Source organism: Pagrus major, chromosome 23 (genome assembly GCF_040436345.1).
Source record: "Pagrus major chromosome 23, Pma_NU_1.0".
NCBI lineage: Eukaryota > Metazoa > Chordata > Actinopteri > Spariformes > Sparidae > Pagrus > Pagrus major.
In genome coordinates, this window is record NC_133237.1 from 19,670,180 (window position 1) to 19,813,972 (window position 143,793).

General features: G+C 42.6%; 7 protein-coding genes across 10 annotated transcripts in view; 2 read left to right on the forward strand and 5 right to left on the reverse strand.

Moving 5' to 3' along the window:
- Nucleotides 1-25,712: 25,712 nt before the first annotated feature.
- On the reverse strand, nucleotides 25,713-39,761 carry eftud2 (elongation factor Tu GTP binding domain containing 2). The gene is made up of 28 exons (XM_073495248.1): nucleotides 39,615-39,761; nucleotides 38,687-38,802; nucleotides 38,425-38,587; nucleotides 38,217-38,295; nucleotides 37,964-38,039; nucleotides 37,680-37,745; nucleotides 37,550-37,585; nucleotides 37,242-37,332; nucleotides 37,066-37,148; nucleotides 36,786-36,952; nucleotides 36,454-36,578; nucleotides 36,274-36,337; nucleotides 36,085-36,175; nucleotides 35,818-35,953; nucleotides 35,431-35,558; nucleotides 34,901-35,094; nucleotides 34,698-34,809; nucleotides 34,474-34,614; nucleotides 34,155-34,256; nucleotides 33,791-33,873; nucleotides 33,422-33,508; nucleotides 32,150-32,276; nucleotides 30,917-31,004; nucleotides 30,623-30,741; nucleotides 30,230-30,324; nucleotides 29,958-30,111; nucleotides 26,239-26,346; nucleotides 25,713-26,150 (listed from the first exon to the last, which is right to left on the reverse strand). Exons 2-28 carry the CDS (start codon nucleotides 38,789-38,791, stop codon nucleotides 26,055-26,057), a joined length of 2,916 nt encoding a protein of 971 aa, XP_073351349.1. The 5' UTR covers nucleotides 38,792-38,802; nucleotides 39,615-39,761; the 3' UTR covers nucleotides 25,713-26,054.
- Nucleotides 39,762-41,422: 1,661 nt separating this feature from the next.
- LOC141019103 (probable phosphatase phospho1) lies at nucleotides 41,423-44,120 on the reverse strand. 2 transcript variants are annotated; one of them, XM_073493912.1, is made up of 3 exons: nucleotides 43,807-44,120; nucleotides 43,403-43,461; nucleotides 41,423-42,876 (listed from the first exon to the last, which is right to left on the reverse strand). In XM_073493912.1, exon 3 carries the CDS (start codon nucleotides 42,836-42,838, stop codon nucleotides 42,071-42,073), a length of 768 nt encoding a protein of 255 aa, XP_073350013.1. In that variant the 5' UTR covers nucleotides 42,839-42,876; nucleotides 43,403-43,461; nucleotides 43,807-44,120; the 3' UTR covers nucleotides 41,423-42,070. The 2 variants fall into 2 exon arrangements, with proteins under 2 accessions (XP_073350013.1, XP_073350012.1); XM_073493911.1 differs by having other exon boundaries at nucleotides 41,423-43,052; nucleotides 43,807-43,838.
- A 2,336-nt stretch (nucleotides 44,121-46,456) lies between these two features.
- On the reverse strand, nucleotides 46,457-64,600 carry znf652 (zinc finger protein 652). 2 transcript variants are annotated; one of them, XM_073493910.1, is made up of 6 exons: nucleotides 64,477-64,600; nucleotides 58,363-59,932; nucleotides 54,930-55,077; nucleotides 54,655-54,770; nucleotides 52,331-52,475; nucleotides 46,457-49,949 (listed from the first exon to the last, which is right to left on the reverse strand). In XM_073493910.1, the coding sequence occupies exons 2-6, from the start codon at nucleotides 59,428-59,430 to the stop codon at nucleotides 49,327-49,329; spliced, it is 2,100 nt and encodes a 699-aa protein (XP_073350011.1). In that variant the 5' UTR covers nucleotides 59,431-59,932; nucleotides 64,477-64,600; the 3' UTR covers nucleotides 46,457-49,326. The 2 variants fall into 2 exon arrangements, with proteins under 2 accessions (XP_073350011.1, XP_073350010.1); XM_073493909.1 differs by having other exon boundaries at nucleotides 64,258-64,600.
- Nucleotides 64,601-65,530: 930 nt separating this feature from the next.
- phb (prohibitin) lies at nucleotides 65,531-69,472 on the reverse strand. The gene is made up of 7 exons (XM_073493913.1): nucleotides 69,378-69,472; nucleotides 68,741-68,834; nucleotides 67,759-67,920; nucleotides 67,378-67,520; nucleotides 66,808-66,924; nucleotides 66,619-66,714; nucleotides 65,531-66,523 (listed from the first exon to the last, which is right to left on the reverse strand). The coding sequence occupies exons 2-7, from the start codon at nucleotides 68,823-68,825 to the stop codon at nucleotides 66,311-66,313; spliced, it is 816 nt and encodes a 271-aa protein (XP_073350014.1). The 5' UTR covers nucleotides 68,826-68,834; nucleotides 69,378-69,472; the 3' UTR covers nucleotides 65,531-66,310.
- A 1,219-nt stretch (nucleotides 69,473-70,691) lies between these two features.
- LOC141019101 (uncharacterized) lies at nucleotides 70,692-77,871 on the forward strand. Its single transcript, XM_073493908.1, has 6 exons — nucleotides 70,692-70,770; nucleotides 71,699-71,882; nucleotides 72,881-72,984; nucleotides 73,075-75,801; nucleotides 76,989-77,197; nucleotides 77,287-77,871. Exons 2-6 carry the CDS (start codon nucleotides 71,699-71,701, stop codon nucleotides 77,369-77,371), a joined length of 3,309 nt encoding a protein of 1,102 aa, XP_073350009.1. The 5' UTR covers nucleotides 70,692-70,770; the 3' UTR covers nucleotides 77,372-77,871.
- A 5,162-nt stretch (nucleotides 77,872-83,033) lies between these two features.
- vat1 (vesicle amine transport 1) lies at nucleotides 83,034-114,352 on the reverse strand. Its single transcript, XM_073495223.1, has 6 exons — nucleotides 113,770-114,352; nucleotides 106,379-106,586; nucleotides 92,728-92,898; nucleotides 90,743-90,832; nucleotides 88,123-88,364; nucleotides 83,034-83,348 (listed from the first exon to the last, which is right to left on the reverse strand). The coding sequence occupies exons 1-6, from the start codon at nucleotides 114,184-114,186 to the stop codon at nucleotides 83,076-83,078; spliced, it is 1,401 nt and encodes a 466-aa protein (XP_073351324.1). The 5' UTR covers nucleotides 114,187-114,352; the 3' UTR covers nucleotides 83,034-83,075.
- Nucleotides 114,353-121,877: 7,525 nt separating this feature from the next.
- The window catches only part of rnd2 (Rho family GTPase 2), a 30,729-nt gene continuing 8,813 nt past the window's right edge, over nucleotides 121,878-143,793 (forward strand). Inside the window, exons 1-3 of one of the 2 annotated variants that reach the window (XM_073495224.1) lie at nucleotides 121,878-122,275; nucleotides 122,864-122,989; nucleotides 123,456-123,543. In XM_073495224.1, the coding sequence (XP_073351325.1) occupies nucleotides 122,228-122,275; nucleotides 122,864-122,989; nucleotides 123,456-123,543 (262 nt within the window). In that variant the 5' untranslated portion in view covers nucleotides 121,878-122,227. The remainder of the gene's footprint in view (nucleotides 122,276-122,863; nucleotides 122,990-123,455; nucleotides 123,544-143,793) is intronic. The other variant, XM_073495225.1, reaches the window with a different exon arrangement.

Genomic DNA, 143,793 nt, shown 5'->3' on the forward strand with positions numbered 1-143,793 from the left:
GGGATGCATGGCGAAAAGACAAATGGGTTAAGAGAGGTAAAGCGGGACAGAGGGAACGAGATGAAGGGGCACATAAGAGCATTAGGCTGCTCCTGTGCACAAGCCCGGCTTTACTGTGAAGCTCATTGTCTCGGGCCAAAGCAGACCTGAGACCTGCCAACTGCATTCATCCCCCTCTGCTTTGTCAGGGCTGACTCTCTGACGGCTCACCTTCCAGATGACAGGAAAGGGACAGTTCACCCAAAATCAAAAATACATATTTTTCTTCTTCCTAGTATTGGTCCATCAAGATTGTTTCGGTGCGAGTTGCCTAGTTTTGGAGATATTGTTCATAAAGACATTTCTAGAAAAGAGACATTGCTGTCGAGTTTTGAAATGTATTTTTTTTTTTTAGCACCACAAGCCAATTGACAGCTAGTAGGGTTGGGCCGACTCAAACATTTTCAAACCGGTAAAGCCAAATTTCACTTCTAGATGAGGAGGCAGCACTACAGTCCACCAGGACAACTGTGGCATGTTGTGTTCAAGTTAACTTTTCTTCTTCTCAAAAAGGTAAATAAAATAAGACTTCAGCTGAAACTGAAGAAAAGATGACAGAAGCGACATTTAAAGTACCCCAGAAACGTGAATCTTGCAAGTCAATGAGTTTTCTACAACACGTTCCTGATAATGTTTCACAATAAAAGCATTGTTAAGAAATGAAGGGTTTCTGTCCACTGCAACGCTATAGGGCTTTTAATTTGAAATGGCTACAGGAAGTGTATCTCTGGGCTCCTGCTGACTAGCCACACGCTGCTAGTTCTCTCAAGTTGATGTTACACCTGACAAATGCCGTTTCAGTTGGTTGGCTGATATCTCCAAAACAAAGCAACTCATTCCAAAACAATCTAGATGGATAAATAGCACGACAAGTAAGAGGAAAAAATATCCATTTATTGATTTTGGGGTGAACTGTCCCTTTTAAAGAAGACATGAATAGAACGTAAATCACAAACAGGCCTCTGAGGATGTAAAACAAATACAACAACACTAATGACAGGCTGATTAACAGCTGTCCCATTAAAGTTGTCCCTTTCTAAACACCTGACATTTCACTTTTAAACAAGTTAATAGTTTAACTTCCAGCCCTCGAGCTAGCGTGAAATTGGCACTTAGAGCATCGTGAGTCGTGGACATCTATTTAGGGTGTGACAATGAGTCAATCAGTTGCGAGCACGCATGAGTTCCTTCTGAAATTAATTAGCATTGTGTAATGAAATGTGGCTTTCGCCCTGCGGCGGCGGGGCTGTGTAAGTCAGACATCTTGGAGGAGCATCCACTGACTTCAGGATCCAAACTCGGTGATGCTGCATCGGATGGCAGCAGCCCCGCACACACATGCTGCCAGGAAGGAGAGCACACAGGGGCCAAATGCCACTGCCAGCCACAGTTGCGTTTGTTTACTCCAGATAAGTAGAGACATCCTTGCCATCACAGTGACTGAACGCTGAGAAGATGATTTTGGCTGAGCTTCTGTGGAGGAGGAGGAGGAGGAGGGGGGTCTGTACGCTCAGGGCTCATGTTTGGCGTGAATGCGCGTGCATCAACACACTTACATGCACTCTTTTGACGCACAGAGCAACTCCATATTCTAATTAAAATTTTATTTGGGTTAAGCTGTTGACATCTACCCTTGATAGTCTGCAACTGAGTCTCTCTGTTGACATGAATAATTAACTCAGCAACGATATTGTCCACTTGTGGTGTCTGGTCTGCAGACTGAGCAGTCTGTTGTCAGCTGCCCCTTTTGCTCTTTAACTCTCTCTAGTTCATATAAATTGCATATTTATAACGGGGATCAATTGTAATAGATACCTCTCAAAACACTTCAGAGAGAAGTACAATAAAAACTAAACTTGCTCTTCATGAGGTTCAGACAAAGAGTAATAAAAGACATTTAATTATTTTCATGTTTTAAATATAAAGAAGAAATAATAGAAGCAGCATTTTATAGTGTTTGTTCCTCATATTTTCCTCATTTTTGTTCACAGAGGAACAGGCAACTTTAGTTTAACGCGCAATTTTGAATAGAAACAATTTAAAGAATGTCAAGAATGTAAAAACACTGAAGTCAAATTTGGGAAGAATTAATTGTATGAACCTGACACATTGATTTCTTGCTTCCCTGAAATCTACACCATGAGCATCGTCCACATCTTTGTACATTTTCTCCTCTTATAACAGCAGCCAGTTTGTTTATTGCCCCGAGGGCATAATTAACCCTGTGCTCACAGCTAGCAGAGGTTAAGCATCTCGCTCAAGGATGTTTTAGCACATCCTTCCAGTTGTGGGACACCCAATCAAAAAAAAACACACCCATGTGCTGGCAGATACCGACCCTGACCCTCTTTCTCTTGACAAATCCTCAGCGCATCATTCATATTTATATCTGGCCATGGCTGCGACATGAATGACGGGGGACAAGGATCTCCCAAGCTATTATACTTTAATATCTCGGCGATAATTCAGTGCCAGTGCAAAGCATTCATCAGTCATCATCCACTTTCATCTGACTGCACCATGGACACTATCACTCCGCTGCCACTGTACTCGCCTCTAAGGAGTAAAGCAGGCTCTCAGAGGATCCCAGCTGCATGAGAGGCCAAGGTTTATCAAACGACAACGCTAAGAGAGAGAGTTGATACAGAGTTCAGCTGGAATTCATTAAAATGGTTCACAGGGAGCCACCAGACAGCAACATACATGTCACTATAAATGACAGACTAATATGTGAGAGTCGAGAGGTAAACTGATAACAGTGCACGGCTGTTACCGCAATATTAGCCAAGCCACAGCCAGCAACATATACTAATTTCATGGTCGACTGCGATTCGAAAATTGCTGAATATCATACTTTACTCCGTGTGCATTTGCTTGTGTTAAAAAAAGTTTCATGTTTATCAGGACAGAATATTTTGTGAAATTCTAAGAAAAGCTTTGGGTCAACCAAGAGGGGGGATACTGAACACTACAGCGTGTAAACCTGTTCTAGTAGTGACCCAAAATATAATAATTATTATCCACGACAAAATATATATATATATATGTATAATATTCACATGAAGTGACTGCCCTATTTCAAGAGCAAACAATATGTGATTTATGAATCCCTTCTTTAAACTTCAAATATAAATCCAGTATACTCAGTCCATATTCTTTATTCAGAAATGTGCCCGGGCTCCTTCATTGTTATTGCTGGTTGATGTGTTTTCTCTCTGAGCTGTCTTCTTTTTCAGAGTCATGGATTGGACTGGTGTTGTGTTTACTGTTTAGAGATTAAAATGTACCAGAGACCATGAAAAAAGATGAAATGGAGGCTCAAAGAAACCGAGCAGGCTAATCAATGCAAAGCTGCCAACATTAAGAATTGATTCGCAGTCGCAGCCAAATACAGCAGATGGCGGGTGAATGCAAACGGAACTGAGCAATCAAATTTCTCACAAAACACTTAAAGGATGCAGAAAATGGGAGGAAAGAAGAGATTGAAAGGAGGGCTGAAGGAGCCGAGACGGAAAGATACCGAATGACTGGAGAACAAAAAGCGCCCGTTGCAGCAATATGTTCTCGCCTACGGTTACACTTGTTCCAATGCAACTTTAATCATGCAATCATGCCTGCCATGTCAACTGACAGGTCTGGTTGTGCAAAAATTTGATTTTGCTTACAGTGACATTGGATCTAAATCCCAGAACTGACAGAGGCCAGATTAACATTATCATCAACACAGTCCGGATGCCATGAAGAGAGAAAAAGCAACGCAAAGACAAGAAAGGGGACAGAAATTTAGAGAAAATAAAGGAGGAACAGATTTAAATTTGGAACAAGAGCTATTGTGAGGCCAAGTGTTGACATATAGCAATGCAATGCTTTAAAAATCGGATTGTTTTTTAAATATCGCATTGGAACACAACCACAGCAATGCAAAAACGCAAGAAAATGATGTGTCTGATTATGAATCGCCTAAAGAAACAAACCACATCTTCTCCAAGCTGAGAGTATAGAGTCCATAAATCAATTGTTGCCTGAGGCAAATCCTCACAGCCGAGGCGCCCAGTGTATACAGAAAGAAATCTCCTACATCACTTCAAAGACCACACACTGCTACGCTTACATTTGCCTACATCGAGATCTGGACGGAGTAAAGTCTCTTCCTGTTTAGAAGCTATGCATGGCTTCTGTTATAGTAAGAGATAAAATATACACGAGTTATTGATGCAAGATGAAAGAATCTTCTCCAAGCTCAGAGTCCAAGTGCTTTTGTGTTCAGGGGACATAAAATACTGTGTATTAAACGTCTAGTAATAATCTCTCTACATCCACCTTATTCCTCGTCCCCAAGATACCTTGCACAAACTATGAGTGTGACACGATGCTAGTCCTCTTTCTTAGAGCAATTGGTCCGGCATATCATTCATTCACGATGATCTAGGTTAGTGACTTGATCAAGTGAATATTCCCAACACTGAGTTAACACTATTATTATTTCTTAACACTTGAAAGTGCCGCCGGCGCGTCAGTTATTATGATATCGTAACCACATTAACCTCCCAGTGACCTTCCCAGGAAACTTCCTCCCCCAGAAGTGGTAGCTCAAATGTTGTACTGCCGTGTTGCAGGTTACAAGTCGTTGACTATAAATTTAAGGTATCTGCAGCTTCCTGATCAATCAGCAACTGGAAAGACAATGAATAATGAAAATTCTGAGGGATATATTTAAAGGTGAAACAACATATTTGATAACCTGTTACATTCTGACAAAGAGGCTGCTCAAGGAGTGTTTGCACACTAACAATGTGTGTCGCCACATCTGAAATCCAAAGGTTTTATAACTTTAAAGACAAAGCGAATGAGAATATGTACTGAAAGGAATAATTCATCAGGCTTAGTGTGGGAGACAGGTGTCGCTGACCTCAGGTGAAAATGTGCGCGTCTGCTCTGGGGGTTGGACAGGGAGGTGGGCTGAAGCTGAGGGGTCATGACTGCCCCTGTGTTCCCGTGCCAAACCAGCAGACATTAGCAGTGATGAGATCCAGAGACAATCGCAGTGTGCCAGCCGAGGAAGCTGCTGCTGCTGCTCTCCCCTACGGCCACCGCATACAATCACTAAGTCATTATCATTCTCAGAACAAACACTTCCTTTATGTAAGCTTTATGTAAACCGTCTGTCTCAGGGCCTCTTTAGGAGAGAGGCTCGGTTCCCCCGACTCCTAGATGCATTCAAGACGGTCTGGTGCAGCAGAGGCCCGAACCAATAATAAACACAGAAGAAAAAAAAGGAAAAGCAGAAACGGCACAGAGCTATTTAAAGTTAGGCCTTGAGCATTTCTGTCAAGTGAATCTTTTTTCCCCTCCTTTTTTTTTGTTTTAGACGTAGAGTCTCAAAGTGTTAGCCCGTAAGGCTATCAAGGCTACACTAGTAGCACGAGAGCATCTGTGCGCGCCTTTGGGCTTATTCCTACCCATCACACCATGGTGGGCCGTGGCTCAGATAATCCTGAGGCCTTGTGGCCATGGAAACCCATTCATGTATGAATGTTACTTTGTTTAAACATGACTCCAGGAGAAGAGACAGAGGGGAAAGGACAGGACAGGACAGGACTGTCCTGGGAGACACATCACGTGTTGGTGATGTAACAGGAAAGTAAAAAGCAGTAGGAGTCGCTGCTTTGGTGTTTTGTTGCCAGAAAACGTGGAGGCAGAGAAGAAGAAGAAGCTGACAGGTTGTACGTGGGGGAGATTCCTCGATTCACTGGTAGTAAAGCGTCAGCATCTTCTGTATTACAGTGTCATGAGTCATGTAGATCAATCACAATCAAATCACGCTGTCTGTATGGAGACTTTTGAACAATTGAACAATCTGTTGATTATTTCCTTCTATTTGTCTGTCGGTCTCTGAACAAAAAGATTTTCTGATTTTCTGTTTCTATTGTAAATAATTTATTTTGCAGTTTTGGGGTACGTTACGTTACGTTACGTTACGTTACGTTACGTCAACATATGTTTTTTTCGCATATGCTTGACACGTTACAGAAACAATAAATGGATAATCATTTTGCTGCTCATTAATGACTAATTAATTGGCTGATTGATTAATTGTTTAGCTCTATCGAAAAAAATAAAAGGGTTTATTAAGTCATCAGCTATCTTTTGGAAAGTACCACGTTTGTTTTGAAGTAATAAGGCCCTTATCTAAGTCCTTATTAACGTTATTATGTCTGATTGAAACATATACATGTAAATAATAAATGTAAATAATAGCATCAAAAATACATCTATTGTTAGATGAGACATTTGTTATCAGTTTATAGACAAATAGAAGCCTTAAAAGGTTTCTGTAATTGTTTATAATAGCATTGCAAACCTATATATATACTTTAACTAACTCGCCTCTTGTGACTGTTAACCTTTACTAAGTCTTTTTGTTGCCTTCTTTAGATTAATACATACTAAATTATGCAATTTATTGGCAGTTAACTTCTCAACAGTTACTACTTTTGGCAGCTACCAGATCTAAATTAAGAACAATTCCAACAAAGCTTTCCCAAACCGACTTTCTTAAAGCTGAACTGCTGAAGGACAGACAGACCTTCAGTCACCACTGAGCCATCTGAGCCACACAGGCTGTAAAACACTATTAGACATGAAATGTGTCTGAAAAATGATCCCTTATTACGGCGATAACACCTGTCATGGTTAAAAATTTCATCTAACCTTAATCCAGAATCTTCCTGCAACATATCCTCAAAACCTCCTCTTGTTATTTCCCAGTCTTCAGTAAAGCTCCGGTTTAATCTAGTCCGAAGTCTGAGGTTTCCATAAGAGACAGAGTAAACACCGAGCATGACCCCGGAGCATCTTAGTGTCTGGAGGAACATGTTGTATATGGAACAGCAGCTAAAAATAACCCTGCGCTAGCCTGTCTCTTTCTAGCTTTTTATTAGTGTCACCTCTTGTATTTACTCAATTGAGTGAAATTATACTCTAAGATGTTTAAAGAGCCAGTACTCGGCTGGTTCACATGAGAAAAAGCATTCAACACAGCAGGTACAAGAACGCTGCTATGGTTTACATGGTGAAATGACTCAATATTTGTATTATGGCTGCACAATAAATCAGAATATCACAGTGCAGTAAGTGCAATATCCAGAACACAGAGGATGCATTTTTTTATGAAGGTAAATAGCATTATATTAAAGTACTCAAACTCAAATTGTACATGATGGATGTCCTCAAAACAATATTTATTTAATAAAATAATATGCACTGAAAACACTTGTGCTAATTATAGATGCAAAACAATACAGAGGCGATGTCACGCCCCTTTGGTTGACCACCATGTGTCCTTATTTCAGAAAAAAATATTATTTATTATTTTTTATTTATTTATTTCAAACATGTTTAAAATGAAATAAAATGATAAATATATATAAATAATGAACGTCAGTAACACGTAAATTCCAGTAAATTATTCAAATAAGGCAATCCATGTTCGAGAAGGAGTGACAAGAAGTTACAAACCTTCCCCCTTTCTCTGTAGGCTTTATTGTATATGTACGATAGTGACTAACAATTTTTGATCTTGTTTGAATCGTGCCATAAGTTTCACATGATGTTTGTCAATTTAAAATCCCAGTTTCTTATAAAACGAATGAAGTAAAAGGCTGAGAGTACATAAAGAAAGACTGAGACTAGAACGTGACATCGTCTAGTTTAACGTTCACCAAAACCCAGAACCGAATCCTCCTGGAGTCGTCTCGTGTATTAGCTCGCTCATGAAACTGACTAAATCTCCTTTCACATACCTGCAGCTGTCATTATGGACAGATTTGTTGGGATTCTCACCTTTTTTAAGTAGTCATTAGTCATTAGCGTTCCTCCTGCTACACCTCTGGAGAGAATTCTTTCTGTTTATTGTCCCGTCCAACAGTGAAATGAAACATCCGCCCTTGACTGGAGAAAACCCTCACATGCTTTTATCATTAGCTAAATAATTATCTCTGTGACCTGGTAATGGAGGTCACGACTTCTTTTCATTATGGTCAGCAGCAGCAGGGAGGTGGAGGAAGAGGATGGAGGGTGGAACAGCTGACACAGCACTGATGAAATGGGAGTAATATGAATATTTGGTTATTGTTACTACACGGAGAACAAAAATAGCCACAAAATGTCTCCTTTCCAGAAGTACATTTTGGACTTAGCGTGACGCTCCCTGTGTCCTCTCAGTGTTTACTTCGCTCTGTGGTCCAGCTTTCCTCACATTTCTGCCTGTTACCATGCATCCGTAAATGTTTGTGTGTGTTCCTGCCTCCGTGCGTGGCAGAGTGTGCCAGGCAAGGCGGTGACAGGGTGCTGGCCGCGGCCTGTGAACCTGGCTGCTCTGCTCTGCTCCGCGCTGCCAGTGACAGAGAGCGAGGGGGACATCGCCCGACCGTGGCTGCCCCAGCTGGGCCAATCAGGCGTGAGCGCTCGTGCCTTCCGCCGTGTGCAGCGCTGTGTCACAGATCCCCTTATGGATTCTAATATGTTCTCCACAGTGTCAGCGGCGCTCTGCTGATCGCTCGTGTGTGTGTTTGTTCAGATAATGAAGGTGACTGTGTGTTTAATGAAATCTCTGCGCACTCCTTCACTGCACCTTTGTTGATAGAGGATTACAGTGAGTCACATGGATGAACACCGAGGGTTTGGGAAAACTTTAAACTCTTTAAACTTTGACTGCTATGGATCTCTGAAGGTTGAAACCAGTGACTGTATTTTGGGCCCGAAGCTGCTTTTCATCGTGTAACCTTTAAAAATATCCTAAATCACACACGTAATAAGTGTTTCCCTCAGGATGTTGTTCTCTGCAGGCGATTCAACGCCGTTTAAACTCCCACAAACTCTGACTAATGAAGCTTTGATGGGGTTAGACGCTCTGGCACACGCGGCAAGTGCAAACATTAAATATCTGATGTGTTGAATCAATAGCACAAGCGAAGAGGATTTTTGTAGGCCTAAACAAACTACATAAACAAACTCTACTTGTTTTCATGACTAAATAAACTGAATAAACAAACTGACCTTAAAGGACAACACAATTTCATACTGTTTTACTTTATATGTGGCGGACCCTGCCACCTTTCTAGCTTCAAACAGTGTTCTGGGGACCTTATTTTCCTGAGAACAGCTTGTTTAAAAAATAAATATTTCTGAATTTGCATTATAACCTCATTAATATTGTAAATATTAAAACTGTTAGTTTAAATTTCTTCCCCAAAACTACATAGTGCCCCTATAAGACCCATTAGAGAGGGGCGCCCCCCATTTCAGTTGGTAGAGCATGTGCCCCGTCTACAGAGGTGTGTCCTCGGGGCTCGAATCAGACCTGAGGCCCTTTGCTGCATGTCATCCTCCCCCCCTCTCTCATCCTGTTTCCTGTCACCCTTCAGCTGTCCTGTTTAATAAAGTCATGAACAGTCCATAATAATAATAATAATAAGACCCATCAGAGTAACTTCTAAACCATGGCACCTACTTTGGTGTCATTCTGCACAGTAGGTGAAGTGTTTTTTGTTTATATTGAGCAGTTTGTTGTCTAATGTCATTAAAAGTGGAGCAGACTGTAGCTGCACATTTAGATATTCTTTCCAGGGTGATGCTATTGTGCCACATCACCGTATAACGCAGCTTTAAAGGTACAATTAGTGATCAAAAGTAAAGAAAAGGGCCAACACATATGGACCAACAACAGACCCAGAGTGTCTGGAGGAGTAAACACCCAGAAACTCATCGAATACTGCTCCGATCCAGAGCTGTTTACCGACAGTCAGAGAGAGATTAGAGGACACTTTTTAACTTTTGGTATTATAAAGTGGATTTATCCTCCGTAACTATCTTGATACTTAATGATTATAGAGTCATTTTTCGAGTGAAAAAGCAGGACTAGTCTTTTTGTTATTGTTGTTGTCTTATAGATAACTAATAGAACATGTTGTTCCATAAGATGTGGGTTTTAGAGACTATTGGTCAGATAAAACAACGCTATCTGAATCCATCGCCTGGGGTTTAGGGATTCTGTGATGAGCAATTTACAATATTTTATCACAATTATATGATAATATAGATTAATCGATATATCATATCAACTAAGAAAATAAACAGCCGGTTAATAATTAAAACAATCGTCAGTCGCAGTGCAAATTTTCCAAATTCCATCACTAAGTGAAATAAACCAATTATATATGTTTGCATCTTCGTGACCTGAGCAACACTTCCAAGCTGAGATTTTAATCTCATCCATGTTAGGAATACACTTAACCTAGTGTGACAACAGGAGATGAAGCACGGATAAAAGTGAGACAACAGGTATGAGTCACATGAGCACACAGTCAGCTGTTACCTCACCACTGCTGAACACAGGAATGTGACTAAAACAGAGGGAAAGGTTGTGTCATTGGAGGCTGACGGTTGAATGAAAGGCATCTCTCTGCCTTCACCCCTGTCACGTTGTGACTCCGCCCCTCCGGTGACCCGAGGGAAGTGGCATAAGACCTGTCACCCCGCATCACCGCCTGGGCCACGACAGCCGAGCTCATATGTAAATGTGTCAGCATGCACAGATTCATGAGTCTGACATATCAGCTTGAATATGCATGTTCAACACTGACTGGAGCGTAAACATCTCTGTACGTGCAGGAGATGCATCTGTGTGCATGTATGCATGTGTGTGTGTTTCCAGGCTGACGGTGTGTGTGTGTGTGTGTGTGTGTGTGTGTGTCCGAGCTGATCCCGGTCTGTTATAGTGACATTCCCGATGGGAAGGAGCTTCACGACTGTTGTCATTTGCTAGACTGACCATATCTCTTCATGAGTAAAGGCTGGGTGGAAGTGACATCTGATTTCATCCACACTCAGTGGGGTTCTCTCTGTCCGTCTCCATCTTTCTCTCTTCATGTCCCTGCTGCTTACACCCTCTCTGAGTGAGGATTTACCGCTTTCCTCTGTTTCACATCATCGGAAATGATTTGTACTTTTCAGTTTGCGTGACTGTGAGTCAGACAAGATGGAAAAACTTACAGACATCACGTCTTTGTTGCTCCAGGGACTTGTTTATTTTGGTTGATTATCGCTCCACGATGGAAATAATTATCAGTTTTACGATTTTATTGCCAGCTCTTGAATAACTCAGACATGCTTTTTAGATATGTACCAAGCAGATCAGATACTCTCTAACTGGTGTCAGCCTTCAGCTACTGTGGGCCGGTTTGCATGTGGATCTGAGGGTCTAAACCTCTGTGGACTCTTGAAAAGAAACCTATGAAACACATCTCTTTAGGCATGATCTGATTTCACCGTGTTGGTGTTGTTCCTGGAACATCAATCACGTTTCTGTAATGTCATAGCTTTAGGCGCATGGGAGAAGTTATCCTTTGTAACACGTGTTAAATGTTGTGAAAGGGTCTATTTTAACCCGTAGCATGTTTTCCTAAACGTAATCAACACTGAATTGATAATTGTGTTGTGAAAATCTGTAAGGCTTAGGCCATGTCTAATTAATTTCAATTAATCTATCAGTTGTTTAATGTCTAACATGTCAGAAAATCTAAAAGAAAAAAGTGAAATAAATGTAATGTAGGACATAAACCAGCAAATCCTGCTAAACAAATGTTTAGCATTTTTGCTTTAATAATCAAGTACATAATAAATAAGCTCTAATAAATAGGTTAAAATGATTAATCAGTCATCAAAGTTGTTGGCAATTAAGTTAATGTAAGTTCATTTTGGTAAATAAATGCATTTGGAGTGTGTACTTTAAGTTCAACTGCATACGGCTCACTGTGTTTACTTTTGCAGGTCAAGTCAAGACAATTTATTAGTTGTCCCAATTGAGCAATTTGTGCTGCAGCAAGCATAAAAACACATACAAAAAGCATAAAGACATACAATAAAACATCATTACACCTAAGCACCGTTGAGAATTATCCCCAGTTGTTTAAGCTCCTAGTCAATAACTACCATCAGTGTGGATAGATGTGTTGCGGCACTAATCACACTCTGCAGTGCAACACAAAAGTCACAACGGCCAGGATTCCCTTTGTCAGTAAAAAATCAGACATCGCTCTTTCATTCTTTGCAAATTTAAGACTCAGATCTGCTGCGGCGTCAGGGCGACACATGCACGTCACAACCGGAAACACGTCTGTTTACGAAGGGTCAGGGCCGACTGCGGGGCTCATTTTCCTGAGGAGTCATCCTGAGTCACAGAGAGCACAACACGACCCTCCCCGCCCTCCTGCGCATCGTAATATTTGGAGTCTCCCCTTAAAATATCAGGACACAAAGCACGTCCTGCCGCACAAGACCACACGTAGCACACTCATCGATATCACGACCGACTAAATCAGGTGAACGCATGAAGTTCAGAATCTACTATCTAATTTTAATGACAGTTTAATTACAATCCAGCTTTAAATCCTCACAATTATCTAAAGAAACATAGCCTCGCCAATTATTTTCATGCCAATGTTACGGAACGAATTTGACCCCACTCATTCAATCTTATAGATGAAGCTATTCTCCCGGAAAATTACCATTCTGCTCATTCCCGAAATAGTTCCACCACATCATCCAAATCCATAAATCACATCCATACTGTACTTTCAAACGGCCCCCGTCAGTGCAGCTGAGAGTCTCTTCTTTAAATAAAGGGAACATGTTCACTCAGGGAGTAGAAGTGGGAGTATCTGGTGACCTCTAACAATTCTAATCACCTGGTAATTACACACAGAGCGAAGCACCCTCCCCCTGCTCTTACTTTAATGTCGTTTACAAGAACTGGCAACCAGAAAATGCAGAGCAGAGTACACAGTGTCAAGCAGAGTGAATCCAGACTAGTTGGCAGGCGTAAAGACGCAGTTCTCCCTCTGTGCGCCGCACTCTGAGGATTAAGCCTGGCAGCGTGCTCACATCTGCTAAACAAGATATAGACATAATACCTTGATATTTCATGTTGCACAAAGCCAGTTAGGGAAAGGCTGCGGCGGCGAAGGATCTCCCATCATCATCTCCACTCAACTCGACACCGCAGCCACCAAATCACTCACGTACACTTCTAGTAGAAAACATGTTGACTATGTTTGTGCTTGCAAAACACCTGCTCCTCACACACAAGTGTTTTTCATGTAGTGGCTAAAAGCTGAAAATTTACCTCTCACTGTATACTGGCTCCACATCACACATTCTGAAGGGAAGAATTGGGAAAAAACAGGAAGTGAATTACTCCAATTATTCAAAATAGCTGCCTACAAAGCATGTAATTGACTTAAACACATCCCGCAGACATTTCACTTGACAATTATGATAATTGTAAACGCCTGATTTAATTGCAAGTGATTAACATATAAAAAAATAAAAAAACACACATTGAAATAACAGCACAAAGGTGGAGAATATGATACATGTAATATTCTGGTGATATCTGGAGATTAAAGGATTTTTTAAAAATGCAAATGAGGCAATTAAGGAGTGAAAAGTATCATCTGTGATGGATGCTAATGAATTCTGTATGTTGCTGCATCATGTACATCTGGCTGCCTCCAGTTTTGATGTTATCTTGACTGGTGAGAAGCAAACAACACTGCATTTGTATGGCAATAAGAACACGCATCTTTATTTCCATTCGATTTTCTTTAACTTCTTGATCCTGTTTGCCTTCATTGTGTTTTTATTGTAAAGCAGTGTTCAATACATAAATGCATAAATACATAAATAATAAATGAATAAATAAATGAATGAATATCACTGTATGTAGTTAAATGTGAGATGAAACGACGCTCTACGAATTCTGCTCTTGAAAGGCTGTAAGCCAGGCTACTGTGCCTTTAATTCAATATACCATTATTGATTACAAACCCCAAGAGGATTATTCTTCCTTTTAACTGTAAATTGAAAGAAGAACAGAATAATAAATTGTATAATATATGGCACTATTGATTTTCCGTGGACTGTAAGTCATTAAGAATTCGACAGTAGCCCATGTATTTAAACCAAAGTATCATGAAGCTCTGTACTGAGGTGCATCAGACCGATGGACTGGTGGAAAAACTCATATGATTCCTTCATGATGTGAAACTATGAGGTTCGATGAAGCTTAAACACACATTTTAATGTACATGTACAACACCTGAGTGGTTCCTTTTCATGCTGCACTTCAGAGGGAATACTGTTCTTTAACCTCCGCTACAGTTATTTGGCAGCTTCGGTTACTCTGCCGATTGTTTTCACGATTGATCGATCAATCGTAAACTGCTCAGCGAAATTTCCCAGAGCCCAAAGTGACGTCTTCAAATTGCTTCTTCGGTCCAAAACCCAAAGACTCTTCATTTACTCTCATAAATGAGAGATAAAAGCAGCAGATCTTTACACTTAAGAAGCTGGAACCAGCAAGGGTTCGACGGTATAAAATCAGGGTTGGAATCACAGATAGACTAACGATACAACACGATAGGTCGCCTACGACAACAATAGTGTCACAATGCAGCAAATCTGCGATAATCAAGGGAATAATTTAATGATATATCACAATTAAGTCTTACTGAAGAATACAACATACCCCTATAAAGGCAAAGTGCAGGAATGATGTGTTTATTCATGGCATTATGGGGTCACTTATACTGAATTTGACTGCAACTCGTCCACATGCCATCAGTACGATGTAAAATAGCCATAAACTGGCAAAAAGCAGCTCAGTTAAATTTTGAATGTTAAATGTTTAAAGGAATGATACATCAATGGCTCTCTAAAATCTTCTCAATAGATGTAAATTACAGAAGTTTACACCACGAGGAGTCATGAAGCAATGATTTGGTGAGTCAAACTGTCAGGGGAATCTGTTTAGAGCGCCTGTATTTTTTATTTATTTATTTACTTTTCATCATTTATTTTGACAGGACACGGGACGAGAGAGGGGGAGGGTGACATGCAGCAATGAGGCACAGGCCGGATTCAAACCCTAGGCTGCGGCTGCGAGGACACAGCCTCCGTACATGGGGTGCATGTCCTACTAACTGAGCTACTGCATTTACCTCATTTTAGAGCAGGACTTGAAAATACTGGAGTATTGTAATGGAGTATTTTCTACAGTATGATATGCTACTATTACTGAAGTAGAATATCTGGATACTTCCTCCACCACCTTTTAAGCATCTCTTCAGCAGGGGAAATTGTTCAACGTGTGCTCGAAATTTTAAACGTTAAGACACAACTTTGCTGCAGAGTTTTGTCCCTGATGCTATTCTCCACTCAGTAAAGAGACATTTTTGGCACCTTTCCTTGGACGAGGAGCTGCAAATATTTCTGTTTGTGTATATATACTATCAGATACATGATCAGTCACCTTACGAGCCAGCTAAGAGGCTATGTAACATCTCTCAGCCTTTTCTAGGACGTCTGATCATTTCCTAAACATTCATGAGCAATTTATCACTTATATCTGCCAAGTCAGGAGTGTTGTGGTCACGGCGTCTCCGGGAGTGTAACAATACAAAAGAATGGTGTTTATTCTAAATGAAAAGAGGACAGTGGTCGTGATGCTAACTGAAGTGATGGGGGCATTTTCTTGCTGCCACATAGAATCTGCTCCTCATCTCTCTCTCTCAGCGCTGGAGTGCACAGGGGTCGACTTCCTACAAGTTCCTCCTCCGATCCGCCAGGAGTGAAATAATGGTCTTGGTGTGGGGGACGCGGGAGGGGTGTCGGGCGACAGAGATGGACTGCCTCACAGAAATAATTTCACATACAGAAAACGTTCAATACATCTACAGTAGGCAGGGCTGTGAAATGCCAAACCTGCACTAAAGAAGAAGGAACAGAGGACGGATGGAGGTAGATATGCTTCCACTGGCAGCTTCCCAAAGAATAAATACATAGCATCCATATGTTATGTAGAAAGTAAGCATCACTCATTAGCACACTGAGCGCTTTCAGTTGGCAACATCCCAATCCGTCAAACGGCTTTACGTATAGCGGGGATTTTCTGAAGCACGGGGGAGAAACTCATTAAGGGGGCTCATGTTTGAGCCACGGCCGCCGTGGCGTTGACAAATGCTCTGCACAGAAACCAACGTGGTGCATTTCAAAGGCACCCAGCAGCACAATGGAACGGCTTCTCATCGTGGTGAATAATGCCCGGGCGCTGGTCGCTCCCCAGGTTAACCGCTCTGAAATGTGGGAGTGCTTCTTTTGATATATTGACTTCAGAAATGATGAGCTAATCACTGGATCGGGGGATACATGCGTGGATGGATGGAGGGGCTGACAGAGCTGTAGTTAGCACATTGTGTTGTCAGAGAGGCAAAAGGCTTTTAGAGCTGGAGGCACCAGCACTACCATGGATGAATAAAATCCTGAGGGGGGTTTTCTATGCAAACATAAGCTCATACAGCATAAAATAGAGCCCAACAGATACTGGATATTGGGGGGCTGATGACGATACTGATATTAGGAAGTAAAAAAAGACCAATATTGTGATATCGGCTGATATACACACATTTTGTGCAACATAAGGCAGGATAGTTTTCACTTTAACAATAAAGACAATTGTCTAAGACGACATCAGTGCAATGAAACATGAAACTTATTCTGGATTTGTTGGGCAACATATACGAATATATGAGAACGATAATCGATATTTGGAACTGATATACATTTAAAGTAAAAATGATTATCTTAGTGTCAAAATTTATAACAACCAGGAGTGGAATGTAACCAGGTACAGATTACTTGAGTACTGTAATTAAGTACAATTTTGAAGAGCTTAACTTGAGTATTTCCATCTTCTGCTACTTTATGATTCCACTATTATTGTTGTGACGGATCAAGTACTCTGTCTGGTGACTACAGAAAGAGAGAGGATGCTGAATCAGAGCCAAAGTAGTGTTTTTTTAAACTATTATTTTATCGAGAACAGGACTAAAAAACACAGATACTGATAATCTGAAAAATGCTGATTATCAGCCCCAGGCTATTAATCAGTCTATCCCTAATATCCGCCAACAAATATATCACTCTGCCTCTTTCTTAGACTCATAATTTAATCGTTTATTATGAAAACTAAAATTAATGAAAATTGTTCATCACAAGTTCCTGGCGCCCGAGTTGGTATTCATTTTATTCTGTAGAGCTCAGCCAATATTTTCAAGGCTGATATAGATTTGAATATTGATATTTTGGCTGATATTCTCACATTCACAGAATTTATACTTGATCCCTTGAATGTATTTGTCAAATACTTGTGTCAAACATACAGGATTTTTCACACTTAAACAATAAAAATGTCCAAAATGACATAAGTGCACTAGAAAAGTGAACTCAATTAGGAATATAAGAATCATAAATTACCCTGAGCATCTTTTTCTGCATTATGTTATCCAAAGAAATCTCTATTTTCTCCATAAATTAGTCAACATATACGCAGTAATATCGACTGAACATATCCATCAACTGATATATCTTTCAGTCTCTATTTTCGACTCATAATTAAGTCATTTATTCTAAAAACCACAGAATATAATGAAAACTGTTCATCACAACTTCCCAGAGCCCAAGTTGGACATTCACATTAGTTGTTTTTTTACCTTGAGCCCGACAGATATTGGATTTCTGGGGTCGATGCCGATGTTAGTGAGTAAAAAGATTCCGATATCACTATGTTGGCCAACATTCTCATATTTACAGAATGTACTGATATATATACTGTATACATACAGCAAACATATGTACGTAATGGAGGCAGGATGTTTACATCTATTGTCCAAGCATCTTTTTCTGTGTTACGGGAAAAAAATACGTTTTCATATCATCATAAATCAAACATCATATGCATCAATATGATATATCTGTGACAGGCAAACGTCAGCCGATAATATTGGCAAACCGATATGGGTCTATTTTATACTCCTAGAGCCCAAATCACATTCACATTAATAGTTGTTTTCTCTAGAGCTCGACTGATATTGGATTTTTGGGGCCGATACCAACAACGATATTAATGATTAAAAAAATTCCAATATTGACAAATTGGCTGATATTCGTATATCCACATAATAGATACTTGATCCCTCAGATGTATCCATCACAAAACATATGACTGTAATGGAGGAAGAATTTGTCAACAATAAATGTTATTGTCCAAAATGAACTGAGCATCTTTTTCTGTGTTATGTGAAAAAATACATTTTCATATCGGCATCAATCGGACAACATATTTGTCGATATCGATCCATCTGTGACAGGCCAGTATCGGCCCACACTATCGGTCAACAGATATATCAGTCAGGCTCTGGTATTAAAGATAATTTAAGCTTAAATGCAGTTATTTATACCAGGAATGATGATGTTTTCTGCTCTTTTGGCGACAAATTTAGCCTAATTTACCAAGCAAACAGCCTGTTTGTTCTAACAAGCACTGCTCTGCTGCAATAAGCACTCATATTCTGAATAATTCAGCTCTATAGCTTTTGATAATGAGAGCCTGCACGCTGTACTGCTCGATTCAAAATCACTGCAAAAAGCCATAAAACTAAAAAACGGATTGTCGGCAAAGCGGCACACTCCAGTGGAATATATTCATTATTAATTAATCTCCAGAGTCTGCCAATAAAGTTAATATAAAGTCTGCATGCGCTTCCACTAATTTGAACAGCTCCTGCAGGATTTGAGCAGATCCCGAGGAGAATCCCTGCACCGCCCATCTACACCATGTTCCTGCTCAGAACAAAAGACACTGTGGCTCAGTCTCAAAAAACTTGCTCATGGAGGCTTTAGAGGGCTGAAATCGTGTCTGATTGGAGACTGATGGGGCAGGCATGTGCAGTGGTAATGAGCTGCTTGTGTCAATTAAGAAGCGCCGCTCCCAGCTTCACGTTTTTCGCACAGAGAAGTTGCTCTCTTGTTGCTCACAGCTTGGCCTGGACCAACGTGTTTTACACATGCAAAGCAACAGAGAAAAAACCCAGAGCAAATTATCACATAAATGAAGCACAAAGACGCAAACCGCTGTCTGTGCGCTATGGTGCCAAATGGTGCGTCCACGAGCCCCGACATTTACTCTCAGCAGGGGCTTCCGTTGGGTTAGAAATTAGCCACATATGTAACAAAGATGGGGATAAAAATCATCACAGTATTGATAATTAATAGTCCGGACATATTCTTACCGCTATGCGAGTCTGTGAAGATGCTTTAAGATGTAAGATGATCCTTGTTTGGGAGGGGAAGGTCGTTTTGGACTTGGTGAGGTCCAAACTTGAATCCCAGCGTTGATGATGTGCTCCACTTGTCGGGAGGAACCAGCAGGGTGTTTCACTGATGGCTTTTTTTATTTTTTTTATTTCACCTCACAGCATCACTACGAGATGTGTAAGCACTCTTTGTCCATGCCCGCCGCCACGCTATGTTCTGCCTTCGGTCGAGGAACGTCGATTAAACTATGTGGTTTGCTGCGTAAAACCGGTGCCAAAATTCCTGCGGGCCCATTCCGTTACAGCGATGCTAGACAATAGTCTGGTCATTTTGGCACGGGCTGAACCTACTCCGCTGCCAGGAACACTTGCATCTGCTAATTAAAACCAAATCTTGAGAGCTAGCTGGCTCATGTCTCAGTGAATGCTCGAGAATCTGCTAATAACGATCGCTCACATGTGCCAGTTGTCTCCGGTATTGTCTCTCGCGTCCCTCATCTTCTCCGTCTCCGCAGGAGGAGTGGACGGAGGAGTTCTGTTGATCTGTTGATCACAGGAGGTCCACCTGGATCCAGCGGTGTCTTAGTCTCGTATTTATCAGCACCGGGCGCTCCGCTTCCTGCCACACACAGCCTGACACCGGCTGTACGGGGTCTCGTTGAGTGACAGCTGGATGCTCGGCGACCCGTCTTTGCAGCGGAGCTGTAAAGCAGGATGTTGCGCGTACGCGGCTTTGACAGTGCGCGCACCCGACAGGTCACACATCTTGGGTCCACAAAACATCTGCCCTAACAGGCAGGGCAATTAAGCCTGTTTTAAACCGAACCTCCTGAGATTTAGTATTACATTCTCACAGTATCTCCACTGAATCCGGTTTTATCTGCGTTACAGTTCATGAAGGTGTCATCATAGATCCTGTTTAATGGCATTTTAACAGCTGGGGTGTTAACACATAACAAGACAAGCAAATGATAAAATAACATACAACAACAAGAAAATAATCAATAATTAACATGGAAATCACAAATAATGACATTAATAATGATGTTAATAATAATAATCATAATACTGTCACCTGTATGACGTCTCCTGCAGAAGACACAAAACCTCTGACTCATACCCGTCCTCACACTCTCCCCTTTTCTCTTTTCAAAATAAGATGATGAGATTTTTTCCATTTGTCAACTAAGGTGTAATTCGAATATCTATTTGTACTTAAAAATGCAGGTGGGTACAACTGCTTCACAGGTAGTAGTAGTAGTAGTAGTAGTATGAATATAAACAGTATAGATGGTATAAACAAAGTCTATGTCTTAAAGGGGCACTATGTAGTTTTCCAAGAAGAAATTCAAGCTCAGATTTGAATATTTACAATATTCATGAGGTAATAATACAAACTCAGAAATATTTGTTTTTCCATAAGTGAATAAACAAACTGTTCTCAGAGGTATCCAGAACACTGTTTGAAGCTAAAAAGGTGGCAGGGTCCGCCACGTATAAACAAAGTAAAACAGTATGACATTCTGTTGTCCTTTAAGGTCAGTTTGTTTATTCGTGAAAACAAAGTTTTGTAAACAAAGGTTTTGTATTGTTCTACACTATTCATGTGTAAACTTGCAATCTTAACATTTTGTGAAAACTGCTGAAATCAGAAAACTTGGTGATGAATTTGACGCTTGATAATGAACTGTTCTCTGTATTAAACAAGTTCAGACAGAAATCGACCCTGTGATGACTGTCAAGTAGAACAATGAACTTACAAACTCCTCTCCTATCATGTTTGCTCTCCGGTACAGCCAATAAAAATGCATGTATGCCCTTGTGGTCAACTTTTCTCTGATCATGATTGACTTTTGGTGTAATTTGGTCTGCAGTGGCCACCAAAGAGTCAGCACCGGGACTTTGGTTGTTCTTGCGGAGCCCACAAAGCTCGGATGAAGAGCAGATTTGCTAAGTTTAAACCACCGGATGGAAAACAGAGTGACACAATTTGACAACCCCTGACCGAAATGAAAGATTTCAGCAGCATGCCGCAAACCATATTCCAGGGAAATGACTGAAGTACACAGGATCCTTCAGTTCCTTCATGACGTCCATGGAAATGATCTGGAGGTGCTGTATTGTTTGTTACCAGCTCACTGTGTGAGGGCTCATGTCTGGTCTCAATCTGCTTTTGTGGAAGGCCCCCAAGCAAGGAAACACATATGGCACATTTGGCAAATTGAAACTAGTTGTTTAAGTTTGCAGCTCAATTGTTCCAAATGCAACTCCTCCTCCTCCAGCCCTCAGTCGTGCATGTGCAGCCTCCATCAGTCTGAGATGGATTGACCTCTGGATCCTCTGATCTCTGTGATCACAGAGTGATTCAGTATTGTTGGCCCTTCAGGTGCCCTCAGGGTGCAGGAGTCACACAGTCATGTGGTTGTTGTTGTTTTTTTTGTGAGTCTGCTCACAGCTCCGACCTTGCCGGACCTTCTATTGTCACTGAGCTGCTGGGCAGTGATGGCGCCCTCCTGTGTCTCTGTAGGATAGGCTGCGTTCGACAATACATGAGGGAAATGTCAGAACATATATGATGATCTTTGGTGATGGAAAACAAAGCGGGGATGAATTCAGGGAGTCCAGAAACTTTTAAGGGAGCAGTTTTGAAGAGAGAGGTCATTTTCGCACAATCAGTAAAAACCTCTAAAGTGCTGGTGCATCATCAATAGTTACGTTATTTAGTCAGTATAGTACATGAAAGCTAAATTTAAATACTCTAATATGAAACAATGTCATTAAAAAATAACAGCTGCTGTTTGTAACTCAGAATAGTCTATTGCCATGGAGACAGCGTATGAGACATCGGGCTCCCGGACACAGACGTGTTAAAGGCGTCCCACCCCTCTTTGAAGGAGCGAGACACCCAGACTGAAGCAGCCTCGTCCTTTGGTGGACATTTTGCTTCTTTTAGTGGCCATTTTGTGGTTGTTCAATATCTCCTCAGCCATTTCCATTGCAAGGTAGAGCAAGGACACCCAACCCAAATCCGGTTCGGACAGAAAATTAGAAATGATGTCCGGGTTCAGGTCAGGTTTGGTCAGCTGATGAGTATGTGCATCATACCAAGATATCAAACATCATATACATTTTGTATTTTATATCTATGTGCATTGCACAATGCCTTTTCAGAGTACCCTGTACACTGTACTGTACTGCCTGTAATCAGGCAAGCAGTAACCATGGTAACAACTGCATGTCAGAGTGACACTCAGGCTCAAGTCAGGTTCAGTTGCAAACAACTGAACACCTGTGCTGTGGTTTGGATTTTTTGTTTACGCATTTTATGTTTACTTTCCACTTCCTGTCTTTGCCTTTTTTCCCGCCCTTTTTCCTGCTCACCTGTTGTTCCCCCACTCTTTGTTGGTTCGTCTGTGCTTCATGTTGTTCTCGTCTGCGGTGCTGCTCGAGTCTCAAGGTTTTTTGCTCTCTTGTACTCCTGTCCCCCCCCCCCAATCATCGCTTTATTTTAATGAAGCACACTTTTTTGCGCTCAGCCTGCCTGCCTTGGTGTCTTGGGTCCTTTTTGATGAACTCTTAACAGTCTGTCGAGTTCGGACCAGGCTCGGTTATTACGCTCGCTTGGGTTTGAAGAGAAAAAGCAGGGTTTTGTGGGATGCCACTTTATGTAAAATCTGGGTTGACAGAATAAAGCCAAGTGCAGGATATCCCGTGTTGACGATGGTGAAGATTCTCTCTCCAGCCAGCGGTCTGCACTGTTTCCACATCGCCTTTTGGTATCATCTCGACCATGGTGTTCCCAGAAAAGGTCAAAACAGAAACATACTTTGCACATTAGACAGGTGCGTAAGAGAGGACGAGTAGATCAGAAGTTGCAAGCAAACTCCCGCACAGTGTTGCAAATACATTTAGTTTTGCAAGTTATCCAGGGGCCGGGGGTTTGCTTGCAACTTTTGATACCAGACAAAGGTGGTACAATAAACAGAGAACAAAAAGCGAAATGAGTCGGGTCAAGGCTGTAACATGCAAGGAAATGCAGCTTTTGTGGTCATTTTGTGTCTCTTTTCAGTTCATTTGCATATTTTTTAGTCATTTTTCGTCTCTTCTCTGGTCATTATGTCTCAGTGTGTGATCATGTGGCTTATCTTTTCAGCTGTTTTGTATGTCGAGTCATTTCACTTGCCCGTTAGTGTCAGTTAGTTCATACAGAGGCATCTCACTTTACCTCAGGTCATTCACAACCTGCACAGACTTTTTGGAGGTTGACCCAACCTTTGCTATAAACGGACAGTTCATGTGAAAATTGCCTGACTGGACTCTCCCTGCCTGTAACCTCCTACTTTAGGTCGGTTGTTCTGGAGCCAAAGGTCTGCTGGTGATGTTAGCAGGAAGAGACAAGTGTGATTGAGTCACAGACACATGACAGAGCTGGAGAGGTGTGTAGGTGCAGAGAGACAGGACAAGATGAAGGAGAGGGCTGAGCGGAGGACAGATTCATTGCAGGGAAAGGTGACTGATGAGAGCAGATGGAGGTGAAGAGGAAAAAGGAAAAAGGCCTGACTTACAGGAGGACGGTGCCCCTCGCCGGCCCTGTGCCGAGGCAGAGTCTCAGGCTCCTGTCTATATTTAGCACAGGGACCACAGATTGTGAAGAGTGCTCCGGGGCCTTGTGTTCAGACCGGCAAGAACTGCTGCCATCCGTCTCGGGGCCCAGGGCCAGGCACGATCCCAACTCACGCCATCGCAAGGGAGGAGTGAGGGGACCATGTCGTCTGAGTGCACGTTTGCTTTACACATGTGCAGAGTTGATCACATTCTGTCAGAGCAGCAGAGGCAAGAAGATGCGAACCCTGAGAGCTTCTGATGAGAGGAGTGTCATCGCCGCACTTCGCCCTTCCTCACGGTGTGTCCGTGTTTACAGCAGTTCCTCAACCTCTTCATTTCCTTCCTTCCCTTAAGCAGCTGAAAAGGCCACATATATCACCCATCACATCCACCCACGTCTGCTGAATTATAAAAAACAACCCATCTTGTCTCTCTGGACAGGATTGACATTCAGTCCAAATGTCAAAGCAGCTCAAGCCATTTTTGCAAGCCTGTTTGTTACCTTCCCGTCTCCACCACCTCCAGAACTGTTCGGGGGACTGTCAGCGGTGACTGATGAAGGCCTGAGCCGTTCAGACACCACAGTCTTCTGGAGGTGTGACGAGACTCACACATCGAGCCAGTTGAAGTGTAGTTAAACGCTGCTCTTCAGAGTGATTATCTACTCGATATATACCTCTTAAAGATCAAATACTTGACAGCGGTGGGCTTGAGAGGTTGGCAGTTACATCTCTCACGGAGCGCAGAGGCCGTGGTCAGCTGGAAATCATGTCAGCTGTGATGCACGCTGACACCTTTCACAGCAGATAGTAGCTACCTCGCTCCTGCAGCATCATCCACCTCTCACCTGATTTTGGATGAAGTAAACACTTTTTTTTTTACATTTTTCTATTAATATAACTTTGTTTTTGTAAGTAGCATCGATTGACTACAACCATCATTTCCTTGTACAGTCCTGGCTCGTATAACGATAATGAAATTGATCTGGAATCATTACATAAAGTGCAGTTGCGTGCATTTTTTCCCCAACCTTTATTGTCAATGAAAGCCAATCAGACTACAGCCTGATCAGACCAGTTCAAAGCATCTTCATCACCATCCATTGTGCTCCAAATGTTTTAATTTGAGTATAATCTATCAGCAGTGCATATAAATATATTACATATCTTCCATCTTTGAATTGTCATCACGTTACACCATTTATAGCAACATCTGAACCCTTTATCTTTTATCTTCAGTTATGTTTTTTGACTTTCCTCGCTTGCTAAGCCCTCTTCAAAAATCTCAATCGCAGCATCTGTCACAACTGCCTCTGGCTGTTAGGAAGCATCTTTGGTAGTTTGTTAGTTAATGTGACATAACTGCACTGGAGATTAGCCTCACGCTCATTTATATTTTTTTTTATTTTCCTCTGAAACAAAAATATGTGGCAATGAGCTACTCCACAATCTTGTCATGCACCTCCGAACACCTGCAGAGGATCCCTCGGAGCTGTAAATGTCCTCTTATTTGCGTTTAAAGATTTCTAAACTGATATCTGTCATCTTTGACATGCTTCATCATTCTTTTTCTTTTATTTTGGTCATGTGACCCTGACCTTTGGTTACTCTCTGCCTGCCTCCAACCATCCCAGAGCCTGTCCATCAGTCACCACCCACACAGCCTCCCAAACAGACACACCAATCACTCATACCATCAGCAAAGCACCAACTTACAGTAGCACTACTCTCAACCCACAAACAGACAGCTGAGTCCACTAATTCAAGCTTCCCAAATGACAATTACACACTCGACAGTAGCATCACTGTGAGGATGTGGTTTTTTTCATGGTTAGAGAAAATATGACGATGAAACACCTTTTTCTTCGTATCACAAAGACTTCTTTTATTCAAACTGACACAGATCAATGACATCCAATTTCTTTCTTTTTTTAAAAAAAGCTTCCGAGTTATCTTATTCTACAAAAACAATGATAATTTGTACATTTAAAAAAACAAAAATACATTTAGAAAGATGAGACAAAAGGGAAAGCGCAACAACTCTCCTGTCACAGCAACGACCGTGTATTTCATGGTTTCCATCAATCCGATGTTGCATGAATTCTGTGTTATTGTGGTCACATTTTACCCCAAACATCCCCTAAAAAAGCAGGATTTGGTGTTGATTGATGAGTAGAGGTTTTGTTGTTTGTCTGCAGTCTCACATCGGGTAGTTAAGCACCACGTCCTGTTTGGCCAGCTCCAACAACATAGGATCGTCGAAGAACTTGCTGATACTCACATCCTCGCTCAGACCCTGCAGAACAACAAACATGGGATATCAGTCATGCAAAAAGAGAAATTTACCAAAACCGATGTGATAAACAGGAAGACAAAAGGCTCACCTTGCGCCTTCGGGTCTTGATCATGAATTCTCTGGCCAGGTGGGGGGCAGGCTGAGGCTCCAGAGGCCTGATCACGATACTCTTGTCCAGAGGGTCACCAGGGACGATCTGAAAGGAAACATAAAATCTTGTTAACCCAGAGTGAAGCAGCGAATGGCAGCTATGACTGGCCAACAGAGGAAATCTCCCCATTTGTATCCAGTCAAGCACAATGTGAGAAACACTCTGACAACAGGAAACACACATCACATTTTGAGCTTTAACAAACTGAGTGGGCACTTCTAATAGTGGCTCCGACCTTTCACCAAATATCTGATTCAGCTGCCCCATTGTTACTGAGTCAGGAGTGCGTCCATCAACATGATGGAAAAAGCAACGAATCAGAGCTGTCACTTCTTCAGATTGTGACCAATGCGGCATTAATGCAGCGTTAGCAGGTTGAGTTAGAAGAAGTAAGTGTTCGCAGGCTTTTAGAATGATTCACTGAAGCCATTTTCTTAAGGAGCTTAAAGTGTGACCTTCACAAAGTGATCTCATTGTCATGGATGTATGATATATTCACCCTTAATGTAAAGAGAGAAGGAATGTTGAATCTGAGATAAGTCCGGTGGTGTGGAGTAAATTAGACCTTCCCAGCCTCGGGGGGAGATTAAAAATGGAGGAAAGGGAAAAATAATCAATGGAGTGGCTGAAGCCTAATCAACAGATGGAAGAAACTCAACACTGTGCTGTTAGCATGCCAATACTGGCAGGACATAATCATCCTAATGAGGGAGGCACAATAAGGCCCCTTGAGTTTAATAAGGACACCAGCACAGTCCAGGGACTCCTTGTTCTTCCTCATTTTTAGGTAGGGCTGCAACTAAATATTATTGTAATTGTTAAATTATTTTCTCCATGGATCCATTAGTTATTTTTTCTATAAAATGTCAGAAAATTGTGAAAAATGTACTAGTTGACAACTAACCCATCCCCTATTCCACCTTCTGGACCCTCAGATCTGCTAACCGAACCACTGATACATTCAGAACCTGCCGAAAAACCCTTATTTATTTCTATTTTATTTGTTTGTTTGTTTTCTTTTCTTGTTTGTGTTCTATCAATGTGTTTTACTTCAATACCTTTGTTTTTTTGTGGAAATACTTTTATTCAATCTCTATGTAAAACACTTTGGTTAAGGTTTGTTGTTTTTAAATGTGCTCCATAAATAATCTTGACTTCACTAATTGATTTATCGCTGCAGCTCTATTTCTAAGGCAGTTGGACAGGAATGTCTGTGTTGATCATGTCAGGTACAAATGCTGCAACGGCCCTTTAGAAACCAATTTAGGGAGAGATGGTAAAGGTGATTGGTATTGGACTCTAGAGGTGTTTTGTGGGAAAAAGGTACATTTTCTCTTTCAGGACTGGATGATATAGAAATAAATCATCGACAGCAAGTCCAAATAGAGCCGTCTATTTCAGCTGAATTTCAGCAATAATCCCAGGGGAAATCTGATTTAGAAACTGCATTGCTTACTATTTAGAGCTTGACATTTAGTTTACAAATCTGTGTCAAGATCTGAGTTTAAAGAAAATCCCACGACACAACTATAATGACAGTACATGTCTGATAAATGTCTGCACATTATAGTAAAAAATGTGGTAATACAAGCCCTAAAAATCTGTGGTTCTGCAAAAATAAAACAACAAAACAATGGTTTTCATTTATTCTGCATGTTCCCAAAGGATCGCTCTGTAGTCTGTGTACACTACATCATTTTTTTATCCAGTGTTTGGACAAGCGTGTAAATACATAATTCATGTCGAGTTTCTTGTCTAACACTTTCATTTTCACCTCAAGGGGATAACACATAAGTCAGGAGGATAGAACATATTTAATATTTGCACAGAGGAGAACCTTTTTGTCTTCCAGACGAACGACTTTGCTGTTAAGTATTAATTCTCCCTAACTGGCGCTAATTTTCACTGACACAGCTCTGCAGAGTGCAGACTCAAACACGCGTCAGACGTGGCGGGCAGAGACGGAGAACACACACTATACTTAAAACTTAATGACTCGACACTCCGCTCTACTCCACATCAAAAACTATTTAGCCAAAGTGGCAGACGTGTGCACGAGGTTGGTCGCTCTGCTGCACAAGGTGCCACAGCTTTGAGAATGTGAGAGTTGGTGCATGTGCATAAATAAACGGGCAACAGTTTTGAAGCATGTCGGTGTGGGTGACAGAAGGATGACAAACCTACAGACACAAAAATCAGATTTGGGGCAGACAGGGCTATTCATAAATTAATGTTTGTTTAGCAGTGTAATAAATCCCTGTGACACTGCTGTCTGTTGCCTCAGAAGGTACCTTTTACAGAGAGATCACAGAGTAACGCCACAACAGAAAACCTTCTTTACGTCCCTGTTTTGTTTTTCTACACTGAACAAAACAACAGCGACAATTATTTACCCGAGTGTGTGATTTTAGACAGCATACCAGCGTTCCTCAAGCTAAAGAGGTGCGTGTGTCACACTACAGTGTCTTGTGACACATTTTACATCCACGTCGGGTAGCGCTTTCTAAAGAATGGCATAACAAAGCAATGGCTCTTGGGCCTCATTGTCTCTCCAACTTGCAGACACTTTCCTTTGCTGTTCTTCTTCTTTGAATTAGCTGCTACCTGCTGCTAGCTACTTTTAAATCTCCCAGATGTGAGTCGCACACATAACACTTTTTCAACATGTCACATCCCTGTCCCGTCCAGCCGCATCACCAGCTCCCTCTTTATACACAGATGTCGATTCTGCACTGTTACTGCTGTTACTTCAGACTTTTCCTACAGAAGTGCGAGGTGGCATAAAGGCCCAACAGTCACATTCTGAAAAGTTATTCATCACTGTAATCATCCTGCTCACCAAACTGGCCATGAAGAGATCTCGTGTTAGTCTGTCTCCAATCAGGGACAAACCTCTTATTAGGTTAGTTTTGTCTTTTTGTTACAAAACTGTTTTTTTCCCTCCCCCAACAGTGTTTCATTGCTGAGCTGCACTGGAGGGAGAGTAAAACAAAGAAGGTATTTGCACTTAAAAGACAGTAGGTTTGGAAAATGCTCACTTGTTTTGTCTGACTTAGACCGCTTAAGCTTCATTTTTGCTTCAGGTGACGTTTTTGCACAGAATGAGGTCTGCAGAATTAATCCCCATTAAGAAGGGAGGGTGGCACTCAGGAATATATCTTTTAATGAGTTTACTTGATCATTTGTCTGTGAGCACACCAAACGTTTATCATTGTGCATATGCATCGAGGATAACGCAACAGTTAGTCTGAGCCCAGTGGCACCTTTACAAATTAACCTGTGGATTTAGTTCCGCGTCACTTCCATTGAAATCACATTACGACGGCATCTCTTCACAGCCAGATGAACAATTACAGCAACCGATAACTCTTCAAATGTACAAGGACCTTTCCTCTACTGCATTTAGATAATATTGTTTTTCCACAGGCAATAGTGTTTCATGTCTATTTTTAATTTGCACATAAAAACAGGAGGACGGAAATGCGGAAAGAGAATGATATCGCAAAAACTAAACTTCTCATACTCAGTTTGCAATAGTGAATGGAAATGTGCATTAATTCAGTTTGTTTTGCCAATTTTCTGTATAAGTGGTTAAGATTTGCTCTACATTTGTATGAAAACCTGGCTGTATTTAGAAGAAAAGCTGGCTCGTGTACCTGCCAGTGGTGGAACACAGACAGAGCGAAGGCCTGTCCCTGTGTGTGTGTTCGAAGGTCAGTCTCAAAGCCGAAGGAGTCGATGGCCGGGATGAAAGCCTTGATTGTGTACAGAGGAGACCCTGGAATAGGTGCATCCTGGGTGACGTGGCCCCTGATTGATGACAAACACAGGACCAACTTTTTAAAAACTCAAGTTTCTCTATGTCAAAGACGAATAGTGCATGTCAGAGCATTCAATTGGGTTGATATATGAAGATGAGTATACCAACCTTCTTCGAGCCAGCACTGTGTAGACTGCAGACACACAATCAGCCGGAGCCTGAACCTCCACAAAGTAATAGGGCTCCATCAACCTTGGAGTGGCCTGTGACACAAGAGAGCCCACATATTAAAAAGAGAACAAAAGCCTGGAGACACAGTCTGGCCGGACAATGTAAAGCTGACCTGTGGATTTATGATAAGAGCAGTGAAAGAGCCAAAGGGGATGAGGGAAGAAGCCAAAATTGTTAAGGAGGAATGTTATCGTGCTACAATTAAAAGAACGCATGTCAGCAAAATCCCAAACCGCAATCACGTTAATGGAACATTGAAGAAAGTGGGGAATGAAAGGGAAGTCTAATGGAAGACGAGGAGAAGAATAGGCTTAGTGGGGATGATCTCACCATGAGGAAAGCGGAGTACACCACTCTCCTGGCTGTGGGGATGACCTGGCCTCCTCCTCTGTGGAGAGGCTCCTGAGCAATGACTGCGTCCAGGATCTTAAACTTGACGTTCCTGATGGCTGAGGGTAGCAGAATGACTTATGGTTAGAGTTATGGTAACAAAACACTGATAGGGAAAATTACGTTAATAACACTCATGACACTAGACGTTCTAGCACAAATGTCAGTACAGAGAACAAACATCAATTTGTAAAAACATGTTTCAGGGGATAAGAAAAGGTAGAGAAAACTTACGCTCATCACACAGAGGGCCCTCCCTGGTGCCCCACTGGAAGCCCTGAACAATGCTGTCTTTGACTGAGCCGAGCAGCGCCTTGTCCACCTACAGGGGGAAAAATACATCATGAGTTAGCTACAAAAACAGTAATTCTCGGATGGGATGTGCTATTTGTAATCTTTGTCCCTTTTAAAGCTCCCATGAAATGACTAGTGGAGTGCTCGTAGAGTGTTTTTCCTGTAAAAAAAACAGCTGATTAGAGGGGCTTGTTATGGATTTAGCTCCTGGTACCCCGGTAGCTGTATGGCTAACAGAGCTAACTAGCTAAAGGCAGCTATATTTGAGCAGCAGTTTGCTGTTACTTTAGCAACAAAGCGAAAGTTGGAGGCATCTGTCCATCAGGAAACTACATAAATCAACATACTGTAATCGATACCGTAACATTCTTGGAGGCTGCCTACGGCCCCAATTTGCAGGTGCTGTTTGGGCCTGACGCTGGCATATAGATGAGATATAGAGTGAGAAATATGTGATAAGAACACTTGATGTACCACAGATGTATATCAATCTACTGTGTAAATAAATGCAGTTCTTTTACAAGTACTGACTCACACTTACTTGACTCACCTAATTTCAAAATAGATTTTTTTCTTTTTTTGCATCTCAAGACTTAATGTTTTATGATTGGTGTGCACAGGGTTTGGCAGAGAAGCAATGACCTAGTTTGGTGATATCTGGTGACAGATTCAAAGAAGTTTGGGTTGAAACGATATGAGACTTTCACGGTATGATCACCAACAGAAAAAATATCTAGTTTTCATGGTATAATGGTACTCGGCATTGCACAATTATTATTATTTATTATTGTCAGTCATAATGACCCTTAAAGTAATGAAAACAGAAGTTTTTTGGGATTGAAAAAACTCTTGTATGATGTCCTTTATTTTTTTAATAACACTAATACAGTAGAATTCATTACTGTAATGAGGCAAATGTTCATGTTTCATACTACGGTATGCCCTAACTGCCCTATACACTAAAAGACGTGTGTAGCTCTAGAGAAGAAACGTTGACTCAACCTGTCAGTCAATTAACAGAAAATTAATCAGCAACTATTTCAGTTGCAGAACATTTCTAGCTTCTCATGTGTCAGAATTTGCTGATTCTACTGTTCTGAAGTTGAACATTGGGGAGATTTTGAACATAAACCTTCAGCTGTGATTCACCTGCCTAGCTGGCACAAAACTCACCTCAGAGGGCAGTGTGTCGTCTACAAGGATGTTTGGTCCCGTGGTGTCCGGTCCGAAGGCCCAGATAGACCGAGCAGCCAGCAGATCCCAGTCGTACTTTGTCTGGAAAAACTCTCCCAGCTTCTTCCTGCAACAGAAGAGCTGCTGGTTAAAAGTAGGTCTGCACATTATGTTATTATGTCATCTGGAACATTAAGGAGATTGGTTGATTGGGGGGCAGAGGGGTTAATGGAAGAGGAGGAGTAGAGTGAAGGGTTAGTTTAATGGTCTGTGAAGTATGTCACTTCTCTGGCATTGCTACTGCATGCTGGCACCGCTGGGTCCAGATGGCCTAGCAGATGAGCTGAGTACTGACAGGAAGTCCCACACACACGCACGCTCGTCGTGACACAGGGATGGGAAAATCATGTATGCTTTTAGTGCATGATTCAATTACTGTGAGTGAGGTGATCACTATAATAGAGAGCATTTTTAATGAGCACACACTTGTCAGGAGGCTCCTTTACTTTGCTCAAATATTCAAATACAGAAATGCTCTCCTGTGCATCTATTGTACAATTTACGCATGAGGAGATAAGTAATTAACCTTGCTTTCATATTTAGTATTTCTTACACTCAGAGAGTTTATAATGGCCCTTTCAAACTGACAAGACAAAGCAAAAATCCACCGTGTGTCTGTTTGTCCGACTTGACTTTGAAACTTATTGTCACATTGCTCTGCCAGTTTTCAAAACTTTTACAAAACAAGCGAGACCTTAACGAAATCGAAATTAAAATGAATGACACACCAGACTGATTTACGGCACTGTTATTAAACTGTGGCACATGGCTGTTACGTTCATGTCCAACTTATAAATTAAAATTAATTGCAGGAACGTCAGAAAGAGCACACATCTTAGTCTGTCTATGATAACTTGTAGAAAATTGGTAAAACACCTATGCAGTTAAAAGGAATTTATATCCGATACCAGCACATTTTTAATTTCTATTTCAGCCCTGGGCATTTCTATACCTCTCTACCTTCTTTAATGACAGCATTTAATTAAAGAACCAATCATCATTCTTACATGTCTGCTCATTTATCTCTGCAAACCGAGGGAATAATGAGAATGAATGATTGGTCAGAGTGGCTCTGAAATGTGGAGAAATTAATAAGGCAACCTCCATATCAGACAGAGGGGGGGGATCTACAGATAACATGAAGAGCACATCATACGATTTCAATTAATTAAGAGATCACTTAAAGTTCTATAGTGTGACCGTCTACGTTACCTGTTCCACGTGATCTGCACCACTTCGTTCTCAATGTCCTCAGCCAGCCCCTTCTCCAAGGGCTCAGCGATCATGGTGATCTTGTTCCTGTCAATCACATCACACGGCGGTCAATCACTTATTCTGGGTCGGGGAGATACTCGGCCCGAGGGAAGAAAAACTCCGACAGTGACTCTAAACTGTGCACAAATTTAACTCCACAAAAAGATATACAACATCTAACACCCTTAAAAATGTACGGTGAGAAATGACAAACTCAGAAAATGATTGCAGGGATGCGAGTTTTGATTTCTACAGATAATCCAACAAAGAAAGTTTTCTTGTATTTATGGCTAGATAAGTTATAAATATATTGTGTTTGATACGCACTTTTTGTTGGGCGTTTCAGCAAAGCACTTGAGTGATGATGTCTCCACAACGGTTTCACAGAAAGTCACAACGGGGTCGGCAACCTGCGGATAAAGATGAGCAGAATTACACTCCTGTGTAGAGTATTCAACTTATGGCTGCTCTTTTGTCATTTTACGTACGAAGAGAATCAAGTTCTCAACTCTTACAACAACTTCATCTCATACTGTTAAATAATTGCATTGCCATGATCAAACAATATGATAAGATTGTTATATACAATTCTAAACTTGCAAAATTAGTTATTGAAGAATTCTTTCACTGTATGAAGGGAAGGCAAACGATGATGTGTAACAACAAATGAAGCAGCAGAGAGAGAAATTACTTTAATGTCAATCTCGGAGTACATCTTTCGCAGGTCGTGCATGACACAGTCCAGGTAGAGCTCTCCTGTCCCCAAGATAACATGCTCTCCTGACTCCTCCACCTGAGAGAAACAAACACACAAATGTTTATTTATACTTTAAGCAATCTAGTAGTTAAATAATAATTGTTGAGTTTCCAGTTTTTCCTTCGGGATCCAAAGTGTCATCTCTAATCGCAGCGCTTACTTATCATTACTTCAGCCTGTGTTAAAGGACTTTTGGTTTGCAGGATTGCAAACCCAATACTGGACCCACTGCTGTACCTAAGTGGTGACATACCTTTGTGGTGAGGGACGGATAGCTCTTGTTGACCTTCCTCAGTCCGTCCAACATTTTTGGTAGCTCTGATGGGTTGACGGGCTCCACTGCAATCTTTATAACTGATGCTGTGTTGAACTTCAGCGGCCTGAAAATCTGAGCCTGTCAAAGAAAATAAGAAATGTAAACTACGCTGTATTTTTTTTTTTTTTAAAGATTTCAATGGTATTTGTCCTGTGTCTCACCTCTTCGTTCCCTCTGGGCTCTGTGATTGTGGCCGTCTTGACGATTGGCTGGTCACAACCTTCGATGAGAACCCAGTTGCCAGCAGGCACTCGATTCACTTCAATTTGGTATCTAAAAATGATGGTGGATTATTAATATTAAATACAAACAATCACAGATTTCTGACTTTTTAAACTTTGGAAACTAAACCCCTGCAGCGAACCTGGCGACTGAAATCCAGAGACGGCCCACAGTGCAGACCTGGGAGTCCTCCTCATCTTCAAGGGTGTAGTTCTCTCCTAAAACCTTGACGGGCTGGCCTGCCTGAATGGTCCCACTCAAGACTCTGCCAAACGCGTGGAACTGTACCCCATCCTCTGTGCTGTACATCTTGGTAGTGTGGCACATCAAAGGACCCTGAAGGCGAGGAGAGACATGGGGTGAGCAGGAAAGAGGGATAAGAGAGCGACAGAAAGTAGGGCAGGAAAGTCTTACCACTGGAAAAACAGAAGGCTTATGTGAAAGGAAGCAAGCCTTTTAAATGGAAATTGAAAAACTGTGATCAATGTCCGGCATTGTCTTAAATTGGCTTATTTAACAGCTCAAGCCAATTAAAAACAGACTGTTGGCTTAATTCGTAAGAGCAGCTGGAATGTCACTACCGACTTCTTCGACTCGACTGGGAAGAGATTGCAGCTATTTGCTGTTCATTCGTGTATCTGCTTCTCAATGTGCTGCCTCCATTGTACTCACATCAGGGTCACACTCTGCCATAGCCTCCCCCAGATCTGAGTCCAGACCTCCAGTGTATGTGTGCTCTATCTTGTTCCTAGCACCCTCTTGTGGTGAGGGGATGTGGTGTACACACATGTCCACGAACCCTGCGGGGAAGAGATTCATGATCTACTTTACATGTTTACCAAAGCAGGACAATTTATCTTCAGACTAAAATTACTATCATGAGCATTGAGTAAAACAGTGAGATAGATTCAGTGCCTCTGAAAGTCTCTGCAGTATTGTTGTTATTACTTTATTTATATTGTACTCTTAAAAACAAAGTCCTTCATATAGAATCACGAAATCACAACTAAAACAGCAACACAAACAGAAAGAAACAGATAAAAACTACTTAAACCACACCTGTGAACTCTCCAAAGAAGCGGTTACAGACCAGCCTCAGCAGCGGTCTGATGTTCAGCTTCAGCTCCTCTTTGGTCAGGTGGATCCCCAGCTCATCCAGAACCCGGGGGAGTGATGTGTCCACATCCCCAACCACCTAGACACAAAGTGGAATTGGGTCAGGATTAAACACTGAGGTTTGCAACTCAACCAGAGCTAACGGGACCTGAAAGTACTGAACTAGCTGTGTTGCCATGTTACACATTTGAGAAAAAATATGTGTCCAACCTGTGAGAGGATTTTGTAGAGAGGCTCAAGGACAAATTCCACAAAGCTGCGCTGAGAATTACTGCTGGGAGCTTTCTTTGTGAACTTGCGGCTGAACGTTAGTAAGGAAAAAAAGAGACAGCATAAGAATGTGCGAAAAGAAAAGGATGAAACATTAGCACTCTGTTGAAATACAAATTAGCGACTCACGTTTTGGGGTTGAAATAAATGTCTCCCCAAAGCCTCTTGGCAAACTCATTATAGTTGATGTCTCCTGCAAACACAAAGTGAGAAGTCAGTCAATACCTTAATAACTGCATTACGCATGAGATGATAGACGGACATGCCAGTTTATTGTTTATGCGTGGATGTATTGAAGAGTCATCTTACCGTAGGTGTCTGAGTAGATCTTTGCAAAGGACCCCAGGGTGAAACAGATACTGTACTGAGAGCTGGCGAAGCACACATTTCCAAGGAGAGGAGACACCACGACGTTCTCATCTGTGGAGTAAGTGCTGAGAAGGAAGAGAGATGACCGACCGTTAAGTGTCGTTAAATTCTGGCACAAAGGCGAAAGGAGAATATCCTCTCATTTTAAAAATAATTTTAACATCATGGCACCAACAAATACGTAAGTTTTTCCAATCAATATGTAGCATTACATCACATAAAGTTATTCATGTTCCCCAGACACTTTAGTCATTATGGGCTTGAATTATTACCTGAGCAAACCGTTAACCTCATCCACAATGTGACGAAGTTTATAATAAGCATCCGTGGGAGGCAATTTGAGCTCGACAATGAGCCGGTCCACCTTGTTGATGCAGATGGTGATGGCCATACGCTCCTGAACTGCATGTTTGATTAGACGCTCTGTGTTCAGCATCACCTGGGTAAAGATACAAAAAGGTCTGGGTTACATGGAAGCAGAGAGTGAGAACATTATGTGCACAGACAGTGCAGGAGTGGGAGACGATAAAAAAGAAAAAATAAGTGACTCACTCCTTCTGCTGCGTCTATGAAGAGGACCACACCGTCTGAGATCCGGATGCTGGATGTGACCTCGTCAGAGAAGTTCACGTGGCCTTTGAGGGGGACACAAGGTTGTACATCACTTTCTGCTATGATTCATCAAAACACACATTCAGGACTCAAAGCATCCAGCTGACACACAGTACCTGGTGTATCCATGATGTTGAAAAGGTAGGATTTGCCTCTGGAGTCGGGCAGGACCATTGTGACAGGGGTACTCTTGATACCAACTCCTCTCTATGGAAAAAGCACGAGATAAAAAATCCACTATGCAGCAAGAGAAACATAATTCTGTCATTTTAAAACTTATTTAATTTCTGGCAACCTCACCTCTTTATTAGACAAAGTGAAGTTATCAAAATTAACCATATTCTGTTTAATATGTGGTAACCAAATGTATTTTTGAGTGCAATCAAGTGTCATTATTATGCCACAGTTCAACCAGACTACTCACCTCCTGTTCTGTAAAGAGGATGTCTGTGTATCGGAGCTGTAAAAGTCAAAAGTCATGTTAGTTTTTGCTGTCATTTACATATCAGGAAAACCACTGCAAGGATTTGTTTAATATTACAGTCAACACTCACGTCCACATCATCTCTCTTCCTGATTTCTGGATGTGTTTGTTCAATCAGGCAGTCCACAAAACAGGTCTAAATGGAATAAACAAATGCATTAGATCCCCATGAGTCACAGATGAGTCTGAAGTGCAGCCATGTTATTGGCTTATGCTCCAAAACATTCCAGGCCTCCTAGATTTTTCATCTTAGGAACACATGTCCTTGTTGGCTAAATGTCACAGAGAAGCCCTGATGACAAACATGCAGCTTAAAGAGAAACTGAGTAAAGCAGCTGTAAGGCAGGCTCTGACCTTGCCGTGGTGAAGGTGTCCACACAGAGTGACATTACGGATTAGCTCAGGACCGTCCATCAGATCTGCAAGGAATCTGCCAAAAGAGAGGAGGGATATCACAGCTGGACAAACACACAGCAGACACGGGTAGATGGCAAACATGTACGGGAAATTCACAAGACCGAATAAAGTGCTGTCACTGGACCAGTCATAATCAGGATGAATGGTTACATTTTCAACCTTTTTAGACATATCCATGCAGATAACTTACTCCATATCATAAACAGTGGCAGGTAACTCCTGCTCCATCAGGGTGAACTGCTTGTTCTTCACAGGCTTGATGATTGGCTCTGTGGAAAGAAAAAAAACTAGTGTTTACCCTACACACATCATTTTAAACATGACAAAGCATGTGGATTAAGTTTCCAAATACTTTTAATAAACATCTGAACATACGAGCTACACTCTTTGTATCTAACCTGTAAGAGGTTGTGTGTCTTCCTCTTGGACGATAGTTTCCACTTCGGGTCCATAAACCTCCTCTGCTGTAGGATAGTACTTCTTGTCCTCATGCAGGACCACCTCCATACCCGGGACATCCTCATCAGCATCAGCAGGCTCGTCATCATCATCTTCATCACCCTGCACAAAGACAGATTTGTTATCATGACATATGTGCTCATACTGCAAGTATGCACATATTACTTGGTAATAACTTTTCCCACGGATTTTAAAAAGTACCTCGTCAACATCTCTGTCCTCTGCATCCAGATCATCTTCGTCATCGTCAGAGTCCAGCTCTGGACCGATGTAGTTGCCGAACTCGTCATACAGATCAGCCTCCATCTTGTAGAGAACTGAAAGAAGGGTCATGAGTTTATGACAAGTCATATTTAGTGGGTTTCAGTTATTAGTACAGGAAATATATGAATATGAGCCAACAAGAGCACACAAAGATAAAAGTTAAGTTAATAGCGAAACAAGCCTTCACTAATGTGGAGGGATGGTACATTATCAATCATTTCAAATGGCCATTTTCCCTGTTTTCTGCTTTGGTGGTCTTTAATGACATTTGCTGACAGCTTGGTTGCCCAAACAACCAAAATATTATCAAAATGCAACCAGATCATTTGCAATTCGCAGAAGTGGATATTTCTAGATAAAGGTAAATTGTGTGACAAATCAGCAGTATAATTATGTAGTGAGGCTGTAATACCTAACCAAACAAAAAGTGTTGTTGTGTGAGTCTGTGTGCAACAATGAAACGTTTTAATGTTAGAATTAGGCTTTGGTTGTTTTACAAAAGCCGGTGATAACTAACACTAGCTAACCAGTTAACAGTATCACCATTACAGTCAATGCTAACTAGCTAGCATAACACGCACCACCAGAGTTTAGTACGCTATTTATCGAGCTTACGGACGCTTTCCACCGGCAAAAAGTCAGACTAACATTAAGCTTAAGCGAGAAGTTTTCGGGGACTTTAAACTGCGCTGTTTATTATGTAAGCGATGCTATTAGTGAGTCGAAAACTAGCATGCTAGCCGGCTACACAGTGATGAAATGAATGACTTTGAGGCGACGTTTCAGTTACGTTGATGCTTGGCGCTTTAGCTAACGATATCTTACAGTACTAAACTCTGACTTACAGGCTGCAAACTCCACTTACCTGTATTCTGTTGGTATGCAGTCAGCGAATATTACTTTCACAGCACGATAAAAGTTGGGTTTGTATTCAGAAGATAAATAATTTCCCAAATAGCGCCATGCGCATGAGATACTACTTCCGGCTTTCTTCTTCTATTGACCTGAGTGCGGTGAGAACGCGACGTTTTGCTCACTATCGCCCCCATACAAGAGGCAACAGGCGGTACTGACCTTTCATAAGAGCCTCTCACCTGTCAAAGCTCAAATCTCACTCAACACCCTGAATTACGTTACATCAGCTATCAACCAGACATTACTACATTATTATATATTATATATCCTCGAAATCTAATGTACAGATATATGTGTCTATTTCAGAAAGTGGTATTATTTTGGACTTGGCAAACCCCGAGTAAAGTTGTTGGGGTTATAATAATGCCATAAAATGAATACATTTGAATAATTAAGGAAATTAATGAGGAAATATAATGAATGTTAAATAACTGCATGGGTATAAGTCAATGTGGAAATATAAAGAAAATATGTGTAATATAGTAACATATGTCTTCAGATTGGACTGTTAATTTATTTCTGTATATAACTATTTGTATATATCAAAAAATATGTATTTATGTTTGCATATAAGTTCTTAATTTTATTCATAAATATTGATTATCATCCTTTTATTTTTGCTTTTTCTTTTCCCTAGTGCTTTTGCTATCCCTCAAAGGTCCAAGTTGTAAACCAGCGTTAATAAGTCAACCGTAAAACAACATGTTTCACAAGACAGTGTCCTACATGAAAGTCAAAAGCAACAGAGACAAGAAAAAAGCAGTATGGAAAAAAAGGACAAATGAAGCGATAAAAATCAATAGATTAAAAAAAACTTTCCTTTTTCCCCCTTTTTTTTTTATTTATTCTTCTTCCTCCACGTGGATTTTCTTTTTTTTTATTTATTCCTAATTAAAAGACTCCTGTGACTCCATAGAATTTCTTCCTGCATTCAACATAACTAAATGACAAATAAAAACTTCAAATTAGGGCAAAATATTATATTATTATAGATGTGGATAAACACATTGACTCAGCCAAGGCGCACACAACAGTATTGTTTAAAATAGACAGAGCTGTCGTTACGCACTGTGACCACTGGAGGGCGTTGGACACCCACTCATGACGATACACTCACGACGTCCATGAACTCCAGGTTTGAATAGATGTACCTGACAAATAAAGCCTGTGTGTGTGATTTTGTTTGCTTAGTGAACAAGACAGCTAATAACTAAATAAAAACTCAAGTGTCCACCCACATTAGGCCTGTATGGATCTGTATAATAGATTATAATGGACATTTAACTCACATTTAAGTGAGTTCAACCAGGCTAAGTGATCCCTATATGCTACAACTTCACATGACAAATTTAATGTTAGTTACACACAATAAATTATATAAATATATGCATAATAAAGATACTCAGGTGTTACAGTTTTGTAGGTGCAGAAACTTACATATTAGAATTGATGATAAATACTAAAAATACTAATTTAGTCTAATTTCAATGAACTGTTGAACTCCAATATGTGGAAAACTTCTGGCTTTATGACTTGTGCAGGACTGATATATAGCAGTTTTAATAATAGGTGTGCTATAAGGACTATATTTGCTTAAACATTCATAGTGATGCAGAGTGTTTGTAAAAGTAATGATGTTCAGACATACAATGTGGCCTTTTTATGGCACGTGTACATGGATATTATCAGGAGGATGGTTAATAATTATCTCACGTGCATGTTGATGAGGTTTGATGATAAAGTCAGACACTGACAGAGTTTCAGTTGATGGCTTTATTCCTGCTGGTGTTAATATTTCCTTCAGTGGGCCTGGCCCACACAGTAAAGACACAACAGACTCATACACAAGTCACACAGATAAACAACATACATTTGTAAATAAGACATATTCTCTGACAAGCATCTTGACACAGATCTGCTGGTATCAGACGGCAGTGTTACTCTGATTTTCATCTTTAGAGATTATAATTTAAATATTTCATATATTTTAAAAATGCTGTTTAGAAGAAAACACACTTATAATTGTTATACAAGAGCAACCAGTCACATTTCTTATATATTGCTTTTGAATTACTCACAGATTTCCCACAGTTCAAAGCAACACATGACCCATTAAAGGATATTTATTATGCAAATGCCCTCAAACTTTAAAGTTATATCCTCATTTTTTAAAAACAAGCACCGAATTTGTTATTGAGACAGTGGCAGATCTCCACAATCATTAACCTGGGCCTCTCTCTGAGAGTGACCTCTGGTACTGAGGCTGGACACCAGATAGACACACGTATTTATTTTTACTAACAGTACAGATGATTTATTGCCTTGAACATTAGTTTCTGGGACTATTTCACCTGAGAATATAATATAAAAAGTGTCAACTGGCCCTTTAACCGCCTGCCTCCCTGTCTACTCCACCACCAGCTTCCTCAGCCTCTGCACCACGTCCTCCGCGGTGGCCCACGGGACCGTGACCGCCTTGAATTCCCCGGGCATGGCTTCGTGGGTCTCCGTGATCAGCCGGTGCATGGGGAAGTCCCGCCGCGGGAACGCCACGTCCCGGGCTCCGAGGGAGAGCGCCGGGCAGAAGTCGTTGGCTCCGTCCCCGACGTAGAAGAGCCTCTGGTAGGGGCGGCCCCTCTCCTGCGTCCTGCGGGCCACGTACTCCCTGACCACCACCTGCTTGCACATGTTGTCCGGGCACCGCTGGCAGTCGTGGGAGTGGAAGGGCCGCATCACCAGCCGGCCGTCTCTGTTGAAGGTGGCCGGGTTGGTGAAGATCCGGTGGAAGAGCTGACGGGCCCCTGCGCGCCGGAGCCAGGACTCGATGAAGAAGGTGTTGGCGTCGGACAGCAGCACCACCTCAAAGTCCGTCTGGGGCCGGGTGCGGAGGAACTGGAAGAGGGTGACCATGCCGGGGGTGGCGGGTAGCTTCTCCATCACGTTGCGGATGTCGCTCTCGGTGACGCCCTGCTCCGCCAGGTAGGCCAGGACGCGCTGCATGTACTCGTTGTAGCGGCCCGGCTGGTAGGTGTCCTTCAGCCAGGCCGGCAGGTGCTGACCCGGGGCGGTCTGCACCACCATGTCGTCGCTGGTTTCATCCACGATGGTCTCATCGAAGTCGAAGAAGATGAGGAAGCGCTTGTCGTTGGGGATGTGAGCAGACTGGGAGGCCATGATCTCTGAGCGTCTGGACCTGGCGGGCTCCCCCTCTCCTGGGGGATTGGGTGGGACATAACAGCAGTTGAAGAATGAATCCGCCATGATTGACTATGCCACACTTCTTACTTTTGCCGAGTGGCATCAAAAATTCTCCACTTTTGCTCTCCCACTCTCCAGCATCCCACGCAAGGCAGGCCACAGTAAGGTGGAGGCTACCGAGGCTGGCTTTCTGGGAAACATCAGCGCATATAGACGAGGGATGGAGGTAAACACAGAATCAGATATAAAGCAGGATAAACATAATAATCTAATATCATATAGATTTGGAAAAGGTGCAAAAGAAAGGAGAGAGAAACAGCCAAGCCAGCAGCTCTTTCAAACCAGAAGAGGCAGCATCCACCAACGCGCTGAAGCATTTTCTACAAAATAGGCAAGTAGTGAGGAAGAGGAGGTGGAGGTCATCCTGCTGGAGCAGAAGCGAGCATCAGGCCACGTTACAGCCCGAGCTCTGCATGCAGACATCCACACCGCACCGCATCACACCGCACCAACAAGCAAGACCAGTTGCTGCCTGCATACCTTTGACTGTAGGTGATGTCAGCAGTGGATGTCTGCTGTCCTCACAGGGTTCCTGATCCCTGCGTAAAAGAAAAAAAACAATGAAAAATCTCATCCGACATGGTGCTGCAAAGTCAAGACGACCCAATAATTTAAAAATGATCACAATCAAGGTCAGCTGAGAAACCTCCAGGTAAATCCTCCAAGAAGAAAGATGCCTGACTCTGTTCCTGACTTTCACAAATGTGATTCATTTTGGGGAAAAACATCCAAACACTGAAAAAATCCAGAGAGAACTTGTCAGCCTGCCAACTTTATCTGCCGGCTCATCTAACCTACTTTCTGAGAGCCCACCCGCGTGAAATCCATTTATAAGACCCTCACATGTGGACTGAAATCTTTATAAAAGAAAAAAAACACCTTACTGTGTCGCCGGCGGTGGTTCCGACCCGGTCCGGTCTGAAGGAGATCCGCGGCAGAGTTTCGCCGGTCGGCCGGTGGGACGCGCACTTTTATGTGACAGCCAGAACCACCGGAGCCGCTGAAGACGTGACCGCGCCTACAGGTCCGCCCAGTTAATGGCAGCCTACCGAGCGCGTTCACGACAGGGGGAGAGAGGGGGCACTGTGTGGGAGGAGAGGAGAGGAAGGAAAGCAGAAGGAGCGACGAGTAAATACTCTGTTTCCTGAGTGTGTCCGCAGCGCTGTGTGCGTCCTGCAAGTGAATGTGTCAGTTTGTACTACAAGTTAATGATCTGTGTCTCCGGGCAGATTACAAACTCACACATGCTGTGGTCAATCTGCAAAAAGGTGAGAGACACTGTGGAGAATAAACACTTCTGGCTTTAACAGCCCAGAAAAGAGCAAGGTGCAACCTGGATCTGAGGGAGAGAAAACAGAACACAGGCCACTTCAGGAAGTCACAGGAAAACATCGGAATAATCCAGACTAATTCAGCTGCCCCGATTCAGAAGATTTCCTGCGGCTCCAGAGAATTAAAGGTGCTTTGGGATGGCCACAGTGGCAGTTTTTGTTGAGTTGGGAATGAGACTGAGAAATCAACTTTTCTTACAAACAGCACCTTTAAAACTGTGTATAAAAAAAGAATAGTTTCAAAGGAAAAGGTCCCCCAAACAATGAAACTTCAGTCATTATCAGCTCGCCCTCACGCTGATGGAAAGTCAGGGGAAGATTCGTAGTCCACAAAACATTTCTGGAGCTTCACAGCAAAACAGCGTCGCAGCATTCTCCTAAACAACTGAAGTAGATGGGGACTCGTTTTAAAATGTAAAAAAATACAACCCATAAAATGGCTCCGTGCAACTTATCCAATGAAATCAAAGTCCCTGGAGACCCTGAGATCCCACACTGACTTGTGCGCCCACTTCAGACAGGATGTCAGCCAAGCTTAGCAGCTACAGCGAAGATTTTGTCTTTAAAAAGGGTGAAAATAAAGTGTTTTCAAATCAAATTTGGATCTTGGGGCTTCAAGGGACTTCTTTAGACAAGTCCCATCTACTTCAGTTGTTTATGAGGACGCTGCATTGCTGTGAAGCTCCAGAAATGTTTCCAAACTACAAAACCTCCTCCGACTGGAATCAGCACGGGGTTGAGTAGCGACCGAGTCCTTCATTTTTGAGCGAACTTGCCCTTTAAGTGCTTATTACTGTCCTGACTAACTAAATTGAGGGCAAACAACGCCCCTGTTCAACACGATAAGGATTTGGGTCAGTATATTGGAAAAACACTCACTCTCGAGCTGCACTTGACCTCTGACCTCTTTTGTAAGGGAGCACAAAGCTGCGTCGAATCTGAAAGGCTGATTGGAATAAAATGAATGAAGCATAACAAAAGTGAGCCACCATTTTACATCTGAACCATGTGTTGTTTCCATTTATTGACTACAGTGACACATTAGCGTCGCAGCGAGGGAGGTTTTATCTAGACCGCAGTCCTGTGAGAGAAACAAGCAAATACACAGTGATTAATGAACGTGAACGTTCGCCTGATAAACACGACATGAAGCCCTCCTCTCCTTATCTGCCTGCTGACAGACGCCTCCCTCCTCTACGCCACAAGGCGTAATGACTAACAGCTGGGGTGGCTGACTATTTTCAAACCCAAATGGGAATGGAGATGTACAGACGGTGTGTTATTATCTCCTCTGCTCGTGAAGTGAGCCTCGCTACCTGACCACCCACTCACCATCAGTGAGTCACTCACACTTTTCTCTACCCGTCGGCCCGCTCTGCTACCTTATAGGTTTGTGTGACTCATTTGTGCGCCACTTAAAACCACCTATGGTGATGGAGGGCACACATCTGAGCTTTTTAGGAGGTATTCTAGCAAGAGTACACGTCTTAATGTGCCCTTAGAGGAGGCACGTGCTGTTAATGGATGAACAAAGCTGGTTGAGTTGGAGAAACAGATGACAGTCTTTACATAATCCAGATTTCACTTATGATATTTAATTGGTATAAGCAGGTAATGACACCTTGTCTGTAATACAACTGCTTCTCTAGGGGTTTAGATGAAAAGACTGTAGCTGTATGTTACCCAACTGGAGACTCCCTGCCTGAGGTCACTGATGGCCAAAGTCTCTGGCAAGTGAATACAATGCAACCTACTGGAAAGCTCTTTCAGCAAACACACTCTTTTTAAAAAGACTTGCTAAAAGAAATGTTTTTTTGCATGTAATGGGTCACTTGGAAAGAAAAGGAAGTGGTCACGAAGAAGAGGACCTCGTCAAATAGAAAAACAAATAAATCAGCTGCTGAATGTGCAGTGTCATGTGTAGCCAGCAGATGTTTTTTTATGCCAAGAACCCTGTGACCCCGAAATAGTAAAATAACAGTACTAAAGCTAATCGAGTCCGTGCAGTTGCAGCAGTCAGCTGGAATTTAAGCTTTTCAGCAAAGCCCTGGTGTGAAAGTTAAAGCTGAACCCACTGACCTGCTACCAGGAGCATGTTGTGCACAGTCCTTATTGTTCTAGGTTTCATGTGTATTCACCTGTCCTTGTTGAGGTTGGAACAGTAAACTCGCAGCATTTGAAGATAAAAGGAGGCTCACAAATATGTGATAATCATGGCTACTTGTTTTTACTTCTCAAAGTTAGCAGTCAGTTAAATGTACATTATCAAAAAAGGCCCAACTTTTTCACTTCTCCCCAATCTCCAGATAACATACAAAAAAAGGACAAACCAGGACATTATAAAGCTGCACATTTTGTACCAGATACAATAATAAAATACGCAATGCTACATTAAGTGGTTAAAAATACAAAGGGGAAAGTATATTGATTTTTTTTAAAACATCTTTAAAGAACATACAATGTTATTTTTCTTAACTAGCCAAGAATTTTAGTAGAAAGTGCATTCTATATAACAAAGAAAGGAGGAGGAGAATCATTCAGCAAACCGAAAGACAGAACAGGACATGACAGAGAGGAAAAACTCCATGAAGAGACAGAACAGAAGAATGTATTTCAGACATAGCTTGGAGGGGCTAGCGGAAAGTCGCCAAAGCAGGAGGGAGCATCGCTTTTCACTTTGAGAGGAGGTCCATTTTGGAGCATAAGTGTATTTCTTTGAAAAAATAGGAAATTAAATTTATGCACTAAAGAAATGTCCTGTGTTTGCTATGGTCCCTTCCACACTAACCCGCCTCCACCCGGGATTCTCCTCCTTTCCTTGCCTAAAAACATCCACTCGAAGTAATCACCTCCATCCTTTCCCATGCAGCCGTAACTGCACTCTGTTCCACAATGCATTGTCAGTCCCTCCCTTCCCTGTGCCTCACCCACGCAGCAGTAAAGTGCAGAGAATACACACAAATGAAAAGGCTTTAAAAAAAAAAAAAGACACAAGACAAAGATCCATACTGCAAAATGCTGAAGCACAGCAGTGAACCCGAAGGGGCAGGATGATAAGCAAATAATGCAGCGTTATTAAGACCCACAGAAATGTCAGGATAATGCAGGTCCCAAATAAAAAAAAATAAAAAAACAGGGCATCCTAAACTACTGAGCTTAACCACTTCAGACTAAATTCTGCTCATGTTAAATTTACTGCTATTGTCCATCTCAGGTATCCCCAAATACACATAAATTGGGGCACACTGTGTAAAAGCAGCTTTTGATGCAAGAGCACTGGGGACGAAACTAAAGCATGCTCACATACATACGCTCGCTCGCTCGCGCTCTCTCTCTCTCTCTCACACTCTCACACACACACACACACACACTCAAATCCCAAAGTTGCTCCAACACACACATCTGATAACCCTCAGACTGGGTGAAAGGTTATCGAAATTCATGCCAAACATCTTTTAAACATTCTCACCATCGGCTATTACATTAATAAATGTAATTTCTAGCGCGGACTTGCTCACATGTATGCTTATCTATACAAGAATTCATAGTATTGGAGATTGTATGACCACTGCCTTTCATCCTGACATTTCCCCCATCATGTGCTAACAGCAGTATATCTACACTGCAGAACCATTCATTAGCTTAAAACTGAGCAAATTATCAGAGAACATTATAAACAACAACATATGAATGACTCATCGGCCATCATTCTGCGTAGGCAACATTCAACAGGTTTAGACACGCGTTTGCCTGTGTTGATCAAAGTATGTCAGTATGATGGCAGTCAAAAAACAGACTTTTACATTACAAGAACGCCCCACACCAAACCGTGGAATATAGGCTGAGAGGAATATGCATAATTGCGTGTTAAGAACTGTGATGAAAAAGGTCCCAGGCGTGTATGTATACTGTGTGTGTCAAATGACCTTTAACATGGTAACCCGTATCATTTAGACAGCAGCGAAAGGAAGGTGGGGTAAATCCTGATGGGGCCATGTGTGTGACCCCTCACAGTGGCAGTATTTGACAGTCGTCTGTTATCTGAAAGCATCTGTTGACCAACAGTACTGAAAGCTGAGGTTGCACTGATCACAGTGAGTAAATCAGTGATCATATGGTCTTGTGTGCGTGTGCTTGAGTAAATGTGAGGGTGTTTGTGTGTGTGCCTACGGCATGTCCTGCATAACTTGAGTTCTTCATCGTAAAATATCTAACCAAACCTCAAAGACCTGTTCTGTATGACATAATACATTGTTATTCTGAACATCAAATGGAAAATCTAAAATAAGAAATATATTATGTACTGGAATGGACAGCACCATTTAACCATGATATGAATCTAGACTGATGTCTGGATCCATCGAAAACCAATTACAAAACCTGTTTTCCAATGTCCTTTACAAAAGTTCCTGTCTGCATTCTTACTGTTATCTATGGCACTGCATCTTAGACTACTGCTGTTGCCATTTTGACGTAAAGCCTCAGCCTTGGGACAGAGAAAGATTCAACATTCATTTTATATTTCTGTGGGGCTGAGGCTCTGCAGTACAACTATGACAGGTTGAGTATTGCTATGGGGAGGACCTGCGCAGAAAACAAAAGTCCTGACTGATGTGCAACAATGAGTCAACTTGACACAAAGAGGAAAGTTCAATGACACTGATCTTTGATGATCCATGAAGCCCAGGTAATACATATGTTGACTTCCATCAGCAGCTTTTGATGAAAATGAGATACTGAACACCCATCAATGTACAGCTAGAGAACTCACACTGATCGTTTTGTGTAGATTTCCTACGAAAATGTTCAAGAAAAAAAAATCTAGAGGTTGTAAAATCTTTGTCAGTTGACCGGGGTAATTAAGTAGGGGTCTTGATCAAATAACATGTGCACTGAAGGTGTATCAGTCTGAGTTACACACACACACACAAATGTGTGTTTGTTTAGCTTGACTGTTTGAGAGGCGCACCCTTACATCAGGGGGCCAGCAACTGAGAGACTGAGGCAGGACTATGAGAAGAAGAGGAGGAACAAGGCGCAGTTTGGTGTGGGCCTGCAGAGCTGGAGCACAGTTCAGTGGTGCTGTGGGGCCCCGGGGCCCTTTTCAGGGGGAGCCATGTGGTGCAGGTAGCTGCTGTCTTCGTGCCCACAGTGGTTTAAGGGCTCACTCTTGAAAAGGGCCGGGGGTGGGGGCAGGTGGGAGACTGGGGGCACGGCCAGGTGGTGGTGGGGGTGAGGAGGGGCGTGTTGGGGTGCGTTTGAGAGGTGTTGCTGGGTCGTCGAGGGGTGGGGATGATGGTGAGAGGGGGTCGAGTGAAGCTGTACGTGGGAGAACGTGTGTCCCACGGGGCCTCTGGGAGGCATGGGCCCTCCTGTTGGGCTGAGGCCCAGGGGTGCTGAGGTGGTGGCCGGGGTGGCAGCCGAGGGACCGGGACCAGACGATGAGGAAGAGGAAGAGAAGGTGTTGGCAAAGATTCGGACAGGCACAGGTGGGCCGCTGGTCTGCAGAACCACAGGGCTGGTGACCCGGAAACACTTCTCTTTGTGTGCTTTGAGCATGTTGGAGAAGCGGAAGCGCTGGCCGCACACCTCGCAGGGATAGGGCTTCTCCCCGGTGTGAGTGCGGCGGTGGCGCTTCATGTTGGGCCGGCTGGTGAAGCTCTTCCCACAAATCTCACAAATGAAAGGCTTCTCTCCTGCACAGATTCAGAAAAAAAAGACGGATGTGTGAAGAAGACAGAGACTGTATCAATTAAAAAGACTGCAGCTACACAGAGAAAATATGATGCATCAAAGTCAAATCCTGTGTTGTCAAAAGGGATGGTTACAAAATTGATTAAAGCTCTCTGAATGACAAAGTTAACTTTTTCCCTTTAATCATTCTCTCTTCAGAGAGCAACAGTTCTCTTTTAAAAATGCAAATAAGTTGCCATCTTGAATTGTGGGTCTTTGCTGTCAACCCACCCACTCCACAGGAAGCTATTACAATTCACACTTTGAGGAGAGGAGATGTGAAATTGAACAACAGCAGCTCCGTTGGAATGCCGCTCTCATTAACCTCCCTCCATGGAGCCACTGAATGTGCCTACCACCACCCACACAGCCATCTATTAACAGGATGCTGAAGGGCTCTGTAAATGCCTTATTCTGGCACGCTACGTGTGAAGCTCCTCCAAACCAACTGAATATCAAAAGGTGACAGCTAATGTGCCCGTTTTGTGTAACTGTTATATTACACTCACAGGAAACCATGAAGAATCTGTGCGCAGTGAACCAAACTTTGGGAGTTTGTGTTGAACATGTGTGCGGACTATTACAGGGCATGACTGGGTGTGTCTCCTCCTGCATGAGGCTAAATTGGTTGGTAGCAGCCGGGAGAAGAGAGGGTAGTGTAATTACACATTACAAATAGAACCGTGAGCGCCAACGGATAGGAGTGTGTCCACCCACGACAGGCACGGCTGGAAAGTGAGGGACGCACAGGCTGCACTGCTCAGTGGGTCATAGAAATAGCAGTGCAGCAGGGACCGAAAATCAGAGGGATGTAATACAGCATGTGTCTGGGTAGTCATTATAAGCCACAATATATGCAAGGCCTTTCTTTCATGTAAACCATCCCTCTCATTACAAAAACTGGGCGAAGTCTCTGCGCCTACGACCATAATGTTCATGTTAGAATCGTCCCATGTCTTTCCTTTTTTTAGGCAGTGTTTGTTGACTGGCTGACTGACAGAGCCCGGGAACATTGTTCTTGAGCAAAGTTTTCATCTCAAAATATTTCTACATTTTCAAGTATGTGTCTTTAGATTTGCAACAGACAGAATAAAAGCTTAAAAAAAAAAAATGGCCTTTTTTCGATAAAATGGTCTAAGGGACCTAGACTTAGACCGCTATGTACTATTTGTATTCCTATTCACGTCTAACAAAAGAACTGTGAAGATCAAGCAAACACAAACACTTTGTATGAAACCTTTTTCAGTGCAATGCCACAACCGCTGAATTATCTTGTTCTTTGTAATTTACTGGAGCAACGACTGTTTAAATACTGTAGATGCTGAAAGGAGATGAGCAGAAATGGAGGGGAAGGCTGATGCCAGAAAGGCGAGACGCCTGCTCCAAACATAGTAAGGCTCAGTTAGAGTACTGTCTGGTTATTTTTCCGTTTTAGCCAGTGCAAAGCTCAAACACTTTGAGTTGTCACTTTTCCTACACACTCACTTCCTGTTATCCTGCTACTTTTTTTAGACTGCAATGTTTTCTGCATAACGTTGAAGAAAATGGAAAAATAAAAAAATGTCTTTACTTTATGTCTCTACTGGTCACGGCCAGGACTATCTTTCTGCTTACCAGCTGAATCAGTCTTAAGACTTGACAGACCAGTTTGTGGTGTTATTTACTGGAGACTTGACCCTGATTCTTCCTGGGCCTTTGCAAGGTACAATCTCTGGAACAGGAACGTCTCACTGGGCAGGAACAATCGCCAGGGGAACTAAAATTTGAACCTAGTGTTTAGCAGCTCTTCCAGTTGCTACATCAGTTAAGGTCATAAGTTTCCTCCAAATCTTTCCATTTTCTATAACTGAAAAGCTTTAAAACTACAATTAGTTTCTTGACGTCAAAGAGCAGGTTAAGTTCTTCACTTTTATAAAGGTTTCTCAGGACGTTCCTGGGGTCATAAAGGGCCATTAGGCTATGGTAACAGAGAGCTGACCAGTGTCCAGACAATCGGCTCCCACAAATGGGCTTTCCTGTCTGTTTTGATTTTGATGCTATGATGAAGTTTCGGTCTAATGAAGCTCAGCATAGACAGACAGCCAGAACAAGCTTCTCCTCCATTTTCTCGGTTACAAGGGCGGCAGATGAGGGGTCCCGACTGATCTAATATATGATGAGGTGACAACACCAGTGCCTTTCTGAAGTCGAGAGATCATTATCAAGAAGCGCTCTGAGCTGGCGCCCAAAAAAGGCGGAAAAAAAGACGCCTTTTTTTCCTCAAGGCGGCTGCATGCTGGGGCAGACACACTCTCCTCCTGATGGGTGCATTTCGAGAAACAAAGCAAAACTTTCATCCTCTCACCTGTGTGTGTTTTCATGTGCTCATCAAAATACTGTTTCATGTTGAAGTCTTTGCCACACCATTGGCACATGAACTGCTTGTGTCCGATGTGAATGCTCATATGGGAGCGCAGCTGGTACTTGTACTGGAACCGCTCGTCACAGTTCTGCAGAGACAACAGAGGCATTCAGACAACATGCACACACCAGGTCAGCACAAAGAAACACTCGCACATATGTGCAGACACACAAAAACATTCTTCACATACATCTCTTTCTATACATGCCAACTTGTTGAAAATAGTTTTAACCTGAAATGTTTCTTTAAGCAAGGCAGGGTTACAGCTCTTTTGTGATCTTATTTGCAGATACACTTCTGTGGTGTAGCGTCTCTACATTTTTCTTTTTACATGCAAAGAGCAAACCAGGTTACTAGGACAGGTCTGATTAGGCAAGAAAGTAGGGAGTCCTCTGTTTTAGTAAGCTGTGCCAGTTTGATTATTGTGTTTATGAAGAAGCCCAGCTTAAGATAATTATATACATGGCAAGAAATACGGTTTCTCCAGATGTCTAGCTGTGTTAACAAGATTCCTTTTAATCCTATAACCTGATAAAGGAAGCAGGTTTCTCATTTATATATACATACAGACGTTAAGAAATGAGGTTACCGCATCAAGCCAACAATAATCTGATTATTTTGGTACATGTAGCCACACTTAATGTTTGCATTATGAGGCTTTCCTGGTTTGGTGTTTTTCCTTCAGTGAGATATTTATAATCTCAATGACACCACCTGGCTAAATAAATATCTACGGGAAAAAATCTAGAAGTTTCCATAAGACCACTAAGAGGAAAGGCCTATGCATCACATACACCCTTAATACGTATATAATCGCATGTTACAGTATAGGATGACTTCAAACATTTAATTAGAGCAGCTCCACCCAGACACACATGTTCCCTGTGTGCCGTGCATTCAAGTAGCTAGACATTAAAAGTCCTCGGGTGGGAGTGAAGCACCCCATCTGTCGAATTCCTCTGAATTAGTCAGAAAAATCTTGACACATGAAGTGACAAAACGCATCCATAAAAGATGTCGGTTATAACCCAGAAACCCTGAACATTGAGTTCTACATTTATCTTGGTGAATTCCAGTTAATTGGTGACACTGTGTATATGTGGTTCGCTAATATTTGACATGGTCAGACATTAGCTTCTCTGCATGACGTAACTGTCCCATGAATATTCAGAATACAGCAGGATGACGACCCTGCCCGTCTCCACACACACTATTTTAGGTTGCTCACAAACCACAAGGCACAGATGCTCCTCTGCTCAAACTAATGAGTGAAAACTACCTTGAGGCCAACTACTCTTTCAGTGCTGAATTCAGCTCAAAATAAACACATTACAAAGGACAAGCAAGAAAGATGGTGACATACAGGTGTGCGTGTGTGTTTATGACCAACAATATTTAATACACACAATCCCTTCAGTATGTCAACATCATATAGGTCCCTTGAAACATTTGTTCAAGGGTGTTTTAGGCAGGAAAGTAAATTAAACCATGACTGCCAGGAGGGACACTCATCGTTCAACTGAGGAATTCAAGCTTCTTGGAAAATGCTTAATGTCTTCTTGGGAACTGTTTTGTTGAGATTGCTCGGTCTCCCTTCTTCTATGCTATGACCTTTCACATGGCAACCCACTTTTCACCAGCAGCAGGTGAAAAGCTGACAGAAAAAAAATACGGCAGACCAGACAAACAGTATCCATACAGTTCAAACACTCCACTTAGAGATAAGACTGACTGTGACAACTGAACTCTGTCTAAGCCGTTTTTCCTGTTTTTGGAAGACTTGTTATTTACTGTCATAAATGCAGCAAGAACTAGAATTACCACATTGCGGTTAACATCCATATCTGTTAAGTCTCACAGAATAAATCGTGTAAAGACTTACAAGAAAAACAGTTTCAATGTCTGAAGTTAAGATTTGTGTCACCAATTCAGTATCCAACAAAATATGACAAATGTTCTCAATCTCTTCTGTTCTTGAGTTATTATGATGTTGAATCATGGCTGGAAAGGTGTTTTTGGACAACATTATGATGTCACAGTGAAGCTGACCTTTGAACTTCATTATTTTATCCTATCAGACATTTGTGTTACATTTTGTTAAAATTATCCAATTAATTCTTGAGTTGTGGCCTAAAATGTCAAGATAGTCGGAAATGAGGAAATTAGAAATGCCATTGCTTTCTTTTGACTGATCGTTGCTGCTCTGATCTGGATTAGAAGAATACAGGATATCATGTCCGAAGAGGGAAACAATGTGTCGATCTTACCTCACAACGGAAGGGCTTCTCTCCAGAATGCTGGAGTGAGTGAACTTTTAAAGACATGCTGCGTTTAAACGACTTCCCACATGTCTCACAGGTAAATGGCATGTCCTTAGTGTGAGCTGGGTTTGGGGGGCAAGAGAAAGATAATGAGAGAGAAGAAAACATTAATGAGACAACAGCATACACCTGACCGGGTCAACATTAAATGCAAAACTCCAGTATGTGGTAGGAACTTTAAAAAAATAAAAAATAAAGGAAAAGAAAAGGCCCCTACTTACCAACCATGTGCTTACGGACATGAGCCATAGTGTAGAACTTCTTCTCACAGATTTCACATGAGAACTTCTTTTCTGCATAGCCATGAACAATCTTAATGTGCTCATGCAGTGACCACAGCTTCTTAAAAGACTTGTTGCAGGAGACGCACTAAAGGACACATACAGGTAGAAAAACATTTAGATTAAGCTTTCTGCTGCAATATAAATATCATGATACAAAACAAAATCTGACAGCCCTGAGGTGGTTCTTATTTGCCAAAATGTGTTTCACTGTACTCCAGCTCCCTCTGCTGGGGAAAAAAAATGACTGTGGGTCTAATTTCCTGATTTCCTGCTGGAGATCTGATGATGACAGCCAACATACTAAACAGCTCAGATGCCATTAGAGAAGAAAAACAAATTTCATCAATGCTAATTTGGCTTCTTGATGTTATTACTGATTAAATCATAACTACAATGCTTGAAGTGAACACTTGAACACTGAAGTATTCAACCCCCTTAGATACTGATCACCAGACCTCCGCAAAAGGACAATACTGCATTCTTCCATGATATGCAAAGCTGCGAGGCAAAACAACCGTATATGACTGGATATATTTTCAGAATTATTAAAATAACGCCCCTGAAGCCAAAAAAGTTAAAAGTAATAGAAACAGAATTTAATAATCTGACCTCAATACAATTTAATACAGGAGGATATTGATTGTTTCAACTGATAAACTGAAGTGAGAAGAACCAGTGTCTTAACCTTTTCTAAATCAGAGTTGTATTTCAAAATAAGGTTGTACCAAGCTGAAGGCTCTTCGTCTCCGCAAAGTTCAGACATGTTTCCATAATATCTCTCATGGACATTATTGCAGAAAGTTCATATTTGGATGGGACCAACGGTGTAATTATTTGCAAGATATGTGTGTAATTAGGTTTCCATAGCCACACCTTAGTTTGAGAATTAAAGGATTGTGTCAATGTTACAGTTGTCCCAGTTCACAAGAAACCACTGTCCCCGAGTGCTCCTTGGAAAAAAGCTTTCTGTATGAACATGCGTAGGCTTCCCCATATCAAGACCGAATATCTGAAATGGTTTAAATACTGATTGCTTGCAGTATCTATGCTCCAGTACTAGCTGTGTTTCTTTTGGCTCTCCCCTCAGACAGCAAGTTGACACATGCACCACTGTATTGCCCACATAGACCTGCCTCCTCCAGAGGTAAATTAACTTAGATGCTGTGCTTAAGACACAGTACACAAGCCTTGTTATATCTATCTTTGAAGAAAAATGTGAAATTATATGGCCTCAATGTTATAAGGTTTTGAATATTGATACTTTTCAAGGTATTGTATCAAAGTGAAAAAGTCCCGTATCGTGACAACACCAACCCAGAGGACTACTGTTCCCCATGAATGTGAACTGTGATATGAAGTCATTATATTTCTACAACTGGCTGTGTTTTGTCATTACTGCCATTACAACTTTACTACCATCTACTGGATTTTAAATGTATAGCATTTATTCCGCCAAGGACAAATGCATTTTCTCACAATATTAATGAAAGTAAAAAAATTATTATTGCACCAGCATACAGTATAGGAAAACAGGGGCTCCTTGGTGGAGATTATCGCATACTGTATGTATTGAAATCCTTTCAAGTTGCTATTGAATCAAGTTTTAATTATAAATTTAAGTCTGTGTGGATCAATTGATATCAGCTTGGACGTGTAATTTTTCTTCATAAATAAGATAAAGACATAAAAACACCAAAACCAAAGAATTAATCCAATATGATGGGCAGAAAAACTTCTGGTTTTTGGCCTCATCATATCAAAAGAGACTTCTACTTTGTTTATGACTCCCACATGCCTTCTGGCAAATCTTAGCCAAGCTATCATGTGAGCTTTTTTCCCTCAACAGTGTCCTTCTCTTTTCCACTACCATAAAACTTGTGGAGCACTGGGGAAACCGTTGTGTATACATGGTCTCCCATCTCAGCCATGAACCCTGGATCCCAGTAAGAGCTGCCGTAGGCCTGTTGGCCTCACGAGTGTTTTTATCACACAGATGTCCAGTTTTTGAAGTAAAAACAGGATTTACACAGTGCAATAATTTTTTTAAACCTGTTTTTTAAATTACCTCACTGTACTCTGTGGAATATCCATTTTTTATCCGCTCTTGACTGACTGACCGGTCGTAAAACCTACCAGATACAGGTGTATTGAACCTAACAATCACTTTTCACACTGATTCAACAAAAGGTGATCTCAATTTAGCTAATAATGTAGATAGAAAAGCTGGTAAATCGCTGAAGAAACAGCTGTGTGTCTCCAATCTCAGCCATGAACCCAGGAGCTCCGTCAGAGCTGCCATAGGCCTGTTGGCAGCCTGCACCAATGACTGCTTGGGTGAGCACTTATGAAATCAGTTCTTTTGTTACAACTGCACTTAATTTAGATCAATCTGATTATCTTTTTTCTGCTGATCAGCTGCTGCTGCTTGTCACAGCCACGTTAATTCAGTGTTATTAATAAAACATGAATATGTCCAAAGAGAAGATCAATTTTATCGACACTGTATGTCGACTTCTCTCAAGAAACTTGCTTTAGATGCAAATCAAGTTCAGCAAAACAGGGCTAAATTAAGCTATTCAAAAACAGCCATATGACCCTTGGGGATTAAGACGCTGAATCACCAATTTCGGTTTTAGGGAAGTAAAACCAAATCGCACCCACTTCTGATACCATCAAAGACAGCAGACGACAATATATTCTTTTAACTTTTCTTCAGAAGGTCTGTGTGAGAAATGCTCAAGTCTGCCTTCACGTTTCAGTCTCTTAAAAAGGTTATGTTTTAGGTTTTAAATATAGTAATTCTCAACTGAAAAACAAAGAGCATCATTAATAATTTTATCAGGCAGGTTTTTTGGTGAGATCACAAATTGCTCTGCCCAGAAACAAAACTGACTTGTTAGTTTTATTTCACACTTACAACTCAATGTCATTGTTTTTGGACAAAGTATAACAGGAAGTTCAACTGCATTACTGAAATACTATTTAAAACATGTCATGACAGTTGCAATGTTGCTTGCTTGTTTTTGATGAAAGGAGTGCTGTAGTGGTGCAGAGGAAGACGTGTTTGTTTGGGGTTACGGACCCCAACAAATGTCAAATGATCGTAATTTTAATAGATTTATCAGTACAATTCCCACTAATTTTGAATTATATCAAAATCATAAGATCTATCACAATAATCACAGTATTATTTTTCCTCTAGTATCAAATGTTGACTGCACTCAGTGGGCAAAAAAAGTGAATTGTTCTGGGTTGCTTCCAAACTTATCCAAGTTTAGATGTTAGCAAATAATATGGTGAACCCTTGAAATGAACTCATTAATGTAAATGTTAATTTGCAAGAGTAATTACAGAGATATGATTGCTTTACCTGGATGTTCTTCTCGCAGTCAGTCTGCTGGTGTAAGGCCAGCTCACTCTCCAGGACAAACTTTTTGCCACACTTGTCGCAAATCTGCATCCGCCTGTGTGTGACGTTCATGTGCTTCTCCAAGTACCAGCGCGTGTTAAACACACGGGGGCACTTTTCACACGCCAGCATCTCCTTCTCCTCCACCTCTGCTTTCCCTCCTGTCGTCGTGGAACCGGCAGACGATGGAGCGGATCTGACTGACCTGCGCTTGCTCTTTGGAGGCTCCAAGCACTTCCGCCGGCCCCTGGTGGTCATTCCAGCCGTGGCAGTGCTCAGAGCTGTTCTCAGGCTTTTTCTCCGAGGCTGGCTGGGAGCTGCTGTGCTACTAGCACCCCGACGGGCCCGCTTTGACCTTGTTCGTCGACTCTCAAGCTCATCTTCCTCGTCGTCTTCCTCCTCCTCCTCCTCTTCTTCTTCTTCTTCATCGTGGCTCTCCTCCTCCTCCTCTTCTTCCTCCTCATCGTCGTCGTCTTCTTCATCATCACTGCCAGCTCTCTCAGAGTCATCAGCTGTGGTTCCAGTTTTGTTGTCCCCCTTGGATACATGAAGCGTCTGGTTGTTCAGGTTAACCTCAACGATGATCTGCTCACGCTTGAAGCCCCCCTCCTCCTGCCCATCCTCCTCCTCCTCCTCGTCCTCACCCTCTTCTTCCTCGTCATCCTCATCGTCTTCAGTGTCATCAGAGGTGCCGTCGTTGCCAGCCTGGGACCCCTGTGTCCCCACCTCCTGCCCTGCTCCTCCCTCCCGGAAATACTGCTGATGTTGCTGTGGAGTCACATGTTGAGTGGGCAGCTGACCAATGTTCTGATCTCCCATGGATGTCTTGGCTGCCATTTTATTGTCCACTAACACAGAATAAGGCTTACCACCAACCTCCCTCTTATAAAGCTTGCCTGTCAGATCCAGATCTGGGTTGGTGGAGTGAAAATAAGACTGGGACACTGGCACCCTCCGTCCTTCCTCCTGTGACATCCCGCCAAGGCTGGGGACGGAAACCTCTTCCTTGAGGCTCTTGCAGGATTTCATGAAGAGGGAGCGGGAATGGAGTTGGTGGGAGCACAAGGCAATGGAAAAGAGTAACTGCTATGGTGCCTAGGTAGACTCGCCTACTCTACAAGGAGGGGCAGGGGACGCCACACCAATCCCCCACCCTCCTTCTACTGAAGAGACAGGAAGGAGGGGACGAGGTGTCAGACAGTCAACCTGATTCAAAGAGAGCATCCATGCTGTCCGAGGTAGGAAATGGAGTTGGAAAGACATACAATCGGTTCCCAGTTTTGTTCCATATGCTTAAGAATCAAACTCAAAGGCTCAGTGTCTTTGATGGTGAACATTTGAAGCTAAATTCCTCTTGAGTTAGTATGTGGGGCGCAGGCAGCTGCCAGAGTCAGTTTCTCTGAAGGCTGCAGCCCAGCAGGATGCCAGTGTCTTCAAACTGCAGAGCAGGTAAAGACGAGCTGAACGTCAGACATGGAACTGCTGTAAGGATTTCTGTGCACTGCTTGAAGAGCCATTTACAGTGCATTACCTATGAGATCAGACAGAGAACAAACAGGGAGAAACAGATGTGAGATTAGAAAAGGTTGCTCTTCCGCTGTCTTGTTGTGTCACTAGAGAGTTGAACTGAAACTACAGCCATATTGCCAAGGTTTCAACACTGAGTGGCAGATTTGCCCGCAAATGTTTCAGTGTTGTGTGTAGGAGTCAAAACCACAGCCATCACAAATGAATGCGAGTTCAATTTCAAAAGCGGAGAATTCAAAATATGTCAAGACCACAACTGAAACACCTCCCTTTCAACAACAGAAATACAACAAGACACGATTGTTGAAGTCTAATGTATAAAAAGATGCAACGTATCTTCTTAAAGATGGTCCGATAAAACTTTTTACCCAAGTCTTAGAGCAGGAAAACATTGATCACTGATCCCTCAATATGTACTGCCATGTACTATGTTCACCTACAATCTGAATCTTCAATCTTAAACAATAAATAAATAAACAATTGCTCCAGTCAAAAACTTCTTTCCAGTGGCTATCATGCTGATGATGGCTTTGAGCTGAAACACATTCACTTTTTGCCCACAATAAATCAGAAGACTTGTCCTGTGCGAGTGCCAGAGTTTTGTCTATTTTTAATTCTTGCCACCACCGTGCGCTGGTTATATTATAAAACTTTTGGGGAAGTGAGAGCTGTTATTTTTCACAACTTTCCAGTGCAACATTTGGTCCAGTTAAGTTAATAAAAATGATTGCTGCAAAAACACCAAACTTGATGGTGTGACACTGATTAAACAAAAGATTGCGTATTTTTTTAAGCAGCACACACCAACTTGCACACACACCTCCCATTGACTGTTAGAGAGCATAGTGTAACCACAGCTCTGGAGCTTGTACTGCAAATATAACCACAGGAAACTGTATTTCAACTTTTCAATGAAGCCTAAACACTGCGCAGTTTGAAACCTACAATAAGATCATCATGCCTACGTGAGTTTAAGATGAAAAAGACAGTGCAAATTCAATTAAATCTATTTTCTACTTCCTTTTATGGGGTTTCTATGTTTTTGACTTTGCGTACATCTATGCTGGCGTGTCCCTGGCTGACAGTTGGTTGACCTCGAACAACCTTACACCCTACTCTCCAAAATGAGTGTGCACTAGGGTGGTTCGCTCACTAGAAAAACCTCCCTGAGCATGAAACAAAAAACACATTTCCTTTCTTGGAGATGCAAACATCCTCTCTTCTGTGTCTTCACAAATGTCTTAAGCTTTATTTCTTTGAACACACAACGCTCCACCATCTACAAAGCAAACATAAACAGCCCAAGAGGGACTTTCATATTCAAACATCCCCCCACCCGACCCACGAAGGCTACTTTGTTCTGGTCTTTAATTTGTCTTCATAATTAATACGAAAGGTTTGCCGGAGCACCAGAAAAAAAAGAGCCAGAGTCTACAAAGGAGGGTATCATTAGGGACGTGATGAGTGTTGAGCCCGATAATTTTGACAATTGCAATCACAACTGTTGATCACAATTTGAAAAAAGCACATTTTTTCTCCTGCTTTTTCCAGAGCAGTAATTGTCACCTAAAAAGTGTTGTTTTCATCTGTGGTGTCTTACTGTTACTACAGTCCTCATAAATACTTTGAGGGTTCAACACAACCTCTAATTCAAACTGAAAAGATGCTGCTTGAAGTTATCAGTAATAAAAGCGTTTTTTTAAAAACATAGAAGGATATTACTCGAACATTATCCAACTTTGTTCACAGATCACTTTTTTGTGTGTATTTCAACAGCACTCAATCTGAAATGAAGTTTCCAGTTCCTCCTGTTACTTCATGTCACTTTAATAAAAATCAACAGTGAAGGCTGGATGTAGTGGAGCTAAATGATGTTCTTCCAGTTTTGCAAGACCGAGTGAAAGCCATTTTAGTAGAATTTGACTATCCGCACATACTGTAAAAGACACACCTGTCTTCCTGCGCATGCTGACTCTGATCCTTTCTGAGAATTGGACAGCAGCTCTGAGAGCATTAAGACCACAGGGGGAGGGCGAGCTCTGCACTGACAGAGCAACTCAACTCACATGGCAGTCTTAGACACAAAGCCTAATAGATTATCCTCAGCTGGATGACAGAGGAATATAAATTGCATGAGAAATCACTGCATGAACCTGACTTAACATGCAATCAGCAGGTTGCATTCTTTTTTTAGCACCTGCGCTTAAACTGATGTGCTTTTAAGAAGGTTTTAAATTTTCTAGTCACAACTTAAAACTAATCAAATTCAATAAATTCACCCATTTAGTTACAAAAGCACATGTTCAAATAAACAAACACACAAGTGTGGTTATGTAACCCATATTGAGTAAAATCCTTCCACGCACTTATCATTATCAATGATGAGTCATTTCAGAGTTTCGATCACAGTGAAATAATGCAGCACTTTGATGTGGGAATCAAGTAGAGCGCAGACTTCTCAATATCACTGGTAATTAGTCTACACAATCACCTTGTCAGATCAGGGAGGGCAAACCTATTGGGGAGGATGATCATTTGTGACTGCCTTTTTATTTTAAAGTCTGGACAGCTTTCAAAGATGAACTTTGCACCCTGGCACAAAAAAAGATAAAAGTGCACACACGAATGTCTCTCTGACAGCCCATTTAAGTAATCCAAAGCCTTACTAATGCCCAGAGAATTCAGAGTTTCTTCAACAATAACTAATTTATAGCCTTCCTCAATCATGCTACTGAGAAACCAAAACGAATATCGTATAGGGTAAAGCCACAAAGCCAGTCCTATACCGGATAGATGCTACTGTGGCTTATTTGAATGACACAGGATGGGAACTGAAGTGCAAAGACACTATGAACCCACAACATTAAATGGTGCAAGCGTTCGCAAGCGCTTGCCTTGTGACAGTAAAGAGGATGAGACCTCTGGAGCAGTCAAAATGCGTCACGTTGACCTCTTATTATACAGCAGTGCTCCTCAAATCCACGCTCCCTCTCAGGTCTAGACTTTAATGAGCTTTCCCTTTCGCAGCTTGCAGAGGACCGTGTGAGGGTTCACATTCCTCACTCTGTCCAAACTCATAAGACCTTAACCAGCTCACTGTGTGGTGCACTGCGGGGGTGCTCCACGCCTCTGTAGGCATTTGGCCCTAAAGCCCATAATCGGGTCATAGAGCAGTACCTGGTGTTTTTGGTCTGGTATAAATCATCTGAGGGAGGGAGGCATCATAGAAATGTGGGGGAGTATCATCTCAGCCCCAAGTTTCTGTGAGGAGAAAGACACTGTCAATTCTGACAGCAGTCCGCTGATGCTCACTACTGGGAAATCTTTGTTTTAAGGTATATTTAACATACATGCGGGCATTTAACCTGGGTCTTTTATTGAAAAAACTGTACTGAAACATGACAGGATACAACAGAAGGACTGGGTCTTACGAGCTTACTATTTATGGCAAACGAGGTGACGACGTGCCAAACCAGTATTATGCATTATTTTGGGAAGCATCACAAGATATAGGGCAGCAGCCAGTTTCCTAATGTAATAGAGCTACTACTGTTTTCAGCTTCATGACTTGGAGTTAACATTGCAATGTGTCTAAAGCAAAGAAAGGGTTAAAACCAAAAGGCAACACAGTCCGCCGAGCAGCAGTAACACTGTGCAGGCCTGGCCAACTTAGGCTACTTAGCAAGCTAGCATTACTCCATAGGTACTAACCTACATACACATGACAAGCTAACTTGGCTACATTAGCTCAAGGTGCAGACATTAGATATTTTACTGCTGTTAGCTCTACTCAACCACAAACACAGTCACACTACCCTACACACGCTATACCATCCAAAGGCTAACATGCATTAGCTAACAACAGAGGGAGGACTTTCACTTTTTTTAATCCCAAACCGCCCAGATTGAGGCTAGTTAGCTTAAAGCTAGCACCAGCGTAAGATATTTAGCTACCAACGTTACACTTTATTTCGGTGTTGCACTTTGAAGGGGGGAGCGTGACAGTTATCGGACCCGCGTGAAGCTGGGTGAAACGCCGGCGTCACGCTCTGTTATCGGCGTCTCTTTCTTGTCCTGCACGATGAGAAGCGCCGCTCTCCTAAACAAAACCCCCGGACTGCTGCACGGACAAACCCACTCAACTCGACACTGTCACAAAGTCAGCGCTAGCTCGGGCTCACGGACGATCCCGACGGCGGCTCCGGTCACCGGCTCCCGGCGACCTGCGTGTGCCTTTCCCCCCCGGCAGCTGCCGCCGCTTGTCACGCAACGCAAGTGCACAAAATGAAGTTAAACGGCAACATTTTGCGGTGGCTTTAGCTGGCTTACCTTCTGTCGAGAGCGACCTCCCTCCTGCGTTCGTGCAATCAGAGTTGCACAGATTCGGGGTTGCACGCGCACTTCTTTCGCTCGCTCTCCCTCTACATCGGCGGATGTGCATGTGGAGAGGGCAGCGCTCAAGATCTCCGCGTGCAAGAAAACAAAACAACAAAAAAAAAAATGCGGGAGATTGTATGTTGATGTGCGGTGTTGGTGCTGCGGAGATACCTGCGCACCGGTGTCCTCAGCCCCGCTACGTGGCCCGGCCAAGCTCTCGCGCGTACCACCGCCGTCCCGCGCTCATCTCAGGCATCCAGGCCGCTGTCTGGGCAGGCGCGCGGCGGCGTGTCTGGGTCTGGATCCTCCACAGCAGACAGGGCACGGTGCGCGTGCACGACGAGCTCAGAGCCTTGATTGATGAAATAATAATGATACCCCGGGGGCCGTTTACTGCTCTCACAGGGAAAATCAGGCAGGAGTAATGAATTTATACTATTTTTACCATCGATTAGTACTCGTTAATTCTGTGGCATTTATCCTATTTAACCATTAATTATTATTCTCTAATACTGTGGAGTTTATCCTATTTTACCATCAATTATTACTCTTTAATATTATGCAATGTATCCTATTTTTACCATTAATTTAAAGGGGCACTGTGTAGTTTTTGGAGAAGAAATTCAAACTCAGAATTTTAATATGCACAATGTTCATGAGGTAGTGATACAAAACTCAGAAATATTGATCTTTTCAAAACTGAATAAACAAGCTGTTGTCAGAGGGAAATAACGTCCCCAGAACACTGTTCAAAGCTAGAAAGGTGGCAGGGTCCGCCAAATAGAAACAAAGTAAAACAGTATGAAGTTGTGTTGTCCTATAAGGTCAGTTTGTTTATTCAGTCATGAAAAGGAAGAGCTCGTTCATATAGTTTTAGGCATAAACAATTCCCAAAACTTCCCCAAAAACTACATACTGCACCTTTAAACTATGACATGATTACATCTGTAATATATCAGAAATTGTTAACTATTGCTAAATGGAAGTTTCAATTCTCCCCAAATAGCCATGCCATTTATTTTTATTTCTTTACCAATGGCGATAAACTGTTTTATCCATTTTGAACCATTATACTGAATGGAAAAACAGTTCTGCTGCTTTTCTGCAGTATTTTCTCAAAAATCAATTATGATGCTCCCTCCTGTGGTGACTGCTGATTATCACACAATAGAAAATACTGTATATTCACTTCTAAGGTCTTAAACAAGAAGCCTGACCACCAGGAGGTAGAAAGACAATTTTATTAAGTTGAGCCATTTCTGAATCATGGGGTTTTTACGTTTTCTCCACACAAGCTACACACACAGCGACGACTGTAAAGAATGAAGGCTCATCCTCTAGTATCCAACAAGCACATTCCAGTTGTTTGGGTTTGCGTTTATTATTCATGAAGAAATAATTTACTAGAAGCAGAAATATTCCAGACAATTAATCCCTCTGGCAGATGAGAACACACAGAGAAGTTAAGTCATATGAATAAATCATCTCTAGTCAGTGAATCCAAAGGAGAGGCTTTCATTACAGATTTGAATATAAGCAGTTACACAATTTGATGAGACTTTCCAGCACAACATTGACAGAGTAACAGTACTTATCATCCAAGATTTAGTATCTTTTAAAAAGGAGTCACAAATGATTTTCCTTTGACATAAAATCACTCTGTTGCTTTTCACACATGCAGTGCTCTGAATCACAATGTAGCAAAGACTAATCTTTAGAGAATTTACTGCATTGTCACTTATTTTCAAAATAAAGTACTAGATATAGGTTACCCTCCACTTCCTCACACATGGGTGGACTTAAATGTGTCCATCGCAGACCTCTCACTTTATCTCCCACCACGCTGCTATCAGCAGAGCCCAGTCCAGAGTTGGTTAGAGAAAGAGTGGGAGGAATGTGTGTGAAGTTGGGAGTCCTTTATTGAATCCTCCAACCACCCTTTCCACGGCCCATGTAATGGCTGGTGACAGCGAGAGTGGGGTAGACGTGAGGCGAGATGTTATCATCACTGGGGCAACTGGAGCAATGTGCCCTGTCCTGAGGGCAGGTAAGTGACGTTGCGGGAGCGGGAGAGCTGGAAAGCGATGTCCTCAGCTGCCTCTAGCTTACGTAGTTCTACCAGACCATCACCAGCCTCCATCAGGGAGTTGGCAATAAGCAAGGCAGCCTGGGAATCTCCCTCTGCTGAGATGATGGCTGCCTGTTTCTGTTGCTCTGCCTTAAAGGATAAAAGAAGATTTGGTGAGCTGCTTCCACCTTTGCCAAATGGAGACAACATATGTGATACAAGGATGATCTGTGTGTTAAAAATACCTTTTCTACAACGAAACGGGCCCTCTCAGCCTCCTGCTGAGCCACCTGCTTCATCTCAACAGCCTCTGTGAATTCTTTGCCAAAGGTCAAGTGTGTCTGCAAGAACACAATACAATTAAGTCTCCAAGTTTAAATCCAACTGAAAAGATAAAGTGGGCATTGCTACAAAATTTGCCAGCAGCTTCATACCAGTGAAACGTCATCCAAGATGAGGCCGAAGGTGTTGGCTCGTTCTGTAAGGTCTTCGCTAACCTGCCGAGAGACTAATTCTCTCTGGGTAATGAGCTCACCAGCATCAAAGCGAGCCTGTGGAAAAAGACACACACAGTTTTGTCTATCAGCTCACTCGTAACAAAGACTTTCATCCACTTATTTGTTATTTGAATAGTTTCAAAACTAAAATAGAGTTACTTGATAATTGATAACAGGTGCTACAGATTTGTGGCCTTTGCTGCAGAACTTTTAATCTCTGTAGCACCAGTGACGATGCAAAAAAGTTAACATACAGCCCAGCTATTTACTTAATATATTTCTTTATTTACATGTTTTGCAGGTGGATATTTGCAAACAAAGAAGAAAACCATGTGTTTACATAAAAAAAAGTTTTAATAAAAGTCCTTGTGACATCTGGCTTTGACTTAGAACTTCATAGAAAATACCAAAATATATATTGTGTTTTCATTCAGTCTGAAAATACTGAGATATGAATGTTGGTTGCCCAGCCCTAATTTGTAATAACTCTTGTAGGCTGATACTCACCACTACAGACTTTAAAACTTCTGTGGTGATGGATGGCAGCACTCTCTCATCATAGTCCTCACCAATACTGGTGAAGATGCGTGGCAGCTGGCCGGTCACCGGCCGGAAGAGGATACGCAATGTGATGTTTACATTCTGCAGATCTGTGTGACGAAATGATCAAATTGTAACTCATACTGTACGCAAAAACTTATAAACGCAATGTTAACATAGATCGCATCGTCAGAAAATAAAATGTTAACCATGCCAGCTTATGTTTCTACTTATAAAAATAGCATTTCCAAGAGGCTTGCGATCAAACCCACTCAGTTTTAAGCGAGAGAGTGTGTTTGAACAAAAGTGAGAACATCATTACAGCAGATGAGTAGATGGTTGATGTACCTTTGCTGCCTGTGATGACAGGCACGTTACGTGGACGGGAGCGGCAATCAAAGATGATAGGTTTCTGCACCCAGGGAATGAGGAAGTGAGTCCCTTCACCAACAACGTCATCTTGCACTCCTCTGAACCGGTCAAATATCACAGCCCGGTGCCCTGCATCAACTGTAGCATAGAGGATAGTTAGTCTCACCTACCAAAAGGTTTGTGTATACAGCATGCAGGTTTGTATAGTTTACATTTAGTTGTGGCCATTTTATGTCATCCAAGGCAGCTATCCATAACATAAACAAAGATAAAACCCTGATTGGTTAAAATCACATGAATTACACTGCTGAAGTGCTACAGGATCCTACACTCCTGTTATCTGGCTTATTACAGTAATGTTTATAGAAGCATGATCCTCAATTTGACAACACACATTTTAGCAGTAAGAAACACACCACATATCCAAATAATACAAGCAAACAGACACACTGCAAATCATACACAACAACTAAAACACACCACATATATAAATAATACAAGCAAACAGACACTGCAAATCATACACGACAACTAAGTTACGACACAATGGAAGTTTCCAGAGACGCAGAAAACATGCTAGATGAATGAACTATGATGAACATGCCAATAATTAGCACACAAGCTTAAATTAACATATCTGGCTCCATTGCAAACATCACTGGCAGTGAGTATTTGTCAGTTTTTCATAAGAGACTGCTGCTTCTTTGTTACTGTGTTGGAGTGTTTAAAAATTTGCAGTGCATTTTTCTATTGTGAAAATCTTTATCTGTGTTTTACTTGCAGATTTTTTTCTTAATGCTGCCTCTTTGTTGTCAAATGGTTAGAGGTCCTGCAGTGTTCAAGGACATATGGATCACTTGTCAGGAAGGTAAAAACTAGGTGATTCGTACTCGTTAAGGTAACCACCACTATCCTTTAAAGTTAAGTGTTGCTCGATATCCGACTGACCAGCACCCACCATTGAAAAGCGCAGAGTTCACAACACCTCCACCGATGGCGAGAGCCACCCCCAGCTTCCCGATAGACTCGAACAGCTTGGCCATGACAGCAATCTGTTGGCAGTGAATATAAGACAAGATGAATTAGTACACATAACCAACATTATCCATACGCAGTGTAACCCGTTTGAGTGTCAATGGAGGCACCTGAAAAAGCCAGACTAAGTCCTTCTATCCAGTAATAGCTGGCTCTGGCCTTGGCTGAGACATGCCAAGGCTGTGGGTGGTAGCTACTTAGCTCATTCGTTAGCATTAGCTTATCAGCTAACTAAGAGAGCTGGCAAGCCAAGCAGACTTAACGAGCACTGTAGCTTAAAGCTAACGACATGTAAATAACATATACATCAATACAAATACATTACAAAAGGACAATAAAGCGTGTTTCAGCCAAGTCCAACTGGCACGCCGGGTGGTAGTACGCATGTCATTTGTCGCTGATGGACATGTTCGCCTTACTCAACACTGTGAAATCATGTCATTTATCGATAACTAATGAAAAACGTGTCCAGTTTGCGGTGCAATTATTGCTACAACCACGTTTCGCTACACAAATAAGTATTTTCAATGTCATAAAACACGCTGCATGTGATAACTCACCTCAGTTTTGCTCAGATGTCTATGACCTCCACCGGACACGACGTACAACACATGAAACACCTGCACCACAGCGCATGCGCGCCGCACGTAGCAGCGTGGCCTCTGATTGGACAAAGGACGGACTTCTTCTTCCACGGCTTGTTTCGAAGTGTTCGCATTCAGTGTAATGACGCATTACTGCCACTGGTTTTAGCGCCTGACTGGACCTGACATGATTGAAGGATTAATTAATTGCTTGTTTGGATTATTATTAGATCAATACACTATAAACAATAAGGCCATTTTTTTAATCACAAAAACAGGATTCTGAAGTTTAATATTATGTTCTGTCACATGTTCACAATGTTATGATATAAAATACAATGCTGTCCGTACACGTCTGTCTAACATCTATGAGATATTGGAGTCTTCACAATTAAAAATGCAGTGGCAGCTGGTGAGGACAGGAGGGAAACCAACCCACCATGTTATGTTATTTTACACTAAATAGCTAGAAATATTATTTTATAAAAGATACTAAGGTTTGGTAATATTTTATCTCAACCAATTACTATTGTATCCCTCTTGACTCTCAAAAATAGAAGAGGAGCATCTCTTCCTCTATGGACCAGCCTTCCCAAATGTAGAAATAGAAAATTAGATAATTGTTTGATTTTATGTTGCTGAATTGGTCCTTACCATATCACACACATTCTGCATTTATCAGGTCAAGATGGGTCATATCAGCTATTCTCAATGGGTTAGCATATGGCTGGGTCAGCAGATCTTTACTTGTGAGTTGCAAAAATACTCTAATACAAGTAAAAGTCCTGCATTCAAAATTCTACTCAAGTAAAAGTACATAACTACTTTAAGTATCAGAAGTAAATGACCTCGTTCTACAGAAAAATAGGACTAATACATTATTAGATGTGACATATATGAGATTGTTAATAGTGATTGATGGAAAAGCTAAACAATGTTGTATTAAGTGCATTAAAAAAATATTATTGCATTATTTTACTTTTTAAAAGGAAGTGTATCTGTGATGGAAATGTCAAAAACTCAAAGGCATCTGATACTTAAGAAAGAGCCCAAAGAAGACACCACTGCTGTTTTAAAGGGGTCAGAGAGGCTAAATAAAAACAAAAGAAGAAATGTGGCTAAATATTTAACAAGGCATTGTATTGTTTTTATATCATGTTTATTTTATTTATGTTAAATCCTATTCTGAAAAATAGCTGTCAGCTTCTGAGTCATTTGTTGTATCTACAGTAAGTCCGCACTTTATCGCCCCCTGCCGCCGACACGACACATGACAGCAGCTCGCAACCTAGTTTCACTTTTCTTCCATGGCTTGAGAAGTGTGACGGTCGTTGTAAGATAGCGAGAAACGCCGTGAAACCTTTGTAAGGTCAGTAAACATGACGAATCTCACAGATATCCGACACATTTGGTGACAGATAGAAACAGCGCCGGGCGCAAACAGCAGATCCTTCGATGGTGCGTCAGGCTGGTTGTCAGTTTAGATTTTTTTTTCGGACTTGACTCTTTCACTTCCTTGAAACTCAGCTCTGCAATGTGGCTCTCCCTCTCGCTGCTGCATGTAATTCTTCACATCCTGTCGCAATAAACACTCAATATTTTGCGTATTCTTTGCAGGATGGCTGCAAAATTAGACCAGAAGTGTTTTTAATCTAATATGATTGATATAAAATTTAAGCCTGCAAGTATATATATTGTGTGTGCGTGTGCGTATGTGTGTAAAAAGCAACATGTAGTTAACAAAGAAATGCTGATCCCAGAGCAGTTTATCAGGCAGATTAGTTACCAACGTTAGCAGCAAACTGTGCAGTAGCTGGGAAGTAGGAAGAACAGGAAGAAGGGGCGTTAACTTCAACATCTGTCACAATCTGCACATTTTATTCACCCCTCTCACATTTATGCTTGCATTGTATGAGGGGATTTGAAATAAAAGAACCAGTTTAAGAGGAATGTTTTGAGAAGCTTTAATAAATTTGAAATTGGCAATTATTTTGTCAGAATTTCAACAAAAATAGTACCAGAAATGGAAAGTTTTTGATTCATGTTGGTGTAGTGTCCTAGTAACCCCCAATAGAGGGTGTTATATTATCAAATATGCCTCCTTTCCCTTTCACAAGGGTGGGGTCTTTGAATGGCTGCCTGATCATTTTACATCAACATCTTCATGAATAGATGTTGTCTCTTAGCTTTTTCTCATCATCCTGTCCACATTCAGGCGCGCCGTTTGTGCAGAATCATGACATTTTTGTGTTGTCGTCTCGCACTTCACACAGCTGTGATTGTGTTTCTCCCAGCAGATGGCAGAGCCGGGCCGGACTGTGAGGGTGAGCGGTCTGCCCACAGACACTGAGGATAGCAGGCTGAAAGATAAGCTATTTATTCACTTCCTGAGAGACAGGAATGGAGGAGGCGAAATAGACTCTGTCACTATTGTCAAGGCAACGCCCGTGTATGCCCTCATCACCTTTGAGGACAGTAGAGGTCAGTGGGGTCAGGATGTGTGCATGTGAAGTAGATAGATAGATAGATAGATAGATGGATAGATAGATAGATACTTTATTGATCCTTTACAGATAATTACTTTGTTACTTCAGCTACATTTGTAGTCAAGACAACCACGCAAGACGTCCAACACTGAAATATGACACATCTATAAAACAGCTATAAAATATAGGTAAACATATAATAATAATAATAATGTCCAATGTCCAAAAGTGCTGCCTGTATTATCTGAAACTGTTGAACTGAAATTATATATAAAAAATAAAGAAGTATATAGAACACATATACACATGGATACCTAAAAAGTACATGTATGCATAGCATACTACATAACATGTTACATCTATTACAGAAACATGTAGCAGTGAAAATAGTATTGATTATATTATCATATTCACTAAAACCACTAATTAAGTATTAGTTTAAAACATTTAAAAATGAACTAAAGTTATCATCAGAATGTGAAGAAATAACAGTTCTGATCTTATATCAAAGACACCTATGTAAAGTGTTAGCATGCTAACAAGCTAACCCCAGGGCCGAAAACCTCTTTCTCACAGTGCTCCAAAGCTCCTGTGCTAGCAATGTAAACACAAACACTAGCTAACTCAGCTAGCTGCACAGCTAACTTAGCTAATGAGCTAACAGTAGCTACAGTCATAGATGGATATACAATACAGTTAGCAGCAGTTACTCTGGTGATATGCTGGCCCTATTTGTTGCAAGTATGAATTCAGCAGGCGGTCACTTCTCACACACTGCACCTTTAACTACAAATGCTCCATTCATTTTTTACTCTATAGACTCCAAACATTATAAGTAAGTGTAAGTATCGGACTCTGTCGGCTGCCACCAGTGATTTACACTGAGCTGGAAGGTTGGCATGCACTTCAGCGGAGTAGCCAATGGTAAAAGAGCTTAGTCAGGATGCTTCACAGACTGAGATTGATTTCCCTCTGGTGACCCCCCTCACACAGTGGCACAGAGAGTTATTCGACAGAGACGGCACATTCTGGAAGTGGATGAGAAGAAGTGTAAAGTCACTGTAACTGAGCACAGTGAAAGCCTGGACCCAGACAAGGTACATTTATCTAGAATGTTAGGAAGTATATCAACAAATGCTGAATGTGCAGTAAAATCCATGAATGTTTCTCTTTTTCCGTCATCGTAGGTCATCCCAAGGTTATCAGCAACAGTCGACTACAGCCAGCTTCCTGGGGGAGTGATGGCATTGACAAGCCTTCATAAGAGCCACCCTGATGTCCAGATAAACTACGATGCCACTGTGGATTTGTACACATTGTATGGCGCCTATTCCAAAGTCCAAGCTGCCTTGGCTCAGCTGTTTGGTCCACAACCAGCAGAAAACAAAGACTCAGGTCAACCTGACACCAGTGGCCCAAGGTCTGTTCAGGTAGCACAGAAGCCTCATACTCAGGAGGCAGAAGATAAGAGCAGGGAGGCTAATAAGCGAGGAGAACAAAGAGAGGAAGTTCACTCTGATGAGTACAACTCAGACTCACATAGAGACCTGACACCTGGTGGTTATGGCTGGGAAGATACTGGTCAGATAGAGGCTGCAGCTCTGCAGCATCCTACAACATCAGAGGAGGAGTTCTTCATAATGGTGGACGCAGACATGTTCCAGTATGTGCAGAAACACTGTCGAAAGGATTACCAGCAAATCCTTAGTCAGCATGGTGTTGATGTGGTGGATATGACCAATCAGGGGTTGACAAGTCTGTTTCTGCAGGTCGCGACAGGAGTGGGGGACAATAGTCGATGTCAGGAGACCCTAAAGTTGGCAAAACAGGCAATGAGTAGTTTTTTCCAAGAGAACGAGATCAAAATCCGTCGAGCCCAGCTTCCTAAGATTATCCTGTCCCCAAGGGGGGGACTGCAAAGGGCGAAAGACACCTTAAGTGTCAGACTTCCCAAGCTTCTTCTGAATGAAGATGACCGAAATATTTACATTATTGGCAGCAGCAGTGATGTGTCTGAGGCCAAGCAGTTTCTCTTGCTGGACCAAAGTGAAGTGAGGGGAAAGAAAGAGGATGTAGCCAGTCTTCTTAGGTATCCTTCCTATGATTCAGGTTCATTAACTCGTGCAGATGAGCAGAGAGTCCCCCTCACCACAGCCCCCACTGTAGATCCAGTGGATGATAGGATAGATAGGCTGGTGAGGTCAGAGGAGGATGAGAGGAGAGCTGAAGGGGCCAGAAGGTATAAGCTAGCTGCTCGGTTTAAGGTTACAGGGCTGGCTGCGTTGGGCAGTCGGCCAACTGACTTCAGCGTACGAGGAGGGCTCTTGTCTCCCAGTAGGCAAGCGCGCCTTGGGCCAGTGTTAGGGCATGATGTACTGTCAGAAACAGCACAGATTAGTGGTGAGAAAGTCTCCAGAGCGGTATCCCAAAACACTGGAGGGGACATCTTGTTCAGGGGTGGAGATGATTTGTTTTCATCTCATCTGATGCATAAAAACTCCTTGAACTCACATTTAACTGATGCTCGACCCAAGAGTTTAACGTCCCCCCTTAGCACAAATCAGTCCAGTTCATCAGGAAGTAGTCCACTTCCACCTGCTGGATCTGGATCTCCCTTGAAGCGAGCCAGCAGTTTCTCAGGAACTCCTCAGCAGAGGGTGCAAGTTACGGGTCAGAAGAGTCAAGACGACTCCAGCAGGTCAACAAACAGACCAAGGGCCAGGTCCTCTAGCAACAGTATCAGGGAAACAGGGAAGGACAAGCGTGAAGTCCATAATGCAGAGATTACTGTTCCCTATGTGATGTGGCAGCACATAAAAGAGGCCTACAGCACCCGAGTGGACGACCTGACTTCTGATGTCCAGGTGAAAGAGAGACGCTCAGAGGTTAGTAGTGATCTGACTGTCACCTTACGAGGGGCAGAATCATCCAAAGTGAGTTCATGTCGACTAGGTTTACAGAGGCTGGTTGATTCGGTTTCAGCAGACTTCTCCACAATGCAACTGCACTTGTTAGAGCTCGGTATCACTGACGAAGCAGATGAAACCTTACAGGCCTGTTGTGCGGATGTACGTAGCCGCTTCAAGAAAGTTACCATCGTGATCGTAAAGGATAGTTTATTTCTTCTTGGTCCAAAACAGTTGTGTTCTCAGGTACGCGCTGCACTGCGGGAGGTATTTTCAGGAGATTTAGCCCAAATACCAGATCAGCAGGACTTCTCTTCCTCTGCTTCCTCCAGTTTGAATCCATCCACATTTTTACAAACGAATGAGGACACAAGCCCGCACAGTAATCCTCAGGGGATCCCAGCGAGCCAAACAAGCAAAGCTGATTGGACTGGTAGTAGTCAGGAAAGGGGAACACAAAGTAGAAGTGACCTCCAAGAGTCAGAGCATGTGAATGGAACTATTAGCAAGCCAGCGGTGAGGAAAGAACCGGTCATTAAGGAGAAAGTAAGAATCGTAAGCACAGTGGAGATGGATGGACAGAGGACTGAGATCAACCACTCTAAAACAGGAAATGATAACAGTGCGAGACATGTAGATGGAGTTATGGCAACAACAACCCGTACTGATAAAGACATGGCCCTTCATACGAAAGAGAAAAGGGATAGATCACAGCAAAGACAAACCGAGATCCAGGACACCCCGGAGGAATCCAGGCCAGGTCTCAGAGCCCCAGCGGCCATCTGTGTGTGTGGAGATAGTGAGAAGTTGATGACCAAAACTAAGTGTGGAGCTACCTTGTGCTCAAAGTGCCTGGACACTGTACATGACCACTGCAAAGTTTGCCATGAGACACCACGAGGCATCCAGGGCAAAATAAGCTCCTCTAGAATCCACATCAGCGTGCCGGGTCACAAGAAAGACTCTGCTATCAAGATCACTTACTGCATTCCTGATGGTATCCAAGAGGTAAGAGGCTTATTTTAAACATATTCTCTGTGATAACTGAGGACAGGAGTGCATGTTAATCTTTCATCCGGGAGGAGAAGATAAATGATATACGGAGCAACGGCCACTTAGTTGATGTCTTTTTACTGGTTACTGTACAACAGTCCTAGTCAATCATCAACATGTTGATCTTCTAATGTTTTACTTGGTATCACTTCCCAGAAAATTGTATTATTCTGTGTAAGACGTTTGTTACACATTTTTCGTGTTGTAGTTGCCTCCTACACAATGTCAGCAAGCATTTAGATGAATGTAACACCCTCCTGCACGGCAGATTATGATTTACTGCGAAGTACCAGAAAATACACAGTGACATCATAGTGTTGTGTAGGAAGGCTATGCTCTTCACAAGGTTCTTGATCTACCCCAGCAGGCTGCGCATGTTTGTTTACTGTCAGATACCATCAAAATGAAATGTGCTAAGGGATCACGTAGAGCTTTAAAGGGGCAGTTCACCCCAAAAATAAAAAACACACGGTTCCTCTTACCTGCAGTGCTATTTATCCGTCTAGATAGTTTCAGTGTCTGGCTTCTTGTGACTATAATGGGACTAGATGGCACTTTGTGGTGTTCGAAGTACCAAAAAAATACATTTGAAAAACTCACCCGCAGTATCTCTTTCCAGAAATGATGACAGTCATGGACAAGAGTCGAGCTAACTAAGCTAACTAATATTACAGTTAAGCCAAGGAGGACCCTTTAACGATGTGTCTTAAATGACTCGTTACTGAGAAAAGTAATAATATTACTGAATTACTGAATAATGCGTAACAACCCAACAGTGTCCATGAATAGATGCACACCTCCTTCAGCACGATGGTACTGTTAGTGGGTGTAGATTGGTCTGTGGATTATCTTGCGTAACCATGATGGTCATGGTCATGATTTCAACAAAGAGACATTGCTGTTTATTTGGCATTTTGAGCACCACAAGCCATCTAGTTCCATTATATTCGAGAGAAGGCAGACCTCTCTATGGCTGATATCTCCAAAACTCTGCAACTCACACCAAAACAATCTAGATGGATCACTGCAGGTAAGAGGAGAAATATGTATTTTTGTTTTCTTTGGGCAGAACAGTCCATTTAATAGCAAGATTTAGCTTTTAGCTTCCGAGACTTTGTTTACCTCGCTTTCTGTCTTCCCAGGTGGGTCACCCCTCTCCAGGAAAACCATTTCAAGGAGGAACGTTTGAATCCTACTTTCCTGACTGCGACAAGACAAGGAAGCTGCTGCCCAGGCTGGAGAAAGCCTTCAGGCAGGGACTCACCTTCACAGTGATGGAAAAAGAGACAGGGGGCAGGGTCACCTGGGACTGCATCCCACACAAGACCACCCTGCATGGAGGCAAACCGGGGTGAGTGAGGTCTAACGGAGCTGGAGAACTGAAGGCCACACCAGTTCATGTATCTGAGATGAACTGTCTTCTTTTTTTGTCCCTCTCAGGAACGGTTACCCAGACTCCACGTACCTGTCTCGCTTGTCAGATGTCTTGACCTCACACGGGATCGAGGAGCCAAAGGAAATCTGAGGAGTTCATCTGTAGTTTTATATTTTTTGTGGTCAGAGCCATTTGCACTATATTTGTATCATGATAAGTGACAGGGTGTATTGCTGTGTTTGAGCAAGTTCGTGATGTCTGGTGATGTATATATATTTCTTTCAGAGTTATAGCTGTCATTGCAGCTGGATTTTTAAATTTTATAACCTGCCTCACTGTTGCTTTGTGTAGGATAGATTCAAAGTGTGTAATCGACAAATGTGACCAACCAACATTTTCATGAATTATTTCAAAAAGCATTCCTGAACATTTTCTCATAGTTTCAGCTTTGTTTTGTAAAAAAAAAAAAAAGTGTACTATTTTGTACTGTATGTATAGTGCTGCATTGAAATACATTTTGTTTGGTCGTGTGCAGTTTAAAGGATCATCTAATTTAGGGAAAAATGGATGATATTTTTGGGGTGTTAAATTAATGACTTTATAAAAATCAGTATCAAGAAATCACAGAAATAAAAAAGCACATCTCCTGACGTTTTGTTATGCTTTTTTTTATTAGTCCTGGAAAACATGTAAGGCATATGGTAACATTACACACTGAAGCGTTACAAGCTCTAGAGGCCATGTGGATACCATGGCACCACGCAGTAAACCCAGAGTCAAGCACAGAAGCAGCATCAATTCAAAGGGTTTAAAAAACAAAGTCTAGACGAGAAGAGTGTTTGCAACCAGGAAAAGAAAACCCAAAACCAAACAACACAAGGCAGGACGAGAACTAGCTTAGAAATCAACCTGTTGGGTATGCCTTGTAGAAAATTGCCAGTGGTGGCTGAACTCTAACAGGAGGTGTGTAGTGGGATGGATGTGAAGTGAGTTTCGGAAGCATTCCCAGAGATAGGTTAAGGTGTTTCGTGAATGTACCAGCTGTGCCCGTGCTGAGGGTGAGGACAGGGAGGCAGGAGGCACTGGGGGCAGTGGATTGGCTTCAGTTGGCACGACTGGAAGGGCTTTCTCCTCTCTCACACCACGCCACTACATGACTACTAAACTACCATGGAAAGAGAAGGTGAGCTGTACATAAACACATGCCTTATTTTCTGGTCGACTACACATGCATCCTAAGTGCTGTACACGACAAGCCCAGTCAGGTTGTACTTCCGTAGCATCTCTGTAATGTTTCTGTGATGTTGCCGCATCGCAATACCGTAAAAAATAAATGCAAGGGAAAGAATAGCTGCAGGCAGATGTGGTTGTTTGGGTTCTCGGTGTGGATGAGTGAACACAGCGGCTCAGACAGAGCCTCTCCTTTAGACTCGGAATACTAAAGCTTACACCAAACATGGATGTGTGAAGGAAAGTTGGTGTGACAGTTTGTGCAGTGAACTCAGTGAAACACAGTGAATTGAATGATGTGTGTGTGTGTGTTAGTAGATGCAAAATTAAGTGGTTTCTTACATGAAGAAAACTGCTGTTTGGAATGACCTGAGAAACCATAGAAAACAGAAAGAAATTCACCTGAAAGCTAAACGGTGGGAGTCTGTGAGGGACTTCAGCTACACAAGACGAGACAGACAGAAGAGTAGCTATCGGAAATACTACACTCATTGTCTTAGTGCATTTCTCAGACCTAAAACTACGAGTGTTAATTAGTCATATCAAATCTGAAACTGCAAATGTTCAGAATTTTTTTTTTTTGTGGATTTTTACTTTGAAACACTGTTTTTCTCCCGTGCATCTCTGAGTTGCTAGGTACTCTTGCATAAGTGTCTGGAATGACTGGGAAACCACTTCAAGATGACACACACTGCAGCTTTACCATGATGGAAGTGCTCTCAGGCAGCAGGCCACCCGCCCAACTGATTGAGTTCATCTCAAAGGCATCTTAGCTCAAAAGGAGCGAGGGGAAAATGTTGAAAAGAAAGAAAAAGATCATAATCTGTTTTCCACATGCCGATGCATGCATGCAATTTCAAATTCCAGATGTCAAAGTAATGTTTTATTTGCCACGAATGTGTATGGAGAGAGTAGGGGGTGATATGGAGAGGCGTTTTTGGCTGGCTGCTGCTGCTGCTGCTGCTGGACTGCGACTGTTGCACCGGCCAAGAGGCTCTGCGGATGCAGCACAGGAAAAGAGGAACGTCTTTAATAATCCTTGAGCGAACTGAGATCAGTTGTAAAGCGGAAATGTTGTGTCTGGGGCAGGCCAGGGCTGAGCTATGATCAGCCAATAAGCTGGGGTTTTGTGCAGCTGTGTTACACTATTGGCATCCCTGCACAGCTGTGTGAAAACATCTGCTCCCTCACTTGCTATACAAGCTGTTTGGAAACAAACTGAAAGAAACAGAAAACTATACAGAGGGATACCATGGAGCTTTGGATTTTTGAAGGATTATCTGTGAATCTATGTGTCTTTTGGTGCTGTGTCCAGTTCCTTTTCACTGTGATACTCATATTATGGTTGTAAACACTTAGGAGGAATCAACCTGTGGCGGTCGACGTGATGTGAGAGCTGGTAAAACACAGTGAAAAGGATTTAAATGCAGAGGGAACCGCCTCAGATTGAGGTAAACTGTGTGCAAGGAGAGAGGCACAGTGCAGGCCTACGCTTGAGCAAGACTGCAACCAATCAAAAACTACAAATTGTGTTAAAACTTTTGTAAACCGCAGCGAAAATTCTGTCAGCACCCATGAGCGTTTTGGGATACAAATCTGTCACACGACTCTTTTGCATTTTCATTTTTCTTCAAGGTTGATGGAAATGCATCCAATACCAGAATTTTCTTCATATTTTTTATGCACTGTTAATATTCAAAGCATTGACAGAGGAATATACATACAATTTGGCACACATGGTTCGGACCAACAAAAAGACTTGTATCACATTTAAAAGGAGTGCAGGTTGGCAGGTCCCCACATAAAGAGTATGAGCTTTGAACTTTAAACCCTTGGATAACAAAAAAAAAACAAAAACAAAAACAAATGGAAATATAAAGGTAAATTAAAATAACATATTAAGTAAAACATCCTTTTTTTTTTTTACTGAAGCGTTTGTTTCTCACATGGCACTCGGAACAGAAGCACCGTCCACAGGTTCACAAAGGGAGCCCAGCAGATTAGAACAGAACACTAACCAGAGGCTGACAGGACACAGTCACTCCCCACACCAGCGTGGCGGTCGCACTCCAGCCCAGTTCACTCCGCCCTGCTCCACATTTTACTTCCCACAGTCAGGGATGGATGAATGCTTTGATTTTAGCTGCCACCCAGGAGAAGTTGGCCCGGGCAGGGACTGGCAAGCTTAAAATGAGGGGACCTTTACATGAGTGTGTGTTTCTGAGTGTGTGTGTGTGTGTGTGTGTGTGTGTGCCACCTGTGCTTTCATTGAGCCTCAGCAGATACACCAGGAGTGGATGATGGGAAACAGGCTGCAAACCTGGAGCAGAATCAAAGCCTGCGTGGGACTGGAGTGCGACTGCCATGCTTGTAAGTGCATTAAGATCAGCGAGCAGAGTGCAAAATACTAATACCAACTGTCCTCATAACACAGGCCTCTTATCAGACAGGAGGGGGAGATAGAGTAAGAAGGGAGGGGTCGGGTGGGAGCTACATAATACTGTAGCGGAGTAGTGTGAGGGTTGCAGGGGCAGGGTGGGTGCTTTTAAAACCTGACAAACGACCTGAGGACACACACGTCTTCACACACAATGGCACACCACACACAGCACATGAGGGAGGCCACTCATGCTAACACAACAACTTTTTTCATTTTTTTTTTTCAAATATTTTGTTTTTTACAAAGTCACTAGTCACCATCTGAGTCTCAACACTGAGGCCGGGCTCACAGACAGGAAGGCAGGCAGGCGGGCGGGCGGGTGGGTGGATGGGCGGATAGGTAAATGTCAGAGGTTTAAAGTTGATATCCTCCTACTTGAAAAAAGATTTGGAGTCCACCCAGTGGGATTTGTGATGAAACACTAAGGATTATACCTGATTACACCTTTGGCCATTAGGGGGAGCGGTGTGCTGTGTTAGCAAGCATACTGCTAATTGCACACATTGTCAATACTTGAATTTCAGACTGAAGTGCAACACTTAAAACCTTGAAAAAACTGCCCCACCTCCTCGTTTCAACATCTGAAACCCTTAATACATTCTACACCTGTTGAAACACCGGTCGACAGCACCGACTGTTGGCAAATCTCAAGTTAGGGAGGCAGAAAACCAAGAGAGACACAGGGAGAGGGAGTCACAGTGCCTTCTCTGACGAGCCTGACGCCTGTTGCTATGCCGACCATAGAGAGGGAAATGGAAAAGGAGGGAGAGAGAGTGAGAGGAGCAGAGAGAAGGAGGGGAGGCGAAGTATGGACGCCAGCTTGAATTGCATTCTCCTCTCTCAGGTCAGGGTGATCGACAGGCCAGCGGTCGCTGTGAAAGGAGCAGAATGCCATGGAATGCCTCGAGGAGGTTTGGGGAGGAGAGAGCCTGATCCTGAAGGCGAAAAAAAAAGGACCGGCATTCACCTTCTTAACTTGCTCATTTCAGACGCTACACTGTCTCAGCGCGACAGTGCCTCTTTCATCACATTCAGAGTGTGTATGTTTGTGTGTGTATGCGTGGCTTGTTTGAACAGAAACAAATTCTCTCTTAATTGGCACTGCGCACTTCTTGCCAACAGTTGGTCAGCTAGAAAAATCTGTAACTATGGAGAGGGGAGCTGAGCAATGATTTCTGCCTCCCTATTCAACGCTGCACAGAAAGGCTCATTATGGGGGGAAATTCATATTCAGGCAAGTTACTATATTAACTTCACGGGACGTTTTGGTGGGAATGCATGCATTACGGAGCTGTTCCCTCACCACTGATGAAGGCCCTGTAGCATTAACACCATTGTCAGAGCAGTCAAACATCATGATCAAAACCATGATGCAAATATCTCCAGGGGAGGTGGGGCGCACCAGCCAATCACAGGCATCTCTGACTCATCCTCAGTGACATAACTAAGCGTTGGACACTAAGAGAGCAACGTGTGGGTGGGTGTGGTTCTCCGCTTATCTGCCTTGTCTTTGTGCCTGTCTGCGGGTCCGGCCGGTGGATGGGGTGGAGGTGGAGGTGGGGGTGGGGGTGGTGTGGGAGGTGGTGGTAGTGGAGGTGGGGGGGGGGGGGACTCAGCACAGTGAAGAGGGAAGAGGAGGTGGCAGGTGGAAGTCAGAGCAGAACAATTTAGCACAGTGGGAGTTGAGGTGCGGAGAGGCGTGGGGGGTCGAGGGTGGGGCCGGAGTGCGAGCGGGGATTACGGTTGTCAAGGAAACGGTAATTTGCCCCCAGGCCTGGACGGTACCCACAATCCTCCACGGCTCTCTTGTCTCAATCAGTCCCAATAGGAGAAATGTTTGGAGTGGCAACACTTTTTTCTAGAGAGATAAGTGTGGAGCTAACGAGGCGTAACAAGTGATTGGAGATTATTTTTTAGAGATAAAGAGGATGGGAGGGGAGGTGGGTGGAGCCAGGCCTGATGAGGACTCATGAGGGCGAAGCGGAGTGGAGGTGGAAGAGATGACAGATCGACAGTGGTGTGATATTATAATCTACCCTCCTAACTCCTTCCCATCCTTGCTTGCCTCCCACCCCCCACCCTCCTGCCCCATCCATCTCCATCCCCCCTCCCCACCCACACCACACCCCCTGTTCCCAGGACACAAACTCCCTGCTGGTCTGCTTGACTATCCATCCCTCCCTCTCACTTCTCCTCCTTCTTGACCTCTTCCTTCTTCTCCTCCTCCTTCTTCTCCTCCTTCTTGGGCTCCTCTTTCTTCTTGTCGTCCTTCTTCTCCTCCTTCTTGGCATCGTCCTTCTTCTTGTCGTCCTTCTTCTTGTCGTCCTTCTTCTTGTCGTCTTTCTTGTCCTCCTTCTTGGGCTCCTCCTTCTTCTCCTCCTCGGGCATCGGCTCCGTGGTGAGGATCATTTTGCCGATGTTGTTCCTCTCCTGCATCTTTCTCATGGCGTCGCCCACCTGTAGGAGAGACCGAAAAGGGCAAGACGGTTATGTAAGACAAGATGAATGAACAAAGGGTGAGAGGAGGACAAGAAGATTTAAAATACACCTGTCATTGAGAAAAACACATGGAGGGTACGCAGTAGTAGCCAGCTTCTCCTCCACAAACACATATTCACAGCAATATGAGCTTTCTCATTTGTTTTGACACCATAGAAACAAATTTTACAGCCTTGTGCTTCAGAAATATGACTTTAATATGCAGTATATGAGAAAGACGATGAGACTTTAATAATATTCGAGGGGAAATGAAATTGTTACAGCATCAAAACGCAAAGGAGGAAGAAAGGATAACAGAAGAAAAACAAAATAAATGAGGGGAATAACATAAGGCAAAGAGATGCTCTCAGTATTAGAATTTATTAAGGATACGTTTAATGACTGTTAATGATTGTAAGTAGGCAATAAATACAGACACGAAGCACAAAGTAAGAGCTTGTTTACCTCTTTTTGCATCGTTTTATCTTATAACCCAATTTTTTTTGGTAAAATGAGGTGGTGAAGTGGTGTCAGAAGTAAGACCAATAAAATGATTCATGGACTCCTTTTCCACTGATGGACGAGCCGACTGCAGATGAGTCAATCGATAAACTGTTATGTCTTATTATTAAAGGACGAGTTCACATTTTTTTTTAAGTCTCTTGTTTTAGTTGTTGTACATGTTCCTCCCAAGTGTAAACCCACTGTGACGTCACCCACTGGTTGGTAGGCCGTGAAGTGATAACCTGATTGGATCCAACCGAGGACACGCTATGGTAGCAACTTGTCAATCACAGATAGCCACGCCTTAAAACATACGCAGCTTTATCATCTATTTTCCTCAAAATTAACATCATGCTGGTGATAAATCAAGTGAGAAGCAGGCTCATTTTCTCATATGCTTAAATACAATCAGTCACACAAGGTAACAGGAAATCAATGATTCTTATTTCAAGGTGATTATATACTTAAAACATAGCTAATAATGAATGATATATTTAATTTCTGCCAACTAGATCCCCCTAAATCCTGCACACTGGACCTTTAAAGAAAAAAGTGAACCTCTCCTTTAAAGGTGCCTGTTCATCACAGGTTAGTTGTCCTAAATGAGCACTTATCCAGTTAAAACCAGAAGTGGCCGATCTAAAAATGGTTTGTACATAATCAATATTTTCCTGAATAAACTAACAACATACTTTCAGCCTGTAGAACTGTAACCGTGATGTAAAAGCTGAATTTGATGGATGTGCGTCTGACTAATCAGCCAAACCCTCGTCAAATGATGAATCGACCAACATGTTCGGGGAGGAGAATCCCAGCCGGACCAACCACACCCTCCTCTTGACCACCGAGCTCCCTCCGTCCACTGCCTGTTCCTGCCTCCGTCGCCTCCCCCTCCCTCCTCCCTCCGATCCCCCTCATCGCGCAAGGCAGGCAGACCACCTAACGACCAGTGCCACGGCAACAGGGCCATCTCCTAGCAACGTAAAGCCTGCCTGAAACGTGGCCCTGACGACTCAGACACATGGGAAAGAGGGGGAGTGTGGGAGTTCGAAGTGGAGGGAGAGGAGGGGATGAAGGGAGCAACTGGTGTCCTTCAAGACGAGGAGGGAGGGGTGAGTCGGGGAATTATAAGAATCATCTTCAATGTGAATGAAAGTCACAGTCTGAGGCTCTCTTGACGACTCCACCCACTTCCACCCTCCACTCTCTGAGATCTGTCTCTGGCTCCCAGGCATCCCGGATTTGAGTGGGCTATTTGCGGTTACAGACGTGACCATTATCCTCCTGGGGATCAGTGCAGATGTAGATAACGGAGGAGAAAACACGAGAGGGATGCTAATTTTCAAATATTGCCCATGAATGCTTATTGATTATTGGAGCAAGGCAAAAAAGCGAACAGTCTGAAGGGAGGAAGGGCTGTGATGAATGGAGTCAGGGCGTGGCATTTGTAATCAGCTCGTGATAATCGATCATTTATTTGATTAACTATCAACCAACAACTGATGCAAACAAGCTCCCGTCAGCCTTTATCACACATTTTGATCAGTATTCTGCTCCTCTCTATTTCAAGTTTATTCTTATAGAGATTGAATGTCACCATCAAAGGATCTTACCCTGACAAAAGCACAGTTAAACAGCATGACCTACTCAGCCCTCATTCAATCGAACAACCCTCCTCCATATGCAGGCAGAGTTATAAGGTCATGGATTTTCTCAAAATAGAAAAAATATGATACAATCTATAATTTCAATACATTTTAATCTATAGTTTTTTTTTATTTGATGTGTATTTTATACAGATTGGTAGTATGAATAGTTTGAATAAAAGACTGACTGCTTCCTTTTGCGGCAACACATACAACACTTTTAAATAGCAAAATAATGTGAAATAGGAACTTTTAAGTAAGAAATATAGTAAGTGTAATAGTAAAATGTATTAAGTGCAGCTAGTCTGTCACTCGTTCCCTTCTCTCTAAACTCTAGAGGGCCAGCCAGGTGAGAAATAACTCACATAGCTGTTTGATATTTGATATTGTGAAAACTATCGCTTATGACAACAAATATCACGATATTCGATAATATCGAATATCGGCCCAAGCCTACAATATATCCATATTATATCGTTCTCGTGATAGGGGACTAGAGTTCCAGCGATATGCTGCTTTCAAGGTATACCATGGTATTAAATCTGATGCTTATTATACCGTGTACATTTGCAAATAAATAATTGAATTCAACCATATTAGGATTATTAAAAAAATAGCAATATTTTCAAGCTTATTATTAATTTTTAATATTGAATAATCGCCATGTCCTCGCATTAATGAAGTGCTTTTGAAGAGATTTCAAAATATTGAGATATATGTCGTGTACTGCAATAAAGCCTAATAATATTGTAATGTTATTTTGAGCCCATTGCCCAGCCCTGATCTTTGTCATCGTTTCTGTGTCTGTGCACTGTGTATGAATGAAAAACTCAATAAAAATACATTTACTAAAAAACAACTCCAACAGCTTTTTGTCTCTGATGCCACCCCGAGCATCAGCGCTCGCAGACGTACACTTGAAACTTGTACTCTAGCCTGAGATATACCTTCTTCCCTCCTCTGTTCCTCCATGTCTCTTTCTCATACATCAGGGCCCCTCCCTACAGACAGACGCACACACTGACTAAAGGATGTCGCCATAGCAACAAGAGAGAGAAAGCAAAAAAGATGCACTGTGAGGAGGATACAGCGCGATGGAGAGAGACAGAGAGGGAGTCAATAACCTAAAGACAGTCTGAAATAAAGAGCAGACAGATGGAGAGGCAGAGAAAGAGCGTCAGATGGCGGAGAAAGACAGCGGGTGTTTCTCTCTGGCCGCACTCACACAGGACTAAACACCGACCAGCTCCGACTCTAACAACAGAAGATGTCAGCCTCTGACTCCCTCTTTCTCTCCATGTTTTTCACACTCTCCCTATTCATATCTGTTAGCAGCGTTAATTTTGTCAGCGACAATCTGACTCTGTCTGGCTGACTGAGTTACGCTCGAGGAGACACAGAGCCTCTTGTGGAGAAAACTTCATCTGCCGAGTGTTGAGCCTTGTTGAATGTGAGCCACGCCCAGCTCCTGCAGCTCCCATGCACACACACACAAACCCACCTGGCATTCACATGAGTTCTGGGTGACTGGATTGCGAGCGCACGCCGTAAAAATGGATGTAAGTCAGGTGTAAATGCACCCGTGTCACAATGAATCATCTGGACATCCACACTGAGGTGCACAGGGATGCTTTCAGTCACACAAACAAGCAGCCATGAATAGATCTGAAATCCACATACAGAGGCTGCTCAGTCAGTACAAGTTCAGTTAGAAGACTGAAACTTGGTTTTATTTATTTTTTATGACTTTAAGTCTGTAAGACGTTTTACAATGCACTTATTTATTTAAATGCATCTAATTATATTGTCAAGCAGTGTGTCTTTATGAAAGCAGAATATTTTGTATTTTTAATAATTTTTTATATGATTGTATATTTAAATCTTCTCCTATTTGATTATTATATTCTATGTCATTACCATTTTCCTGATCCTTTATACTTAGTTTTGTTTGATTTTAGTTCATTTTGTACTCAGGTCTCACTTGTAAATGAGATCTTGATCTCAGTGTGACTTCCTGATTAAAAAAGTATCATATACTGTATGTAGCTGGAATCGTGATAGAGACATACGGTATATTGTGATATATAATAATAACAATGATAATAATTTACTGGATATTTGATCAAATAAGGTTGTTTTCATCAGCTGGTTTTGAACGAATAAACTGGAGTATGCAGAGGATAGTTTCATTAAAAGATGGCGGTAGAGGCTATGTTACGCATCGCTGTAATAAAGCAGTAGTAGAAAAGTAGAAGTTGCCAACCTGAAACAGGACCAGCCAATATATCTGTTGTTTCATAAACCTTGCATTAACTTAAACTCTTCCATAAGCCTGCCCCTGCTGCCTGTACTAGCCATTATTTCTTGCGCTATGGGAATATCCAGGAAGACGCAGACAGCGGAAACAACTTCTTCTTCTTCCTCTCTCAGAGCGGAAACAGCTAATCAGACATGATAATTAAATGTTTGCTGTGTCAAAACCTCCTCAAGTGAAACTGACTAATTTTGCCGTTTCCATCAACCTTTTTTAATGTGATACCTGATGGAACTACTGTTTTCAGGTAGTACGTTAATTCCAGGTGTAAAGGAGTAAAGACACAGACCTGCTCGAGGTGCCAGGTGGAGTCGATGCGGGGCTTGACCTTGCCCTCCTTGTACAGATCCAGGATGATGTTCATGGCCTGGGTGATGAGCTCCGTCTCCCCGTCCAGGTAGCCCAGATGGAAGCCGCACACCGACTTGTTCCCCTGGATGAGGCTGAGCGTGTGGATGGAGAACTGATGGTACCAGTTCTTGGCCACGGCGATCAGGTTCTTCTTCTGGCCCGCGAGCATGTTAGCGGCACCTGAAAGGACAGTGTGTTATGTTGTGTATTCCCACATTTCTAAATCCTTTCAATTCTTAATCGCGTCATTCATTTTTCAAGCAAAGCTGTAAAATGTGTTCTGGTTCTAACTCCTTAAATGTAAGTCTTTGGGTTTTAGGCTGTTGGATGCAACTTAACGAGGTCACTTTGAGCTCTGGGAAATTGTGATTAGCATTTTTCACAATTTTTGACATTTTATGGATTAAATGATTAAACGAATAATCATGTAAATCATCAGCAGATTGAGTGACAGTGAAAATAATCATTAGTTGCAGCCCTACAAATGATTTGCTGCTGATGAATTATTTAGAAGGCTGGTTCATTTTCTATCAAATATTCAACCCCCACTCCAGCTTTTCTCCCTTTCGCTCTTCTGCTCTGACCGTACCCACTTTGTCCTCACCTGATCCTCAACTTGTCTCTCTTAGTGGTGAGACAATCACTCCATTATGTCACTGACAGAAAAGAGAAGACCAAATTTTGATTCTTTAAATCTTTAAAGTTATTTATCAAGAAAAAAAAGACAACCATTTGCTGGTTCTTGCTTCTCAAATTCAAGAAAAAAATGGTGTGGGGAAATGGTGGATACATTACTGGCATCATCTGCGTTCATCTGTTTTTAATCACATTTTACTGGCCAAAATAAAAGCCTTAGTAATCACTAGGCAACATGTCAAATCAACATTAAGTCATGTCAGGTGCTTCTACCCATGAGCTCTTTGTTTCACCTCTCTTTCGCACCTACGCTTTCCACCCTGAAAACCTTTTTGGCACTTCAGCTCTCGCTGTCACCACATGTCCTTCCGATCCCCTCCTCCTGTGTTCACACAACCTCTGATGCTCTCGCTGTCACTGTTTCTCTCTCGGGGGAAACGGGGGACACAAAGCATGCTCTGAGAGGAGAGAGGGACCCGGGCCTGCTACATTCAGACACATTCCAGGTTTTTCGTGTGGATAGAACGCCCATTGTTCCGCCATGCATACTTCTGATAAGCTGGAAGAGGAGCAGCCAGCACCGAGGGACAGGGAGGGTGGGGTGGGGCTTCTGTAGGGGTGAGAGAGGGTGAATGGGCGAGGGTGGGGTGGGGGTGGGGGGGGGCGGGCACCATGCTGGGTAGTGGGTTTTTTTGTGCAGCATGCAAAGGCAAGGCCCTGTTCTCCATGGATGCCGACCCCGCCCACTGTTGCATGCATGCTGGGTCCAGATTGGCATCGCAACAGAGAGAGCGTAAAGGCCTTCCCACGGATGACACACAGCACACTGAGGACATGGACCTCCACAGAGAGGTCAGCCTGCCCACCAAGAAGCAGCTGTATTCTGCCAACGACTATTTCATGTTCTGTATTAATTTGCTTATCAGTTACAATCCAAGATGTCTGCAGCGACAGCAGCTGCTTTTTGATTTTTGCAGTACAGTGGAGTATTATTTAAAGGTGCAGTATGTAGTTTTGAGGAAGAGAAAGATCTTCATTGACTGATCATTCTTATTACTTTTTAAACATCTTCTTAAACGAACTATATAAACAGTGACTGAATAATCAAGCTGACCTTAAAGGACAACACAATTTTTGTTTTGCTTTGTTTCTATGTGGCGGACCCTGCCACCTTTCTAGCTTCAAACTGCGTTCTGGGGACCTTATTTTCCTCTGAGAACAGCTTGTTTGTTCAGTTATGGAAAAAATTAATATTTCTGAGTTTGTATAATTACCTCATTAATATTGTAAACATTAAAATTCTGAGTTTGAATCTTCTTCTCCAAAACTACACAGTGCCCCTTTAAACATAACAACAACGCTGACGTAGTGAAGAACTCCCAGATCATAAAGTATTAATATATTGCTAATGAGCTTATGTAGGAGTAAAAACAAGTTAAGGAATACCCTGTTCATGGATATCTCTGTCAGCTGCTAGCTTGTGCAGGTAGCTTGCCATGAAGTTAATCTATGATCTAACCTTTGTGTTTCCTACCATGCTCGCTCCGCTGCCAACAAGCCTATTAAAACATGTTTGGTTTTAGGCATTACATAAGAAGTTCTGGTGAATTTAAAAAAGGACAAACTGGAGAAGCTCGGCTGGAGAGATTCATGCAGCCTCCAGGCGAGCGCTGCGTGAGACGTCTTTTCCAAAAAAAAGTTTGTTTGTGGAGGTTGAGGCTTCGTTTTTATTTGACTTTGGCTCATAGAAGAGGTTCTGAATGTGATTATTTTATGTGCCAAATTGTTAAATTGGCAAGCATAATTCCAAAACGACCATATTAATCAAATCTATTTGCGTTTACTCTCGCCTATTGTTGCTTCGCTAACTCATGGAGGCTCCTGAAAATAACAGACCTACACTCCGGTTTTTTACCACTTACCATAGGTGATGAGCTTCCCCATAGGCTTCAACAGGTTGTAGGCCTTATGGGTGTCAGATCCTCCGAGAGGGTCGAGTATTATGTCCATTCCTGGAGCAGAAAGAGAGAAGAAGGGGACAGTTATCACTGGTCTGCATTCACCGCAAGCAGCCTGCCAAGTCTCCCCAGCAGCCCCCTCCGCATGCCAGAGTTCACTAGGACTAGCGAGTGTAGCCAAGTTGTGCCATGTTTACACGAAGAGGAACTCTTATGTATGCCAAGAGAGGAAAGGAGGAGAGAGAGCGGAGATCCTACTTGTTTTATGTTTTCTCATTCTTGTCACTGATAAGACAAGAGGGATAAAATGTCTCCGCGTCATTGTTCATTCCAGTTGTAGGTGGAGAGATTAACAGACTGACCTCTGAGCAGATGGTAAAGAGAAACCTAACTATGGAGGTTTCTCTGTGGCTTATTAACGTCTGGCCATGTAGGCTCGGCCTTAATGATGTTCCTTTGTGCCAGAGGGGACTCCTCAAATTGGGCTACCCCTCCTTGCTCCGTTAAACCCTGCTTCTATTGATTGCTGGAGGCTCACAGCAGGACTCTGCCTTGACCACAGCACAGATGAATTGATGGATAGCCAAAGACAGAGGCAAAGGTAGCAGGCAGGGCTGCACATTGATCCAGGCTTCTAATTAGATACATTCTGTCCGAAGTGTCAGTTCTCGCTCTCTTCCTATCTGTCTCTGTAATGTCTATCTGTCTCGCTCCATGCTACGGAGAACAGAGACGGGCTTGAGAGGGGACTATGAAATGAGTCTCCAGCACAATAACAGTCTCCATCCTGCTAGGAACGCAGCGGTAGGCGAAGGCAAAAAACAGGAACTGGATGTTGTTTCATTTTGCTGAAAAGCAGCGTTTTTGTGTGGCCCTCTCAGCGAGTCCAGGGTTACATCTACATAAAACTCCGCGGATGCATTATTGATGGCGATGAGAATCCAAACAGTCACTGTTCGGTGATGGGGAGGAAAAATGACTCCCTGCACGCTGTCAGTCTAGTGTACATGACAGCCAGCTCTGCTGAGAATTGTGTCATGAGGAAAAAAACAAAGTGTATGAAAATGTATCATCTCGCTGTCTGCAGTTTGTTCAACAGTGATCAACAAAGGCTGCAGTCACACAGGATTGCTTTGTACCAGTGGGAATATATTGATCTGGACTATTTGTTATGAAACAATCAACATATCATGGGCAATATATCGATGTTATGTCGTTATTATAGTGATGAGTCTATATATCATCTTAGATTTTGGATACTGTTTCATCAGGATATGACATAAGTATTATCTTTTCCTGTTTTTAAAGGCTGAATTACAGTAAAGTGATGTCATTTTCTGAACTCACCAGACCCACTTAGTCATATATATATCCACTTTACTGATGATAAATCACATTGTCTTAATATTTAAGTACAAATAGTCATCTCTACAATATCCTGAAGTGTCACTCAGCCCGCCATGCTCAGATTATGAAAAATAATGAATAATTAGGGACACATTTAAAGATTATCTGTTTTATTTTGGTAGATTTATCCATGTGTCATGTTTTACTTTCCACTTCCTCTCTTTGTCTGTTTTCCCACCGTTTTAACTGCTCACCTGTGTTCCATTAGTTAATCCCTCCCTGTGTACTTAGGTTAAGCTTGCGTTTTCCCTTCACTCTTTGTTGGCTCGTCTGTTGTCATCCCGTGTGTCCTGCATCTGTTCCCTGGTCCAGGTGTTTCCCTGTATTCCTGATTTGTCTTCAGTTTTTGTATTTCTCTAGACTTTTGGACTTTGCCTGGCTTTTTGGAGCTTGGACTTTAGATTTTTACTTTTGGACTATACTTTGGACCTTATCTCAGGCCAACTTTGGCCCTCAGGTTCTCCCCTGGTTAAAATTTTATTTTTCCCTTCCCTGCACACACAAGCCTCAGATTTAGAGCACTTTTCAAGCAAGTCTTTCACCTTTCGGACTGATCTTGCGGACTTCCTCCACATAGTCCTTGGTGCGATAGTCGATCGGATGCGTGACTCCACCCTCAGTGATGGTCTCGTGCTTGCTGGCTGACGCCGTGCCGAACACAGTCACATCCTTCACAGTCTTGCACAGCTGAGTGGCAGCAATGCCCACACCACCTGCAGGAAGAGAGGCAGAGTGAACAAATAGTTATAATTTTTGTGAAAAAATGTCACCTTTAGGACATGACTTGTGATAGATTCTATTGTAAGGATTCAGCCTTAACTAAATACGTTTGTTCAAGGCAACACCGAGGCCTGGATGAAACTCAGCTGAACATAACAGTCGCTGAAGGCGCCCAAGAATTCCCGTTCCACGCGCATTTTCTGTGGCAGGTAAATGTAATTTCCATTATTTATCGTCCAAAACAAGCCAAGTCAATAACAGCACAGATGTGTTTTGCTCAAGGGTATGTAAAGAGCGCATTAAACACAATCACATTACTCCGACTGGCCTGGGGAGAATAGACACCCACACACAAATACACAAGCGCACACATCCAACTCTGGAGAAAGTAGGCATTGTAGCTCAATTGACACATCAAATTTTTTGGTCTTCCTTATTCAAGACAACCTGTCTGAAATTCCACGGGGTAAAAAAAATGTAGCTGAGGTATCTGTTTTGTCAGGAAAGGGGAGCTGGATGACATTCTATCGCAAATTACATAAACACAGCTCCTGCTAACCGAGCCAGCTGAAAACAACATGTGCTACATTGTCCGAGATAACTTTTCAAGACAAAGTGCTGTGAGACTTCGGTACATGTTTTCTATATCTGTGGTTAGTTCACTGTATTGAAAGTGTGTACATAGTTGTGGTAAATGCCTGAGCCAATGTTTGCTAAGGCTGCAGGAGCAAGAAGTAATAGGTTACTGATAAGCAGTGGCTTGTTTGAAATGGAGGCTGACCGGAGGACTTGAACTGAAAGGCATCCGTAAAGGTCATCTATGCATGACCAAATAAAGAGCATGTCTTATCTGATAGCAGGGAATAAAGCAACACAAAGCAACATGTACGTTTACATCCATTTATAATGACACAGCCGAGCTGCCCGACTGCTGCACATGCAGGTTCGGATTAGATGAATGATGAAATCATGATTCACTCGCTTACAAAGGCAACCAGACATTTAATGTGCACACCCAGTAAGATAATCAGAAAGGCAGGAAGCAGGCGCATGCACGAGGAGGCCTATGCATGCTCGATTAGATTTATGCTAAATTAACCAAACAGGAAGATGTTTTTTTTTAGTATATAAGTATGTTTCTGATTATGAGATGTCAGTATAAAAAATAGCTTCTTCCTCTCTCCTTGGAAACTGAGAAAACACAAATACACACTGAGACACAAACAGAAATGACAGATTTTACAACAGGTTGTCAGTTGCACCATTGCTGTCCAGTGAAAACCATGTGCTGCACAAATCTCATTTAATTAGTGATTAAACTATTATTATATTATATCAGATATACTGCATATAACTATTATTATTATTGTTGTTAGTGTTTTGTGTTGTGTCTAACTTTTTCCTGAATCCTTTGCTCTCTACTAAACTGATTGGCAGCGTATCTCCTCAGAACAGTGAATCACACTTTCTTCCCAGATAGCAGCAACGTGATCTTTGGCCTTAGTAGTAAAAAAGTAAAACGGTTACATAATGTTGCTTTAAATGGTTTATTTAGCTAAAGATGTAGGAGACAGGTTATGGAGGTAAACTTATCCTTCATTTTATCTTATAAATTCAGCAACAACAAAAGTGGATATAGAGGGTTACATGCTTCTTCTACTCTATTTTGCAAACTCAATGTAATTGGACCAGTAATTGTACAGTTACTTAATATCCTCCGCCTAGGAGGTTATGTTTTCAACCCGTGCCCATTTGTTGGTTGGTTGGTTTGTCAGCAGGATTACATAAGAGCTACTGAACAGATTTCCATGAAACTTGGATGGAGGATGGGTCTCGGCCCGGATTGGAGCCCCATTAACTTTTGATGCAGATCTGGATTTAACATTGCAAGACTGCTGTTTTTAAACATTTTCATCAGTTTCTCAGGGAGTAATGCATGGATCTGGACGAAAAGAAAACAGCTGCATTTAGGTAGCTGGTATCTATGTGTGAGTACAAAAGGGGACTCCTTGGTGAAGGCATGTCTAATAAAAAAGCTTCATGTCAGAGTTATCACATCTTCATATCTTTTATATGGCTAGAACATGGTGTGTTAGATGTCAGAGATGCACCTCTGCTCCCTTCATCTCAGCATTAAAATTATTCTGAGCCAGTGAACCAGTCGAATAGTGCAATTTCCTCAACGACATCCTGGCAGTTAGTCTCTGAGGCAGCACTATCACATAAAACCAGCACTGTCACTGGCCAGTGAACTGAGATGTAATGATAAGATTAATGCCAAATCAAATGACCCTCCGTATTAATTTCTGACCAGGAAATGCTCAGCATGAGAATAAAAAGGTTAATTTTAAGAGCCTTTTATTTCCAATTATTAAAAAGAAACCTCTGTGCCATCTGTTACATAAAATGGTCCCTTGATGAAATACATGATTTGAATACAACCCAGTAAAGACCAAAAACATTTCTGATTTGTGGTTCTCATCTGAGAGCTAACGCCCATGAGAGATGAATAGAGCGCTCTGCATCACCATGATCACGCCCGCTGACACTGAGGGGAGATTTGATGAGAAAACAAAATCAAGGCTGTTGCTGTTGGATGTGAGTGTTGTTGCGGCAGCGTTACAACAGCACCATCTCTCCTTGTCCTCAGTGAGAAACCAAGTTTGTGTTGCCAAGGAAACCTCGGCCAAATTGCGGGCAATGACTGAGCAAAGGAAGCCATTTTGTTTCATTGACTGCTCTTCCTTTAGGCATATAAGAGATTCACACATATGAGAGTTTGACGGCAATCACAAGTTTGACGCCAGTTTATATCTGACAGACTGGGTCATACCTTCCTCTTTGGTAAAGTCAGGATCTGTCAAGGTGTTTGTTTTGTACGCTCAGATCCTATATTATGCTTATTTTCAGGCTCTTAGTTTCTATTTTGGGCACCTACCAGAAATATTTACATGTTCAAAAACACATTATATTTCTCATACTATCCATTGCTGCAGCACCTCTATTCACCCTCTGTATGAACACTTTGTTTTAGTGCCTATCTCTTTAAGGCCCCCTTCTGAAAAACCCCATCTCTTCTGATTGGTCGGCTCTCACAGTCCTGAACAAGCACCGTTAGCTTGTCTCCCCTGGCAAGCTTGACCTTTAGTTCATCCTTCTTCTTCTCAAAGTGCTTTTCCACGTGTTAGTCACAGTAGCTCTCGATGTCATAACGTACTCTGGCTCAAGGGACTGAACTAGCTCTTTCAATCCTTTGCTCTCTACCAAACTGATTGGCAGCACATCTCCTCAGAACAGTGCATCACACTTTCCTTCCCCCAGCTAGCAGCGATGTGATGTTTGGCCTCAGACTGATGGTGAGGCTGTTAGCAGACAGTGTGTCTGTCTTTAGATTAACCAAGTGACCAACCATTGACATGCCTAGTTGTGACATCACAACTTTACGGAAGAGGTCACGCCTGGTTTAAAGGCACAGTTTCTCATTTGATGCCATCACATCACCTTGATCTGCTTTATAATCAAAAAAAGACATGGAAATCTATAGTAATATGTAACAACAAATGTACCTATCATGCACTTACACACATCTTTTATACACTGCACTAACACTTCAAGCACACCTGCATCTGTTTGCCTTTGACTCATGGGGATTTTACATGAGTAACTGTTCATGTGAGGTAGACAGGGGGTTGAATAAAGGTGAGAAAATGTTGAATATGCATTGTCTGAGTGGGGGTTAAGAGCTGCTTTTACTGAAAGGCTCCGTCACATAGTAACAGCCCTCACACGCAGGTGTGAACAAGTGACCAACAGGATGATGCATCCATTAATCCCACGTACTTACAGCCAGCCGCTCGCATATTAATATTTAACTCACGGCTGCTGTCATGAACACAGTGATTCCCCTTCTGCTTTTGCTTTATGAAGTCAGTGAGCAAAGAAAAAAATGCATTCTTAACAATCAGATATGGTTGATTTTCAGAATTTGGGGCGTGGAAAAATGTATTTCCAGTCAAAGAAATATGTTGCCGGGGGGAGGAGGAAGGTACCTTTTCCTGAATCCCCCTGAGAACAAACTCCTGATCTCACATCACAAGACTGCCGAGCTGTGCCAAGAACCCCTCGCTGCCCCCGACCACATCCATCCATACATACGCAGATCACAAAGGAGAGAGGAGCTGCAGCCTTGAACAGTCCTGAATGGCTGCTGGTATCAGTTAATCTTCACAAATATGCACAGAGATTAAAACGTTAACCTTTCATTAACCCAATGCTTCAGTTCCTGTTGTTGCCTTGTTTTCCTGATTTATTCTTCCTCTCTCTACATCTACTTCGTCAGACTAGAATCATCTCTCACGGCTGGGACTGATTGTGATTTAAGACCATCCAAAAACACTTAGCTTCGTGGAGGAGAAAGCAGCTTGAGCAAATTCTTGCTCCTAATTACATTTGTTCTCCGCGAGATCCAATTGAATTGTTTGCACTTGGAAATTAGGAAACGTCAAAACTCGTCCACCTATTTATTTTGTTTTTCTCTCTTTCTCTCCTTCTGGAGTAACAGGATACACAGCAGGGTTTTGTCTTCCCCTGAATCCTTACATACTCGCAGTTTGGCACAATTTGCACTTGGCTTCCATAACATGACTGTTAGGAGCGAAGAGGAATTTTCCCCAAAACACAGAGGAATCCAGACTGACACTGAGGCCACTGTTATTGCTCCACACCCAGAGTTCAACAGCAGGGGTGGGTGGGGACATCAGAAATGTTTTTCAGATATCCAAAAAATTTACGGGATGGATATCACGTCCACCTCGTCCTGATTGATTCACCTCTCAATCTTCTTTCGCGCTACGATCTCACATCTCGCAGCGTTTCTCAATCGTGTGAGACAGTCAATAATCTCAGGTGCTAGTCGAGGGAGGGATGGTGGCCTTATGGCTACTGTCAACACCACAGAGATTACTGGTCCCTTGTCTCAGAGCTCCGTGTTGTTTTCTTGTGTGATCTCTTTTGCATTTGTTTCCACATTTCCTCAAGGGCTCTCGAACCTATCATTAAGCCTGTGGTGGTAGCGGCTGACAAAGAATGGAATACAAACGTGGACCCAAGCATCTCTTCTTACCCAAACTCGCTGCGGTGGCTGTGTTACAACATCAACAAGCCGAAGCAAATAATTGAACATTTTTATTGCTACACGCTTCGGTTCAGAAATGAGTCCTGTAACGCTGAGAGGAGCTGTGGCTGGCTGTTTGTGAACGTGGACTTTTGAGGTATTACTCTGCATTATGTAACCTCGGTGGTGTTTTTCTGGGATGGCTGTGTTAGTGTGTGTGTATGTGTGTGTGCGCACACTGTGGGCTTGAAGAGCAGTTTAATGTGCACTCTCTCTCTCTCTCTCTCTGTCTCTTTCTCTCTCTCTCTGATGGTGGATTTCTCTCTCGGCATAGAGGAAGTCCTTTTTTAGTTTCTGGGTGAGCAAATAAAAAAACAAAAAAAACAAAACATCCTTTGCTTGTGCATGAAGGTGGTCCCTGTGATTTCCTGAGTAAAGAGCGAACAAACACAGACTGAGAGCACGCAGAAATGCACAAATCGATTAGTCGATTGAAAGAAAACTGCTTAATTCTTCTTTTTTCTTCAATTTTTCAAGCAAAAATCTGCAACAATTGCTGGTTCCAGCTCCTTAACTGAAAGGATTTGGTTCTTTTCTTTGTCATTTATGAAACTAAATGAAGAGTCTTTGGGTTTTAGATGTTGATTGGACAAAAGAAGCTATTTGAAGACGTCACTTTGGGCTTGAGATGAGAGTTTCTCCCAATTTTATAGCCGAAATTATCAACCGATTAATCGTGAAAATACCAAAAATAATCGTTTGTTGCAGCTGTACATATAAAATGCATCAACATGTGTGGAAACAAAATATATTTCTAACATAAACCACTTTCTTTCCTCCCATAAACCCGGTTGCAAAGTGAAACACAAGCTGGTGCACGCTCATCCTGTTATGCTTCTGTTATGATTCACACACACACACACGCAAACAGGTGTCCTGACACAGGTTTCACATACACCTGCGACTGTATGTGGTGGTTAGGGCGGGGGTGGGTGGATGGGGTCACTTGTCAACGGCTGCAGCGATGAGAGCGCGAGTGAGCGATGTGATTGGTGGGTGAGGTTGGAGGTTGCCCTGGTTTCCCTCTCCTATCAGTGCAGCTGATCTGCCGCTGGCGATGCCAGGCCTGGGGAACACAGAGACGGTTCAACCACGCAGCCCAGACTCCCGCTTAGTGGTCAGACTGAATTAGCATTCTCTAAACTGGGGTAAGACCTCCTGAGCAGACAGACCGGGAGGGGAGGAGAGGAGACGGAAGTGTTTTCAAGGCACATCAGACTTTTCTCATGGCTCTCAGGACGAATGGGTCTATAAAAGTGAGAGATAACTACACTTGTAACAGCTAACATCTAAATAGCAGGGGACTTTCTTAGCTGGTAAATAATGAATGAGAGCAGTAATGTGGGAGTGAGTCCTGGGAGATAGAAGATACATAGAAATTTATATTTCTTTCCTTATAGCTTTATATTCACCCCTGAGGCCCCGCCGGCGGGTCTGACAGCAGTCGTGAAGATCTACATAGGCATGGAGCTCACATTCTCAAACCCGAGAGATCCAGCCACCTGCTCCGCTAGCTTTAAGCGTTTACAGTACACATAAAACAGCGCTACACTTTTCTAAGATTGTGCTACAGACCACAAATTCAACACAGCTGAAAGTTTAAAAGCTACAATATATCAGAATTGGCCACCTGTCAAATTTATACTCCAAACAAATGGGGCACAATATCACCACTAACTGCTGTTAAAATGTACCTAGTTAGCTCATTTAGCAATGCAGCTAGCGATAATGACTGTGAGCCAGGAACACCACGGGAGTTGGTGTTGTTTCCACAGTGAGCACAGGAGCTTTGAACTGCCAGGAGGAAGTGGGGGCTAGCCGGTTAGCATGCTAACTTCAGTAAATATCTCTGCAATCAACACTTAGGTGTCTTTGACATGAGATTAAAACTGATGTTGTTTGGTGCTCATGTTTTGCATAGATAATGCTTTGTGACGTACAGCTACAGCACTTTCATGGGTAGGACTGCTGGTTGAATCATCTCTATGTATGAGCATCTATGTTGTAAAAAATACAAAGGTTCAAGCTTGTCGACCTGAAAACGTAACGAGATGGTCAACTCATGAATCTCAAAGAGCACAAGAAAAAAGAAACATCCAATCAGGAAGCTTAAACTTCTGTAGTTTGATACAGATACCTTTAATAATGAGTCAAGGTTAAAGATAATTTATTGTAGAAACCTGATAAAACTTTCTGCAGTTCAAATTAATTGCTTTTCGGATTCAGGGTCAGTTTGGGATCAATTTTGCTATTATGGCTCGTTTTTTGTTCCAAATTGCAAAGATGAAGCATCCTGAACTTACCACAGCTCTGACTTGCCTCCGTTTGTCTTCATCATATATTCAGAGTTTTCTGCCATACGGCATGATTTCATTTGAAACTATATTATTCATAACATAAACCTGTATTGTTAGATTGTTAATAGGAGTGTGCCCTATAATAGTCATGATCATTTCGATATAACAAAATGTATACAGTGATAAGGGCAATAACCTGACTTGATGTGATGACGTCATACCATTACGCACAGCAACAACAAGCACAGGTGAAAGCAAAAGGAACATCGCTACCAGCTTCAGGGAAGAGTTAAAAATGGGAGCGATTTCAGAAATGTGAAAGTGCAACTAGAGTGTGACAGCAAAAAGGGAAATACAACAAACTTACTTCACCATCTCGAAGAGAAACACCCGGTTGAGTACAAGGCAAGCCAAAAAATCCTGCGAGGAGAGCTCAACAGCTAATCTGAGTTCTCAACCAAAAATATGTTTCAGCGCTTGTGAAGAGATTACAAAATATCTTGATATATACTTTATTGTGTATCGTGATATGGCCTAATATATCACACTATTATTTTAATGACTTCCAGAACCAGCAGCTCAACTCTGCCAATTACAATTAACGAGAGTTTAACTCAGCTGTGACCGCTGACACTCATCACTGTTGTAGCTTCTGTTACCCTCATGCAGCTGGAGGCCTCTCACATCATGTGTTCCCAGATAATCCTCAGTGTAACCTGGTCTAACTCTGTCCTACGCACAGATTATCCAGCAAGAAGCAGCTGCAAAACTATGGAGGCCACCATAATTGGCTGGTGGGAAAAAATAAAAGGTTTAATAGCAGCCAGCTTAAACAGCGCTGAGGATATGTGGAATCTGACACACAAACCTCAAACACACTGCTGTGGAGCTTTATGAGAAGAGGTGATTGACAACATATGTTATTTAATAGACCAAAGCACCTTACAGAGCTATTAGTGAGTACGCCTCTCCACACTGAGACCAGCTCCAGTTGGAATTGAACCGCAATCTCTGACGGCCTTGGCGCCAAAATGTCACAAAGTCTTGACACACAAGGGGGAAGCGGCCAAGGCCGTGAAGCAGAATCATCAGATAAACTGATGACACAGGCTCCTGCAGCACCACCTAATTCATATTATGCATTCCACATCTGCAACACAATGAGCGACACTTGACGTTGGCCTGCAGTCACTTGAGATCTCATAAATAAAACAGAGGTGGACGTCATCGTTGGAAGCAGCAGAGCCCCATATGTATGCAGGAATGTGTGGCGTGGGTGTGGTGGCGGGGTGGCTGGCCAGGGTTCATAAACATTAGGACCAGTTCAGGGAGAGGTCAGAGGAAAGGCTGTTGGCTGGGCACAGTGGAAGACCCATGAGATACATCCAAATGTCGCTGAACTTCCCCCCGCCCAAGCCCTCTGGGGAAAACAAAAGGGGAAACGTGCACACGTTCCCCGATGACGGGGATTCGAGCATGGATACGGAGAGGTCACGCAGAGGGAGCGGAGGTCACGGAGGGCCGGAGGGGGAGGAGGAGAACGGAGGATGCAGATGTGCGGCGCGGTGGAGAAGGGAGGCACGATGGGAGGAAATACAACAAGCTATTGTTTGGAGAGAGAGGACAGGAGCGGACCCACGAGAGAGGCAGCTGAGGATTATTCACCAGAGTTTACTTACACACACACACACAAAAAGGCATGACTGATAGAGTCGAAGCACCAGTCAGCCGCTCTTCACTGGTCATCTGATCCTGATGGGCAAAGGTCAACAGGAAATGATGCGCTTGTTGGAGAGCTCTTAATAAATTGACATTACCTGCCAACACGGAACAATAGAGGAGCAAAAGGCAAGAGGGTGGACACCCATCATCCCTCTGTAGGGGCTCTCACTAGAGGTCAGTTTGCCATATAGAGACGTCTTTGTTCAGGTTTTGCGTCAGCAATATTTAAGACCAACGAATATGTTACGAAACATTCGGCTGAGATTGAAACATCTCAGCCCGGCTCCGTCCACAGGTGACAAAACCCACCTAGCAGCACCTCTAAGTCTCACTAATCAACAGCTCACTGTTTAAGATTTGGTATCAGACTATTTCTTGATCAGGACCAGTAACTTCCTGGATTTCCTGCTTGTTGCCTGGCAACTTGCGTAAGTCTGGGCCAGACTAGTACTGTAGACCAGTACTTCTGTTTCTCTGTTTGTAAATGTACTACTGCCTCTTCTGTCGACACTGTAGATCTGACACCTGATGCTTGTCTGTCCATCCTGAGACAGGATGTCGAATGCTGTTGCTCTTCCTCAGGTTTCCCCTTTTTTAACCTTTTTTTCCAATTAAAGAGGTTTTACTGTACCGTAGTTTCCACTGATACCAATCAAGGGTACCAATCAAAGATTAAGGGTCTCTTTTGACTTGACCCTCTACTTTTGTTTTATCACATAGAGAAAAAAATAATGTTATGACACAAGCTCACAAGGCTAAGAACCATTTTGCAAACATTTCTGTTGAAGTTGAAGATCGATTTTTTTAATCATTTAGACAGAAAATATCTGTTTAACTAAAAGTTCTGGGGGCTTTGCAGACAAAGTAGCCTGACGGTAATTGAAAAGAGGATGATTGTTTTGTTTTCCTAATGTGATTAAACCAGTGAATTATGTCCTTATCATGAGGATAAAAAGGTCGACCATGAGACAGATTAACTCAGGATGAACCCCTCAAGACGCTTTGATGAAAAGACTTATAAATAAATAGTTTGATAAGACATTCCTGATCTAATATGGTCCTTCAATAAAAATTACACTGGTTTAAAACAAAATTGCAGAACATACCCTGTGGCTGAGTGTGAAAAACAGATCACTCCTTGTGTCAGCTGTACCGCTGCTACTCCTCGGCCCAGTTAATCTCACGTAGAAGCTCACTACTTTATCTCTGCAGAACATAAACTGATCCAGCAGGAATGCAGTGTTGTACAGGCACGTCCGACACAGAAAATCACTGCTGTTTAGCTGGATATATGACTTCATATGCAATCGTCCTGCACGACAGTCTGACGAGGTGAAGTAAAGCCGTTTAGCCACATGTTGATACTGCCTGTGGTTCAATGGGGAGCTCACTGGAGCTGTGGGCAGCGTCGAGTAGTAACAGTAGTACTTGTTACTTACTGTTTCATGATCACAATACAGGACATGCTCTGTATTCTGATGTGTTACGGGTTGATTCCGACTCCAAAAACATTAAAAAAAGGAGATCAATTCTCAGAAACTATTTAAACTGAAACAAGGAATTTTAATTGAGGGAACAGTGGTGGTGTTCCACATTTTAATGTGACGCATTGCAGACAAATACATGACATCTGAATGGGTTGTGAAAGCATGTTACTTAATGTAATCAGAGTTCATTTCATCTTGGATCAGTAGTTCCATTCTAAGGCATCCCGCAGGGATTTTAAAGATAAAAGAAAAATCTAATTTATACTACACTATTTTTTACTTTTTTATTGAAAAACAGGAAAGTTTTACTTCCTCTGGTCTCTGAAAGATATTCATAGGAGGTGATCACAGATGGGAAAATATATTTGAGCTTCTCACAACTCACTCATGTGACCTGAGGATGGACTGCAGTGACGGGTCGCAGGTGCACATTGCTTCAAATCACGGGCTACACTTTGTGTTGAAGAGTGGTGGGGACACAAGATGAAAGTAATTTTCTTAAACAGTCTTCAAGTAACTTTTGGGCAATGTAACAGGTGGATCAGAACGAGGTCAGAGAACTGCATTAAGCATGTCAAAATGGCATCTTATCAATTTTACCTACCTATTTTTGAGACATTAGAGAGTACCGAAGCTAACAGCACTGCCTGTTGGTGCGTTAGCGGACACTTCTGTATCTTTTGCCAGACAGTGAAAAAGGATTAACTTTATTATCAAATGCTGACCACAACTAACAACAGATTTCCTCTACATGACTCTTACCTAGCCTTAGTTCATAGTGTTCTGTACATATCTGCTCACAATTCTGCAGCAGAATCAGCAGCAGCCAGTTTCAACAGGTGCTGATGGAGAGCAAAGTGTTCTCGTTGGTTGGTTAACATTTATTGGCTCATGTTATTTTTCAGAATATTTTAAAACAAATGCTTTCAAAAAGTAACAGGGACAAAATGAGCCTACTCAAAAAGTGGTGGGGACATGTCCCGGCGTCCCAACTGTAAATAACACCTAATCTTCATATGAAACCGAAAAGGGAACCACGCCCTTAAATCACTGCAGGGCTGCAACTAAAGCTTACTTTCATTATCAGTTTACTTGTTAACTTGATTATCTGCCAGGTAATGAGTTAATCTTTTGGTCTATAAAAATATTGAATAAATGGCTACCTTACAATATTGTGAAATTAACCAGATCCAGTATTGGAATACATTTAGTCAAGATGCCACCCTGTCAGCAATTTCCTTTCCAATATTAAACAATATCAGACTTTAGGAGACAGACAGATAGGCACAGATGCAATCTCTCTCTCTCTGGTCACAGCAGATACTTCTGATCTCTCATCAGATCAGAGAATATCTGGAACAATGTTTGACAGACTCTGGAGTGAGACTCCCCCACTCACACTCATCTCTCAACACCTTTTAACAAAAGGAGCATGTACACCGCTATTAACAGAAAGTCTCAATAGAGCAGCGTTGTAGAGCTGATTTACACATGCGAAGAATGACAGAGTGCAGCGAAGCAGACTGTTCAGCAAATGTTTTTGTCATAGCCTCAGTAATGTGCTTTTACAATCCTGATGTCCGGACAGCTGGCGAGCCAAGACTGGCAGCCTGCCTCGAGAAACCAGAGACGCCGCCTCGACCAAACCAGCGGGGAAAAGTGTCTTACACCACACTTCCACTGCTGCATTCCTCCTCTTATAGCAAACATACTCGGCACAGAAAGCTTCTGGCAAGCTGTGAGTGACATCAGCTGGATGACATGGTGAACGCAAACATTTGGGATTCCTCAGTAGACCACCAGTCCCACAACAATGAATCTGCTAGCTGTCAGTCAGCTCTTGGGAAACTGCGCAGTTTAACAACAATCTCACACATCCATTCATTTTTGGTTTCATTGTATTAATGTTAAGGGATACATCCACCTGGGCTAGAAGTCTCCCAGAGCACTCTGTCATTTGTTTGGCTTCCAGAGGGAAAACAGGCTCAGGTTTCATCATGTGCTCACTTTTCTTATAGCCACCTACATTCACCAAACGCAGAGAGGTCCCTCGGCGCAGAAAGAGTGGGAACGAGAGGGAAAGTGAGAGCAGATAGCGAGAGGGAAACAGGGAGAGAACAAATTCTTTTGGCTAATGCACTCCCCTTCTCTCCAGCTGGCCTGATAGTGTAAACACAGCAAAATCAAATGCTCTCATGCTGGGTGCATCACACCCCAAAACAGGTGCTTTTACTCCCTCAGTCCCCTACTTTCTCCCACCCACTCACTCTGACCTCCGACCTCGCAGTGCAGGTGACAGGTGCTCCAGTATAAGTGCAGTCCTGGAGGGTGCAAAAACACTGAGCCATGTCTCATTGCTAATGAACAGTGGGACCTTCTCCAGCAGCCATAACTCATATAGAAAAGAAATGCATGAACAGGAGGTGCAGAGAAGGAAACATTCAAGGGCGTTTCCTCGAGCTTTGCATCTTTGTGTTGAGCTTCTGCACAGAATTTCAAACGTGTTCTCTACAGATCGGCTCAAATGGCTGCTAGTGTGACTGAATTTATTTGTGTAGCTGATAATTACAAAGCAGAGGCTGACACATACTGACATGAAACTGATTAAATGTGGTTTTCATTCGCAGGATTGCAAAATAAATACTTAAGTTATAATTAATTCAACCATCGCTGAAATGAAAGACCTTTCATGGAGAGCGATGCATCCATTCTCACCCTTACACTGACTTAAAATAAAAGGGTCCACGTGTACCCTGTGTGCATGCATGCTGTGTATCCTTCTCTGTCTCCTTACCTGCTGCAGCATGAATGAGGACGCTCTGGTTGGGCCGCAGGTTGCCGAAGTCAAACAGCATCATATAGGCGGTGATGTAGTTCACGGGGAGGGCTGCCGCCTCCTCGAAGCTCATGCCCTCTGGGATGAGGAAGGTGTGGCTCGCCGGCACCACCGCCACCTCCTGCCACAGCCCGAAGCGGTTCACCACCATCACCTTGTCACCGACCTGTAACAGAAGGCAGAGGAGGACGGGGGCTGAGAAGGAGGAAAAGCAAAGGGCTCTCTGTCTGGACCTGTTTCCTGTTACTGAAATCAATCATGGCTCTTTGACCCCACAGGGCAACTTCTACAGTTGCTAGGAGGTAGCTGGAAAGAATAACTTTAAAGAGACATCATTAATCATGATTAAAAAAATGTGTCCACAGATTGACACAGTTATACCACTTGAACACCAAGTTATGACTCGGAGTATAAGATCAGGTCTAGGTGGTAGTAATATATAATGAACGCAAACTTAAAGCAACAACATGTAACTTCCTGGAGAAAGATGGTTGACTGTTGAGTCTCATCCTCAGATCATCAAATATTGAAAAATATTGTCAAACCAAAGTGTCAATACTCGACAACCTGGAGATGAAACTTAAAAATCAACTCTCTTTCTCCCGGAAGTTACATTGTGTCGCTTCCTAAACATCAAGACCCAGCAATTACAACCACTTTTGTATTATTAATAGGTCAGTGATTGCCAGTTAAAACAAATTCATATGAACACATCAAGCAGCAACCAATGGAGCCAACGAAGAAGTGCCAAAACTGCAGTAACTTAAATGGCCACTAGAGGCAAGCTCAGCCTTTCTCTATTAGTAGACCGCTGGTGGTCTGTGACCACAGCGATTTGGTAAAGAATCACATTTTAAATGAAGTGTTTCTCAAAGTGTCTGTTACTTTGAGCAGCTCCAAAGCCTCATGAGTGTAACTGACTCAGTTGAATCAACTCAAATGTAAAGTCAACCATTATTATTTGAATTGGCTGTTTTGCCGTTTCGTGACTGTTTTTATGACACTGCCTGCCTCACATATGAATGTTGTTACTATGATTTATTTCAACAACGATCAGCGCAGCCGGTTTTCTTCCTATTAAGATGGCAACAGACACAATGATGAGAGAGTAGGCGATGCTATTTTGTAAGACTGTCATCTAATTAGGCTGTAATTTGTAATATACTGTTGGAGTAGCCCAATTGATTTCGGGGATTTTGGTGTTCCATTAAGTTTGTATTTATTGGTAATGTGGTTCTTTACAGCAGAAATAAACATGTTGGTCTCTATAGCTAATTTTCCTGTTCGTAACAACTGTGTAAGGGGTGTAATTTTATATAAGTCACTCATTTAAATTGTATCAAGGCTTAAAGTAATGCATAATTAAGGGTGTCGTTGCTTTGAGTGACAGCTAGCAGCTATTTAATGCCACATATTTGCTTTTTACAAGTATTGACAAGTCATGTCTCGGGGTCATTACAGCACAATGGGCAAATGACCCCTTTTTAAAACTACAATCTTAATTTTTTCATTAAATTAAAGCTGAGTTCTGGTATATTTCAATTGATTTATTAAGTTCTTCAGCTTGGCAGTCCAGTACCCCAGGAGGATTCACTGCTAGAGCCTGAAATGTTCTGGAGCGTCCCGCCATCTGCATCCTCACGCTTTCTTTAGCGCAGTGGGAGTGATGCGAGCCGTGCAGCGGGAATAGTAAGAGTAGTGGTTTATTGTTTTGCTTTAAACAATGGAGGACGTGCAAACATGCAGCCGCCTCATCCACCAAACCTTGAAACGTTTGCTCTCCAAGTGTGCGAGCAAACAAGGAGAGCGATAAACCACAGCAGAGTCAGAGCGGTAACTGTATTGACTTTATGGAGGGAAATAATGAAGCAGCGGAGGAATCAGGGCAAAACAAGGAAGTGGCTCTTTTTTTTTTCTTTTTGTGTTCCTGGTTAGATCTTCGGGATTGGTGCCAAAGTACGATAGCTTTTTCCGATTTGTAATGTAGTGGCTTGCACGGGTAAGCCGCTTGCATGTGGGGCTGTGGTTTGTTCTGTAATTCTTGAGCTTTTGACAGAGAGGGAAAGAAGAATGAAAAGCTAAAGGCTAAAGCTAAAGGTACTGCTAATGTGCTCGATGTGTGGCTTCAACAGATCTTCTAGGGCATTTCATCTTATTTTCCTTAAAGTTTGACTATACTTGCTCGAATATGTGAGTCTCATTCAAGCAATTTCTATCTTTCAGAGCCCGACTGTGAGGAAGCTACAGGCGCCATTCAACGTGCTGCACTCCACGATCACCATCTTGTCATTTTCTGCTCCCGAACTATCCTTATCAGAGCAGGATCCTCCAATTCAAAACTGTCTCTTTCCAGGAGGACAAGCCGAGGTGTAAACGTACCCCCGGCGCCCTCACCGACCAATCAGGAGAGCCCGCTCGAGGGACACAGGAAACAGAGACGACGGCAGCATTATAACTCTCTTCCTGTTTTCTTCCTCCCCCTTATCCACCCCCTCTCGACACAACTCTCCCTCCCAACCCGTTTCCATTCTCCTCACTTTTTCTCTTCCCTTCTTTCTCTTTCACTTCCTGACTCCTTTTTCCTCTTAACAACTTTAGAACATCTTCCTTCCCCTTCTCCAGTGCCTTGTCTCTTCCTGTCTGCGTCTCGCTCTTGCCGCCTTCTTTGACGCTCTCTCCTTCCCCCCCGTTTCTTCATCCTCCTCTGTCTGTCTCGTTCTGTCCTCACCGTCCTCCTTCCCATATCCCCTCTTCCTCATCAGCGAGACAGGACAATGGGGCCCATCTTCTCCCCTGGCCTCTCTCCACTCATCAGAGTCCCTGCCAGATTCTTCCCCATGGCTGAGCATAAGACAAGCTCTCTCCTCCTGGGAACAAACCCTCTCCACCAGGGCCTCTCTAATGGTCTGGAGGGAGCCATGTGCCTCGCTGTCTATCCACTCCAATTAGAGAGATCTCCCTCTCTCTTTCTTTTCAAACTCGCATCTTCCTGTCTGAGGCCGAGTCATTTGGTTTATTTTCAAACTGTACTTTCACTTTTTCACCATGGGCTACTTCTCTTTCGTTCCCTTTGTTGCCCGAGCCGATCCGCTCCCTCCCATCTCCATCTGAGGTCTTTTTTTCCCCCCACGTTTCAACTTCAACTCATCAACCTCGCTGGTTTAATTGGGGGAACAGTGTGGCACAAATCGATACACTCTGTTACAGGAAACACACACAAATATGACTCATGCATCGCCTTCAAAATGCATCTGCAGCTATTCTTCAGCGCCCACGTTAAGCATGTGAGTTACTGTCAGTCGCACAGAATCTGGGTAGGAACACTCAAGGCCGAGCGAAGGAGCCTTGTGACAGTTCTGTTACAACATCTTCACACTGTGACACACAGACACACACACACTTCTCGTATTTCCTCTCTCAGCCCTCATGCCACCGCTGCATCAAACGTGGTCACAGTCGGGGTCAAGAGTGCGGGGCCGCGAACAAAGACACTTCCAGTTAGCTGTATGTGAATGGACCTAATCAGATGGTGATTCAATTTGGGGGTATGCGGGGCCTCCGAGTCAGCTGCTTCGTGGCTTTGAGCTTCGATGAGCTCAGCAAAAAATTATCAGAGAAGGACATTTCTGTTCATGAGTCAGGTTGAGGCAAAAAATGAAGGTTAACACCCACATGCCCAGCATGGCTCCTGTAAATGTGATTAAAAAGTAACCTAATATCTCCCTGGTGTCAGCGTGGGTGTTATTGTGCTATAACACGGTTTGTATGATGTTAGGATAAAGGCCACGCCCTGCTCACATACAGCCAGATCAGTGACAGGAGGGTCTGCTTTTTGCACTTGACTGCACATCTGATTATGCAAATCAGGATATCATGCCAACAAAATACAATGATTCTTTCTCTTTTCCCTGCAGCTCCATTAATATTAGAAGCCTTGACGCAACTTGAAACAATCTCAGACATTTCCAGCATTTATCAGGAAACGCCACACTGAGGAGAAAGATGCAAAAAAGAGAGGTTTTCTTTTTTAAACAGGCAGCTTGAGGGAAACTGTCAACAGGTCATGTACTGTAGAGTATGAAAGGAGGTTTACATGTTGTGATCAATGAAAAAGGACATTTAGGATGAAAGAGCAGGATAGGGAGGAAGATAGATGTCCTGAAAAGAAAGAAGAGAAGATGTGAGGGATTCACTGACAGTATGATCGATAGAGGAAGGATCAAGCGATTATATAAAAGAGGGAGAGATAGACAGAAGGAGGGAAAGAGCGATGGAGGAAATACCAGAATGACAATGCGGGCCAGAGGGAGGTAATTGAGAACATATGGGTCAGAGCCTACCAAAACTCACCCAGGGAGAGCATGAAAAATACAAAAAAAAAGGAGGCCAGGAGAAAAAAGTGCTGATGTTTGGTGTCGGGGGAGCTCGTGATTTGCGATATTTCCCCTCTCCCCTCGCTTACTCACTGTTACACTTTTCCCTGCACTCCCTCTGAGGTCATTTCGGGTGAGGGCACTGTAGTCTTACTTCATTCTGCTCCATTGTCCCCTCAAGGGGAACTTATTGAGATGCAATGCGAGGCATGCAGTGGTGGGTAATAAATACATATAAAAACAGAAGAGCAGGCAGGCTGCAAAACAATAAACAAGCCAAAAACAGAGAGGCTAGAAGGCAAAAATGGTGCAAGTGCTGCATTTATCTGCTTTGCAAAAGGCATAAACAATAAGGAAAGAGGCTGGGAGGCATTTTAATGACATTATATCGAGGGATGCAATGAGTTTTGATTCCAAAACGATATTTTTCTCAACACCTTTGGCTGCAACTAACGATTGTTTTCATTACTGATTCATCTGTTGTTGATTTTATCGATTAATCGATTGGTTGTTTGGTCCATAAATGTTAAAAAATGTTGATTAAAGCCCAAGATGACGTCCTCAAATGTTTTATTTTGTCAACAACCCAAAGATATTTATTTTATTTGTAGAGAGCAGTAAAGAAACTTCACAGAAATATTCACATTTAAGAAGCTGTAATCCAAAAATGTTGACATGTTTGTTCTTCAAAACAGTTGGTGATTGTTTCAATCCTTGACAGCTAATTAATTAATTGTTGCAGCTCTAATTTAATAAAAACATGTTTTTCTCCAATACCTCCTCTTCTATCTGTGTTACTCACGTTAGATTTAATAAAGTTCGGCACTACATGGAAATGTCCGAAAGCTTAAATAAAAATCAATCACACTCGAGTTAACTGCTGATGTTTATGTTCCATTATCTAATTAAATGGCTTGAATGTGTGCATAGCCTTGTGTACATTGTCTGGGGAGCAAACTATCAGACACACCCATTATAGTATGTCTTTGTGTGCATGTGTGTGTGTGTGTGTGTGTGTGTGTGTGTGTGTGTGTGGCAGACAGTCAGAGCTGCAGTGAGTGATGAGCCTCCAAAAAAAATGATGTGCCATCAGGGTCAGCACATTCCCTCTGAGTTAGCTGCCAAAAGATCTCAGAGATCTCCATCCATTAGGAAGATTGGCTCTTAATTCTATAACCTGAGGGCTGCGAGGGGATGTGGGAGTGTGAGGCCTTGATGACAAGCTGTGTGTGCTTCCGTGCATGTGTTTGTGTGTGTGTGTGTGTGTGTGTGTGTGTGACCTTTAAATCCAATCTACATTACTGACAATGTGGAAAGAAGCTATAAAGTATTTTAGAAACACAAGGAGGCTGATGTCTGGCTGACCCATCACCGCTCGTTTCACTCCCCATCCATCTGGGCTGAGACCTGACAGACATATGTGCCACTCCCAGCCAGATGCGCTGCTGCTGCACAGGCTTCACACGTGTGATCAGTGACAGATATTAACAGTCTGACAGTGAGGAGAGTGTGCTCTTACAACAAATAGCGTGAGTCACGGCTGGCTGGTGTGAAGCGTTTTTGGTTTTGTAGTTTAATTGCTTCACAAAGGCGTCAGCGTGGTGGTGTCTTGAAGCCAGGAGACACAGAGACACACAGGCCTGTGACTCATCATGCAATGATAGAAAGCGACTAATAACTCTCTTTTAATTCCCTGTGGCTGCAAATTAAAGATGTTTTTATTGTGAGAGGGGGTTTGAACTTTAATCCTGATGTATTGATGACTGTAAATTTGTGCGCGCTGACAAAGAGGGCGAGTGATCCCATTCCTCACATCGTGCTGTCTGACGCGTCGCGCCTCGCCCTTTCTCTCCGCTCGGTGAGTCTGTGCGCCACCGTCGCTCCCGGTAACAAAAGGCGTCGGTGACTCCGGTCCACCGCCACCGGAGTCAAGTCAGCCATATTAATAACTGTGGCTTCTGGCCAAACTCTACAAAATAAAGTGCCTTATTCTTTAACATTTTGCAAGCAAAGCAGTGGAAGGAGTGGTGAATAAAACTGGAGCCAATGTGGCTTTTTTTTTTTTTTTTTTGCAGTTGCATTTACAGGCCGGTGCAACTGAAAACCTGTCGCCTACACACACATTTTGCACACGTTTTACGCACTCATCTTTCCTTTGTTAGTGTTGGTCTCTGTCGTTTTTTTGCCTCCACAAAACTCTCTGCCAAAGCTTTAATTTTGAAGGCACAACACTCTGATTTCCGGTCTTATCCTGCCTCTCCTCTGTTTGGCTTGACGCAGCTCTCCGCGCCTTGGCACACATCAAAGCGCAGAGCAGCGTAGGTGCTGCCTGTAAAAGGGTGGATTGGAAAGCAACCCGCGGATTTACATGCGTTTATTTAGACTTTTAGACTTACGACACACAAGCATGCTGCGTATTTGAGCTGTGAGTCCATCTGCAGAGCAGGAGCAGCAACTGGTTTGGACTTGGAGTTGCTCAATCTGAGTGCGCACAGAGAGGCAGCGCGATTAGAAAAGCGGGGAGACAAGAGGGGCGACGCCTGCTGCTGCTGCTGCTGCTGCAGCTGGCTTCACTGTACTCAACTCGTGTCATTTACACACTTTTTGCCTCTTCTACAATGATGAAACACAACATGAGCACACTAACATGCTTTTTAAGCGCTGTCTCCTTATTACGCACGAGTGAATGAATGGATGACAGCGCAAATATACATAAACTACACGCCAAAATCTATTATAAACCTACCAATGTGTTACTTTCCTCACCCTGAAGCTATGAACATTAAATGAATGAAGTGATAAAAGTGTTCATTCAGGGTGCAGCGCTGTCTGAGCTCCCTGAGCAGCCAGCACAGCCTGACACGCCCATATCCAGATGTAGCTTCAGCACCAAAAAACAGCCAAAATATTCATCACTTGAACAATAAAACACACTCGCAGTAAAATGAGACTTCAAGCTGAGAGACGTGTGCTTACTTTTCTGTCTGTCACTTCTTCCCCCACAGCCTCCACCACCCCGGAGCACTCCATTCCCGGGGTGACCGGCGGGGACGGCAGCCGGTCGTACAGCCCCTGCCGAGCCATCAGGTCTGCGAAGTTCAGCCCGCAAGCCTTGACCCGCACCAGGACCTCGCCAGCCTTGAGCGCCGGCTTGCCCTTCTTCACCTGCAGCTTCACTTTATCATAGCCGCCGTAGCCGGTGAGCACCAGGGCGCGGTAGGTGAACGTCTCCTCCTCGGGGACCTTCTCGGTGGTCGCCGCTGCGTCGGCGGTGGCGGCAGCCGGAGGGGACTCCGTCTTGGGCGGCTCAGCTTTGGGCTCCTCGGCGGGTTTGGTCTCCTGCTTCTGGTCCACGGCGTTTTGCTGCTGGGCAGGTGCGTCTTCTCCAGACATTGTGCAGGGAGCTGTGAGACAGTGATGAGTCTAGAAAATGAAGATGCTTTTTTCCTCTCACTTGTTGTGCTTTTGTAGCCGTGGACGGGCTTGTTGGTTGTTTTTTTTGCTTGCTTTGCAAATAAAAGAAAATGCAAGAGTCAGAGCTTCTTTTTCAGCAAGGCTTGGATGGAGACACAAACCCCGACAGAGTGGGCTGCTGCTCAGTGGCCAGTGGCTGTCAACGCCGCGCTCTGACAGAGAGTGTGAGTGGGACGAGACAGAGGCAGGCTGGAAAACACGGAGAGCTGATAAAACCCAGGGATTGGCTCGTGTGATTGGATGGGTTCGGCTGTTAGGGAAGGGCTATAAGATAAGCATATATTGCATCAAGCAGAGGGGTGATTTGCAAAAACGTTCATTATTGCTAAAAGGCAAATAAAGCTGCAGCCAAGCAGCGAAAATCCGTTTATTACTGCAAATCTACACACACACATACTCAAGTTAAAGGTGCAGTATGTAAGAATTTTAGTTGGCAACATTCAAAAATTATTAGCAGTGTGAAGCAATAACTGTTTTGATGTTATGATGTCTATGGCCCAGTCCACACGTACACGGGTATTTTAAAAAACATTTCTTTCCTCCTGCGGTTTCAAAAAAATTCCCGTCCACACCGATGGTATTTAAAAAAAACTGTCCACATGAAATGCAAACGCAGGCTGTCAAGTGATGCCTTACCGGAAAAGGCACAACAACAACATTAACAACGCCGCCTCGCAGGGGAGGATCATATGTGTGGACTGACACTGAAGTGGTGTTGCTCCTCAGTGTCACACTCGAATATATAATGAACAAAATCAAAGAAAATGTGGACTGGGAGTCTTGCCAATCAAAGTACGGCGATATCCGAGCTCTTTTCCTGGAGCAGAACCGTTCTGAGACGTCCCCGGAAAAAAAGGAACCAAAGGAGACAAGCCAAAAAAACCTGATTTTCCTGTCTACACACAAACACTGAAAACGACAGGAGTTTTCCAAAAGCTTCGTTTTCAGTGACCTGAAACGCTGTTTACGTGTGTACAGAAGGCAAAAATGCATTTTTAAAAAAGCTTCGTTTTAAGAAACACCCGTGAACGTGTCTAAAGGTCCTATGTATTGTTGCAGAGATATCTACTGAAGATAGCATGCTAACCAGCTAGCCCCCGTCATGGTCCACAGCTCCTGTGTTAGCAGTGGAAACACAAGCACTCTAACCAACCGCCAGCTGCACGGCTAACTAAGCTAACTCCCTAATGACAGCAACAGTTAGCAGCAGTTAGCGGTTACTCTGTGACATGCTACTCCTCATTGGTTCCACAGGTGGCCTATTCTTACATATTGCCAGTGTTAGTTAAGATTACTTTTAAAAGTAACTTATGTTACAAGATTACTGCCATTAAAAAGTAACTTGTTACATTCCTGTGGTATCTACTGAGAAAAGTAACGAGCTAGAGTACATAAGGGTTACCTAAAATTACGGTTTGCAACTCGTTGCGCATGTTATAATGTCCAGACGGCGTGAAGCCAACGGTACTTTTGCCTTCGAATGTATTGACTCTGCAATAATTTTGTAGCCTTCTTTACGGCTGCATCAAAGCGTGTTTACAGGTCTTGAGGAGTACTACTGCACGTGTGAAAACAGTAGTATAAAGCCTTTTATGGCTCCGGAGGAAGCTGCATTTAATCTGATAAATGCCTCCAGTGATTTCACTCAGTAGAGCGTTGCATTGTGGGTAATGTAGGCACCGGGTTTTGCACAGAAAGAAGAACGCGTGGAATAAAAAAGGCGATATATCTGGTTCTGCTGGACTGATTTCAGGCAGTTGTTTTTAAACTGTCGATAATGAGTTACAGGAAAGCTTTTCCTGCTGCCTACATTACCCACAATGCAACTTAGCTGCTGCATGACATCACTGGAGGCAATTTATCAATTTGCATGCAGCTTCTTCTCGAGCACCAAAAGGTTTTATACTACTTTTTTTCATACATGTAGTGTACATGTAGTACCTCTAAACACTGGTGGACAGTGAAAGTGCCCTCCAGGATGCCCCTATGGTAGATATGACATAATAAAGTGCCCTCTAGAATGCCCCTCGAGTGAAGAAAACGTGATAAAGTGCCCTTTAGGGTGGACAAAATGTGGCCAAGTGCCTTCTCTTCACCATAAATATATCACGACTTTATATCCTCACATACATGTGGTGCCCTTTTTAATTTTTTCGCCCTTGCCCCTTAAACACCTTGTGTCCGCCACTGCCTGTAAACACACTTTAATGTGTAAAATTAGTATAATTTAATGATACTAGAGGGACAAAATAAGTCAATCTAAACTCATCATTGTGTATTATTTTTTTATTTTTGGGCTGTTAAAGACAAATCAGAATCAGAGTAGAGAGCACTTCTGCTCCTCAGAGGAGATGGAATAGAAGACAGAATTAACAAATGTGTTCATTAAGCACGCTTTTGCTTATTTCTGGCTGTTTACTGCTGCTTGTTGAGCAGCGCTGGGACAGTAGGAGCCAGAGGAAATGTCTGTTTATGCAGCCTATTCTACAGTAGGATTTGCAGGAACTTTGGGCCTGCGTATGGCTCATTGTTGTAACTTCCCCGCACAGGCAGCTCCAAAAAATATGAGTTTGTGTTGAGGTCACGCCAGTTTTTGATTAAACGATAGAACCTGTTTTGTATTATTCAGCTGTAGCAGCCTTAAGGCAGGCTGACCTCTCCATCAAAAGCTAGTACACATGGGACAGGGAGCATTTTGGAGAATGTCTTGGTGGCTCGACTGATAGAAAACTTTTGTGGTCATAGATGGGACTGCCTCTTATATTTGTCACACAAAGAAACCAGACTCTATTCACATTTTCCACCTCTCCAGAGCTGAGAGACCAGTGACCACAGGAGGAGTGGTGAGACACCTTGTGGCTGTAAAGTGCCACTCAGAGCTCCTGAGGCCAAAGTCAGCAATGTCCCAATCAATATCCCACAGGGGCTTAATGATATAGGATGCAGGTGTTATTGATCTGCCACTTTGACACAGGCAAAATGTTACAAGGCAGGTTGTCTGTCCTCCCTCACCCACCACACTGAGCCACTCTGAATATACATCAGTCTGCTGCGGGTGCTCGCAGAGTGGCTCTTCTCCTCATTAGTTCTGGCGGGAGAAGCAGCTCCCAGTATGGTAATGCACCAGTCAGGAAAATGACTTGGACTGCAGGCTGGAGTCTGAAAAAAGGATTTTAGAAGGGAAGCGTAATGCAACAGCTTTCTTTATGTTTTTCACTTTGAAGCCAAGAGGAATATTTCAGAACATGTTCCAGCAGATAAAAAGAGTTTGGAAGTGTTTCCATCACAGGAAATGGCTGTGGTTAAAGGAACATAGGAATAGGACGCAGGAACAGAGATGTGCCGCCTTGGACACCTGGTGTAGTTTAGAGACTTCCTCTATTGTCTAAGTAGGTTACCGAACGCACAGTGTTGCTCAGCGGTGTAATTTGGCCTGGATAAAGTACTGTGTCACCACTCTGCCAGGCAAATAGACTGAGTCTGCAGGGAGGCTGGGTGGGCTCTGAATGTGTGTCTCTGAACTACAAACACACAGACATTTTCACTTCCATTAAAACTGGGCAAATACCGGGATTTATCACAGATCTAGAAAAATGAGTTATGGCAAATTATGCAAATCCTACGCGTGCTGTCTGATGGAATTATGACTGCAGATTTAGGATATATCAATACCTTCACGTTCACTGGTTATGGTGACTCACCTGCTCATTACTGGAAGTATTAAGGTGCATTAATGTATTTTTCCTTCTATTCAATGCAGTTAACTTGCATACATACACACAAGTACATGATATTCTTTCATGCATTATTCGGCGTCCTTGAGCAGAATGCTGAATCACTGCTGCTGCTTTGCTAAACCAGTGGTCTGCAGCACTTTTGGCTTGTCATCCCTATTAATGTATATTTGTGTCCGTCTTATGTTTACAGATTCTGAAAAGTTAAAAGTAATTGTGTTGTTTGATGTGAATAGATTATAGATAGGCTCTAAGAGGTAAAACAGTACTGTATTTAGGATTAAAAGCAAAAACTGGCTAAAATATTTTTTTGTGGCAGAAATTTGATTTTGCACACAATCATTTTGGTACTATTGCATTAAACCTCTGCTCAGACTTCCTGATGCAGGGAAAGAAACCTTAGTGAAAAGTATTCTAGTGTTTAGTAAAAGTATAATAATATGGTGTAAAAGTACTGTATTATCAGAAAAATGCACTTCAAGTATTAAAAGCAAAAGTCCTCATGATGAAGAGTTGACCCGGTCTGTATTATGTTTTTATGTACACTGATTTGCTACTACTGATATACATAATATACATATAGTGAAGTAGTACAATACTACTACAGTATAAAGTATATGAAAATACGTATACAGCATAGAGGCAGTGTTGTAAAAAGTACCCAAAAGTCATACTTGAATAAAAGTAAAGATATTGTGTTAAAATATTACTTTGGTAAAAGTCAAAGTCACCCATACCAGCAGTACTTGAGTAAAAGCCTTAAAAGTATCTGGAATTATAATGTTCTTAAGTATCAACACTGTGGGTATTTGATATTTGATATACAGGATTTGATATTCAGCATTTTTCTCATTGTCAGAACTAGTGTCTTTTTTTTTATCTGACTGCAAATCAAATAAATACATTTAAAAATGTGCTTCACTGGCTCTGATGCATCATGCAATCTGCAAAGTAACTAGTAACTAAAGTTATCAAGTAAATGTAGTGGAGTAAAAAGTGTTGAATTTTAATGCTGAGTTTGGAAGAACTTCCACAGTCATCTATAGTGCCAATTAAATTCTTCCTGGCAAGTTTACAGAAGCTGAGAACTGCAAAGCCAGGACTCACTGCATCCTGGCTCACTCCCAGTTCAACCTTTGGCCATTTATTTATTTTATTTTATTTAATTTCTTTCATTTACCCTCCTGCTGAGTGATCCGGTGCTAACATCTCTTCTCTGTTCATGCATGGCTGTAACGTGTTTATTGGTCGAGTAGCACATCCATCAAAGTATCTTTGAGCACAAAGCTCTTATAGTATTCAGGCAATGAGAAGGCAGAACGCTACACCCACCTGCTGGCAGATGCAGCAGACTGTGCTGAACAGTCAGCATGACAGTGAGTGTAATCGACCCGTCACTAATGAACCAAGTATTTATGCATTTGTGTACACATGAATGCTTTTTGTAAACATGTGATGTAAATATCTACAGTATGAGATGTAAGCAGTAGATGTTCTTAAAGGCATTAAGTGTAATCAATTTAATAAGTGAAATGGGAAAAAAAATGATAAGCTCGAGCAATCCACTTATGAAAAGATGATACATTGTTTTTGACTGTCTTTCGCAAGCTTGAGTGGAGTCCTGGGTTAAAATAAAGAAAAGTCTGTCTGCTCTGGTAATGAACACATGCTGCCACCTGCTGTTCTACTGACTCAGGAAGTAACTTTGACTCTAAAGGGTCAGTTTCCCCAAATCTAATATAAATGGAGCTGAAAGAGCTTTGCTTGTGCCGTTACTTGTCTAATTAATATTTGCCTTAATATCAATAATGTATCAAAAGCTTTTAATACCGACTGTATTGCAAAACTTTTTTCTTCTTTTTCTTTCACCACCACAACCAGCTACAGAAGAAAAATGCTGCTCATGCATTAATGTATCGCTATGAACAATCTAATAATGTCATATACAGTAAAATATCAGATTCAGGGGCCATTTTTCTGCAGAACCAACACTTTCATTTATGGTACATTTGTCAGTGTTGTGACAGTCATCCATAAATATCTTAAAATCTGATATTAAATGTACTAAAATATCAAAAGTACATGCAAAAGTAAACTATAGATGTATATCCAGTCAGTTACTTATGTTAGCCCACTTGCACACTTGCTTTAATTTCTTTTAATATTTCTCAATTTTCTGTTAATATTTTTCTCAATTTGTGTTTAATTCATATCACTTGCACTACTTTTTAAATTTTTCAATCACTTTACTTTGCGTTACCTGCACTGTTATACCCCACACAGCTAAAACTACCTCCTTTTGTAAATACAGTGACAGTTAGTGGTACTGGTGGCTTTATCATTGTGTGTGTTTTTATCCATATATTCTTGTTTTTACTCTTAAATTATTGTTTCTTTTTACATTCTTATATTCTTATGCGTACTGGTGTAGCTACCTACCTACTAACGAAAGAATCTGATTGCCAATTAAAATATGTGCTCCTTTGGCTCAGATGCAGCACACAGTCTGCAAAGTAATGAGTAGCTAAAGTAATCAAATACATATAGGGAGTAAAACGTTCAATATTTGCCTCCAAAATGGAGTGGACGAGTAAAAATGAGCAGAAAAGGGAAATACTTTAGTAAAGTACAAGTGCCGTAAAATAATTGAATACAACACTTAAAATGTTCTTAGTTACATTCCAGTGTAGTATTCTGACACCCTTGTATAAGTACTTTTACTAAAGTACGTGTAAAAGGAGTTGAGTGTGATGTTATGCCACTTTTGTCCAGCAGGCGTCAGTGTCGCTCTTCAGGGTGCAACAGATGACTCAACAGAGCTGTCCTGTCCTGTCCGGGCACGTGGTGCCGCGTCATTTCATTAGCTCATTCACAAAACCAATAACTCCTCAGCGGGACACTCCCAGAGAATATCAGCTGAAGGCACGGGCCCATAAAGAGAGCCCAGTCACCTCTAACCACTTAATTTGATGGACTGTTTTATCTACTGTTTTTGTACCCTGCATTTATTGTATCTCCATTAAGAGTTCAGGCTGGCTCTAATTCAACAGAGTGTTTATGCTGCTCTCCCAACAGGAATGTCTTCAGTCAGCAATCACCAAATACCATCAGTTACAAATAAATAATGAGAAAAAGATTATAATTTACACACACTTTCACTTTCACCCAACTTTTTCCACTGTATCTGTTCAGTGGATAGGCTCCTTCAAACCTCAGAGCCCCAGAAGTAATCTACCCAGCAGCTCACTGTATATGCTGAGCTGAGATGTTTGTTTTTCTACAGAAATTACATAAACATTTTCATGCAGATACCGACAGTTACTGCCGGCAAACAAGCTGACTGAATTTCTATTATAGAAGTTTAAGCTCGTCGTGTATCTCTTCACTTGTGGAGTGCAGACGAGCTACTGATGAGCTTCTTATGGGAATGCACCCTGAGAGAAGTGCTATCCATGTGGCCTCACTGGGCTCTAATGAGTTCTTGTGATAATGGTACTTAAAGGATAAGTTCAGCCAACAATGGAGATTCAGTCATTATCTACTCACCCTCATTTTAATGGAAAATCAGGTAAAGTCTCGTTGTCCACAAAACATTTCTGGAGCTTTTCTGTAGAATGGTAGATGTTGTGACGACCCTCCCACTCTGTTTGTTTTGAGGCAGAGTTGCCGGGGTGTCAGGAGAATGAGCCACACCTGAATGAACTTCTCCTGATTGCTACACCTGATATAAGAAGGCGGGATATCTCTCTCTGTCTCGTGTGCTCCTAACACGTGGGGTTTTAGTTTGGTTGTGTGTGCACTCGTTTAGATTTGGGCAAATTTGATTTAAAATGTTTGCCTTTGTGTGAACATCCCATCCTGAGTAGGGTCATAACAGAGAGGACTTAAAATGTTAAAAAACAACAACATAAAATGGCTCCTAAAGCTTCTTCAGCATAATCCAAGTCTACGGAAGCCCCAAGAGCCTAAATTCATTTGAAAAGACGATATTTACCCCTTTTTTAGATGAAATCTTCACTGTAGCTGTTTAAAGCCATTGCACGTGTAAATAACATCTTTTCAAATCAATTTGGGCTCTTCCGGAGACTTGAACTACGCTGGACGAGCTGTATAGAGTTATTCTGGGGTTTTATTTATTAATTTTTTTTACATTTTAAAACAAGTCCCCATCTGCTTCAGTTGTGTCAGAGAATGCTGCAACGCTGTTTTGCTGTGAAGCTCCAGAAATGTTTTGTGGATTGCAAAACTTCATTCAGCTTTCCATCGACACAGGGGTGAGTAGATAAAGACTCAATTTTCATTTTTGGGTGAACTTTTCCTTTAACCTTTTATAGTTGCCTCATATTACAGTGTTGCAGACCTGATGTTAACATTATTATTATAAATCTTTATCAAGTCCCTCTTATATTTCAGTATACAGTGTTATATTATTTGGAAGAGGCACAAAACGAGGCAATAACATGAAATTCTGATGCTCTCAAATATATAAGTTCCCAAGCAAATATAGTACAGATACTACAGGATAAGGTCTCTATAAACAATAGTCCCCCAGATCTTTTACTTCCCATAAAAGCAGCCTATTACAGTTGAGTGATGGGACTCAGACGTGTGAATATTAGGAAGGCGTGGCCAGTAATCAAAGTAGCAGTTTCCAGGGAGGGCTGTGCGCGTCCCTGCTCTGGTTTTTTTGGTAGTCGCCCAGTCAGTCTGTCAGCGGGACCTGAGAGCTGCGCGTCGGACGGCAGGGGCTGAGCTGGATAAAGCGCACCGGGTCGGCGCATGTATTTGCTCATTTTTCTTTCCCGTCTTCGATTCCGCGGCGCCTCTTATCGGATTCTGGATGCAATCCATCCCCGCGTCAGGAACACACCTCAGACGGACAAACCATGGACAGTCTAGGCAGCCGCTGTAAGATTGTGGTGGTCGGGGACACGCAATGTGGGAAAACGGCTCTCCTGCACGTTTTTGCCAAAGACTGCTATCCAGAGGTGGGTCAATCCAAAGTCTCAACTTGAGCCTTTTTTTATTATTATTTGGAGTGAGGAGCAGTCAGTTTAACTTGTTCTGCAGGTTTCACCCACCTGCTTTAACACAGAGATGTTAAAACAAGACACAGAGAGAGAGAGAGAGAGAGAGAGGGAGAGAGGACTGTGATGAATGCCTGTAAAATCACTAGAATAGTCCTGTAGTATCTAAATGGACTTTTATTGTGTCTGCAGTACTGCCCATAAAACTTTAAGGCGTTGTCTTCCTCTGCTATAATATCACAGTGTTTCTAAAACAAACCCACAGGGATTTACACCAGCTTTGCTGGGAAATGTATCTGCCATTGTTTTATTTGCTGCATCATTTCTAATATGATATTCTCATTAGTCTTAATCTTCTGATGTCTGTTTCTGTGTAAACACAAGCTTTTCTTCCTGCCAATAACACCAATAAATCCTGTATTTTCAGAACTACGTGCCCACAGTGTTTGAAAACTACACAGCCAGTTTCGAGATAGACAAACACAGGATCGAGCTGAATATGTGGGACACGTCAGGTAAGACAGTTTCATGTGTGTTCTCTGCACCGTCTCTTAAAAGCTGACATCACATCAATCCACTCCCAGCCCTGCGACCGTGGGAGGACTGGCTCCAACTGTCCTCAACAACTTTTCACCAGCAGTCATCTCTTTGACAAATTGCTTTGACCTTGCCAACATCACATGGATGTCTTTTTGTTTCAATTTTTTTTTTTTAGCTCAGGGCATCTGCTATTTATGATTGTTGTTTCTGCAAGAAACTCCAGTGCCAGCCATGTCTCTCAGCGCCTTGTGTTTGCATTCCTGCCTCTGCTGTCCACTGTGTGTGGCTGGCTCTTCCCATGCTCTGGCCTGGGGTCAGGCGACTGTAGGGGGAGAGAGGGGTGCGGGCGTGGATAATTGAGACAGGATGTGCCTCAAGGGATCAGTAACTGCCCTCGCGGTTTGAGCCTGCTCATCAGAGTTTGACTGATGACATTTTATCACAAATGTAGAAAGAAGTTTGGGCAAATCCTACTCAAGCTGTCTGCAGAGTTATTACTGCAGGTTTAAGAAATATCAATACCCTCACGTTCACTGGTTATAGTGACTTACCTGCTTATTACCGACAGTATTAAGGTGCCTCAGTGTATTATTTTATATTGGGGCAGACCACATTGTTGGCATGTGGTCGTATTGCTGGTTTGTTTGAGTTTCCTCCTTTGAGACGTCTTCATACTAAACTCTGATATTGAGTTTTAGATCCTTTTCAAACTCTGTGCAGTCAATAAAAGAAAATGTTGGCATTCTGCAAAGCACAGATTCATTAAATCACATCAATGTTTTGTACAAAACATGACATACCATGTTCAGATTACATATATCTGAGCTGACTTTTGTGTCATGAGAAGGAGGGGATGGTGGTGGAGGAGGTAGGTGAGACTGTTTCCAAGCCAGAGACCACTGTTCGAGACAGTGTTTATACGTTTGTAATCGCGAAACCATTGAATATTTTAAAACGAGGAGTCTGGACATTTTCCAGCTGTGTTCTCAGCCCGCCATCATCAGACAAATGACCATATATCTACAGTATGTTTCCATTTCTTGGACTTCTTTCCAATGTTTCCATTTCAAACTGAAGGTACTATGAAGGCCTGGTTCACCTGTCGGATGTGTATAAGCACAGCGTTGCCACACATAACATTGAAAATCCAACATAAGGTTTCAACGTATCTGTGGATTGCAGAAAGCTACATTCCCAACATTTATCCTGGCGATTGGATTGGAAAATGTTATTCAGACACTAGTTCAAGAATCAATAATATAAAGAGAGTAATGTTTTCCTAGTATAGTCAGCTGCCAACCGCACGTCTCTGCTGTAACCCTGAAAGAAATTCATTCATTAAGTTTTTTCTTTTCACATTCCTTCATCAAGGTTTCAACTGAAAGTTTAAGTGACTTTCGATCTTGTAAATGTTGTTTCAGGAGCTTTACAACGCTGAACAGAATTCCTGAGGCATTAAAAATGTCAGATTGAAACATGCTGATAACCTCGAGAATAACAAGCACTGGTGACGTCAGTGTGAAACATTGATGTTCCACAGAAATGAATCCTTGTCGGCAGTATTGTGCCATCATGAAGAGACTTCCTCTGAAAACAAATCATCCTTGCTTTCTCCGGTCAGTGACTTCTTATGTGATTCAGTGAGTGGATGTGCTGCTTGCTGGTTTAGGCCACCAGGCAGCCAGTTACATCAGAGAGACTCCTGCATAGAAAGCCATGCCCTTCTTTCATCCCAGTTTTGTCAGCATGGACAGATTAACTGCTCTGAGCTACCCTGTGATCTGCATCCCATCACAGTCATCTCAGGCTGGAGGCTCCTGTCAGCTATCTGACCAGCGACACGGCCGGCCAGTCAGAGGACTGAATAAGGGATCTTCCCAGGGGGATTTCCTTTTTTTAACATAAACATTCCCAAAGCTAAAACTATCATCTGGGAGAGATGATGGGAGTTTTTTATGTTGCATGGCCTGTCAGTGAGAGAATGTTGTTTTTCCTTGGACCTCATAAGTGACCTGGAGACTAAATCTGCTCTCTGTCAGTCAGGGGTCGGGGTCCTCTGGGGCCCGGGGCCACAACTTAGAAGAGTTCCTTATCTCTGGGCTGTAAGAGGCTAATGATGTAGTGGGAATGTTATGCTTCTGTCCATCTTTAAAACCCTAAACCACCTTTGGCAGTATCGGTCTTTAATCTCCATCCAGGAGCCGCCCAGGCCACAACAAACACGACGTCACCCAAGCCACAGGGCAAGTGTGTATGTGTATGTGTGTGTCTGTGTGTGGTGCTTGTGTTTAAAGGTCCTTGTGCAATTGTGCCATTATTCACTGATTCACAGCAAACACAGATGTTCATATTTTCTCTCAACAAGAAAAATAATTGGCTTACACTTGGATGAAAAAGGCTTTCATCTGAAGAAAATGGCATGTCTCCCCTCGTTCATCTTTCAGAAACTCATTCTTTTTAGTGCTTCACCCCCTCTCATCGTTCAGCTCCCTTTTCTCGCTCTGTTATTTTTATTTATTTTTTTATTTCTGTCATGTACACGAGCAGCAGCAGAAGCAGTCACATCAGTTTAGTGCCCAGGCTCTTAGACATGGTCACACCATCAATTATGACAGTGAAACTCAGACTGAAATCAATTTCTTTCAAAGGAATGGCTGCGATCAGTGGATTTACTCACGGAGGTGAGGCAAATGTGTTACGTGCTTTGGCATAGAGATGAACTTAGGTAAACTGTGAACTGTTATTTCCCTCGGAGGGCCACTTGGAAACTGTCTTGACAGTGCTGACCTTTCACGGAAAAGGGAACTGTAAAGTCCAAAATGGATGAACCTATTATGGTAGTTGTGTGCCAACAGAGATTTTCTCTTTGTATCCACAAAGTTACTCCCAACAGTACATCACAGAGCTTCCAGCACCAGCTGTGTTTGGAAAATGTGGAAATGAATTGTGCTGTGTCACTTTCTGTTGGCTAAAACTCTCAGTCCTAGATATAGACTGATTTTTTTTTTCTGGTTTGTTTTTTATGTGTACGGGAGAAACTGATTATTTAAGCTTTGAACTATGATGCTGTACTTACCCCTCTAGCATCAGTGTTGCATGTGAAGGGCTCCGTGTCTCAAACTACTTGCAAAGTATGGCAAGACTATCAAAATAGAGCATGCTTACTAACATTTCACAAACTATGACATACTGTATTATGACTTTTAGACTGTTCTTAATGTCAAACAGTCACGGTTTGGTCAGGTTTAGGCAACAAAAACTACTCTTCGGTTTAGGCACAGAAACTACAAAAACCAGGTTTAGGTAACAAATATGAGGTTTAAAAAAACATTGTGCTTTGCGTCTTAACGTTCAGTCACATCAATCATGTAACTTAGGTTAAGGGATGTGTTCACTTACTTATGCAACATAACTAAAAATATGTCAACGTTAACAGCTGGTCACATCCCGCTCTCCTGGGAGAATGTCCTCCTTCCTAGGTAGAGTTTGTAACTCTTAATGCTAATTTGCCAGACTTCCTCCTCTGCTGCCATAATAATTACTATGGCCAACAGAGGTTGTCACTAAGCAAGGGAAAAAAGGGTTGTAATAAGCTGCGTTCACAGTTGACAATAGTGTCGTTTTTCTGACGAGGACGGCCTGGTGAAAAAGACATTGAGTGAGACTGTGATTGGTGGCCCTGCATCAGAGCCAGTGTAGCAAGTTTTTAATTAAATTATCTTATTACCAAGCAGACAAAGCAAAAAAAAAAGAAAGAATTTCGGATCCGATAATCGGCCAGGCCCATAATTGGTCGATTCCTATTCACTACACTGGACAGCTTTATTTCGACCTGACATTTGCATCAGTCAATCCTCCACTTGCTCTTCCAAAGCCACAACCACTTCCACCGCAGATATACAGCTATTTTTTTGTTCTGACAACCAAGCTTTCAGCCTCTTCACATAAAGTATTGTCTGCCTTTTTAATTGCTGGTGAAGTCTGCCTGCTGCGGTCTGGCTCCGTTCACAAAGAGTTATTGATCGCTTTCTGAGGCGAGGCTATTTAAACAGCTTGCGTCTCGCCTGGTTCACATTTCTCCGGCATGGTTAGATGTGTATTGCCATTAAAAATGCTCCCAGCATTTGTTGTTGCAGCATGGAAGTCGTCCATTGATTAGTTTGGTCTCATTAATTCTGGTTTTCCGCAAGGTCTAGTCCTTGCAGGATGGGCGCGAACTGGGGTGAGGTGTTTATCTAATTGAGGTCATCACCGAGTGTAAATCTGTACGTTCGTGCATGTGTGCTGCAGCTTTAAATTAATGGGTATTTCAAAAAGCATTAAAAAATACACAGAGGTCTTATGGCTTCTGGGAAGCGCAGGGCAACTCTGAGCTGCGTTTTTATATTCTGCTCTGCATTCGGCTCCGGACCATCTGGAGAATTAAATCAATTAGAAAGTGATTAAATGGAATTCCAATGAGGAAAAAAAACACTGTATCTGTGTGTATTTATGTTACACCAGAGAGCAGACACTGATATATTCACTGATATATGGTGTAGCCTGTTTCACCATTGCATGTATGTGTGTCTTAATCGACTTTTGAAGCAACCCAAGCTGTTAAGCAGTCAATATGTCAATGTGGTTTGGTGATAACTTGTCTGAGGGCCATTAGTGATTACTGTCTACACTCATGGGTGCCATTGGTAGTGAGCCAGTCTGGGGTTTTTTATCGAGCCTGAGGCATTAATCCACTCTTCCTCTCTTCCCAATATGGTAAGTTTGCCTGGGAAAGATCCTCTCCAGCTTTTGCCTCAGACTAATACCCCGCTAAGAGGAGTGCGTGCTATTTCTTACAAGTCCAAGTCATGACAGGCCGGGTTTCCCCAAACTTCCAACAGCCGCACACTTTCTGTATCTCCTCTCTGCTGCCTTTCTAATGCCTGACCTGATTCTCATATGAAGACTGGATCTCTTAAGTTCTGTTCAGTCATGCCGGAGTGTGCTTTCAAGTGGCAATCCGCAGGAATCTTGTTTTTCTTTCGTCTTTTGCTCACATCTTTGCTACTAATCGCTCAAAATGTGGCATTCTTTGCCACTGTACTCGCCAGACTCACTTGTCATTCAGACCATATCCTGAGAAGGTCTGTCGATGAAAATGTGACTTTTTGTTGAGTTTCTTTGCCTGATCGGCAGTGTTGGCTATTGCCTTCCATTGTAAACGCCCAATTCTTTCTCTATTTGTTTCCAAACAAAGTGCTGCTGCTGCTGCTGGGAACATGAAACGCATCACTTGCTGTGCAGTGGAGGATTTTTCCTGCAATAGACCTGCCTGACGCTGGGTGTTCACAACAACAAATATAAAACCTTTCACGAAAACTCGTGGTTTGAAGCCCTATTTTGCTGCACAGTCAGTGATAGAGAGCAGAAAAACATGCATTTATATGAAAATGTCAGATGGTGAAGAGAGATTCCGCGCTCACATGAGTTTCAGAGACATTTTCTCAAGGTCTTCAATGTTTAATGTTTTTTTAAAGGCTCATTTCTCACGACAAAGCTGTCTTTGTTTTTACAGTCAGTAGTGTGAGTTTCTTTTTCGACTCGAAAGACAAGTGCACGACTGCAAGCGTGTAACACCACTCCCAGCTCCAGCTCGGAGTCACAGTCTGGCCGTCTTCCTCCTCCCGCACTCGACTTTCACAACATTCCTGGTGTCTTTATGCTCTTTAAACTCCACATTCTCAGCGCGCTGGACCAGTAGGGCATCCAGAGGCCTGTAAAAACATGCTGAGTTCAGTTGGCTCTCTTTTTCCTCAACACTTTCCGCTTGATTAATCTTTAATAGAGAATGAGTGAACTACAACCACAACGCAGAGCAGAAATAAAACCAACAGACCCCTCCGCCTCTCCTCTCCTCTGCCCTCAAACCTATAGCTTCCTGGAGCCAGAGGATGCTCAGAAAGACCAGAGTACTGAGCATACTGATCAGGAGATAACCTTATCTGCTCTTGGCTGTCACAGCTCGGCTTTCCTGAATCACTACTGTAATTTTAGACGCACTGTTAAATGATTAAAAACAAAAAAAGATTCTCATGTTCCTTCTCTTTCCTCTCCCAATTTGAGAATGATGCGGTTGAGATGGTCGCAAACTGCCGGAAAGGTGGCTGCATACAAAACCACAGACCGTAAATATACCTTTTGTTTATTTTCGTCAGCATCCTGGAGGGAGGATGACGACATCCTTTCAACTGTTGTTCACAAGACCGAATATTTTCAAGCCTAAGCCCTGAGAGTTGTTCCTACTCTTTGCCGAAGCAGCCCAGGGCAATAACTGCCTAAACGAAACCTGTTTTGATGATGCATAACAGGCTGGGAGGCACTCCCCTGCACTGGGGGGGAGAACAGCTGCATGACAGTTTCGGGTAATGAGTAAACAGAAGATAGTGTAAGCCTGGTGAAATGCTGTAACTCAAAATAACTGTTTGTTACCCTAATAATTAAATGAACACACACGTTGAAGCAGTTTCTTCGTACCCTCCAGCTCATCCGTACCTGTAACGTAGTAATGATTGTTAAATGGGCTGAAATTAAAGATTGTATTTGTTTTTATAAGTTGGGATGCTGTTTACAGTAAGTGACAACAGTTTTACAAAATGTTTCCGAGCCCATGTGGTAATACCCTTTATGCAACCATGTTTTTTGTTACAAAGTGGTGAACCTCACCCGTCTTTGCCTGTGGATGACTGAGCACTTCAGGATGCCCTTCATACGTAGTCATGACACTGTCGATGATCACCTGTTACTGATGAACCTGTTTATCTGTGGAAGCGTCCAAACAGGTGTTTTTGAGCATTACACAACTTCCTTGTTGCCCCGGGTGATCCTTAACTTTTCCTCTAGCACCATCATCAGGAGGCATCATAAGACTGCTGTACAGCCTGTCAGAGCCACCAGCATGGCTGTAGACTCTCAGTCGTGAGGCATGAACAGGCATGTCAGGTGTAAGAAAGTCTGATGGTTTTCCTGAACAATTCGGCGGCTGGAGTTTGCGCTTGAGAACAGCTCAGCACAGAGAACAGTGTGTAACTACAAGATGCCACGCAGTAGAGTGCAGATTTCCACCAGGTGTGTCCGGGGTACAGGTGGGTGGGGAACAGGAAGCACAGGGCAGACTGTGTCCACTGTGTCTGAATAAGAGTGGTGGAACGAGGGGAGACGAAATGCAGTTTCCAAAACACTGGTGAAGAATCCACCAACACTAATGAGACCTCCACGTACGTTCACGGACCTCAAAAATAGGGGGTCTGGGGGTTTCAGAGACTTTGTTTTCTGGTTATATTAATTCCTTCTAATTTTACTTTTAATTCTCAGGAAAGAATGCAGAATAATTCGCCCCTCTGACAGGAACATCTCAATGATGATTGACGTCGGTGTGACCCGTGTGATCGACAGAAACATAGATGCAGCAGCTTTTATAAAAATGTATGCCCCGTTCCTTTAAAACTTTCCACGAGAAACAGAGTATTTCTTTCTCTTCTCCGTTTCTCTTTCCCTCTCTCAAATCTCACAAATTGCCTCTCAGAGGGCTTGAAAGTTTTTCTAAGTCTCTCACTCACTGAGAAGGACAGCGTACACTACAGTAAATTGCATGCTGTACACTGCAATGAACAGGTTGTGATGACTAAAAGAGGCAAAAGGGGTGAAAATTTGTCAGAAATCAGAAGGAATACAGGAGAATTGTGACCCCGGGAGGAAAACGGGAGAGGGCGATGAAAAACGGGTGTTTTCTGGGAATTTTGAAGGGTTAGCAAGTGCGTGTACGTAGTAGAAACAAGTTTCCAAACTGATGCAGTTGTTGATCAGCAGTCAATGTCGGTATAAAACAGAGAAGTCCTGTGAATCACCAACCACGAGAGGTCCTTGAGCATTCAGTCATAAATGTGCAAAGGAAATACTAGGCTGACAGTTGTAGTAGTGTACAAGATTAGCTGAGGACAGATACACAAATACAACCAGGTGCGTTATACACAATAATGTACGACTTCTGGCTGCCATGTTGGATTTTTTCAAGGGTTGGAAATGAACGCTGACCTTTCTGCCAGGTCTCCACTCTCTGTAGACAGTTACTGGAATGCCTGTGAAGGTATTTTTGGACAGAGGGGATACCGCTCTGTCCTCTGTGGCCTTACAGGCTCGACTGAAGAATCTCAGAGAATATATTCCGGCTCCTCCTTGACTCTCAGCCCTTTGGCGTCAGGTTTGGGATGAGCCTGCAGCCTCTCTGGCATGCTGTATTTGATAATCCCAGGGATTACAGTTACTGGTTGGAGCCCACAAAGACGTTTTACGTACTAGAAATCAAACGGCAAGCGCTGCGGGTGGTAAAGTGGGTGTGCCGTCATTGCGTGCTGTAAGTCATGATGAGCCTAAAAAGGTAAAAAAACGTCCCTCGATTGTTTTTAATTATTTGAATTCTCTCATCAACGCATGGAGATAAATACATTTTGACACCAAATGAGAAACAAATGTAAATGTAAAAGGCCACGGAGAGGCTGTTAAATATCCAGGTTTTTCATTAAACAATTACTGAAATGTATTTTCCAGCTCATGAAACATAATTGCTCTATAGACACACATGAATGCATATAACTAAAATGTCATCTACAGAAATACAGATGCATGCGCACCTCGTTGTAAATAACTAATTACCCTGGCCTTCCAAGAACAAATTCCATCTGTGTTCCAGTCATTCCCGTCTTCCTCATTTCCTCCCCAGCTCTAAACTTCTTGAATAATGATGGCCTCACGCACAGTGCCGCACTTCATTGCACCCTGACTCTCTGAGTGGGTTTGTGTGACATTATGGAAACTCTGGAGGGCAGCCGGCAATCCTTGCTGCTGGGCTGGATGTCGTGGTTCCTGAGCAGGCAAGCAGCTGTGCTCCATCCCTGGAGCTCAGCGCTCCGTGAATCATATTCTTAGACTATTACACAAAGGGTCAACAAGCTGAAGAGGAAATGGCTGCCTGTGTGTTACAGTAGCTGTAAGAGAAGATGAAGAAACTAGAACAGAAGAATGGTTGAAGTGCATGAGACATGCCTTCTCTGGAGGTGGACTGTCAGATACCTTTTTCTCTGTGCTATTTACTAATCCCCTCCTCTTTCTCTTCTTTGTCGATGTTCTCCATCTCTGATAGCCCATTAGTCAAGGCGGCTGCTGAAGCGCCGCGTTCAGGTCACCAGCAGTCAGGGGCCGTGTTAAGCAGGGGGTGGGCAGGAGAGCTGCATGAAAGCCAGCCAGCCACACTGACAGGAACACACAGGCTGTAATTACCGCGCAGAACATCTCCTCAGTGACAAAATGAAACACAAACACACACACACACACACACTCGAACAGACACCTACTGTATACTCGCGCACACACAAGGGCAGGATGCCACCTGCAACACAAAAGTATGTGTCCACTTTTTACATGCATACAAAACGTACTGAGCATCATCCATGTCCACCCGGGCGTAAACAATAAAACAAGCACTCCTCAGAGGCCCCAGAGGATACGGCTCCCTCTGATCTCTTATCTCTGTCAGAGGAGCCTGTAAATGGGACCGTGGATACAGCAATGAGCCGAGAGCCACCACACATTCCTTCAGCCCCCCATGCACTGTCAGCTTAATGCTGAGCACCAGGCAAAAAGTGTATAATCTGCTTAAATGGCATGTCCACTGCTGAACAGAACTGCACACTGCTGATAGGCTGTGTATGGCTTTTACTTAGTTAATGTGCCAACAGAATAATCAAAGTGATAAGTTATTAGGGAACGAACATTAACTGGACAGAATTAAAAGGAGTCTTTTTGTACGTTGTGGAGAAAAAAAGAGCACTTAGGGCTTTTGATGAGCTCACACTGACTCCGATTACCAGCTCTGTCTTAAGCCTTTGCCATGCCGCGCTTCCTACGGAGGAGGATGGAGCTATCATGATGACTGACATCGAATCAAAGGATAAAACGAAGATATGAAAGTGTTTTGTTGGCAAACATAAAAGGCGAGAGGAATACAAAGGGGCAGATATGGGAGTAAATTGTAATTAGCAGTTTGAATGCACAATAAAGACATGGTTGCTATTATTTATTATTATCTGATATAACTATCTGGGCCACACTCGGCTCCAGTGTTTATCTGACGAAGATAATACAAAATACAAAGACATTACATTCAAACCAAAGAAGGACAAAACCAGCAAGTGTCACACCACATATGTATTACATTTACATAATATCAGCCATGCTAATGTACTGTAAACACAGGAGGTATTTAAATATTTGTTGTTTATTGTTTTTATATTGTAATATGTGAACTTAGGAAAACAAAGTTTTAAATATCCTGAAACTTAACGTAACTTTTCAGTAGCTGCATGCTAAGTTGCGAGCCACCCGAGAGTTTTACACAAGGTTTCTAGAGCTTTTTCTCTGGAAACAGCTGCCTGCTGCTGCTGAAAACCACACTGTGAGAGTGATTGGAGTGAACCAAAACATTAAAGTTGTGGCAAGTCAGCAAAATAATGAGCTGAAACTAACTATAAAGCTCCGCAAAGCTGAAGGGAGCTGTGGATTAACGTGATAATTCTCTGTAGATTCGTTAAACAACCTCTTCCACATTCACCTTTGATTGTATTGTTATGATAGAAATATTGTTCATTGCTGCTTTAATTTAGGAAAAATAGAAATAAAAGAACGTGCATGTGTAATGAATACCTACGAGTGCATGCGTACGTGTGTGGGCATGTGCATGATTGAGTGGGTTCGTGTATGGGAATTCCAACAGCTCTGGCCCCTGACCTCTCCTATTGTTTCTCAGCTGACCAGAGGCGTAATGGGGGCTGATGAGGGGCGCTGGGGTGGGAGTCGGGGCACAATACGGCTGGAAAGCGGAGCAGCTGCTTGGACCAATAGGCAAACAGATTGGGGGAGCGAGGGGCTGAAGCGAGTGAAAGCATGGGGGTGGGGGTGGAGGGGGTGCTGCCCTCGGAGCATGTTATAAGAGCAGCAAGTGTTCACTAGATTGAAAACTGGAAAAGGGGACAGAAGGAGTAGACAGAAGGAGAAGGGTACATCTGTGCTTTTCCCACCCCCACCCACCACCCCACCCATCCGGGCTTTTTGTTGTAAGTAAGGTTTGTTGGTGGAGCCCTTGGGACCTGACCTACTGCGGTCCTCTGGGACGCAGACACACAAACGCCAACTGTGTCACACTTTTAAACCACTGCAGCACTCCTGTTACCGCTACACACTGAGCGACATCGGGTGATATAAATAATTCTGTGGGGGATTTAATTCAGTGTTTCGTCTATTGTATTAAGAGACGGAGGAAGCGTTCTTTACTTGTGCGACCTCTGCCTTCATTGACCTGAAGTAACATGATCTATGGCTCGATGCAAAGGAGCAGGATGTTATTGATCCTAAATGGAGTTATTTCAAGGGCGCAGCGGAACGCGGAGCTTCTTCATGTGAATTTTAAAGTGTAATCTTTTTTTTATAATAAATAAAAAACTAAACTCTATATTTTTGGGTCAAGTGCTTGACAGGTTTGATCTGGACCCGGCTTTTACATTTTCCTGTGAAATAATTTGCTCTCATAGATACTGAAAAAGAAGCAAACCTTTTCTTTTTTTATTCTAAATGAATAAATACACAACAAATGATATGTTCAGTCCTGCTCATTGGGGCCCCCTGCCCTGCATGTCTTTCGATGTTTCCCTGCCTCAACAAACCTACTTTCTGAAAACCTCCTGTAACACATCATGTTACCCCAGCGCCGTTCATGTGTTTGGAAAACTGACTTTTACAAGAGAAGAGACACAAACTAATACACGCTGGCACTGAACCAGGCATTTGTTCCTATTCAGCAGCAGCAGCAGCAGCGAATGCCTCAGTCATCCAGTCAGACAGGAAACCCACCCAGGGAACTGTGGCTCTGTGATTTTTTTTTCCCCGAGTCCAATCCCTCTACTGAGCGCAACAGAACCCGCTGCAGCGCCAGCTTTGATCAGCCTACTTCAAACAGCCACACTGACTGGTTCTGTTGCTCCCCAGGCTAGCGCTCAGTCCCTCTGGCCCCCCACCTCCACGGGCGCAAAACCCTCTCAGCATCCGTCTGCAGCCCATCCGAGCGTAAGGGGATACAGGCAGAGAGGCCGTCTTTCACCTCCATCTTTCACCCCCCCACCTGCACCTCGCTCACACACACACTCGACAGTTCCCATCATTTATGGATGACTTTATTTATAAACAAGATCCAGCGTGCTCTCTTTCTCACTGCTCCTGATGCTTTTGTGGAGGTGAAATTGCTCTTGAAGTAGTGCCATGTCTCCCTGTTGGCCTCCCTGGGGGGGTTGCAGAGTGGGCTGGGGGATTGATAGCACCATGATAGGGATGTGTTTGGATGGTTGGAGCTGATGGGAGCAGAGGATGGCCTCTTCCACTCACAGGTTTTTCTTTCATATGCCGTCTGAATATTCTCACTTCATAGCAGACAGACAGCTGTGGACAGAGAAGATGCAGTCGGTGTTATTACAAGTTTTAATGAAAATCCTCGAGCGGGAGTACAAGTTTCGAAGGAGAGAGTATGAGATTGAAATGATGTGTAGGAATGGGAATAAAGGATGTGATCGCTGCTGTTTTACAGGTGAAATGAGATGAATTTCAATACTGTGTGTGTGTGTGTATGTGAGATGGTGGTAGTTTTTTGAGGAGGGCTGGGAGCTTTTCAGAGAAGAATTCAGTGTGGCATTACAATCGCTCGTCAAAAAATTAGAGTTTGAGTGTTGGCAGGAAACATTTTGGCACTTTCTCAAAGACTGTCAAAAAGACTGCTGTAAAACAAATACAATGCTCAAAGCAGCTTGTGGTTTTCCCAATTACTTGCATCCTTGCCAAATGGAGGCATTGTTAATAAGCTGCAGGCTCAAAGAGGCACCGCCAACGCAGATTTAGCCAAACATCTCACCGTCAAGTATAAACTTTGTTTAATTGAGAGCTGATTAAAGCTCCTATGTGCAAGAAAATGTCTTACCTTGGTGCCCGAAGGATGGTCGTGGATGAAGGCATTCACACCGTAGTTTGTGTATAATTTGCCAGGTACTTGCGCTCGTATGGGATTGTCCCACACAGTTGGATTGTGGCAAAATTGGAGCCAGGTTCAACGTTTTTGTTTGATGACCCTTAGTTTTTTTGCACCAGCACTTTGAACTCATTGAAATGAATGAGTGTTTCTGAAGTGAGTCTTACCTCCAACATTTAGCAGCTGTTTTAACTCCTCACTTACACCATTTATGACTCTATACATTATTTGACGGCAAACATGTAGCATTTCTCAAAACTTCTTTGATGCCCGTGGAGAAAGTCCCCAGACTCCCTTAAAAAATCGCTTCATTTGTGAGTTGGTGAGTCAGAAGAAACGTTGTTATGCCTGAAGATATTCATTTGTGTAGAAAACTTTCCATCCATTTGTTCCGTTGATGTACGTTTTTATTTGCATATAGAGCGAGGAAGTGAGGGCGAGCAGCCTCCAGGTGCTCACTGAAAAAACGAACATGATTGGTGACATCACAAATAGTTTGGAAGCCGATCCTGGTCCATTGCAATATTCAGCATACTCAAGTGTAATGTGGAGACTTGAAGCCTCCGCTGCACATACACTGAGAATGAACTTCACAGTGAAGCAAGAGACGTCTCCGTGAAATAGTTTTTAAACTTTTGAAATAACACACATTTGCATAATCAAAGATTGATGATTTTTTAATGAGGGAGAAGGAGTAGATGTAATTTTAAGGATTTTAACAAGATAATCGAACATTTTGTTGAAAAACAATATCAGAAATCTTAAGTAAGTATAAGGTTATGGAGGTAAAATTATACAACTACCAACATGATGTGCACACTGCAGCAATCAAAGAAATGGTGCTTTATTTTGGTCAAAAAACAAATTCTTTCTTGTGCAAGCTTAATGTTTGATTTGAATTTATTGGGATTTTACTGCCAATTAAAAATGGTGACCGGGGCCTCCTTTTATCTGGATGTCTTTGTAAAGCAGTAACTTCTTTATCCCCAGAGTGGAGTGATCAGCTTATAAAGAGTGAAACTGGATCCACCAACTTGCCTCCTCTGTCTGAAGTCTTTTGCTATAAATGTGTTGAAGTTGAGCAACCCGACAAAAAACACATACAGCTAAAAGACTTGCTGTGTGTGTCGGGGATGTCGGAACCAGCCGGGGTCCAACACTGATCGGTTTGAACGGTGAAAGAGGTTGCGCAAAGGACAAATAATCTTCAAGTCTGCATCTGGCGCTCTTTAACTAGCTCTTGTCTGTTTTTCAAACTGTGTTATTCGGTGGACCTTGTCCAAACAGTCTGCTGCTGCTGTTTTGACGTGACTCAGCGGTTCTGGTGTGTGAAGAGCAGAGCTTGAGGAAACACAGAAACAGATAAAAAAAAGAAAAAAGAAAGGCGGTTGTGCGTGTGCTCCCAGCACACAGCCAGCAGCCCTTCACAGCTACTTGACTCCCTCACAAAAACAAACGCCGGGTACTGTTTGTATTGTAACATCTAAACGCACGAACATCTCAGAGGAATTAAGAGCGTCACCGAGGGGTGCGCTAATGTGCCACACCAAATCTGAAGACACGTCTCAAACACTTAGACGGAGAAAACCAAAGTTGAGACATGGTTTAAACAACACATGAATACATAGACCAACAGAGGAAGTGAACATCAGAAGCATAGTGACTTTTAAAAGTAAAGCGCAGCATGAGCCAGCGCCTTGGACAGACACAGAGATCAAGTGACGGGAGATGAAATGCATTGCTATATCTTTGCTGTAATGAGAGCGTGTCTGTGTGTGATAATAAAAGAGGGGCTGGGGGGTGAGGAGAAACTGAAAGCGGACACACCACATCTCCATACCCATGGGGCGAGCAGGAGACAGACAGTAACGCTGCTGTGTCCCCTGCCTGTGCTGTCAGCGCCGTGGCTTTTCAACCTGCGATTGGACAACAGACACAGGCATTAACTCCACGGCAGCGGAGCTCAGAGCAGATCAGTGGAAAGGTGCTCAACGCCCTTCAAAGGCTGCATTTCCTCCAGAGGAAAGGCACGGTGGGCTTTGATCAATATCTCCTGTGTGAAGGCTGCAGACATGGAAGGTTAATGGCCATTTAACCCAGTGTCACCTCCACTGTCCCGTCTGTGTGCTAATGCCTTTGAAAACTTGACACAACCATCTCCATTACAGATCAACAGCTTTATCTCTCTCTCTTTCTCTGTGTGTGTGTGTGCTTGGTATATGCACTTGTATAGTCTATAGGTCAAACTGCATGAGCAACCAGTGATATAAGCCCCAGTCCAGAGTACAGGTCAGCTGATGGTGCGTCATTACAGGCTTTTTAATGATTTTTCGCTCATGGATTCACTGCCTCAAGCTTCTCATGTATAAGGCTTTGGCAGATGGCGTGTATGTTGCTATAAATGCTCTGTTTGTGTAATTTGCTTCTACATATTGCAAGAGTCTGGCCAACATTTCATGTGATGGTGTAACATGAACGTCGAAATTGCAATATTACCTCTCAGGTTCAATATGTGAAGTATCCAGCCTTTATCATTGTTAGACATTTTGAAGGTATTTAAAAGATGAATCCTTACAGCACATATATGCCCCACTGAACACTGGATACATATTTTTTCCCTCAGAAGAAATAATGAACTGATGCATAAAATATTGGATCTCATCAAAAGCGAGTCTGGAAGTCGATAAAATACAAAAACATCAGTAATCCGCTGAAGCCAAGAAGTCTACTTTTGTAATATCAAGTGTTTGACTCTTCACTGTATTTTTAAAAACGTTAGATAGACCTGTGTTGTGTTTCATGCATCAAGATTTAATAAATTTGAGATGCTATCATGAGTCATGTGACTTACTGGGAAACATTGCACATTGCCTTGTTTGCTCATGTTAGCAATTATGCGGAGTGAAACTACTAAACACACACCACCCTTGTAAAATGACAATGTGTTGTCTTTTATACATTTATTGTTCGGATTAAACCAGCATTTCTCAAACCTTTTTGCACCACTTTAGAAAAGGATTAGGCTCTCCGGGTACCACCATATTGACCTACGTTCTGATACAGTCGTGTACAGTCGCGCCTTGTAGGCGCCTTAGCCGTGCTGCATAAGAAGCCGCTTGCACTCATGCGCGGTTCACTGTCATCAACAAACAAGTCAAACAAGTACCTGCTAACTGATTTTCATATCAAGTTTCAAGTTTAGTTCATTCAAATCACACTTCCAAAGCAAACAGGTGTTCCACGAAAGTTCCTCCCAAAAACCGACGTATGTATAAACTTACATACGTAAGATTAAAATAGAAGCAAGTTTAACCAGGAAAGGATAGAAAACAAATAGGTGCATAGCAGATGTAAAAAAACCCAATAAGATAAAACAAAACAATGTAAGTCATAATTTAAAACCCAATGAATCTGATAAAAATAAAAAGGTTAGATATAATTAAAAGGAAATTAAAGGAACAGTATGAATAACACATCCAACTCTTAAACTGCAGAGCTTGCGTATGAAAATGGTCTGCAAAAATGTCAAGTATGCAGCTGAAACATGCAACAATACTGGCAGTCCTTCTCGATACGGTTCCCACTTAAATTAGGAACAGTAGTTTTATGTAAGTCTTCAGAGTAGATTGGAGTTGAGACTTTTAAGGTCAGTGGGTCCATATGTGGTGAACTGTATTGGATTCTGGATGAGAACTCGTAAAAGAAAGTTTTCTTTCAGGCTGATATTCACATAATAAAACACACGCTGTCTTGATCAGCAGAGTGGTGCACCGGGTCAAAGTAACTCCACCTCCTATGAAGGCTGTCTTGGCAGCGCGGTCTGTTTATCTCTGTTTGAGTAAGAACCCCCAAATGAGGAGAAGCTATAACAGCTCACAGCACACACCGGCCCATCAGCACTGAAAAGTGTGATCCAGCCCCTAAAAGGATGGAGCACCAACCCTCTTCTTCTCTCCTCTTAGTCACCTCTAATCATCAATGCACCGGAGTCATTAGCCTCCACGATCCCCTCGCTCTCTTGCTCTCTTCCTCCTTACTTCCTTTCAGGGCCTCACAATGAAGCCATTTGCATCCGTCCAGGTTGCTACGATACTCGGCCACTGCGACTTGAAATGTTTTGCCTTTGCTTTGAAGGTGGATTTCAAGAGGAAAACAGCTGCAGGAGAAGAAAAAAGACACAGTTTATGTGACGCTGGATGTGTTGTGTTTCTAAGGTTGCAGCTAACTCGATCACACTAACTGTTATCCTTATTTGGCGACGTTTGGGAGGGGTTGCGCTTCCATGTGCCCTGCCTTCGTTATGTGCATGGGTGTTTTTCAGTGTCTGTATGGCCTAATGAGGCTGTTAGTTGCTGTTGACTCCCTGCCATATGTGCATGAGCACATCGGAGAGCCTTGAGGCAAAGACTATTCTTTTCCCCCTAACACATAATGGTTTGCTTTTTTAGCTGCGTCTGCAATGAGCATGCAGCAAATGGAGAGAGAAAGAGAAAATTCCTGCTGTGACGGTACAGATTAATGCGCTGAGGAATGGAAGGCTTTGTTAAATGCTGATGCTCACTCAATTTCACAGGTTTCCTGAGGAATCTTCTGTCAAACTACAGCAATTGTGTTTTATTGTTAAGTTTATTTTCATCAGGAGAGACTTCGTAGAGAGTGAGCTAATATTTTACTGACGTGCTCAGTAATGATGAGAAAATGTGAAGAGTCTGTGGTTGACCCCATCATGATATACTGTAAGTGGGTAGTGAAATTGTAAGTAGTATAAGACCCACTTGATGAAGATTTGGATGTATTTGAAGAGGAGCAGACTTCTGGTGGCGCTGCTAGTGTTTAACCTGGATGTGAATGGGGTGAAGATAGGGCTGCAACTAACAATTATTTTCATTATCGATTAAACTGTTGGCTATTTTTACAATTAATGATTGACTATTTCTATACAATGTTTAAAAGAAATTGTGAAACATGCTGATAACAAGGCCAAACTGATGTCTTCAAAATGCTTCTTTTGTCCAAAAATCAGTCCAAAACCATAAGAGTCTTAAAGGACACATATTATGCTCCTTTTCAGGTTCATAATTTTATTTTGGGTTCCTACTCGAACAGGTTTACATGTTTTAGTGCTAAAAAAACCAAACAAATCAGTTTTCTCATATTGTCCACTGTAGCAGCACTGTATTCCCGCTCTGTCTGAAACGCTCTGTTTTAGCTCCTGTCTCTTTAAGGCCCCCCTCCTGAATACCCAGTCTCCTCTGATTGGTCAGCTTACACATGCCTGAGCAAGCACCGCTAACAAAAACAAAACAGCAGTGCTACATCAATTCGTACGTGCCAAACTAGCTGTTAGGTATAAATTATGCAGATGTGTTACATGGTGTCGTATTGTGATGTCACGAAGTGACAGAATTAAAGGCGGGACTACTGACGAGGCGTTTCAGGAGCAGTGTTTTTTGTGTCTTTCTAATACCTTTCACATATCCAAGAATCTTAATAAAACACTGAAGTCTCCTTTTAATCTTCTCAGCAAATGCTTCATATTTTGCTTGAAAAATGTCAAAATAGTTGGCAAATACATTTCTATTGATTGATTGATTGATTGATTAATTGACTAATCCTTGCTGCATTTTCGGAGAGGCGGGTTGCGATGGTTCATACTGAAATGACAGCTGACTGTAGCAGAGGGGAGAACAAATTTAAAGTTTGACAGCAGCGATATGATTGGCTGATTCAGATCGTGGTTGGTTTAACTGAAAGAGTAAACTCCTGTAGGCAGCCAATAACAAAAAAAGTTGGAGAAGAGGGAGAGGGACTAAGCTTAATTTCATTGATTAGTAAAAATTCTCACATAAGAGGGTTTGAATGAGCAGACAGAGAGCTGTCATGTTTCAGACAGATCGTCTCGGCGGGGCAGTCCAGGTGTCAGGGGACAGGAGGCATAAATGAAGTCATACCACAAACCCTCAAGCCTTATTACTGTACATTAGCGCTCCACTAAGTTTCTGTCCGCCTCAACATCCTCTGGGATATTTCCAGCCTTTGATGAAGCTCAACTGACGGCTGGCGCGAAACGCATTCCTTCCACCTCTGTCACCTCTGCTCAGAAGAGCCTCCTGTGCGGCGCTGCAGCGTGTCTGAGCGCTAATTAGCCCCGTGGAAATAAAGACAGAAGTCCACTTTCCACTGTGAGAGATCGCCGGTGCTATATCAGGCTAATGCTAATGCTTGAGGAGGAGGTTTTGTGAGAGGTGTTTTATCCCTGTCCTTGGCACGCCGTGGCGGGGTCCCGCTCCTTGCCAGGCGTGATGGTTTTTCGTGGTTCCTGCCAGGCTGTGCTCCCCTCCCTCACCCTCCTGCCCCATCCATCTCATCGTGCCTCTGTCTGAAATTCAATTGACCTTTTGTACCACCTCACAGTGAATGGGCACAGGCCACCTCCACCAATAGCCAACCCAGAGCTCTCATACCTCTTTATTTGATCTGTCCAGCCGAGTTCGGTGCTTTCATTACCTACCCAAACACCCCCACTCCTCCACTCCTCCGCAGCTACATCCTCTTTTATCTCTGGTCATGTCTCTTTGCTGGTAGGGGAGAGGCAGTTCAGGCGATGGAGGTGATATATTTTACAATCAGGAGAAAACTCTTTCTTCTTCCTCCTCCTCATGTTCTTGATGGTTATAGTGATTGGCTTTTATTTGTGCCTGCTCGGCTTGTTTTAAACACAGCCCTTTTTCTCCTCGTCTTCCCCTCAGAGGACTTTTTTCTGACTTTGAAAAAGTGCTGAGGTAGCTTCCCTGTCGCTCGGGACAGAAGAGCTCTGAATGGCTGCGCTGTGACGAAGGCCTGTTGTGACCGTGACCTGCCAATCATTGTGATCACTGGGATTGACAAATTGATCCCAACGGCCTCATTCCAGGCCCCTAATTACATCTTAAATCAAACGAGCGCTATTGTCTCAACTTTCCGTCATCTTACATTTCTTCCCCTTCATCTGGATTCTCCTTTAATTCCCCGTTTGCCTCTCCCATCATTGCATGCTTCTGCACCTTGCCCTCGCGCCAGCGTCAAAGTCATTAAATCTTTTCAGTCCCCTCTCCACCCCCACATGCTGTCTCTTTTCTTCTTCAGC

Coding starts and splice junctions, on each gene's coding strand:
- eftud2 (XM_073495248.1), bottom strand. CDS start 38,791: ATGGAGGCTGATCTGTATGACGAGTTCGGCAACTACATCGGTCCAGAG. Junction 32,277..33,421: donor GTGCAGATCACGTGGAACAG/GTAACGTAGACG, acceptor CTTCTGTTGCAG/GAAGAAGCTGGGAGAGTTTT. Junction 26,151..26,238: donor TCAAGACCCGAAGGCGCAAG/GTGAGCCTTTTG, acceptor GTTGTTCTGCAG/GGTCTGAGCGAGGATGTGAG.
- LOC141019103 (XM_073493911.1), bottom strand. CDS start 42,925: ATGGCGGATTCATTCTTCAACTGCTGTTATGTCCCACCCAATCCCCCA.
- znf652 (XM_073493910.1), bottom strand. CDS start 59,430: ATGAAATCCTGCAAGAGCCTCAAGGAAGAGGTTTCCGTCCCCAGCCTT. Junction 54,771..54,929: donor TGTCCGTAAGCACATGGTTG/GTAAGTAGGGGC, acceptor CCCCAAACCCAG/CTCACACTAAGGACATGCCA. Junction 49,950..52,330: donor GCACATGAAAACACACACAG/GTGAGAGGATGA, acceptor GAATCTGTGCAG/GAGAGAAGCCTTTCATTTGT.
- phb (XM_073493913.1), bottom strand. CDS start 68,825: ATGGCCAAGCTGTTCGAGTCTATCGGGAAGCTGGGGGTGGCTCTCGCC. Junction 66,925..67,377: donor AAGTTTTAAAGTCTGTAGTG/GTGAGTATCAGC, acceptor CTTTTTCCACAG/GCTCGCTTTGATGCTGGTGA. Junction 66,524..66,618: donor CCCGTTTCGTTGTAGAAAAG/GTATTTTTAACA, acceptor TTATCCTTTAAG/GCAGAGCAACAGAAACAGGC.
- LOC141019101 (XM_073493908.1), top strand. CDS start 71,699: ATGGCAGAGCCGGGCCGGACTGTGAGGGTGAGCGGTCTGCCCACAGAC. Junction 72,985..73,074: donor AAAGCCTGGACCCAGACAAG/GTACATTTATCT, acceptor CCGTCATCGTAG/GTCATCCCAAGGTTATCAGC. Junction 77,198..77,286: donor CTGCATGGAGGCAAACCGGG/GTGAGTGAGGTC, acceptor TGTCCCTCTCAG/GAACGGTTACCCAGACTCCA.
- vat1 (XM_073495223.1), bottom strand. CDS start 114,186: ATGTCTGGAGAAGACGCACCTGCCCAGCAGCAAAACGCCGTGGACCAG. Junction 92,899..106,378: donor CCTCATTCATGCTGCAGCAG/GTAAGGAGACAG, acceptor CTCTTCCTGCAG/GTGGTGTGGGCATTGCTGCC. Junction 88,365..90,742: donor GGGGAAGCTCATCACCTATG/GTAAGTGGTAAA, acceptor CTGTCCTTTCAG/GTGCCGCTAACATGCTCGCG.